This window comes from Lissotriton vulgaris, unplaced genomic scaffold (assembly GCF_964263255.1).
Source record: "Lissotriton vulgaris unplaced genomic scaffold, aLisVul1.2 SCAFFOLD_1960, whole genome shotgun sequence".
Classification (NCBI taxonomy): Eukaryota; Metazoa; Chordata; class Amphibia; order Caudata; family Salamandridae; genus Lissotriton; species Lissotriton vulgaris.
In genome coordinates this window covers 161,175-305,353 of record NW_028253045.1, presented here as the reverse complement: position 1 = coordinate 305,353, position 144,179 = coordinate 161,175, and positions in this window count along the sequence as shown.

Here is a 144,179-nt window from a genome sequence, read left to right as displayed (position 1 = left end):
GCAGCGCTACACCTAACCACCAGACTGACCCAAAAGAAAAGGAAAGGGCAAGGAGAGTCAAGAAAGAGAAGAGAGAAATAAGGCCCATAGAACCAAGACGAAACAAAAGACCCACCCCCCAACCCCCCACCCAGCACGCATGCAGAGGCTACGGCCTACCCCCCCCCCCCTAGCAGTGTGCCTGTCGCCCAAAACCGAGTCCCGAAATATAGACTCTGAGAAAAGAAAAAGAAAGGAAAAAGGAAGAAAGGGAAAAGAGAAAAAGGAACTAAAAACTAATGGGAGAGGAGACATGCAATCAAAACGATCTGCTCCCACCACCCACCTGTGCACATTCGGAACCCACGAGAAGAGAAAGTCGCTACAAAGCCAAATACAGTAACATGATGAGGAAGCGACCATGCTTGGGCAATCAAAAGTACGCCATGTATCCATACACGAAGTAGCAGTCCACCACTGTAAAACAACTCAACCCTGTCCCTGTCTGTCCAGGACCATGGACACGGAGTGCATATTGAACCAGAAGCGGACGGGCCAGGAGAAAAAGGCAAGAACTCCAGGCCGAAACACACGGCACCTGTCACGATGGCCTCGAATCGGTCCAGCAAGAAAAAGCAGCAGCAACAGCAGGTACCACGAGCAACGCCCCGTCGACCAAGTAGGGGCACTCACTCCGCTAGTACAGACACCAGGTCCCGGTTCAGCGGGGCAAGGCAAACGAACGCTGGAAGTCAAAGCAAGGCAAGCCCGGACAGACCCCGATCGGAGTCCCTCCATCATTTCTACTCCTTGGAATCGCTCTCTGCAAGGCAGAGTAACGGGCACCCAGACCTCCAGACAGGCAACTGCCGGAGTCTCACCGACCTCCGGGACGATCCATGCAGCACAGGTCAGCGGTTGGTCCGCACACATGGGAAGCGGCTCAGCGAGCCCGTCAAGAAAAATATCTTCCGGCCTGGCGGTTCGAAACATCATGGACTCACGCCAGGAACTCAAGGCAGCGAGGACATCGCCAATTGTAGGATCACCCCTACAGTATTCAGCAAACGTGCCGTGCGGCTGGCCAGTGTCCCCGTCAACAACGGGTCCAGGATACAGGGCATCGGCCGCCAGCTTGTCAGCCCGGCGGGGCCACTGTACACACCGGCCCCGATCGAGTTGCCAGCGGGATTCAACGAGAGCCAGCCCGGGACCATCAACGGCACCAGCAATGCAGGGAGGCGGGCCACTAAAGCAGTGGAGGTAGTCCGCGCCTCTGGCCCATGGGCGCCGACCACCGAGTCCGGGCGGAGGGTTTCAAAATGGCCGGCTGGAAGACAAAGGGGAGACACGTCTCCCATGCGGTCAACCCCCGTCCGTGGGATGCGGCACCCCGCCACCAAGTCCCACCAGGCCCCGGGACCAGTCCTTCCCTTACCTAGGGGTACTTTTTGATGGGCTCCTAAAGTTTAAATCCCTGGTAGACAAACATGCTGCAAAATTGGTGGCCTCAGTGAATGTTTGAAGAGCTTTAGTCAGTTATCATACCTTCAAAGTCATCAACGAACACACATGGGGGAAAAGCCATTCAAGTGCAGTGAATGTTTGAAGAGCTTTAGTCAATTATCAAACCTACAAAGACATCTGCGAACACACACTGGGGAAAAGCCATTCAAGTGCAGTGAATGTGCAAAGTGCTTTAGTCAATTATCAAACCTTCAAAGACATAATCGAACACACATGGGGGAAAAACAATTTAAATGCAGTGAATGTGTGAAGAGCTATAGTCAATTATCAGACCTACAAAGTCATCAGCGAACACACACGGGGTAAAAATCCCTATAATTGTAGTGAATGTGACAGTAGTTTTCGCGACTCTGCAGCATTAAGGAATCATTTGCAGACTAACACAGGAGAAAAACCATTAAAGTGCAATGAATTTGTGAAGAGCATTTTTAATCGATTATCAGACCTACAAAGACATCAGCGAACACACACGGGAAAAGTCATACCATTGCAATGAATATGTGAAGAGCTTTAGTCCATTATAAAGCCGTCAAAGACACCAGCGAACACACACAGAAGAAATGCCATTTAAATGCAGTGAATGTGTGAAGAGCTTCAGTCAATTATCAGACCTACAAAGACATCAGCGAACACACTCTGGGGAAAAACCATTCAAGTGCAGTGAATGTGTGTTGAGCATTAGTCAGTTATCAGACCTACAAAGTCATCAGCGAACACACACGGGGAAAAACCCTATATTAGTAGCTAATGTGACAGTAGTTTTCTCAGCTCTTCAGCATTAAGGTATCATCAGCGAACTCACACAGGAGAAAAACCATTCAACTGCAATGAATGTGCAAAGTGCTTTAGTCGGTTATCACAACTTCGGAGTTATCAGCGAACACACACGGGGAAAAACCCCTATCATTGTAGTGAAAGTGACAGTTGTTTTCGATTCTCTTCAGCATTAAGGTATCATCAGCGAACTCACACAGGAGAAAAGCCATTTAAGTGCAATGAATATGGGAAGAGCTTTAGTCGATTATCAGAGCTACAAAGTCATCATCGAACACACAGGGAGAAAACATAGAAGGGCGCTGAAAGTGTGAAGGGCTTTTGATAGAAGACGCGACTAGTAGTAAAGAAGAAAAACAGATAACAGTATTTGCAGAGTAATAAAAGTGTTTGTTTCCAGAGATTGTTCACTTCCGAACACAAAGCAAAGCAACATGATGCACCGGGATACACAGTGGGAATCAAGCACAATGTGGATTAAAAGAAAACAAACATTCTTGATTTTTATTTGATGAAGAAGAGATACAAAGAAAAAAGTTCAATCACACCTGATCACACTTCCTGTAAAAGCAACACTGAACAATACAGGGACTAACCACTGTATTTTCAGCTATCTTGTAGGGTTAGTGATAAAATCTATAAACCCAACACACCCAAAGTAGGCATGTTGTCAGGGCTATGGGGATGGAAGCTTCATTGGTAAAATGTATGTATTACTATTAACAAATCCCACTGCAGTACATGTAATGAACTCAAGTGAAGCACAGGTGTTCAAGAAATAACCTATTTTTAGATATAACAGAGCATATACCTTGTTTTTAAGTAACGTTTGCTGCATCTTTTACACACTGTTTTTGGTTGATGGATCAGCTCGTGTCTCAGGTCTTATAACTAAGCGTGACCCATGGATCCTCTCCGACTTGGCTCTCCCTATTCATTTTCGGCTGTGCCAAACTCAACTTTTTACCAGAATTGAGCCACTGTTAGCAGCAGACTCTGTTTAAAGAATGTGGTGAAATAGCGAAATTCCACATCAAAAGCATATATGTGCCAGGACAATCTGTTGCACTCCGAGCAAATTGTCTTCCACACTGATTGTCCTTTGTCTTGAAATGTGCCTCAGGATTTGTCATATGAATGCCAGCAGTGACATTCATGAAGCTAAAGCTAACAGGAGTGTGTGGGAGATAGAGAGGGGGAAAAATACGGAGAGCGAGAGAGACAAAGAAAGGGGGTATAAAAGAAAAAGAAATAGAAGGAGGGGCAACGGCAGGTGATTTGTATTCAAATAGAAGAAGCAGCCGAAAACTTGTCAATGTGTGACATCACAATAGAAACGGGCTGAATACCTGTGAATTTATATAATTATTTTTAATATCTATAGACCCATGTCATTTAATAAACAGGGCACAAATAAGGAAAATAGTGAAGGAGCCCATTATCATATGCAAATCACAATGATGTCACAAGTAGTGACGTCACAAGAAGTGATATCAGGCCCTTTTAATAATTTTCACATGAAAGATCGACGGCCTGTTTTAAAAACAAAAAGTAAGAAACATAAAATATTGTAAAAATAAGTGTAGGAAGGGGGAGGCTCTAGTTGGCGCAGTGTAACACTAGCGACAAGCAGGGACTCTCTCTTCCTCGTCAGGGCTGAGGGTTACCTTCCAGACAACCTCTGCTTACCCTCTAGGTAGTGTGGCTTAAGCAGTCGTAGGCTAATCTTTGGGGCACATAGGGTTAAACACTTGCAACAGTACACCTTTACAACCAACCCACCACACAACGAGACCAGACTGTATTCTTGTAAAAATATATATCTTTATATAGATTTTAAGCAGGCTTATGAATACAGTCAATAACTTTATGAAGACGGTTGCAGGTTACTTAATTCGGGTTACCACAGTTCTTATGGAAGTTCTCTTGAGGCCCGTAGGCCGGGGTTACTCAATGTTCTTGTGGAGCCGGCGGCTTCCAAGGGATCTGTCCCACGTCGCGTTGCCTTCCCGGGGTCGCGGATCGTTGCGGCTCTTCGGCCGAGCAGGTCACTGGTCATCCGGGGCAGCGGTGTTCTGTGGCGGCAGGGTCCTTTCCTCGTCGTCCGCTCCGACCCTGGAGGCGGCGGCTGTGCGGTGGTGACAAGTGGCAGTACGGTCCCCAAGTGCAGGACGTACCCAGCCAAATGTCGGGGCAGCTGTGGCTCACAGCTGGGCTGTCGGGCAGGCTTACCGACCTTGTGGATTCTCGTAGGGCAACTGTCCGTCTTTGCAGGTGAGTGATGGCTCGCTATGCCGTCACCTCGATAGCTCGGACCGGACGGGTCCTCCTTTGCTTTGCTCTCGGGCTCCCGGTGCAGTTGCGGTCACGGTGTTCGGGCCAGCGGCGGCTGGTCCTCACTTTGCTTCTGCTGTTGCTTTGGGCCCCGGTCACGGTGGTCGGGAGGATGTGTGATGCCTTAGAGGAGATTCCTCCATCGGTGCTGCGGCGATGGTCAGCACCCGCAGTCGCTTTCCAAGGGGGTAGCGTCCACTGGTCCTGGGACGCTGGTCAGGGGCAAGTTCAGTTTGCAAGCCCTTGGAGATCTCTTTGCAGAGTTTGGCACAAGTAGCACAACAGTCTTTTCGTAGTCTTATTGTCTTCCTCTCCTTCAGCAGCAAGGCACCAGACACAGGCAAGAGTCAGCACCCTTCCTTGTCTCTCACGGTCCTTCTCGTAGGGCAGAGTCTTTCTGTGGCCCAAACCGGATCTAATTTTCAAGGAGCAGGGCTCCGTCTTTTATAGGCCAATTCTTTTGTTCTCGCAGGCCAGGGGGGCCTTTGCATAGCCACTCTCAGTTCTGGAGTACCCCCGCGGGTGTACTCCGGCTTCTGCTTTCAGTGTGAGGGGCAGGCGCATCAGACGCCCCACAGGAGGTGGAGCCAGCATTGTCCGGACGGGAGTGGCCAGAGTACCTTGTTGATGGGGGCTTCGCCCTTCCTGGGCCAGGTGCCGGCAGAGTCATCCGCCGCTCCCCAGGAGGGTGGAGCCAGCATTGTGGAGGTCGAGCACAGTGACAGCTCGAGTCAAGAGGCACTCCTACCTCCCACTAAGGTGTAATCTGCGCATTCCCCACCCGTCATCCCTCCAGCCCTGTCACTCACACATCCCAGACAGTCAGATACACACCAGCAGAGGCGGCTGAAATGGCTAAGCAAGCAAATGCTAACTTTCTAAAAGTAGTATTTGCAAACCCAGGACACTGAAATAAACTTGACTACAAGAAATATCTCATTATCCTGAGTTCAGGCATACTAAACATGACTCACCACCATGCTCCTTGAGCCTGCGGGGATTATAGGGTGTAACAACCCTCGCAGCTCAGTCTGGCCTAATGGAGCAGGTAGCCTTCAGTAGTGAAATACGGTCTTCGTTGTAAGTCACTACTAGGACATGCCACGCACATCAGGGCTTGTCCTACCTTGCACCTACAACGCACCCTGCCCGCAGGCCTACCATAGGGGTGACTGATATGTATTCAAGGGAAGGGTCGGTGCTGGCAAGTGGGGACACTTGCCCAGCTAACGTGACAGTACGAGACCGCACGCGGGTTCTGCGGTCGGAGTTCCCAGACACATCTTTACGGCTGCTTCGGTGGGTGGCGCAACCAGCGCTGCAGGCCCACCAGCAGTATTGGCATCTACAAGCCCCGGCACTCTCTCGTGCGCTTTACTAGGGACTAACAGTAAATCCAATGCACCAATCATGGATACCAATCGTGTGTACAATTTACAGTAGGGAGCACTTGCACTGCGGCACGGATCAGCCGTGGCGCAGTGCCCTGAGTATCGGAAAACCAGCAAAACATCGGAGGCACATCAGCAAAAAGTGGAAGGGAGACTCACGCCAAGGTGCCAGGTCTAACAATAAGGTTTTGGTATCAGTTTTTATGCATCATGTGTTTTTGCCACTATCAGTTTGTAACTAAACTCGGAAATGACTGAAAGTGTAAATATTTTTAAATAGATATGTGGAACTTGTAAATTACATTTTTAAACAGTTTTCAGCGAATACATCAAAATTCTTTTAATTTGTGTTTGTTTCCTGACGTTCTTTATCCAGCCCCTAAGCCCAAAGTGTTTCACATTTACAGTGTATTAAGCAATAGAGGGGCTGATTTCTCTGTTCCTCTCATGCGCCACTCACACAAATAAATAAACGGATCACTACTAGTGGGACAGACAGTTACAAACACTCTGAGGCCTGTGTCTGCAGATGCAAGAAACAAAGTAACAATTCCAAGTTGCAGGCTAAAGAGCTAGGTGGAACTGTGTCCCTTTTCTAGATAATAGTGGGGGGACCTCTTCAAACTGTGGCTAACCCCCGACTTGTGCCATGCTGAAAAAGCAATAGTGAATTTGAGTAATTTACGATGAATTGAAATGAGAGAAAGAGACGAAGAGAGCGAGGTGCAGGACATATTGAAGAAAAAGAAAAAAGACACAAGATTTTACCCTGTTCTGTGTACAAGCACTTTACGTAAACAAGTTATGCTGTGCGTTGTGAACAGGCTGTCACCCCCTTTGTATGTAAATGAGCTTCTGTGACCAGACACCCCAGGCTCCCATCTCTTCTAGCGCGGATGATAATGTGAGCACTGTAAGGTGATCACAAACAAGGGCTCTACTGAGAAATAATTGGCTTCCAGGTCTCACAGCTGTGGTTATGTAGTTCATTATTAGTTAATTTACTTTAATTTGCAGCAATTCTCCAGGTTACTTTTTTTCAGTATATCGCTCTTTGCTCTCGATCTCCATCAGTTAAAGGTGAGGTTCGATGTAGGATTTGTTGTTAGAGTTCCTAGACCATGTCTCAATCCCTTTGTCCTCGATTTGTCGGCATGTGTTTTGTCCACACACTGGTCTAGGATGGACCTTCTCAAGGTAGAAGACGCTGTAATAGGAATAATAAATCAGATATATATGAAATTGTATGTAAACAAATATGTGCCTTTTAGTTATCAGGCACCACCAGACTCACATCTACACATGTAATTGAGCACCAGACTAAAGTGACTCCTCCCTATATAAATATGTTTCATCAGTAATCAGGCTGATGGTTCAGCCGATACTCCCAGCAAATAAAGTTTCTGGGATTGCGCGCATTGGACTAAATTTTAATTGTTGAAGTTTCCCACAATGTCGCTGATGCGCTCAGCTTATAAGGTTTGTGGATATTGCGCACTGTAAGCAGATCACTGAAGATCACCCTTGAGTAGAAACTAGGTCAAAACATAGTAAATACATTACGTAAAATGTCACTGCCCCTCCCTTCTTTCGGACATCTCCAGGAGTTCCTCCTCTCTCGTGGAAGAAGGTTTTCACACATTATGCTCGTGTCTTTGGCACTTCCTTAAGTGCAGAGAGGAAAACCTCATGGTTAGTGCATTGTTTGGGTTCTGAGGGACAAGAACTCTTTGAACACCTTCCTGAACTCTCTGATTGTGACTCTGCCACTCTTTTTTTTTTTTTTTTTAATTTTTGGAAACCTTTATTGTGCAACAAAAGCTTACAGGCACGGGCCCACAATCATACAGGCCGGCCGCGAAATCAAATAGTAGCACATAAGGCAAAATCAAAAAAGTTCAGCGGTCCCGAGGTGGGGAGCAGCAATTATCCGATACATCACATACTAGAGAAATAACGGGACCACTGAATACAGGATAAATGAGGTTAATTTTAAAGTTATAGATAAGAAGGATCAGTCGCAGACACTTCAACGAGGGCACATGGCGGGCAATGATCCCAGCGAGTCAGCAACAAACCAGGCAACAATTAGGAGATCATCAGAAGAACTTGAGGAGGAGTGCAAACAGTACAATACACACTGGCCAATACCCGCCCCTTTAGCGTAGAACATCCTGACGGGAGGTAATGAAGAGACCACCTGCCGAAACAATAAGCAGCGCTACACCTAACCACCAGACTGACCCAAAAGAAAAGGAAAGGGCAAGGAGAGTCAAGAAAGAGAAGAGAGAAATAAGGCCCATAGAACCAAGACGAAACAAAAGACCCACCCCCCAACCCCCCACCCAGCACGCATGCAGAGGCTACGGCCTACCCCCCCCCCCCTAGCAGTGTGCCTGTCGCCCAAAACCGAGTCCTGAAATATAGACTCAGAGAAGAGAAAAAGAAAGGACAAAGGAAGAAAGGGAAAAGAGAAAAAGGAACTAAGAACTAAAAACTAATGGGAGAGGAGACATGCAGTCAAAACGATCTGCTCCCACCACCCACCTGTGCACATTCGGAACCCACGAGAAGAGAAAGTCGCTACAAAGCCAAATACAGTAACATGATGAGGAAGCGACCATGCTTGGGCAATCAAAAGTACGCCATGTATCCATACACGAAGTAGCAGTCCACCACTGTAAAACAACTCAACCCTGTCCCTGTCTGTCCAGGACCATGGACACGGAGTGCATATTGAACCAGAAGCGGACGGGCCAGGAGAAAAAGGCAAGAACTCCAGGCCGAAACACACGGCACCTGTCACGATGGCCTCGAATCGGTCCAGCAAGAAAAAGCAGCAGCAACAGCAGGTACCACGAGCAACGCCCCGTCGACCAAGTAGGGGCACTCACTCCGCTAGTACAGACACCAGGTCCCGGTTCAGCGGGGCAAGGCAAACGAACGCTGGAAGTCAAAGCAAGGCAAGCCCGGACAGACCCCGATCGGAGTCCCTCCATCATTTCTACTCCTTGGAATCGCTCTCGGCAAGGCAGAGTAACGGGCACCCAGACCTCCAGACAGGCAACTGCCGGAGTCGCACCGACCTCCGGGACGATCCATGCAGCACAGGTCAGCGGTTGGTCCGCACACATGGGAAGCGGCTCAGCGAGCCCGTCAAGAAAAATATCTTCCGGCCTGGCGGTTCGAAACATCATGGACTCACGCCAGGAACTCAAGGCAGCGAGGACATCGCCAATTGTAGGATCACCCCTACAGTATTCAGCAAACGTGCCGTGCGGCTGGCCAGTGTCCCCGTCAACAACGGGCCCAGGATACAGGGCATCGGCCGCCAGCTTGTCAGCCCGGCGGGGCCACTGTACACACCGGCCCCGATCGAGTTGCCAGCGGGATTCAACGAGAGCCAGCCCGGGACCATCAACGGCACCAGCGATGCAGGGAGGCGGGCCACCAAAGCAGTGGAGGTAGTCAGCGCCTCTGGCCCATGGGCGCCGACCACCGAGTCCGGGCGGAGGGTTTCAAAATGGCCGGCTGGAAGACAAAGGGGAGACACGTCTCCCATGCGGTCAACCCCCGTCCGTGGGATGCGGCACCCCGCCACCAGGTCCCACCAGGCCCCGGGACCACCCAGCCGGGCCCGGTCAGTAGTCACCGGTCCAATCGCACAGTGGCCTCTTCGGTCGACTCCTCTCCTCCACCAGGGCCGGCGCAGGAACTTCGCTCCAGCCGGGGAGCCGCAGGCGAGTCCGGGTCCGCCCCTCGCGGGCTCCGAAGCGAACAAGGGCACAGCTCAGGAACCGCAGCACCCAGGAGCATCCGGAGCAGATGGTAAGAATCAGCAATTTGTCATGTTTCCATACGTCCACGAATACCTCTTCTCGGGGCAGGATAAGGCACAGGATTAATAAGACAGGCGAGTAGGTCGACGGAGCCGGGCTACAACGCGGCCATCACGGCCGCGAGCTTGGCTCCTCCCCCGACTCTGCCACTCTTAATGAATATGAGATCTGCATCAAAAAGTTGGACTTGCACCACCTACCCAAAGTGAGTACTATCCTTGAACGATATCACTTCGGGAGAAGAATGCAAAGGCAGGATGAGTCAGTCAAACAGTACATAACTAACTTGCACAATTTGGCTTCCATGTGCATTTTTGGTGCAGCTTAAGAGGAGCGCTTAAGAGATTAGTTTATGTTAGGATGCGCCCTTGACAAAACGAGAGACACCCTGCGGCAAAAAGACACGGAATTGCTTCAAGAAGTGCTGACCATAGCCAAAATTCACGAGCATTCAAAAGCGTGTGTTGATGTCATACACAAAGACAGTTCAGGTGATAAAAACGAGAACATTGATGTCAAGGTGCTGGTGGATAGAATCGTTAAACCCAAATCAAGCACCACTTCAAAGCCCTTTAACACAAATCATTTTCTGGGGAAGATCTTCAGGTGTGGCAACCCTGGCCATATGGCCAACTTTAAAGACTGCCCAGGCTGGAAGGCCGTGTGCAAAACTTGTGAGAGAAAAGGTCACGTCTCAAAGAGCTGCAGAACGGGCAACAAGCATGAAAAAGTCAGGGAAGTTGATCTTTATGAAGAATATTTGGAAGGCATCAATATTCTCCCAGTCACAGGGAATGCTAGTGATGGCCCTCAGGAGCTAGTTTTGATCAATGATGCTCCTGTGAGCATGCTGTTCGACTCTGGGGCCAAGGTAAGACTAGTCCCCAAAACATTTAATGAGCGTAATCTGCTGGGCAAAGTCACCCTGTTGAAGCCAGACATTAGACCAAAAGGTTAAGTTGTGGTGACTATTGAGTTGCTGGGTTATTTCTGGGGCACCATTGACTTCAAAGGGAGAGACATATCTGGTAAAATCTATGTCTTGATGAAGCAGGACTCGCTCATAAGTTGGTCCCATCAACGTGATCTAAATATCTGCCTTGATCCTAATGAGAATCTTTCTGTCTGACTAAAAGAATTACCACCAGTTAGGGTTGTTAGTAATGCTAATCGAGACTGGATCAAGGAATTCCCTGAGGTCTTTGCTGGTGAACTGGGTTTGTCTCAAACATTATGTACATCGGATAAAGGTCAAATCTAACGCTGTTCCAAAAACTGTTAAGTTTGGGAATGCACCTCTGTTAGTAAGGGAGAGCATGAAAGTTCAATTAGACAATCTCTTAGCCAAGTGGATCATTCGAGAAGTTGAAGCAGCGGAGTGGGTCTCTCCTGTTGTTATGGTCCGCAAAGCCAATGGGGAGGCTGCCTCTGTGTTGGCTCGAGGGTGCTCAACAAAGCAGTTATTGTTGATCATTGCCCTTTACCCAACATAACTAAAATGCAGTTATTTATCACCAGGCCCGGCTTCACACCTCTTCAGAACATTCACTCCTCTTCCCAGGACATTACATCCTTTGTAACACCCTTTCGGACTGATTTCTGCCGCCTCATTTTTTTAAAGAGGGTGATGTAGGGCATTCTTGGAGGCCTTCAGTGTGTCAAGGTGTACCCAGATGATGTGCTCATCTTTGGTGTGGATTTTGAGGAGCATAATGGGAGGCTGAGGTCAGTATTGAAGAAGTTATGTGATGCTTAACGCACCCTTAGGGCTGACAAGTGCAAATTTGATTTCAAAGAAATAGAGTACCTAGGGCATTTTGTGTCCGCTGCAGGCATCAAATCCAAAAAGTCATTGGTAAATACCCTTTGAAATTTGCGCACCCTTTGAACAAGGAAGAGTTTGTAAAGTTTCTGGGCATGGCTGAATTTTATCACAAGTTTGTTCTGAACTTTGCAGAGAAAACCTCTTGTTTGAGGTCTCTTCTCCAGATGGGAAGCAAATTTGTTTGGTCCAAGGGCTGTGAGGAACAGATGATGTAGAATGGTTTGGAGGTGAAGAACTGGAGGAAGGAATTAATGTGTGTGCGATTAGTTAAGGGTTGATATTCGAGAGTGAGTGGAGGGAACATCACTTGAACGATTTAGACTTGCAGAAAGTCCTAACCATGGTCACAGGTAGTTTGTGTGAGAAGAGGAACTGTAAAGAGGTCCTTGAAGTCTTTGGCAAGTTATGGAAGATCTGGCAGTGGGGGGTCTCCTCATGTGTGGTAGTAAGTTGGTTGCATCCCTTTCACTAAGGGATAAGCTAGTAAAGAGTGCTCACGCCTTGCACATGGGCATTGAAAAGACAAAGAAAATAATGAGGGAAGCATATTGGTGGCCTACCATGGATGTACATGTAGAGAGGTTGGTGCGTGAATGTGCTGAATGTGCGTGTTGTGACACGATATTGAAGTGCAGCACGCAACCCATGATTATTAGGGAACAGGCTACTGGTCCGTGGATAGACATTTATGTAGATATTTTGGGACCTGTGTAGGAAGGTGGAATCTGACTACATGGTTGCCCCCACTTTTTTCCAGGTGTTTTGATGGTTTTTGACTTACTTTGCCTGGGATCCTGCTATTCAGGTCCCCAGCCTATCTGCTTTCTCTCTAAATTGATTCCATTTACTATAGGTACACTCCAGTTTAGTTACTGGGGTACCCTTGTGAGTCCCTAGTATATGGTATACTAGGTACTAAGGGCATAGGTACCCCAGGGGCCTACCAGGGATGCAGCATGTATTATGCCACCCCTGGGAAGCCTTCCAAATGACACCATAGGACTGCTACTGCAGCCTGGGTAAGGTGGTGCAGGCACCCCTTACTAAGATATAGGCTACCTATATCTACCTTAAATCACTACACATAGAGACCTATCAGTCACCCCTATGGCAGACCTTATCAATCCTGAAGGAAGGGTGCTTGATTTCATGTGAGAGGGTAACCATGCAAGAGCAGGGCCCCTCTGCAACCTTTTTAACCTATTCTCTGGGGATGTTCTGTAATGCAGCCTAACCATCTACTCTTATGTGCATTGTACCCTCGCTGAAAATGCTAACTTTGGGATGCTTGCATGGAAACATGTTGTGTTTGGTGTCAAACACTTTGGAATCCTACCCCCCCCCCGCCAGTTCTGGCAGCGGGGTATAATTCCACCCTTCTAGAGAGAGAGACATGTACACATCTGTATACCTGGTACCAGTTTAAAAGAGACCTGGCATCACAAAATGGATGCTGCAGCCACAGATACGAGTCTGGCCTCCTGCTGCTGGCCGTAACTCCGGCAGGGGATTCCTGGACAATACGTTTCCTGTCACAGGGAGCTGTAACCACCTCCCAGACAGACTTTAGTGTATTGGGGGTGGGTGGGTGCACTCTGAAAGTGCTTTGAAGTCTGCACTGGGGACACATTTAGTGTCCCTGTGCATAGTTCAGTTCCAACCGGGTGCAGGGGCTACTAGCCCCTGCTCTGGCACGGAACTGGACAAAGGAAATGAGTGTAGCCACCCCTCTTTCCGGACACTCCTATAGGTGGGTCCGCAGAGTATGTCCAACCCCTTTCTTAGGTATAAGTAAGGAACCTCTGGCAACAGGACTTTATATATCCCTGGACGAAACTCTGCAACTGAATCCTGGAACTTCGACGCTCTACTCAAGACTAGATGACTGAAGAATCTCCCTTGGGGTCAAGGAGTGACCCCCCTGCTAGACAAGCACCAACAAAGCATTCGCTGGTCTGCATCTCTGAAGCTCCCAACAGACTCCGAAGTATCTGCAACCCAGGAAGAGGATTTCCAGACTTCTCAGAGGCCAATTCAAGTCCCCAGCAAAACTGAGACCCGCACCCTCACGAGTGACCTGGAACCGGAACTCCTGGACACCATGCACATTTGCAAGTGCCTTGACTTCTCGACATCTCTTGAAGTTGTGCTTTAGATTACTTGTAGCCCAAGCCCCTAGCACCATCTGCACCAAAGATTGTGGGTCTACATTCCACGAGTGTTCCGTGAGCCTGCTTCTTGCATTTACGCTTGAGGCTCCTTCGCAAACCCTGGTCCTTCAACTGGTGGGTCCTTGTGAAGGCAACTCTCATTTTCCTTGGGCTTCTCTGGTTGCTCCAGGTGTGCTCTGACACACCACAGAGTGTTGAGTCCCTCAGAACTTGCTGGTCCGCACCGAAGCATCTTTCTCCTTCCTGCATGGGTTGCTGTTGCCAAGACTTGTTGAGTCCAATCTGGGCGCCGACACCACAGCACTCGACATCCTTTGTGTGACAGCTCGAATACAGCTTGGTTGTCATCGACACCGCCTGGTCCTCATGGCTGAAGAGTCAAGATTCACCTCTTTCACCTGAAACACCCGACATCGGTGGGCATTCATCTATCATGCCCCCGGTCACTGGCTAGTGACCAAGACTCTGTCCTCTCTTCTTTCAGGTTCTTCTTATCTTCGATCCAGGCTTGGATCACTGCGGACACTTTCCACTTGGACGGCAGCAGTACTTTGCAGCAGATCGTCATTGAAATCAACGGGACTAGTGCAAGGTGCCCACTAGAATAGTGGACAGCATATGCCAGGCTAACTTCTCACAACCTGTGAAGTTGAAGACTCAGGATCGCTATTTGAGTGTGTGTACTGATATGTTTTCCCATTGGCCTGATATCAAGGTAGTTAATTCCGGTGAGTCTGGTGAAGTGATTGAGGTTCTAGAAGACTTATTTGAACGTGAGGGTTTCCAGTTAACACTCTTGTCAGACAATGGTGTTCAGTTCACAAACTTAGTCATGGAAGAGTTTCTGAGTTCCAGGGGGATCAACCATAAGAAGGCATCCCTGAACCATCCACAGAGCAATGGTGTGGTGGAAAGGTTTGTCAAGGTTCTTAAAGAGTCTCTGCATCAAGCTTTGCCTGTGGTGAAAGTTGAGAGTTGGCCATGAGGAAGAAGGTTCGCAAGTATAGGGTCACTTATCGTTCGTCCACTGGTGAAACTCTCTTTCGTTTATTTAAAGGAAGGGTCCCCAACATGGAGGTCACTCCATGTGGGTAACGAGCAAAAGAACGTTAGTAGATGAAAAGGTGGGGGGTATGGAGGGCTGGAAAGAGAGGAAGAGGTGATGAAAAAAAGAAAGATCTTGTATGATAAAAGGAGGGCTGTGAAGAGAACTGTGGTCGACGTGGGAGTCTGGGTCAAGATCAAGTCTCCAATGAAAGGTGGAACCAGATCCAAATTCATTCTTGCGTTTAATGTTATCAAGGTTTTCAAAAATGCAATAAAGATGAGTGACCATAGAATTTGGAATCTAAGTCGAGTGGCGAAGTGCCAGGCTAGTGCTAGTTTTGATACTAGCACCACAACTGGTGGGCCTGATTCGGGCTCTGAGGTGGAAGAGCCTGTTGCACGAGAAAGGGGCTCTGAAAATGTATTCCCTGACGTTTGCACGATTTTGTCTCTTAAAGTGTGCTCTTTCCCATTTGCCATGCACCCCAGTTTTCTCCTTGCCTATAAAATCGTTTTTTTGAGTTTTTGAAAGATCGTAACTGCATTCTCTATTATCTTCTTTGTATCCTTTTCATTCATAGTTGTTTCCTTTTAAGAAGGTGTGACGTCCTCTGTCATGATATTCTGGAATGTGGGGATGGTTGCTAGGCAGTGGAATGGAATTGGTCTTAACTTGATGATGGATGGGGTCTCTGTAGGTGTGATGCTTGAATAAACATTTCTTGACCCCCCTATGATCTACTGCGCTTTCTGGAGGGACACACTTCCACAGACGTTCATGTTAAAGGGGAACAACCTTTATGACGCAACTTTTAGCACGCAGAGCTATTACAACCCAGACTTTAAAACAAAAACCATTACAACGCATTACACTGGGGGGCGCTCTAGGATAGGGAAAAGTTTTAATTCACTATCCAACACCTTCCCTAGTGTCCACGGGGACTGGTGTTGGAATAGTAAATTAAACTATTCACTATCCAGCACCCCCCAGTGTAGTGCGTTGTAATGGAATGCGTTTTAAAACTTGCGTTGTTACAGCATGCGTGGTAAAAGTATAAGTTGTAACAACATACATCCCCATGTTAAATCTAGCGGCGCACAACCCACTGAGCATTCCTGCAGGTGTTGTACTTGATGGCAAAGGTTTATTGTCAGCAGTTTATGCCATAACAATAAAAACATTGACATTTACAGCACAAAGTAAAACAATCACAATTCTTGTTCATTTAAAACAACTTAAGCACGGTTCATATAAACACTACACTTTGCACATAATCCATGATCTGACGTAAAGTGCAAGTGCAAACGGATGACGTACATCACTATTAAAACCAATCAATGAGATAGAGCGTCATTAGATCTTACAAAGCATACCAGCTCACAAGCGCGAACCTAGGTGCAGATACCGGCATCTCCGTCCGCTCGTTGCCTACTCAGAGAAGGTAAACCTGCTAGGAAGCCTGAAAGTTGTCTTATAGAAATAAAAGAAGAGCACAAGCCTTCTGCGCAGAAGTTATGAATTATGTTAAAAAAAGAGGATTGACCAAAGAATTACAGTTTTGCTGACAGCCCGATGGAAATTAACCCCTCAGATATGGGCCAATAGACGGCCAACACCTAAGCGATCATTTTATAGAGTGCAGGTGCAAGTAGAAATGTGCAACAATAGCTCTAGCTGCTCTGTCCAGTCAATAAGGGGCTCCAGGTCGTCCATTGTGCCATAGTACCTTTAATGCCGGAGTCGAGTCAAGCTCCACTTTATAAGGGCAGATATATTAAAGGACGAGCACAACCTCCAGAGATAAACAGAAAATGGCAAAACCATCATTGCAATTGGTTTATGGTTCTGCCTGGCAAATCTCCACACGATCAGTTCTATAACATAAGAAAAGTGCTGCACTGCAGCATCTCAGAGTACGTTTTAGAAAAGGTGGACGTAGGTAGTACCTTCGGATTTTAGGCAACATTACACAGCAGCATAACACACATAAATGATTCGGGCCCCCTTATGTACGGGGACACATGTCCGGTCGGCCTCCAGGGGCGTCAGTCACCCATGATTTAGTAAAGGCCACATCTGAAGATTTCAAAAAGGGGGTGGGGTCGCACACCACTCACTCACCAGCGGGATCGCCCCTACGGACAATGGTTAGTGTAGTTTTGTATTCCGCGATGTATCTTTCTTCGCCATCCCTGGACACGTGTTTTGGGGTATTTACCCCTCATCAGCAGGGAATAGGCCATCTTCTTATCTTCTGGGGTTGCCGGTGGCTGCCAAATATTGCCAGGTCTAGTACCACACAGGCGCGCGGGTGCGGGGTCCCATGCTCGTCAGCCCGCTTAAATATTTCAAAAAGGGGGTGGGGTCGCACACCACTCACTCACCAGCGGGATCTCCCCTACGGACAATGGTTAGTGTAGTTTTGTATTCCGCGATGTATCTTTCTTCGCCATCCCTGGACACGTGTTTCGGGGTATTTACCCCTCATCAGCAGGGAATAGGCCATCTTCTTATCTTCTGGGGTTGCCGGTGGCTGCCAAATATTGCCAGGTCTAGTACCACACAGGCGCGCGGGTGCGGGGTCCCAGGCTCGTCAGCCCGCTTAAATATTTCAAAAAGGGGGTGGGGTCGCACACCACTCACTCACCAGCGGGATCGCCCCTACGGACAATGGTTAATGTACTTTTGTATTCCGCGATGTATCTTTCTTCGCCATCCCTGGACACGTGTTTCGGGGTATTTACCCCTCATCAGCAGGGAATAGGCCATCTTCTTATCTTCTGGGGTTGCCGGTGGCTGCCAAATATTGCCAGGTCTAGTACCACACAGGCGCGCGGGTGCGGGGTCCCAGGCTCGTCAGCCCGCTTAAATATTTCAAAAAGGGGGTGGGGTCGCACACCACTCACTCACCAGCGGGATCGCCCCTACGGACAATGGTTAGTGTAGTTTTGTATTCCACGATGTATCTTTCTTCGCCATCCCTGGACACGTGTTTCGGGGTATTTACCCCTCATCAGCAGGGAATAGGCCATCTTCTTATCTTCTGGGGTTGCCGGTGGCTGACAAATATTGCCAGGTCTAGTACCACACAGGCGCGCGGGTGCGGGGTCCCAGGCTCGTCAGCCCGCTTAAATATTTCAAAAAGGGGGTGGGGTCGCACACCACTCACTCACCAGCGGGATCGCCCCTACGGACAATGGTTAGTGTAGTTTTGTATTCCGCGATGTATCTTTCTTCGCCATCCCTGGACACGTGTTTCGGGGTATTTACCCCTCATCAGCAGGGAATAGGCCATCTTCTTATCTTCTGGGGTTGCCGGTGGCTGCCAAATATTGCCAGGTCTAGTACCACACAGGCGCGCGGGTGCGGGGTCCCAGGCTCGTCAGCCCGCTTAAATATTTCAAAAAGGGGGTGGGGTCGCACACCACTCACTCACCAGCGGGATCGCCCCTACGGACAATGGTTAGTGTAGTTTTGTATTCCGCGATATATCTTTCTTCGCCATCCCTGGACACGTGTTTCGGGGTATTTACCCCTCATCAGCAGGGAATAGGCCATCTTCTTATCTTCTGGGGTTGCCAGTGGCTGCCAAATATTGCCAGGTCTAGTACCACACAGGCGCGCGGGTGCGGGGTCCCAGGCTCGTCAGCCCGCTTAAATATTTCAAAAAGGGGGTGGGGTCGCACACCACTCACTCACCAGCGGGATCGCCCCTACGGACAATGGTTAGTGTAGTTTTGTATTCCGCGATGTATCTTTCTTCACCATCCCTGGACACGTGTTTCGGGGTATTTACCCCTCATCAGCAGGGAATAGGCCATCTTCTTATCTTCTGGGGTTGCCGGTGGCTGCCAAATATTGCCAGGTCTAGTACCACACAGGCGCGCGGGTGCGGGGTCCCAGGCTCGTCAGCCCGCTTAAATATTTCAAAAAGGGGGTGGGGTCGCACACCACTCACTCACCAGCGGGATCGCCCCTATGGACAATGGTTAGTGTTGTTTTGTATTCCGCGATGTATCTTTCTTCGCCATCCCTGGACACGTGTTTCGGGGTATTTACCCCTCATCAGCAGGGAATAGGCCATCTTCTTATCTTCTGGGGTTGCCGGTGGCTGCCAAATATTGCCAAGTCTAGTACCACACAGGCGCGCGGGTGCGGGGTCCCAGGCTCGTCAGCCCGCTTAAATATTTCAAAAAGGGGGTGGGGTCGCACACCACTCACTCACCAGCGGGATCGCCCCTACGGACAATGGTTAGTGTAGTTTTGTATTCCGCGATGTATCTTTCTTCGCCATCCCTGGACACGTGTTTCGGGGTATTTACCCCTCATCAGCAGGGAATAGGCCATCTTCTTATCTTCTGGGGTTGCCGGTGGCTGCCAAATATTGCCAGGTCTAGTACCACACAGGCGCGCGGGTGCGGGGTCCCAGGCTCGTCAGCCCGCTTAAATATTTCAAAAAGGGGGTGGGGTTGCACACCACTCACTCACCAGCGGGATCGCCCCTACGGACAATCGTTAGTGTAGTTTTGTATTCCGCGATGTATCTTTCTTCGCCATCCCTGGACACGTGTTTCGGGGTATTCACCCCTCATCAGCAGGGAATAGGCCATCTTCTTATCTTCTGGGGTTGCCGGTGGCTGCCAAATATTGCCAGGTCTAGTACCACACAGGCGCGCGGGTGCGGGGTCCCAGGCTCGTCAGCCCGCTTAAATATTTCAAAAAGGGGGTGGGGTCGCACACCACTCACTCACCAGCGGGATCGCCCCTACGGACAATGGTTAGTGTAGTTTTGTATTCCGCGATGTATCTTTCTTCGCCATCCCTGGACACGTGTTTCGGGGTATTTACCCCTCATCAGCAGGGAATAGGCCATCTTCTTATCTTCTGGGGTTGCCGGTGGCTGCCAAATATTGCCAGGTCTAGTACCACACAGGCGCGCGGGTGCGGGGTCCCAGGCTCGTCAGCCCGCTTAAATATTTCAAAAAGGGGGTGGGGTCGCACACCACTCACTCACCAGCGGGATCGCCCCTACGGACAATGGTTAGTGTAGTTTTGTATTCCGCGATGTATCTTTCTTCGCCATCCCTGGACACGTGTTTCGGGGTATTTACCCCTCATCAGCAGGGAATAGGCCAACTTCTTATCTTCTGGGGTTGCCGGTGGCTGCCAAATATTGCCAGGTCTAGTACCACACAGGCGCGCGGGTGCGAGGTCCCAGGCTCGTCAGCCCGCTTAAATATTTCAAAAAGGGGGTGGGGTCGCACACCACTCACTCACCAGCGGGATCGCCCCTACGGACAATGGTTAGTGTAGTTTTGTATTCCGCGATGTATCTTTCTTCGCCATCCCTGGACACGTGTTTCGGGGTATTTACCCCTCATCAGCAGGGAATAGGCCATCTTCTTATCTTCTGGGGTTGCCGGTGGCTGCCAAATATTGCCAGGTCTAGTACCACACAGGCGCGCGGGTGCGGGGTTCCAGGCTCGTCAGCCCGCTTAAATATTTCAAAAAGGGGGTGGGGTCGCACACCACTCACTCACCAGCGGGATCGCCCCTACGGACAATGGTTAGTGTAGTTTTGTATTCCGCGATGTATCTTTCTTCGCCATCCCTGGACACGTGTTTCGGGGTATTTACCCCTCATCAGCAGGGAATAGGCCATCTTCTTATCTTCTGGGGTTGCTGGTGGCTGCCAAATATTGCCAGGTCTAGTACCACACAGGCGCGCGGGTGCGGGGTCCCAGGCTCGTCAGCCCGCTTAAATATTTCAAAAAGGGGGTGGGGTCGCACACCACTCACTCACCAGCGGGATCGCCCCTACGGACAATGGTTAGTGTAGTTTTGTATTCCGCAATGTATCTTTCTTCGCCATCCCTGGACACGTGTTTCGGGGTATTTACCCCTCATCAGCAGGGAATAGGCCATCTTCTTATCTTCTGGGGTTGCCGGTGGCTGCCAAATATTGCCAGGTCTAGTACCACACAGGCGCGCGGGTGCAGGGTCCCAGGCTCGTCAGCCCGCTTAAATATTTCAAAAAGGGGGTGGGGTCGCACACCACTCACTCACCAGCGGGATCGCCCCTACGGACAATGGTTAGTGTAGTTTTGTATTCCGCGATGTATCTTTCTTCGCCATCCCTGGACACCTGTTTCGGGGTATTTACCCCTCATCAGCAGGGAATAGGCCATCTTCTTATCTTCTGGGGTTGCCGGTGGCTGCCAAATATTGCCAGGTCTAGTACCACACAGGCGCGCGGGTGTGGGGTCCCAGGCTCGTCAGCCCGCTTAAATATTTCAAAAAGGGGGTGGGGTCGCACACCACTCACTCACCAGCGGGATCGCCCCTACGGACAACGGTTAGTGTAGTTTTGTATTTCGCGATGTATCTTTCTTCGCCATCCCTGGACACGTGTTTCGGGGTATTTACCCCTCATCAGCATCCCCGAAACACGTGTCCAGGGATGGCGAAGACAGCGAAGATAGCAGAAGATCGAAAGATGATGCATCACAAACACTTTCCTACATTGACCAGAGTCCTTAGGGGCGACACCGCCGGTGTGTGAGTAGTGTGCGACCCCACCCCCATTTGTAACTTTAAAGCTCCCTTGAGCAGCGGGCTGACGAGCCTGGGATCCCGCACCTACGTGCCGGAGTGGTACTATACCTGGCAGATATTGGCAGCCATCGGCAACTCCAGAACACTGCCTATCCCTGCTGATGAGGGGTAATACCCCGAAACACGTGTCCAGGGATGGCGAAGACAGCGAAGATAGCAGAAGATCGAAAGATGATGCATCGCGAACACTTTCCTACATTGACCAGAGTCCTTAGGGGCGACACCGCCGGTGTGTGAGTAGTGTGCGACCCCACCCCCATTTGTAACTTTAAAGCTCCCTTGAGCAGCGGGCTGACGAGCCTGGGATCCCGCACCTACGCGCCGGAGTGGTACTATACCTGGCAGATATTGGCAGCCATCGGCAACCCCAGAACACTGCCTATCCCTGCTGATGAGGGGTAATACCCCGAAACACGTGTCCAGGGATGGCGAAGACAGCGAAGATAGCAGAAGATCGAAAGATGATGCATCGCGAACACTTTCCTACATTGACCAGAGTCCTTAGGGGCGACACCGCCGGTGTGTGAGTAGTGTGCGACCCCACCCCCATTTGTAACTTTAAAGCTCCCTTGAGCAGCAGGCTGACGAGCCTGGGATCCCGCACCTACGCGCCGGAGTGGTACTATACCTGGCAGATATTGGCAGCCATCGGCAACCCCAGAACACTGCCTATCCCTGCTGATGAGGGGTAATACCCCGAAACACGTGTCCAGGGATGGCGAAGACAGGGAAGATAGCAGAAGATCGAAAGATGATGCATCGCGAACACTTTCCTACATTGACCAGAGTCCTTAGGGGCGACACCGCCGGTGTGTGAGTAGTGTGCGACCCCACCCCCATTTGTAACTTTAAAGCTCCCTTGAGCAGCGGGCTGACGAGCCTGGGATCCCGCACCTACGCGCCGGAGTGGTACTATACCTGGCAGATATTGGCAGCCATCGGCAACCCCAGAACACTGCCTATCCCTGCTGATGAGGGGTAATACCCCGAAACACGTGTCCAGGGATGGCGAAGACAGCGAAGATAGCAGAAGATCGAAAGATGATGCATCGCGAACACTTTCCTACATTGACCAGAGTCCTTAGGGGCGACACCGCCGGTGTGTGAGTAGTGTGCGACCCCACCCCCATTTGTAACTTTAAAGCTCCCTTGAGCAGCGGGCTGACGAGCCTGGGATCCCGCACCTACGCGCCGGAGTGGTACTATACCTGGCAGATATTGGCAGCCATCGGCAACCCCAGAACACTGCCTATCCCTGCTGATGAGGGGTAATACCCCGAAACACGTGTCCAGGGATGGCGAAGACAGCGAAGATAGCAGAAGATCGAAAGATGATGCATCGCGAACACTTTCCTACATTGACCAGAGTCCTTAGGGGCGACACCGCCGGTGTGTGAGTAGTGTGCGACCCCACCCCCATTTGTAACTTTAAAGCTCCCTTGAGCAGCGGGCTGACGAGCCTGGGATCCCGCACCTACGCGCCGGAGTGGTACTATACCTGGCAGATATTGGCAGCCATCGGCAACCCCAGAACACTGCCTATCCCTGCTGATGAGGGGTAATACCCCGAAACACGTGTCCAGGGATGGCGAAGACAGCGAAGATAGCAGAAGATCGAAAGATGATGCATCGCGAACACTTTCCTACATTGACCAGAGTCCTTAGGGGCGACACCGCCGGTGTGTGAGTAGTGTGCGACCCCACCCCCATTTGTAACTTTAAAGCTCCCTTGAGCAGCGGGCTGACGAGCCTGGGATCCCGCACCTACGCGCCGGAGTGGTACTATACCTGGCAGATATTGGCAGCCATCGGCAACCCCAGAACACTGCCTATCCCTGCTGATGAGGGGTAATACCCCGAAACACGTGTCCAGGGATGGCGAAGACAGCGAAGATAGCAGAAGATCGAAAGATGATGCATCGCGAACACTTTCCTACATTGACCAGAGTCCTTAGGGGCGACACCGCCGGTGTGTGAGTAGTGTGCGACCCCACCCCCATTTGTAACTTTAAAGCTCCCTTGAGCAGCGGGCTGACGAGCCTGGGATCCCGCACCTACGCGCCGGAGTGGTACTATACCTGGCAGATATTGGCAGCCATCGGCAACCCCAGAACACTGCCTATCCCTGCTGATGAGGGGTAATACCCCGAAACACGTGTCCAGGGATGGCGAAGACAGCGAAGATAGCAGAAGATCGAAAGATGATGCATCGCGAACACTTTCCTACATTGACCAGAGTCCTTAGGGGCGACACCGCCGGTGTGTGAGTAGTGTGCGACCCCACCCCCATTTGTAACTTTAAAGCTCCCTTGAGCAGCGGGCTGACGAGCCTGGGATCCCGCACCTACGCGCCGGAGTGGTACTATACCTGGCAGATATTGGCAGCCATCGGCAACCCCAGAACACTGCCTATCCCTGCTGATGAGGGGTAATACCCCGAAACACGTGTCCAGGGATGGCGAAGACAGCGAAGATAGCAGAAGATCGAAAGATGATGCATCGCGAACACTTTCCTACATTGACCAGAGTCCTTAGGGGCGACACCGCCGGTGTGTGAGTAGTGTGCGACCCCACCCCCATTTGTAACTTTAAAGCTCCCTTGAGCAGCGGGCTGACGAGCCTGGGATCCCGCACCTACGCGCCGGAGTGGTACTATACCTGGCAGATATTGGCAGCCATCGGCAACCCCAGAACACTGCCTATCCCTGCTGATGAGGGGTAATACCCCGAAAAACGTGTCCAGGGATGGCGAAGACAGCGAAGATAGCAGAAGATCGAAAGATGATGCATCGCGAACACTTTCCTACATTGACCAGAGTCCTTAGGGGCGACACCGCCGGTGTGTGAGTAGTGTGCGACCCCACCCCCATTTGTAACTTTAAAGCTCCCTTGAGCAGCGGGCTGACGAGCCTGGGATCCCGCACCTACGCGCCGGAGTGGTACTATACCTGGCAGATATTGGCAGCCATCGGCAACCCCAGAACACTGCCTATCCCTGCTGATGAGGGGTAATACCCCGAAACACGTGTCCAGGGATGGCGAAGACAGCGAAGATAGCAGAAGATCGAAAGATGATGCATCGCGAACACTTTCCTACATTGACCAGAGTCCTTAGGGGCGACACCGCCGGTGTGTGAGTAGTGTGCGACCCCACCCCCATTTGTAACTTTAAAGCTCCCTTGAGCAGCGGGCTGACGAGCCTGGGATCCCGCACCTACGCGCCGGAGTGGTACTATACCTGGCAGATATTGGCAGCCATCGGCAACCCCAGAACACTGCCTATCCCTGCTGATGAGGGGTAATACCCCGAAACACGTGTCCAGGGATGGCGAAGACAGCGAAGATAGCAGAAGATCGAAAGATGATGCATCGCGAACACTTTCCTACATTGACCAGAGTCCTTAGGGGCGACACCGCCGGTGTGTGAGTAGTGTGCGACCCCACCCCCATTTGCCACATCTGAAGAGTTCCTAATCTGAACATGAGATATAAAGCCATCTTCTCACCAGGAAACAGCAAGTCCAAGAATGGCCCCCAGCTCCGTTCACATTTTACTTTCAGGTAATTAGTCGGAAGGATGCCTTTCCTGGCTTCTCGCTTGCTCCACATGAATGCCCAATATTTATTTTTAACCAGTTCTAGGGTTGCCTTATTCATTAGTTCCAGATTATTCTATTGCTCTACTCAACTTGTATATATTAGAATGTTGTTTATGTGCTCGAACCAGGGTAAACTATTGTAATTCTGCATTGTCGCAGATCCTGCGGGACCATTCTATATGAGTTAAGAGCTGGAGTCGTCCACACTCGCACCCAGTGTCTTACGGGATGAGATTCTCCTGTGAACCCCAGCTCTGCTGTTGATTCTGTCATTGGGGTGCCAGGACCCAGGTCTAGTACATGTCACAAGAAGATGTTTCCCAGTTTATGAAGAGCCTGAACTTTGGTAAAATCCCACAGTTAGCACCATAGGAGCAGGCCACCCGTGCATTTGTCTTGAATGCATCAGTGCTAGTTTTATTGGTCTCTTGCTGAATTGTGGCGAATAGTTTATTTCCGACTTTGCCACATGAGCTTTCTAATGTAAATGGTCATCCATTCGTATGCCTAGGTAGTCATGTTTTAACTAGTCAGTTTAAATTTACCATGAATCCTGAATGTCAACAATAACTTTGATTTAGGATTAATTATCATATATTTTCCTCTCTATTGATTATTTACTTCTGTTCCTTACAGAATAGCTCGAAGCCCTCCAAAAGTCGATGCATTGATTTTTCAGTACGCGCTAATATTACTGTATCTGCATCGGAATATTCTCCTTCTTCACTATCAGAACATCAAGACGAAGATTCCTTAGAGAATCAGTTCCATTGATGTGAATGTTGAATAGAGCTGGGGCAAGTACGCAACCCTGCCCAACGCCAATGTTTATTTCAAACGTGCATTCTCCTTTTACACTAAACTTACTCTGGAATGATTGTTCCGGTGCAGATCCTTTCGTATACTCAAATAGTTGCTTTGGAACCTCCAGCCTCAAGAAGACTCTGAAAGAAGGAGCGGCAACAGAATAGAATGCTGTTTTTAGGTCTCAGAAGACCAAGAAGAGCGGGGAGTTTCCAGGGACATGTACTTCATACAGATCATTTACAACGTCCGAGCTTGGTCGATTCTACTTTGGCCTTTTTCAGGATCCGGCCTGAAGGTTAGAGAGAATATTGTTCTCCTCTGTCCAGGTCTCATGTTGTCACTGTAAGTGTTTCCCAAAGATTTTCCATATGTTGTCTAGTAGGGAAATTAGCCGATAGTTAGAGGGGTCATCTCTCTCACTTTCTTGTGAATCACCACAGTTATGGAAGACTTCCATGATTCTGGAACCACACCAAGAGGCATTACGGTGGAAAATAACGCTGTTAAAGACCCTGAAGCACTGAACGTCTGAACTGCCCATCCCCCCTCTCCTCTGAATCCATGCAATAAAGCTTCGCGAAGGTGTGGAGGACGGAAGCCCATGTCACTGCACAGTAAATCTCAGCCACAGGAACACCCCTGACAAGTGCTGATGCAGAGGACTCTGCTCTGGGGGACTGAGCGCAGATTCCCTCAGACAGTTCCTTGGTGATGCGCAAGATGATGCAATGAGACATGGTCCTCTTCTGGGCAGAGGTGCCCTTCTTGCAGCCTCTACAGTCCACACCGAGGGTTAATATAGAAAAACAAGCATTTGCAATGCAATCGGTCTCGCCTTTGGGACCTTATACGTTTTTAACTATGATGGTGGGTGATGAGCGAGAGTGTATTGCACACATCTGCAGAGAAATGTTGTGTTTAAGTTTCATGCAACATCCATAAATTAGTTTCTTTTAGATCAAATCCGGACCTTGTATAGGAGAACGTAGGGGGTGTCACAGAGATTATTTGCTGTAATATTAGTGAGCTGCTGCTGTGTTACTATATTGAAAACACAGTGGTAAAAGTTTAAAAGATGCTCAAATTACTTGGTATGGATGGATGCATGAATAATGAACAACTATGGGTTATTGACGGTATGAGTTGTTGAATGGGGAAAGTATTGGCAATAAAATTATGTTAAGGGTGAGAGGTTGAGAGGTTTACAACTGGTATTGATGAGGTATTTTCTTATTGTATTAGAGGACTGGTTTTTACATTTGTATCCATGCCACCGTCAGTCCCAGCCTCGGCTGCCGAGACCACCCCCTGTGCCACCGAGTAAACACTGCAGGTAGCCCGAGAGGAGGCGCAAGCCATTTTGCAAGTGCCGAGTTGGCCTGAATATTGTGCGCTGGTAGGAGAGGTAATAAAGGGGAGCTGGGCACCAGCTTCTGAGGTCATTGACCATCCGCAGGGGAGCCGGACAGGTTCACCGCCCCACCACTGATGGCGCTTTGTACAGATGGGATCACAATTCTTTAAACAAGCCTGGCCCTGCACTCTCTCACCTTTTGCTGCCTCGTGCCGCCATGCTTGTTTTCCTGCAGTATACGTGATGTACACTTTCGGCTCAACATGCAGCTCACATGGAGGGGCGTGGCTTAAGTGTGGCCAAATACATTTACCCAACACAAGGAGCAGTAAAACACAACCGTCGGTTGGGCCACATCACATTCTATAGAACACGGAAAATGTATATTTAAACATTATCACATGTCAACACATACCTCATACTTGCTCCCTGTGATTCCTGATACAGGGCTGATCTTGTATCTGTGACCACTTCCTAAGAGTGGAGAAGCTGAGACGTTCAGGCTTGGTGACCCAACCACGGGGGGCACCAGGATGATCACTGACAAGCCCGGCAAGTGGCCTTCGACACCTCTTTGTGACTGCTGCAGAGGGCTTCCTGCAGCTAAGATGCTGACTGCTCTGCTCTGCTCCGGAGCTGTAGAGAATGCGAACCCTGACAAACACAGTGATGGTGACCTTGGCGACCCCTCTTACTCTCTGGGCAGTCAGGCAGGGAAAGAGTCTGCAACACACCTCCCTCGGAGGGCACGGGGAGGCGCCAGAACAGAGGGGGGGGAGTGGAAATACAAAGTTCCGCCTTGCGTCCAGCTACTATGAAAGTGAAAGTGCAGTATGGCGCCCTGTTAGAAATTAATAAACCATTTGATTGACAGGATACAGGAAAAGGGACGAGCTTCAACCACTGGTAGACTAGACTTCCCTGTGCTTTTAAACCCAGGTGGCCAACCTTCTGCTGGCAGGGTCAACGCCAGAGACCCTGTTATGGCTAAGCAAGACATGATTTCTTGTGTGAACGATTTTATATGAAATAAGTGGTTTTACCTGTTATCTTCTCCCCTTGGTACAAATATAAAAAAAGTAACATATTCCTTTATTTTAATGGGTCCGTCACTGAGAACATACCAGCAGTGGCTCTGCCTTTCGGTATGACAGTTTTGGAAAATTATTGGGAGGAGTGGTGGTGCACGGCACGGGTTGGGTTGGGTAGAACGGCCTTTGATGTGGCGAACGATTTAGAAAAGGGGGTGGTGATGAACAGAGTGTCTGAGTTAAGCAGACCACTCTTACCCAGTCCAAAGATCAGGGCTTGATCCATCACCGTTATTTATCTCACTGCCCCATCCCAGCTCAGAACCTGGCTATATGCAAATCAGTCTGTCCCTGGCCCAGTGCATCATGGGAACAGGGCAGACTAAACTACCAAGCCAATTCTTCACCAGTAAGGAGACAAGCTACCGGGGACCGGTTTCTGGCATTTCAGCCTTCTTCGGCCCGGCTTGCTTGAATCCTGATGGAGCAGTGAGAAAGGGACTCATGTCTGAGTATACCCTGCCACACCTATAGTGGCCAAAAACGATTTAGAAAAGGGGGTGGTGATGAACAGAGTGTCTGAGTTAAGCAGACCACTCTTACCCAGTCCAAAGATCAGGGCTTGATCCATCACCCTTATTTATCTCACTGCCCCATCCCAGCTCAGAACCTGGCTATATGCAAATCAATCTGTCCCTGGCCCAGTGCATCATGGGAACAGGGCAGACTAAACTACCAAGCCAATTCTTCACCAGTAAGGAGACAAGCTACCGGGGACCGGTTTCTGGCATTTCAGCCTTCTTCGGCCCGGCTTGCTTGAATCCTGATGGAGCAGTGAGAAAGGGACTCATGTCTGAGTATACCCTGCCACACCTATAGTGGCCAAAAACGATTTAGAAAAGGGGGTGGTGATGAACAGAGTGTCTGAGTTAAGCAGGCCACTCTTACCCAGTCCAAAGATCAGGGCTTGATCCATCACCGTTATTTATCTCACTGCCCCATCCCAGCTCAGAACCTGGCTATATGCAAATCAGTCTGTCCCTGGCCTAGTGCATCATGGGAACAGGGCAGACTAAACTACCAAGCCAATTCTTCACCAGTAAGGAGACAAGCTACCGGGGACCGGTTTCTGGCATTTCAGCCTTCTTCGGCCCAGCTTGCTTGAATCCTGATGGAGCAGTGAGAAAGGGACTCATGTCTGAGTATACCCTGCCACACCTATAGTGGCCAAAAACGATTTAGAAAAGGGGGTGGTGATGAACAGAGTGTCTGAGTTAAGCAGACCACTCTTACCCAGTCCAAAGATCAGGGCTTGATCCATCACCGTTATTTATCTCACTGCCCCATCCCAGCTCAGAACCTGGCAATATGCAAATCAGTCTGTCCCTGGCCCAGTGCATCATGGGAACAGGGCAGACTAAACTACCAAGCCAATTCTTCACCAGTAAGGAGACAAGCTACCGGGGACCGGTTTCTGGCATGTCAGCCTTCTTCGGCCCGGCTTGCTTGAATCCTGATGGAGCAGTGAGAAAGGGACTCATGTCTGAGTATACCCTGCCACACCTATAGTGGCCAAAAACGATTTAGAAAAGGGGGTGGTGATGAACAGAGTGTCTGAGTTAAGCAGACCACTCTTACCCAGTCCAAAGATCAGGGCTTGATCCAGACAAATTTGCATACAGCCAGGTTCTGAAACTGGGATGGTGCAGTGAGCTAAAAAACGGTGTTGGATCTAGCCCTGATCTCTTGACTGGGTGAGAGTATTCTGCTTAATTCAGAGACTCTGTCCCTCACCACCCCTTGTTGTAAATATTTTTGTCCACCCCAAGCGTGGAAGGGTATACTCAGATGTGAGTCCCTTGCTCATTGCACCATCAGGATTCAAGCAAGCCGGGCCGAAGACGGCTGAAATGCCAGAAACCGGTCCCCGGTAGCTTGTTTCCTTCCCAGTGTAAGAATTGGCTTTTGTAGTTTGGTTTGCCCTGTTCCCATCATGCACTGGGACAGGAACAGACTAATTTGCATACAGCCAGGTTCTGAAACTGGGATGGTGCAGTGAGCTAAAAAACGGTGTTGGATCTAGCCCTGATCTCTTGACTGGGTGCGAGTATTCTGCTTAATTCAGAGACTCTGTCCCTCACCACCCCTTGTTGTAAATATTTTTGTCCACCCTAAGCGTGGAAGGGTATACTCAGATGTGAGTCCCTTGCTCATTGCACCATCAGGATTCAAGCAAGCCGGGCCGAAGACGGCTGAAATGCCAGAAACCGGTCCCCGGTAGCTTGTTTCCTTCCCAGTGTAAGAATTGGCTTTTGTAGTTTGGTTTGCCCTGTTCCCATCATGCACTGAGACAGGAACAGACTAATTTGCATACAGCCAGGTTCTGAAACTGGGATGGTGCAGTGAGCTAAAAAACGGTGTTGGATCTAGCCCTGATCTCTTGACTGGGTGAGAGTATTCTGCTTAATTCAGAGACTCTGTCCCTCACCACCCCTTGTTGTAAATATTTTTGTCCACCCTAAGCGTGGAAGGGTATACTCAGATGTGAGTCCCTTGCTCATTGCACCATCAGGATTCAAGCAAGCCGGGCTGAAGACGGCTGAAATGCCAGAAACCGGTCCCTGGTAGCTTGTTTCCTTCCCAGTGTAAGAATTGGCTTTTGTAGTTTGGTTTGCCCTGTTCCCATCATGCACTGGGACAGGAACAGACTAATCTGCATACAGCCAGGTTCTGAAACTGGGATGGTGCAGTGAGCTAAAAAACGGTGTTGGATCTAGCCCTGATCTCTTGACTGGGTGAGAGTATTCTGCTTAATTCAGAGACTCTGTCCCTCACCACCCCTTGTTGTAAATATTTTTGTCTACCCTAAGCGTAGAAGGGTATACTCAGATGTGAGTCCCTTGCTCATTGTACCATCAGGATTCAAGCAAGCCGGGCCGAAGACGGCTGAAATGCCAGAAACCGGTCCCCGGTAGCTTGTTTCCTTCCCAGTGTAAGAATTGGCTTTTGTAGTTTGGTTTGCCCTGTTCCCATCATGCACTGGGACAGGAACAGACTAATTTGCATACAGCCAGGTTCTGAAACTGGGATGGTGCAGTGAGCTAAAAAACGGTGTTGGATCTAGCCCTGATCTCTTGACTGGGTGAGAGTATTCTGCTTAATTCAGAGACTCTGTCCCTCACCACCCCTTGTTGTAAATATTTTTGTCCACCCTAAGCGTGGAAGGGTATACTCAGATGTGAGTCCCTTGCTCATTGCACCATCAGGATTCAAGCAAGCCGGGCCGAAGACGGCTGAAATGCCAGAAACCGGTCCCCGGTAGCTTGTTTCCTTCCCAGTGTAAGAATTGGCTTTTGTAGTTTGGTTTGCCCTGTTCCCATCATGCACTGGGACAGGAACAGACTAATTTGCATACAGCCAGGTTCTGAAACTGGGATGGTGCAGTGAGCTAAAAAACGGTGTTGGATCTAGCCCTGATCTCTTGACTGGGTGAGAGTATTCTGCTTAATTCAGAGACTCTGTCCCTCACCACCCCTTGTTGTAAATATTTTTGTCCACCCTAAGCGTGGAAGGGTATACTCAGATGTGAGTCCCTTGCTCATTGCACCATCAGGATTCAAGCAAGCCGGGCCGAAGACGGCTGAAATGCCAGAAACCGGTCCCCGGTAGCTTGTTTCCTTCCCAGTGTAAGAATTGGCTTTTGTAGTTGGGTTTGCCCTGTTCCCATCATGCACTGGGACAGGAACAGACTAATTTGCATACAGCCAGGTTCTGAAACTGGGATGGTGCAGTGAGCTAAAAAACGGTGTTGGATCTAGCCCTGATCTCTTGACTGGGTGAGAGTATTCTGCTTAATTCAGAGACTCTGTCCCTCACCACCCCTTGTTGTAAATATTTGATGTGGAGAAAGCGGTAGGGATACGGCACTCTTTGCCAGTAACAGACGGTTTCGATATTAATAGCTGCTTTCAGGCAGCAGCAGAAAAAATTGCATGCTTCTATTGCCCATGTGTTCTGGAGACTGCCATCCTTTGGTCAGGTAAAATAAGCCATCAGCAGCGCGAGACAAAAAAAGAGTACAAATTCACCCAGCCACTCCCACAACAAACAAGCACTTTCAATGTGATAGGACTTGTATTTCGGTGTGACCTATTGCATTGAAAACAAGGGTGCAGGTGTCTAAGAATGCACAGACAGGAGTGAGGGAATGAGGGGGGGTGAGAAGTCACGGACTGCGGGAGGGGGCTAGGCGGTTCACAGAAAAGAAAATAGTATTGGAGTAAAGGGGCCAATAGCCAGGGAAGGATACAAATAACGACATGGTCGTCAGTAGGAGGGACTAACAATCCTAAAACCAATCAGAAGGCATTATTTAGGATCTAAGCCAATCAAAAAGATGGGCGGAGAATAGGCTGGCTCCATGACGCTTCCACACTATAGTTATACTGCATGCCTCGCAAAGCGAGCAGTGCATGCTCTGAAACTCTAGGTGAGACCTAAAAACAGACTTCGTTTTGGGGCTCTTACCAATGTGATCTCACCTTCTTTGGGGGTAGAAGGTGGGAAGGGTGACAGATCGCCTCAGAGGGAAAGAGGTCACCACCTTGGGAAGGAGAGGTGATGTAGTTCTGAGGAATAATTCCTCCAGGAAGACGCATGTGAAGGGCAGCTGCACGTTCAGGGCATGATGCGGAGCAACAAAGTAATACTGTAAAGAGAACAAAGGTATGCCCAAACTGCTAGACTAGGAACCTGGGTGAATAGCGTCTAACAAGCAACACTGCTTCGCTGTAGACTGATTTCTGAAAAATACCAACTCAATGACTGTGTGGATGCCGCCGCTCTCCACGAACTGTCCATTTACCAGAAATGTACAGTTTTAACATTTGATGACATGACTTGGACAATGTGGAAAATACAGTTGAAAAGCAACAATAGAATAATCACACTTGATTCAATCTATTCACAGAATTTAGCAAATGAAATCAGCAATAATCATGATGTTAAGTGCTCAAGAAGTGAACAGGTGCTCATGTGATTAAAGAATTGAGGGGTGCATCGAGACAAAGTGAAGACATATGACTCTACTCCTCGAGTGACTTACAGGCGCTGGGGACACTAAATTTCATTCTGTGGTTTGTAAACTGTCTTACAGTGTACAATATCAGTAACCATCGCTGGTAATTGTGGAGGGGCTCAGAAATGTTAAAACAAGTCAATTGATGCATAAGAAAGGGAATAGGTGCAAAGATATGTGCCAGTCCCTTCAAACATCTATGATTGTAGATTGCATGAGGCATGTTGGACAGGGTAGCAATGTATCCTTCGTCTACTGCTCAACTCTGCAAGACCACCAACAGAGCACAACGGAAACCTTCTGAAAGGAGTGCCTTCGAAGGGTCCACGGTATGATCAACACGCCAGACGATGTATGAGTTTTATCTTCAAGAAGTGGCTGACTAGGTGGAGGGGCAACACGCTAATAAAATTACATTGACTTCCTCCATTGGCAGCTGGAAGGAGCTCCTCTCAGTGTCCAGACATGAAGGTGGAGGCTCTGCAGGGTGAGCTGCGGGTCCTTCTGCTCTCGATCTCCAGATGTGAAGGTGGAGGCTCTGGAGGGTGAGGTGCTAGTCCTGCCTTCTTGATCTCTAGACATGAAAATAAAATAACTCAAACTCTGAGCCATACGGAAGGTACACTATTACTATCGAAAGGATAAGACACTCGCTTTTGATTTGACTTACGTGCAATTGTTTATTTAAATTTCAGGTTTTTTCTTTCAGCAATTGATGAGAGGTCACCATACTGTGAGTACACGGTGTGGTTTCACAAGTGGCCAAGGGTTGGGTACACCTTGGCGCGTGTATACCGCCCGGGTCACATAGCTAGGTCCTGAAGAAAACCTGGTAATATTGCCGAGAGGTTGAAGCATGTAGACCACTATCACGTTTTACTATCACAAAGATACCAGAGGCCAATTTAACCAAACACAGTATCTTACACTGCTTTTTAATATTGTTCTGTTGCTCCATATTCAAGTATTCTAAGGAGTTAAATTAGAACAATTTTTAATTCACTTGTTTTTCACTCAACTGCACCACTGTTACGATCAAACCATGCTCCACTGAAATCAGGTGTTGAAGCACACCCGGATAGCATTTGGCTATTCGGTGGGACCCCAATGATGAAGCATGTCACCAAGTAGGTTGGTGAGTGAGGGGCCTTCTAAAAAAGGAGAAACTTTTCTCTTTTTGTGTATCTTCCCTTATACCACGTGGACATTTTCTGTCCTCAGGGTTTACTCCTTCAATTGTTTGTTAAGTATATGATGTAGGGGACAGGGAGTATTCCCTTCTATACCCTTCCTCTCTTCCTTGTTAAGTCATAGTCTACGCAGCGCAAAGCTGCAAGAGTAGTTACTACTGAAGTTAGTTTTTTGACTGCCAAACAATGGGGAAGAATCAAGAGCTATCTTTTTCCACTGAGGAAGTGTATGCTATCCTGGGGCGCCCCTCACTATTCGCAGATGCAATCATAGCACAGACAATATCACAAACTACTGATTGGGACAAGCTGACTCAAATGAAAAGGAATAGGATTAGGACAATATTACACAGGACTATCCTAAAAGAATAATATCAGAAACAACATCGCACCAAAAGGTTTACTAGTCACCAAAGCATCACCGAGGACCTGGATTTAGCAAAGATTGGGCCTATATCGCGGGGCACTGTACACGCGACTGGATTGTGTTGATCATAAAGACAGCTCTACGGCTCTCTGAAACCATGTTGGTTGAAATTCAACCCACAGAAAGCCACATAAAAACCACCATCACTGGCTATAAAAAAAAATGTGATGAACTCAACAAAGAGATCAATGAGTATAAGGACAACCTGTAAGGATGAGGACACCTTCGCTCTTGTACTCTCATACACTGGCACAGTGCCAGGCGCCTCCTCTATCTCCGCTATTATCATCCCCGCTATTTCCACGGACCCTGACAGGGAACCCAGGGTCAACTCCAGATCGGTTAATAAGGAAAACCTATTCCAAATTACTACCACTCATCAGGAAGAGATCAACACCTCCCCCTCCATTAATTCGATGATGATCAACTGCAAATCAGCCGTGAAACATGCTGCGGACATCTCTGCACTCATATTAGTGCATGACTTGGACTTACTGATTCTCACAGAAACATGGCTCAACATGGCCTCCTCCCCTATTCTTGACATCTTAGTCCTGCCTGATTACGCCATTATACGATTTGATCATCTAGGGGAAAGTGGGGGGGGGGGCATTGCTCTCGTTCATCGCTCCAGCTTAACTATAAAACATTCTCAGAATGTTCTGCTATCTTTCTGTGAACTATTAGTAGCAGAAATGTGGAAGGTTGTCTGTGTGCTTCACACGATTTACCATCCTCTGGGTGACAATTTGCTATTCATAGGGCAAATCATGGAGGCTATCAGCTCTTTTTCAGATCAATCATACCATATCTTCCTCGGAGTCGTCAACCTCCATTGGAATGACACCAATGATCTTTTAGTCAACTCTTTTAAGTCTTTCCTCTCGGATCTCAACTTTTCTCAGTTCTGTAAGGGACCTACCCACAATAAAGGAGCAACCCTCAACCTCATTATTGCTAGAGACAATATCATCCAACTGGATGACATCCTACTGAAGTGTGGCTCAATGGTTAGAGCGGCAGACCCTGATGCAGAGGTCTAGCCTGGGACCAGGGTTCAATTCCCCGCATCGGCGGGTCTTGCGCTCAAAAATTCCACGGACCTGATAATTCTCGCCTCGGTGCCTATTCCAATCATGGAATCTGCAACTCTGGGCAATAGCTTGCTTAATCTCCACAACGGCCCCCACAACGCTAAGGATGCCTGGCCTCCACCTTGGGGGTGCCCAGGAGTGGACGCCTCACAGGGAAAGCCAGGATGGGTTCCACAGCGGTATTCGTACAAGCGCCTTGAGACCCTTGCGGGTGAGTAGTGCGCTATACAAGTATCAATTTACATTTACTTTGTGACTGGTCGTACCATCATCAAATCGCCTTCCACATTCTGGAAAAGACCACTCGCAGAAAAGGACAACCTCTTAAAGTTAAACAACTATCTCACAACATGAGAGACATCAACATTAATGATCTTACTTCCATCACTATGAATAGACTTCAGCCGCTCCCTGACATGACCAACCTTGATGATCTTTCTGAGCACTACATTGGCACTGTCGCAAATATCTTTGACACCATTGCGCCAAAACAACTTAAAAGGATCCCTCTCAAACAATCCAAACCTTGGCTTAATGGTACCCGTACCCTAAATGACGAACACCGTAAACGTAGGTTTTCAGAGACGCTCTGGAGAAGTGAGCCTTCCACTACTAACCTCTATCAACTTAGGAAAATGAGAAATGCCTACAACAACAAAATCTGCATTGGTAAAACGAACCATTTCAGGGAGCAGCTGGACGGTGCTAAAAATAGACCCAAGATACTATTTGAAATCATCAAACAGCTATGAAACCACATGTCCAACTCCAACCTGTCTTCCTTCACTCCGCTTCCTAGCGGGGAGGACTTCACAGTGCACTTCTCAGAAAAAGTTAAGAAAATTGAACAGGAGGTGCAACCTAACACTCCCAGGTTGCCACCTCGAATCTACACCACATCATTAGGGGAGCTCGGGGCTCCCTCTGCACTCTCCCTACCTCTGGGTTGTTCTCCAAAAAATGATGCTTCTTGGAATCCCTTTATCCTGCCAGATTGCACAGAACTATTACACGCTATGACAACTCTTTAACCGGCCAACCACTTCAATGATCCTCTTCAGGCAATTTTTTTTAAAGACCTCAACTCGCCCATTCTACTGCTTTGGCCGAGGATCATTCATGAATCGCTCCTGCAGGGATTTGGGTAACTCTCAAACCTAAGAAGCCCAACTCGGATCTATCTGATCCTAACAATTTCCGACCGATCACCAACATCATTACACTAGCCAAAACTCCTCGAGAAATGCGTCCACAAGCAGCTATGCAACCATATAGAGAAATTTCAACTACTTAACCTTTATCAATCCGGTTTCAGAGCAGGGCATGGCACTGAAACTGCTCTAACTCACATCGTGGATGATGCTTTGAAATCCCTAGATCAAAATGTCCCTTGTCTTCTGATCCTTCTGGGCCTGTCCTCTGTATTCGTATTTGATACCATCAAACATGAAAACTTGATTAATCTTCTTCAACTTAGGATTGGTCTCTGGGGGCTGGTACTAAAGTGCTTTGCCTCTTTCTGAAAGAACCACACTCAATGGATTAAACTCAACGAGTCCCTCACATCCAGTACCCCGGTCAGAATTGGAGTCCCGCAAGGATCCGCACTCTCGCCCACACTCTTTAACCCCTATATGGAACCTCTCACCGTCGTTCTGAACAATTCTCAAATTCATTACCACATGTAAGCGGACGACACGCAACTGTCTCTGAAGATCTCCCTTCTGGAGGATTTTAAAACCTTAAATGAGGTTCTCTCGCAAACTCAACAATGGTTAGCTCAGAACCCTCTTTGGTTGAATAGCCTCAAAACTAAATTCCTGCTGATTGCCCCACACAACCACTCTGCACAGATCAGCAAATGGCTAAAATAACTCACAGGGCCCGACTCACAGAACTAACTTAAGACAAAATCCTAAACTTACTACTTTTGGTATTCACAGAAGTTAGGATTTTGTCTTAAGTTTGTCTTAAGACAGACTTAAGACAGACTTAAGACAGACTTAAGTTAGGATTTTGTCTTAAGTCTGTCTTAAGACAAACTTAAGAAAAAAAAACTAACTTTTGTGAATACCAAAAGTAGTAAGTTTAGGATGTTGTCTTAAGTTAGTTCTGTGAATCGGGCCCACAGCCCTTAACTGCACCCCTCACATGGTTGATTCCACTAAGTCACTGGGCATTATCTTGGACAAATACCTTAATATGCAAACGCACATCAGCACCACCATCAGGGGTGCCAACTTTCATCTTAACACAATTAAGAAACTCGAGCCTTTCCTTCCGCCAGAAGACTTACAGCCTGCAGTACAATCCCTGGTGATATCACAACTGGAATATGGGTTTCCTAAAGCGAGCATGGCCCTTCTCAGAGCTACGCTCAGTGCATCGGCCAGGCTCATCACAGGCTCCAAAAATCACGATGATCACACCTGACCTTTTACAGCTCAACTGGTTGTCTATTGAAGCCAGGATCTGTTTCAACATTGATTGCCTCACACATAAAGCCCTGCATTTCAACACTCCGGCCTATCTGGCGAACAAGCTTGTTCTTTCTGGCTTCAGTCGCATCTTAAGAAGTATGTCCACACTACTCTTGAAACCTCCTAAATTCAAAAAGGAAAGTACGTAAAAACGTGCTTTCTCCGGCCTTGCACCTAGAATTTGGAACACTCTTCCTACGGAGATAAGAACCAATCCCTGCACTACCTATTTCAAGAAACAGGCCAAATGGCTTTTCCTGAGTGGACATTAACTGCATCATTATGTACTCTTTCTCTAGTCTCCTTGTTGACAGTTTTGACATTTATCCTAACGTATCTTTCGCTACGTATTTTTGATTTTTAATTGGATGTTAAACTGTTATTCTACTCTGGGGCCCTTACGGAACTATAATAGATGAATACTTCTTGGGCCAATTATAGATTTGTCATTTACTCTACTTTGCTGTGACAAGCCACTATATGATTGTTTTACTGAATGTTTCGGGAAAAATTTATCATTATATGAGAAACTGAACTAGTCGGGCCTTCTACCCAGTATCTGACTTTCATTGTTTACTCCATGCTGTTTTACAATGTTAACCTCAACTGTTCTGAGTTCATGCATGCTTCTGCCTCTGTGTACAGCGCTCTGATACCTGCAAGAGACATGTTTGTGCTTTATAAAACTTTTTAAATAAAATGAATAAAAATTAAATAAAACCTAATCCAACAGAAGGTTCCGAAATACCAGAAGGATCTAAAGCGTTTTTCATACGTTAAGACCTATCCTTACTCAGATCCAGACTTTACACCACCTGTGAGAACGGAGAGAGATTCAGACCTATCCATAATGATTCCACAGCCAGAAGTGGTTCTAGCACAGGAAGTAATAGGTCAAGACAAAGAGGGAGGAACAGGCCCCAAAACACTTCGCCTTCATATAATATGGACAATGCAGGGGTTTCAAGGTCCCTTTAACCTACAACACCAGTACCCAATGTATGGCTGGCAGCCACCATTCTCAGAACCTTTATACCCCCCAAACACATTTAGGCCTCCTTTTTTTAGGCAGGGGCAGGAGGGGAAGAGGCAAAAGGAAGGGGACAGGCCAGGTTCACTGGGAGGAGGAGGACCCAGTGGGCGTCAACACACGGAGCAAAGCACAGGAACCTCTAGCGGGGACAAGCAACAGCAGAGCTTAGTCACCAACCTAGCCTCCAGACCGCTTTCACCAAAACAAGAAAAAGGACTGTTTTGTCCCGACGTCAAAGTTGAGAAAATGCAATCTCCATTACGGTCTATCAGGTTTCTTTCGGAAACTAAAGCTTAAAGCTTTCTTTGATAGACAAGGCGACGGCCCACCCAATGAAGATCAAGGTAAAACAGGCTTACGACTAAAATCGACATTCACACCTCCTCCACACACCATCCCCGTGGAGAGACTAACATTCAAACAAGCTGTCTTCAACCACATTGAAACACTGGAAACCAAGCAACCCTACTTCAACATGAGTAGGGAGGAAACCCTTGCGCTGAAAGGCCTAAAGAGGTGTGAGAATATAGTCATATGTGACTGTGAAATAGAATCCTCGCCCTCGCTCTTGATATTTTCTCCTATCTCTCCTCAGGAAGCCATGGAAGAGATAATGAGATATAAGTCAGGATCACCGGAGGACCCGTGCCCCTCAAAGATATGGAAGGAGGTGGCGCATAATGTTATCCATATGTAAATATGGGCGAATTTTGCGAATCTCGCGTTCGCGAATTTTGCGGATTTGCGAACTCGCAATCCGCAAATTCTTGTGAATTTGCGGATTTTTTTTTTTTGTGTTCGCAAGGATTTCTGCCAGTTCGCGAGGGTTTCGTACCAGTTCGCAATTGCGAACTTACATTTCGGCGCGCAACGGTCGCGATTATGTTGTTTCTACGTCTGGTTCATCATCACAGGTTCCCAGCACCCTCTGTTTCACCACTGCAACCCTCTGTTACATCAATGCCATCCTCTGGTTCATCATTACTGTAGATTATGGGGGGGAAAAGCAAGCACACCAGCCCCGCTTCAACTGAGATGAATTAATTTGGGGTTAGTTTATTAATGTGTCACTGTTTTAAAATTCCAGTCTGGCACCTGCTTCCTTATCTGTAATTTTGCTTTCTGTTGCAGTGCATTTTTTTTCCCCAGGACCTTTGTGGCCTACTTGTAGCTATTCTATGAGCCTGCTGTGAGGGTCAGAGCAGGGTCATACAATTGTTGCAACTAGCAACTGAATTCTGGAGGGGCCCCAGTCAGGAAGCACTACAGGGAATTGTTACTTAATGAGGAGTTTGAACTCTTGCCCCTGCCGAGTGCTTTCAGTTTTGAAAAACTCGTTTTTCTGCAATTTCGCGGGGTTCCCGGGGCACGAACACGCGCGAGATCGGATTCGGAAGCCGCAAATTCGTGCGAATATGCAATTCGTTTTTTTTGCGGCGTGTTAGTTGGCAAGGTTTTGTGCGTTTTTGCGAGCCGCTCGTAGCGCAAGGCGCAAAGTTACCCTCGCGGTAGTTCAAGGGCGCAGCCATCTTGTTTGCCTGACGTATTTCCGTTTCCGGGCGCGAAGTGTAATCTCGCAAAGTCTGCGGCTTGCCAGTACAGTTTCACGCGTGTTCGCAAAGAAAATCTCGCGCGAACTTACCCGCGCGGTCGTGAACGGGCGCGGCCATCTTGTTTCTCATTCATTGCTATGGTTCTGGGCATGGTCTTTGTATCCTCTGTCAATCTCTGCCATCCTTTGCTTGTTTGACATTTTGTTGATCTATTTTACTTATTATCTATCCCTCTATTTTTCTAGCCCTATATTTTTGTGTTTACTGCTACTTTTGGTTAATTTTAAACTACTTTTGTAAACTCTTTTCTTTTCTTCTCTTCCCTATTCTATTTTCTTTATTCCTTTCCGCCCAGACCATGGTGAAGGGAGCCGGGAAGCATCCAGAGAAGGGGAAGGGTCCCGCACCCCGTGTCCGGCTCCCGTGCGGGCGTTTGAGGGGGGAGCTAGTGATGCCACGGGAGATCTTTACCCCGGAGGAGGTGGGCCAACTCGTTTTTTATGTTCAGCGCCGCCTCCCCAGGACCATCATGGGAGACGGCAAGATCAGTGCCGGGTACGGGGGCCCGGGAGCGCCGGAAGCGGTGGGAGAAGGTGTGCCAGGCCATTTACCACCACTCTCGGGTCTGGCGCACCTACAACCAGGCCACCCACCGCTGGACGGATGTCCTGACCCGTGAGCGAGATCTGCTCGACCTCCTTGGCCTTGAGATCCCCGGGCTTGGTGAGTAGTAGTAGCTATGTCTTTACTACTATGTTTTCTCCTGCTGTGTTATTATATTGCAAATTTTTGTTTTTTACCAAGAGCAATAATGCTGCTCATTACATTGTAGGTAAATTATATTTCAAAATCTTCTGTGCATTTCAGGTACACTGCTCTCCTTCTTCTCAGTAGTGTTGCTACTATGCTTATTTGTTTTAGATTTTGTGTTCATTTCATTGGCCTGTGAAATTATGTATGAGTGTAGTTTAAAGAACTGCGTAATGCTACACACTAAGGTTCAGATTTTTAATTACCGGCGCATCCCTGCAAAGTAGCAGGGATGCGCCAGTAATTATGCGTCAACCCACCATCACCCATGGTGCGCCGTATTTACAATGCGGCGCACCATGGGCCCAGAACGTCACCAAAGCATTACGCATCTGTGCCGTAAAGGCGGCGCATTGCTGGAGTTGCGTCGCAATGATGGTGCAGCTCCATCAATGCTCTGGGGTGCCCTATCTCCCCAATGCTGCGTCAAGCCGTACGTGTGCTTCAAGCAGGCGCAGGGTTTGAGTCACGCATCATTGTCCTCAAAGTGACTGATTGAAATCTTGTATATTTCCCTCAGCCACTTTTAGGATGCGTTCCTGCGCCGGAACGCCCTCCCTTGCGCCGGAACGCCCCCTATTGGCGCAGGGCTTTACAACGTGATGCATCTCCCATATGCGTCACGTTGTTAATATACGCCGCACCATTGCGCCTCTTTTGTGCTGTCGCTGCGTCACAAAAGTCACGCAACAATGGAGCAAAAGAGCCGCAAGGGCCTTCTAAATCAGCCCCTACAGACTCAAGTCCAGTCCTTCCTTTGTACACATGGCGATAAGAAGAAATAGTGGTGGTGGATTAATAGTTTGAGTATTTTAATGACTGGTTAATGTAGTAGGAAACTTTAGTGTTGTCGCTGATCTTCAATCACAATGGACTTTGGCTGTCACTTTGCGTGCTGCGGACTGCTGCCTGCCAATCCTAGGCAAACCTTTTTAGTACTTTGTTTAGTGAGTTACATAGGGTAGTTTCCAATTCGACGGTCCGCAAATCAAGCAATACTAAAGTAATGACGTAGTCGACCACATGAGATTGGTCAATAATATATCCCGTGGAGTCGTTCCCTATTTGCTATTTCGCAAAAATATTTTGTTACTTTGTTAGTTCTTTTGAAATGTTTGATTTGGTTGAGAAATATCATCCATGTTTTCTGTTTTTCTTTCTTTCATGTTGTACATCAGCTTCCCCCAGGGGCAAGAGGAGGACACAGGAGGAGGAGGAGGAGGGTGCTGTTGACGATGCAGGCCAGGACCGGGCAGGCGAGGGCTCCTTTGCTGGCCCCAGTAAGTTTTAATTTTAATATAGAGTACTTATTTTTTCCTAGCGTTCCTCATTCAATTTTTTCTAAATCGTCTTTGATCTTCTTGTAGACAGGATCTAAATTCTTATCCTGCCTCGACTGTGACTCCGTGTGGTATTACTAGATTATTCTTATTAGTCTGTCTGTGTAGCTAACTAAGATTGCACATTTGGCATTTCCATTGGACTCCCATTCTAGTCAGCAATAGCTCTATGCACTGAGTGCAGTCCTCTGGGATTGTCCATAATGTCTTTTCAAGTATTCTAAATGTTTATGCTTTGACCATTGCCAACAATAAAAAGGTGAATGACCACCAAGAAAGAATAAGATACTACTTTACTTTTGGTTTGGATAGGAGGACAATCCATTCTACTACTGTTGCAGGGACAAATCTGCACAAACAGAACTATGGACACTAAATAATGCATCGCTTAGCTTATCAATTATAATAGGTGCTGTAACTGTTAGACTTTCCACATACCTCAGTGATAACAGACTTTGTAGCTGAACCCCCAATCTCCTTACTGACTAGATAGTGTGGCAGAGTCATTTAGCTCCCAAAGTCACCGATGGCAGAGGCACGAACTCATGCTTGCAAAAATTCGAAAACCTTTAGCTCATCCACTCTAGTCTGGAGGACCAAAAACCACAGAGTCTATTTAAGTTTAATAGCTTTATTAAAAGTAAACACATTTATTAAATTCAAGTTTGTCATAAAAGTGAACGTGTAACTGAAAATGGAAAAGTGCTTAGTGCTGACGATTAATTGGACACATTTCTTGTGGTCGAGCCGAGCTCTCACCTGGTTTGAACTTGATCCTGCTCGTGTTCTTAGAAGTCAAGCTTCTGTCTGTTAGGAGAAAAAGTGGTGCGTGTTAAAAAGTAAAAAGCAAACATTCATCAGTTGTGCCAAAAAGTGCAGCAAGACAACAGCCTTCCCTGGAAAAAGGGCCATTTTTACTCTAGAGTACACAGTCATAAATTATTAAATTGTATACTGTTTTTTTCACATTTCTTTCTTCCTCCTAGACCAAATATTATATAGTAGTGAGTGGTGTATTCTAACATTATTAAATGTACTTTGTAGGTGGAACATCTGGAGACGGGGCCAGCGCGGAGGTGGTGGTGGCACTGGACGAGGAGGACAACTCTGGGGAGGAGGCGGTGCAAGTGCCGGACAAGGACATGCCTGTGAGGGTTCACACAGTGGTGGCGGGCAGAGGTAAGCTATACATTCCTTAGTCATTGAGATTGAAGACTGCAGAGGGTGCTTTCTGCACGGGTGTATTATAAAAAAAGCAGGTAGTAGCCTCCTCTAAATGTACTTCGACTTAGCTGTGAAGTTTTTGGCGAGAAGAATCCCAATCAGATCTGAGGTGAACTTGATGGATGGGATGAACGAAAAGCGAAAGAAGGGTGTAAGTAAGTGTGGAAGCACGAGAAATGTAATGATGACTGGCAAAGATGTGTTTGCTTGGTCCCCGAGGTGGCTGGGAAGGTAAGAAAATGGTATGGTGCATGGCTGGGTGAATGATGAAGCAAGGATGGGTGGAAGGAAAACAGCCTGGGTGGGTGAGACAGAAACTGTATGTGTGCATATACTTTGAATGGATGGATGCCTGGATCATTCATGGTACTATCTGACTCTTAGATAGCATATGTGTATCTAGAGAGAGTAGACGGTGACTGGATGAACTAAGTGTTACTTTGAAGAGCATGTAACACCGCACCCGCACGTCCGTTCCAGTGTAGGAAAGGCAAGGAAAAGAAGTTGTAACGTTGTCCAAATACTACCATGAATAGTAGCAGTAGTTTGTATTGCAACTGCATGCACAGCATATATCCGGTTATTACGGTGGACACTCCCTACCTCTCTTAATAACTTTAGTTTAGTAGTAGTACGTCATTCATGTGTGGGGGTATCACTGTTCACTCAATAATAAGCAAAGCACCTAAAGTCATCCCATATGTCATCAAATACATCCCATGTGAAGTGATAGATAATCAGATAATTTAGCTTCTTCATTTTCCTTTTCTAATACTCATTTGCACTGTAGGGTGAAAGCTAAATTAATTAAGCAGTAGCCCTTTTAACAGAGTATTCTCAGTGCCACCCATAATAGAAAAGTAAGAGCTTCACCACCTGCATGTACTGGACCGGTACAGTAACGCAAGTCTGTCTCACTCACCATGGTGTGCGTCTGTTTTTCTCGGGTGCAAGTTCACTGCGCTGGCATTATGCCGGGTTGCATAAGATAACGTACCTATTTTCCTAAACAAGAGAGAAGAAGAAGAATAAGAGTGGTGTACTGTCATAGTCGACTGTAATGGAAGTCCATAGTGCTCGTAGAATTTGTTCCTGAAACTCCCACTAATGTTAGAGCAAGGATGAAGAAGTCGGAGGTTACATAGATACTGTCCTCAATAGTTATGTACTGTGCTTTCAATTTGCTACTTGTACTGTGACAACTTTCTGCTCAATCATTTTGTGTTAATCTTAAGGAGCATTGGTTACAGACTATGTCTTTCTTTTTTCATGTAGTCGCTTCTTCCAAATCCAAGACACCATCAAGGAGGAAGGAGCTTGCTCGAATGGCCCGGCAACGGAGGCTGGATGCCACTGTCGCTGAATATCGGCGGCTGGTGGCCCTGGAGGAGGAGGAGACGCAGTCTGGTACAACAACGTCCACTGGGACAGCTGCATCCTCCTCCGTGCGGGCTGCCAGCCAGCGCAGTGCTCCAGCGGTACGGAGCCGGGCTACCAAAGCCAAACGCCACCGCCGAGCAGCAAAGAAAGCAGCTGCCCCCCACAGGATTTGCAAGGCACACCGGCGCCGCTTATCCCTCAGACTGTCCTACCTGGAGCAGGAGGTCCATAACTATAAGAATGTGGTGGAGGGCCTCCGCTTCGAACTTGCCACCCTCCGCAAGGAGCATGATGCCCTGGCTGCTAATTCCAACAGCACCCTGCCATAGTGTCCCTTGCCCCTTTTTTAGAGACTTTTGGGGGGTGGGAATTGGGAGTTGGGATTTTTGGGGACTTTTGAAGGACAATCGTTGGGGTTAGGGAGGGTCTTGCGGGAGATTCTTTTGTTAGGGCTATAAAAATATACTTTTTGAAACTTTATCTGACCATACCTGTTTTTTACTGCTTTTGAGTCTGGTGGGTGGGGGTTTAACAGTAAGTTTGTTTTCCTGAATAGTCCTAGGACTTTAGTAGTACTACCGTCAATCCAATCTCTCGTCTCTCCTAATACTCCATTATACTACCTCCAACCAAACGCCTATCTTACCTGTAATTTCTGTTTGCAAGTAGGGCTAGGCCCAGGGCTGGCTCCACGGGAAACAGCGAATAAGGTTGGCAATCCTGGGCGGATAAAATTTCCTCATAGCGGTGGTACTAGTGGTGTGACACAGTGGCAGTTGCATGCCTATGAAAAAAAAGAAAATTAAATCTGGTTTGTCCTCCTGAGCAATACAACGGTACAATAGAGAATATAGCAGGTGACAGAAGTACACTAGAACAGTGCCACATTGTAGCCTAACAAATGTTAAAGTATAACTAATTCGGTTGAAGTTCTTTGACATTAGCCATGGGTCTTTGTCAATCAGAGTAAGAATATATCCTCGGATTTCTTCACCAGCCTGTTGCTATCACCTTATCCTCCCCAGCAAGTGTGTGGATTTATTGCTGTAATTTAGTCACACATCAATGAAAACCACACAGCCCGGGGGAAGAGGGTTAGGGTTTGAAAAATGGATGGGTACGGGGGGTTTTGGGAAAGGTTTTGGGAGACAAGAAAAAATAGCACAGCATGGACAAACAATTGTGAACATAAAGAAATCTTTGGGTACAAACCTATCCATCAATCTTTGAAAGTGCATGCACTACTGGATGTATGCCAGTGAAAAGTAAGTAGTACTTTCGACAACTGTGGAAGAAAGAATGCGACAGTACAGGGCGTGTGTGGAATTATTGATAACTATCTTCAACATAAGGTCTCTGTTGCCAGATACCTGAGAGCCTTGCTGGTCACTATAAATCCATTCACAACACTCAATGGGGTTGGTCTGGAAGGTATAGTAGATAGAAAAGGAGAAATTGCTCTTTTTCTAGGTGTCCCCTCACTCACCAGGGTTGCCCCTTGGTGACATGCTTCATCATTGGGGCCATCCCAGTCCTCTACGGGCTGAGGCGTGCTGCGACTTGCGAATTAAGTAGGAGCACTTACAAATGACTATGTGTGGTGCAGATGTGATAGTGGAGTGGACTAAGTGATGTGTTAAGGGACCAATTTAGAAGCAGAGAGAGATCCAAGAAATGCAGTCACAGTCAGAGAAAAAGACAAAGGATACTGTATCTGTATGTTGTTGTAGTTGTCCTGTTGAATTTGGTAAGGAAGTTGCCTGCAGAAAAAAAATCCTCTTATTAGCGGCACTCCTCCATTGCAACCGACGTTTCGTCCATCGATGTTGGTCACCACCAGAAGACACCCTGTAAAAAAAGCACAGCATGGACAAACAATTGAACATAAACAAATCTTTGGGTATAAACCTATCCATCAATCTTTGAAAGTGCATGCACTACTGGATGCATGTCAGTGAAAAGTAAGTAGTACTTTCGACAACTGTGGAAGAAAGAATGCGACAGTGCAGGGCGTGTGTGGAATTATTGATAACTATATTCAACATAAGGTCTCTGTTGCCAGATACCTGAGAGCCTTGCTGGTCACTATAAATCCATTCACAACACTCAATGGGGTTGGTCTGGAAGGTATAGTAATAGAAAAGGAGAAATTGCTCTTTTTCTAGGTGCCCCCTCACTCACCAGGGTTGCCCCTTGGTGACATGCTTCATCATTGGGGCCATCCCAGTCCTCTACGGGCTGGGGCGTGCTGCAACTTGCGAATTACGTAGGAGCACTTACAAATGACTATGTGTGGTGCAGATGTGATAGTGGAGTGGACTAAGTGATGTGTTAAGGGACCAATTTAGAAGCAGAGAGAGATCCAAGAAATGCAGTCACAGTCAGAGAAAAAGACAAAGGATACTGTATCTGTATGTTGTTGTAGTTGTCCTGTTGAATTTGGTAAGTAAGTTGCCTGCAGGAAAAAAATCCTCTTATTAGCGGCACTCCTCCATTGCAGCTGACGCTTCGTCCATCGATGTTGGTGACCAGAAGACACCCTGTCCACTGCCTGCCTGATGCTGAATTGTGGCTCGCTAATGTGAAGCCTGACTCCATCCTTTTTTCCCCATTGCACAGACTGAAACCCGGCCTGTAATTATTCAACGAAAAACAGGAAGTGATATAATATTACAACACCACTGATAAATAAATATAAGGTATGTAGGCTGTGGAGTGCAAAAAGTCACACTTTGATTTTCCTAGTAGACAGTACAATATTTTTGAAAGTGCGTACTCTGTCAGAGTCACCTTTTGAAGGATAAATAAGTATGGGCAAATTAATGTAGCGGATCTTTCCCCTCAAGCTAGGTGTCCTGTAAACTGTGTTTTAGAACAAAATTAGATCTTCCCAGCAGTGCTCCCACCCAGACCCTTACTAAAGCCAGTCGCAAAAATGTAGAAGACCCCCAATCAAATCTCAAAAAACTAGGCCTAGCAGAAAACTGGTGACAAAACGTACTTTGAAAGTAAAAGTAGGCCCAAGTACCCCCTTACCCACCGTGGATTGCATTCAAACCACTTGCAAGCAACCAAGCAAAAGTATCCATAGCCAGCATTGCTCCAAGTCTCGAAAACCCCCCAACCCAAACACATGCAATAGAAATACTGCTAACCCTAACGAACCCTAAGTTAAGAATAGTGGCAAAGGCTTTCTTTAACTATGCCAAATCCCCCCTTTCCCACCATGGATTTTCTTCAAATGACTTGCAACCAAAATTACACATTCTCATGAGTGCTCTAAGACCCTAGAACTCAGTTGCAAAAATCTAGAACACCCCGAAACACATGCAATCCTGCTGCTAGGGCTAACCCTAACGAACCTTAAGTTACAAAAAGTGCCAAAAGGCTTTTCCGCGAGGATTTTGTCCCAACCACTTCTACCCGGTATTAGACCTTCCCAGGAATGCCCCAAGACCCGCCAACCCACCCGCCAAGAAGCATAACACCCCCAAACAGGCCAAAAGCAAAATCTCATACTTGCAATATTTCTCGGCCTTCGGTCCAAACGCGCTGCGCAGCTAGGCCATAAGTCGGGGTTGCCACCAGGGATTTCCTGAAAAGCAAATGCAATCAAGATTAGAGTGTCCCAGCAGTGCTCCCAGACCCCGAAACTCACCCACAAACACCAGGAAGCCCTCCAAACAGGCCCCCGAAAACGCTACATTGAGCAAAATGTCAGAAATAGCAACAAAAAAAATCGGCCTGGATTTTGTCCCAACCACTTCTACCCGGTATTAGACCTTCCCAGGAATGCGCCAAGACCCGCCAACCCACCCGCCAAAAAGCATATCACCCCCAAACAGGCCAAAAGCAAAATCTCATACTTGCAATATTTCTCGGCCTTGGGTCCAAACGCGCTGCGTAGCTAGGCCATAAGTCGGGGTTGCCACCACGGATTTCCTGAAAAGCAAATGCAATCAAGATTAGAGTGTCCCAGCAGTGCTCCCAGACCACGAAACTCACCCACAAACAGACGGAACCCCCCCTAAAATTACCTCAAAGGCAAGCAAGTCATCAAAAACACGAAAAAAATTCCGCCTGGGATTTGGTCCAAACCACTTTTATCCGGTATTAGAGCTTCCCAGCAATGGCCCCAGCGCTGTCAACCCAGGAGAAAACGAGTAGAAGACCCCCAAACAGCCAAAGAGCAAAAGTACAAAAATGGGGACTTTGTCAGTTTTTCCCAAATTTCCCAAATCACTCCGCGCGCGCTCTGCAGCTTGGCCCTAACTCCCCTCTGCCACCATGGATTTGCTTCAAACCTCTTGCAAAGTAAAGTATATGTAGCCAGCAGTGCGCCCAGACCCCGAAACCTACCCACAAACACCAGGAAGCCCCCCAAACAGGCCCCCGAAAACGCTATATTGAGCAAAATGTCAGAAATAGCAAAAAAAAAATCGGCCTGGATTTTGTCCCAACCACTTCTACCCGGTATTAGACCTTCCCAGGAATGCCCCAAGACCCGCCAACCCACCCGCCAAAAAGCATAACACCCCCAAACAGGCCAAAAGCAAAATCTCATACTTGCAATATTTCTCGGCCTTCGGTCCAAACGCGCTGCGTAGCTAGGCCATAAGTCGGGGTTGCCACCACGGATTTCCTGAAAAGCAAATGCAATCAAGATTAGAGTGTCCCAGCAGTGCTCCCAGACCACGAAACTCACCCACAAACAGACAGAACCCCCCTAAAAGCACCTCAAAGGCAAGCAAGTCATCAAAAACACAAAAAAAATTCCGCCTGGGATTTGGTCCAAACCACTTTTATCCGGTATTAGAGCTTCCCAGCAATGGCCCCAGCGCCGTCAACTCACCTGCAAAGAGGTAGAACAACACCCCCACACGTGCTGAGTCTTTCTTCATTGGGCGTAAACCAGCCCTCTAGTTTGATGGAAATAGGAGTCTGGAGGAGGAGGATAGAGGAGCATGTTCTTCTGAAATTGTGAACCTGAGGAATGCAGACTGCGGCAACTCCAAATCAATTAGCAAACCAGTGAAGACAGTTCTGCTGATGGGCTTGTTTTTGTGATTATCTGATTAAAGTTTGAAATATATTAACTGTGCACAACAAAGAAAGACAGACACACAGGAATAAAAGTGAATAAGGACGAAAAAGAAAGTTATTGATTCGTTGTCTCATTTTCAGGGCTCGGTATCACGGTCCAGGAATGAGAATAAGGCTTCGTCATCATACTCTGCGAATTCAGGCAGGGTGAGCTCAGTGTCACCTGACAGAGTAGAAATTCCCTCATCTATGTTGCTGGCCACCTCGTCTTCATCCGGCGCGCTTTCTCGTACTCTGAAATCTGGTGGTATGAGGTGCTGATTCATCTTGATCATTGTTAACCTCTCCACATTTTTGGGCGAGAGGCGGCTCCGTTTTCGGAGTTACAATGCCACCAGCAGCACTGAAAACACGTTCAGAAGACACGCTTGCGAGTGGGGAAGACAAGTAGTTTAAAGCCAGGTTGGTGAGCTGTGGCCACAATTCTTTTTTCCCATGCCAATACGCCAATGGGTCAGAATTAACATAGACCTCTGTTGAGTCATTCGGATAGTCCTTCACCATCGACTCAAGGTCCTCATCCAAGGTTCCTCCACTTTGCTTAGCTCTTGCTGTGCCTCTGACCTTTTGAGAACCAAACCCACGCAGAGCTAGCCAATCCTCTCCAGCCTCCAATGTTTCTGTTGTGTCTGGTGCAGATGATCCGGTTGCCGGTGTCTTTAACGGCTGAGAGGTCACTTGTGCCACAGCCACAGGTGCAGAAGTGGATTGTTTTGACTGGGGATGGCCTGCTGATGTACTGCCATTTCCTTCAATTTTCAGCCGTTCTCTTTTAAACCTCTTGGCTGACAAGGCTAGCCAATGTTTGTACTTTGGAACATGTTCATCATCAAAAGGAAAGAATGCTTGGCCTGCCAGCGCCTTTTTGTAGCGTGGATCCAGAATAGTAGCACAAATGTAATGCTCTTCTGAGTGGATCTTTTTAAGACGTTCATCACCTTGTAGGAGCTCTAATAATTTCTCAGCCAGAACAAAAGAGTCTTGGTTTTTTACATCTTTTTCAAACACAGAACACACCTCCTTCAGTTGGTCCTCCAGCATGTACAACAATGGGATAGCTTTTCCCAAATTACAGTCCTCCTTGCTGACTGCACGCGTGAAGAACTCAAAAGGACGAAGCATGCGTGTCAGGCTTTGAACTATGTTCCATTGCGCCGCACCCATCCTCAGGTCCTCTGTACCCTCTGTAAAGAAATATTGATCGAGTACCGTATACTGCTCATACAGACGCTCAAGCATGTAGAAGGTTGAGTTCCAACGTGTTACCACCTCCTGGATGAGTGCTTTCACTGGCATTTGACGTTGATATAGCAGGCTCCTCAGCTGCTTCCGGGCCTTAAAAGAATGGCTGAAATGGTTGCACATTTTTCGGCAGGTGTCCAATACTCTGTACGCTGCACTGCCTTTATTACCCAAGAATTTTTGGACAACCAGGTTTATACAGTGCGCCAAACACGGCACTCTGAAATAGTCACCCTGCCTCATGGCCTTAACTATATTGGCGCCATTGTCCGTGGAAACATAACCAACCTGGCGTTTTAGTGGGGACAGCCAGTTAAGGACCTTTGTATTAAAGACATCCAAAATGTTTTCTGCTGTGTGTCGTTTCTCCAAACCATATTTACAACAAGGGGTGGTGAGGGACAGAGTCTCTGAATTAAACAGAATACTCTCACCCAGTCAAGAGATCAGGGCTAGATCCAACACCGTTTTTTAGCTCACTGCACCATCCCAGTTTCAGAACCTGACTGTATGCAAATTAGTCTGTTCCTGTCCCAGTGCATGATGGGAACAGGGCAAACCAAACTACAAAAGCCAATTCTTACACTGGGAAGGAAACAAGCTACCGGGGACCGGTTTCTGGCATTTCAGCCTCTTCGGCCCAGCTTGCTTGAATCCTGATGGTGCAATGAGCAAGGGACTCACATCTGAGTATACCCTTCCACGCTTAGGGTGGACAAAAATATTTACAACAAGGGGTGGTGAGGGACAGAGTCTCTGAATGAAACAGAATACTCTCACCCAGTCAAGAGATCAGGGCTAGATCCAACACCGTTTTTTAGCTCACTGCACCATCCCAGTTTCAGAACCTGACTGTATGCAAATTAGTCTGTTCCTGTCCCAGTGCATGATGGGAACAGGGCAAACCAAACTACAAAAGCCAATTCTTACACTGGGAAGGAAACAAGCTACCGGGGACCGGTTTCTGGCATTTCAGCCTCTTCAGCCCGGCTTGCTTGAATCCTGATGGTGCAATGAGCAAGGGACTCACATCTGAGTATACCCTTCCACGCTTAGGGTGGACAAAAATATTTACAACAAGGGGTGGTGAGGGACAGAGTCTCTGAATTAAACAGAATACTCTCACCCAGTCAAGAGATCAGGGCTAGATCCAACACCGTTTTTTAGCTCACTGCACCATCCCAGTTTCAGAACCTGACTGTATGCAAATTAGTCTGTTCCTGTCCCAGTGCATGATGGGAACAGGGCAAACCAAACTACAAAAGCCAATTCTTACACTGGGAAGGAAACAAGCTACCGGGGACCGGTTTCTGGCATTTCAGCCTCTTCGGCCCGGCTTGCTTGAATCCTGATGGTGCAATGAGCAAGGGACTCACATCTGAGTATACCCTTCCACGCTTAGGGTGGACAAAAATATTTACAACAAGGGGTGGTGAGGGACAGAGTCTCTGAATTAAACAGAATACTCTCACCCAGTCAGGAGATCAGGGCTAGATCCAACACCGTTTTTTAGCTCACTGCACCATCCCAGTTTCAGAACCTGACTGTATGCAAATTAGTCTGTTCCTGTCCCAGTGCATGATGGGAACAGGGCAAACCAAACTACAAAAGCCAATTCTTACACTGGGAAGGAAACAAGCTACCGGGGACCGGTTTCTGGCATTTCAGCCTCTTCGGCCCGGCTTGCTTGAATCCTGATGGTGCAATGAGCAAGGGACTCACATCTGAGTATACCCTTCCACGCTTAGGGTGGACAAAAATATTTACAACAAGGGGTGGTGAGGGACAGAGTCTCTGAATTAAACAGAATACTCTCACCCAGTCAAGAGATCAGGGCTAGATCCAACACCGTTTTTTAGCTCACTGCACCATCCCAGTTTCAGAACCTGACTGTATGCAAATTAGTCTGTTCCTGTCCCAGTGCATGATGGGAACAGGGCAAACCAAACTACAAAAGCCAATTCTTACACTGGGAAGGAAACAAGCTACCGGGGACCGGTTTCTGGCATTTCAGCCTCTTCGGCCCGGCTTGCTTGAATCCTGATGGTGCAATGAGCAAGGGACTCACATCTGAGTATACCCTTCCACGCTTAGGGTGGACAAAAATATTTACAACAAGGGGTGGTGAGGGACAGAGTCTCTGAATTAAACAGAATACTCTCACCCAGTCAAGAGATCAGGGCTAGATCCAACACCGTTTTTTAGCTCACTGCACCATCCCAGTTTCAGAACCTGACTGTATGCAAATTAGTCTGTTCCTGTCCCAGTGCATGATGGGAACAGGGCAAACCAAACTACAAAAGCCAATTCTTACACTGGGAAGGAAACAAGCTACCGGGGACCGGTTTCTGGCATTTCAGCCTCTTCGGCCCGGCTTGCTTGAATCCTGATGGTGCAATGAGCAAGGGACTCACATCTGAGTATACCCTTCCACGCTTAGGGTGGACAAAAATATTTACAACAAGGGGTGGTGAGGGACAGAGTCTCTGAATTAAACAGAATACTCTCACCCAGTCAAGAGATCAGGGCTAGATCCAACACCGTTTTTTAGCTCACTGCACCATCCCAGTTTCAGAACCTGACTGTATGCAAATTAGTCCGTTCCTGTCCCAGTGCATGATGGGAACAGGGCAAACCAAACTACAAAAGCCAATTCTTACACTGGGAAGGAAACAAGCTACCGGGGACCGGTTTCTGGCATTTCAGCCTCTTCGGCCCGGCTTGCTTGAATCCTGATGGTGCAATGAGCAAGGGACTCACATCTGAGTATACCCTTCCACGCTTAGGGTGGACAAAAATATTTACAACAAGGGGTGGTGAGGGACAGAGTCTCTGAATTAAACAGAATACTCTCACCCAGTCAAGAGATCAGGGCTAGATCCAACACCGTTTTTTAGCTCACTGCACCATCCCAGTTTCAGAACCTGACTGTATGCAAATTAGTCCGTTCCTGTCCCAGTGCATGATGGGAACAGGGCAAACCAAACTACAAAAGCCAATTCTTACACTGGGAAGGAAACAAGCTACCGGGGACCGGTTTCTGGCATTTCAGCCTCTTCGGCCCGGCTTGCTTGAATCCTGATGGTGTAATGAGCAAGGGACTCACATCTGAGTATACCCTTCCACGCTTAGGGTGGACAAAAATATTTACAACAAGGGGTGGTGAGGGACAGAGTCTCTGAATTAAACAGAATACTCTCACCCAGTCAAGAGATCAGGGCTAGATCCAACACCGTTTTTTAGCTCACTGCACCATCCCAGTTTCAGAACCTGACTGTATGCAAATTAGTTCATCACCACCCCCTTTTTGTAAATCGTTTTTGGCCACTATAGGTGTGGCAGGGTATACTCAGACATGAGTCCCTTTCTCACTGCTCCATCAGGATTCAAGCAAGCCGGGCCGAAGAAGGCTGAAATGCCAGAAACCGGTCCCCGGTAGCTTGTCTCCTTTCTGGTGAAGAATTGGCTTGGTAGTTTAGTCTGCCCTGTTCCCATGATGCACTGGGCCAGGGACAGACTGATTTGCATATAGCCAGGTTCTGAGCTGGGATGGGGCAGTGAGATAAATAACGGTGATGGATCAAGCCCTGATCTTTGGACTGGGTAAGAGTGGTCTGTTTAACTCAGACACTCTGTTCATCACCACCCCCTTTTTGTAAATCGTTTTTGGCCACTATAGGTGTGGCAGGGTATACTCAGACATGAGTCCCTTTCTCACTGCTCCATCAGGATTCAAGCAAGCCGGGCCGAAGAAGGCTGAAATGCCAGAAACCGGTCCCCGGTAGCTTGTCTCCTTTCTGATGAAGAATTGGCTTGGTAGTTTAGTCTGCCCTGTTCCCATGATGCACTGGGCCAGGGACAGACTGATTTGCATAAAGCCAGGTTCTGAGCTGGGATGGGGCAGTGAGATAAATAACGGTGATGGATCAAGCCCTGATCTTTGGACTGGGTAAGAGTGGTCTGTTTAACTCAGACACTCTGTTCATCACCACCCCCCTTTTTGTAAATCGTTTTTGGCCACTATAGGTGTGGCAGGGTATACTCAGACATGAGTCCCTTTCTCACTGCTCCATCAGGATTCAAGCAAGCCGGGCCGAAGAAGGCTGAAATGCCAGAAACCGGTCCCCGGTAGCTTGTCTCCTTTCTGGTGAAGAATTGGCTTGGTAGTTTAGTCTGCCCTGTTCCCATGATGCACTGGGCCAGGGACAGACTGATTTGCATATAGCCAGGTTCTGAGCTGGGATGGGGCAGTGAGATAAATAACGGTGATGGATCAAGCCCTGATATTTTGACTGGGTAAGAGTGGTCTGTTTAACTCAGACACTCTGTTCATCACCACCCCCTTTTTGTAAATCGTTTCTCCAAACCAAACATGGCTAGTGTTGCATGTTTCCGAGCAGCTTTAAAAACAATGTCCGAGTCAACACCTGTGTTTAGCTTTGCTTTAGCCCCTGAAAAAGAGACCCAGTGTGCAGTGATGCACATGTAATCAGCGCCTGCGCCACTGGTCCACATGTCTGTTGTCAGATGTATAGTGTGAACAGCACTCTTCTGCAAAGCTGCCCCAATCACCTTCAGAACATCTTGATGTAGTGCTGGAACCGCAACTCGGGCAAAATAGAACCGGCTAGGAACCTTCCATTTAGGGCAGAGCGCTGCCACTAATTCTAGAAAACCAACCCCTTCTACAAAAGAAAAAGGGAGAAGGTCCAGAGCTAGCATTTTAGCCAGCTTAGTGTTTTACAGACGCGTCAGTGGGTGGTTGCGTTCATATTGCGCTTCTGTAAACAACATCTTTTTAATGTTGCCCTGGACCAAGGATTTACGGGATGATGATGATATCTTCGACCCAGTTACGCTCGCTGATGAACTTTTCCGCATTGATGTCTCACTCTCTCCCACACTCTTAGTGTGGCTCACATGGGGTGTGCTGCTGACAGGGGTACTGGGTGTAAGTGAAGTGTTTGAATCGTCTTCTTCCTCCTCGTCATCATCAGATGAAAAATCAACATTTTCATTACGTGCAATTCGGGCTTCCTTGACCGCCTCTAGGTGCGCAAACCATTGGACAGGGTGCGCTCTCTTAAGATGACCTCTCTGGCCTCCGGTACCATAGTTGGTACCAAACTTACCACGACTAACTTGAAGCTTACACATGCTACAAATGGCTACGTTTTCCATTCTTGGGCAAACACTAAAGAAGTCCCAAACTGGAGACTTGAAATGTCTTTGGGGGCCGGAGGAGGCGGCGATACTGGTGGTGGTGGTCCTGCTGCTAATGCCAGATGAAGTGGAGGATGTGGATTGCCGAACTTCAGTACGTTTTGCACTTTCACCACCACTAATTGAGGTCGAGGTGGATGGAAGTCCCTTCTTGCGAGGAAGAAATATGGAAGCGGTAGGTGTTGGTGTACTAGTTAACTCCAAATCCAATGATTGTTGTGTTTCCATTGACACCTCGTCGACATCATCATCACGCTCAGCAGCTTCTCGGGATAGGGTCAAAATGTCTCTTTGCTGCATGCCCGCTGGGGCTGCAGTGACCATTGTGATGACTGGATCGTCGTCGTGAAGGGCTTCATCAGCAGCAGTATGCGTCACTTCTTGTTGAGCCTCATCACACTCCATAGCTATGAGTTTTTCGACGACCTTCCTTTTACGCTTAGGTATCTTTGTCAGATCATGGTGTGCCTCACTCTCAGGCTGCCGTGGTGGTACCCATTCGTCATCCAGATCATCAGTAGGAGGTGAGCTTGAAGAAGATGTAGACACCCCCCTTGATCTTTTCCTTGCTAGGGATGTGGAAGTCAATGAATGATCATCAGGAGGAGTGGCTTCCTCAAATGATACCTCGGTCTGATTGTCAATTTCCTGATGTGCCCCTACTTCGGGAGGAACAACTATTGTGGGCACTTGTGACCCTCCATGCACCTCTGCTTGCGCATCTCCTTGCGCTGCCTCTCCTTCCACATGTACTTGGGCTTGTACTACTTCCACATGTTGTTGTTGCGGCTGTGGTTGTTCAACACTTGTCAAATGAGTTACAACAACCTGTGTTGATTCAGGGACATTGCTGCTACTTTCTTGCGATGAGCCAACATCACTGGTCGATGGTGATTGGAGAAGCACACTGACTGCCTCTGAAGCCCTCATGGGCTTTGACTTAAGTTGGCGTGGTGGTGGAGGCACTGAACCCAATGGAGAGGGGGTGCTGCTCCCAGCTTGGTCCCCAGCAGATCCTGCTGCTGCAGGCGTACTTTTTTTTTTGCTCCCAAAAAACGTGGCGGTTGGCACACCAGCCTCCTTGGTAACTTGCTTCTTCTGCTCCTTACTAGCAACTTTCTTGCTAGAGGAGCTACAGAGACCTTTTTTTGGGGCCATCTTCTTCAGAGCAGGTCAGACAGCAGGCCGCAGTTGCACGAATTGTAGAGTTGTCTGAGGCCAGACGTGACGTCGCGTGACGTTATGCTGCACACACACACCGCTGCAGGACTTCTTCCTGGCACTGGTGGTTCTCTTGAGTCTTGTGCACCTAAAAACAATGGAAGACAGAGGAACATCAGTTCAGTTATACACCCCAAAAAAATCGAAAAAACCCCCAGAAAAATCAGCACAATCCCATTCCATCCATGCCCTCCATGATGTTTAAGTTCAAGACACCCCACAGAAAGACTAGGCCCATGCTAGACTCAATACCCCTGGTGAAAAGGCCACAAGTACAGCCCCAAAAAATGAAAATCACTGAAAAATCAGCACAATCCCATTCCATCCATGCCCTCCATGATGTTTAAATTCAAGACAACCCACGGAAAGACTAGGCCCATGCAAGACTCACTACCCCTGGGCATAAAGGTTGAAAAGTAGGCAAAATGGTTGCAGGCCTAACAACAATGCCTGCATTCAAAATGGCCACTTGCCTCCCTGCACATAGCCAGGGCCTGTAGCAGCACTCAAAATGGCCCCCAGCCACATGGCCTGTCCCTCCCCATGAACACCCCCAAAAATCGAAAATCACTGAAAAATCAGCACAATCCCATTCCATCCATGCCCTCCATGATGTTTAAGTTCAAGACACCCCACAAAAACACTAGGCCCATGCTAGACTCAATACCCCTGGTGAAAAGGCCACAAGTACAGCCCCAAAAAACGAAAATCACTGAAAAATCAGCACAATCCCATTCCATCCATGCCCTCCATGATGTTTAAGTTCAAGACACCCCACAGAAAGACTAGGCCCATGCTAGACTCAAATACCCCTGGTGAAAAGGCCACAAGTACAGCCCCAAAAAACGAAAATCACTGAAAAATCAGCACAATCCCATTCCATCCATGCCCTCCATGATGTTTAAATTCAAGACAACCCACAGAAAGACTAGGCCCATGCAAGACTCACTACCCCTGGGCATAAAGGTTGAAAAGTAGGCAAAATGGTTGCAGGCCTAACAACAATGCCTGCATTCAAAATGGCCACTTGCCTCCCTGCACATAGCCAGGGCATGTAGCAGCACTCAAAATGGCCCCCAGCCACATGGCCTGTCCCTCCCCATGAACACCCCCAAAAATCGAAAATCACTGAAAAATCAGCACAATCCCATTCCATCCATGCCCTCCATGATGTTTAAGTTCAAGACACCCCACAAAAACACTAGGCCCATGCTAGACTCAATACCCCTGGTGAAAAGGCCACAACTCACAAGTACAGCCCAAATAACGAAAATCACTGAAAAATCAGCACAATCCCATTCCATCCATGCCCTCCATGATGTTTAAGTTCAAGACACCCCACAGAAAGACTAGGCCCATGCTAGACTCAAATACCCCTGGTGAAAAGGCCACAAGTACAGCCCCAAAAAACGAAAATCAATGAAAAATCAGCACAATCCCAATCCATCCATGCCCTCCATGATGTTTAAGTTCAAGACAACCCACAGAAAGACTCAGTCCACCCACCACTGAGTACCCCTGGGCAAAAGGCCCCAAAACAGCCCAAAAATCGAAAACTCCAAAATTGTAGTTGCAGCAACTGTAATGCCCCAAACAAACTTACTTGTAAAATTTCTAATCCAACAGTGATCCAAAGAAAGTCAAAAAGGCCTCAAATCCAAATATCCAGCAGCATCCACAAAAAGTAATCCTTCCAGCTCCAGATCCAAATGTAAAGTGACCAGGAGATGGACAAAGCACTGGGAGGAGCCTGCTGGACAGGAACAGGAAGTTGAAGACTGTGGGGCACTTCCTTCCTCCCACCCCCCTCCCCCCCTCCCCAAAATGGACTACTCGCTAAAAAAGTGCAGGCAAATGTCAACCTAAGGAGTTATTCAGATAAAAATCATCATTTCAAGAAGGTTTATGCTGCTTGCTGGTGGATTTCTTGTGCAGAATTGCAAATTTTATATTTTCGCTTGTGCGAGATTGTTGCTGCTCGCCGCATCTCAAATCTCGCAATTGCGAAGTACCGCGAGACGTGATCTCGCCGTACTCGCGTTGACAAACTCTCGCTGTGCAAGTTGGCAAGCCGCGATGACGTAATCGCGCTTGCCAAATTCCCGCGGGATCACACAGCAAGATCCAAAATGGCGCAGCACTCGCAAAATATCGAGAAAAACAACTCGGCAAACGATGATAAACGCCACGCGCCGCAAAAATTGTATCACCAACGCCGCGCGCCGCAAAAAAAATCCGCTGCGTGCGAATTTGCGGATTTTGCGGGAAATTCGCAAATCTCGCGGATTGCGAATTTACCAAAAATCCGCAAAATCCGCGAGCGTAACGGATTTTCCGCCCATACTTATCCATATGTTGTCCCACATAGAGAACACATCTCTCACCTCAGACTTCTTCCCAAAACATGGAAGTACGCTATCCTCCTGCCACTCAGGTAGTAACCTAGTGTTGATCCAGGGGAATTAAACAATTACAGGTCAATTTCCCTGCTACCTGCACCAGCCAAAATGCTGGAAAAATTGGTGCAGGGCCAATTGGCCTATTTAATTGAAAGCCAAGGCATTCTGCATGACACCCAATCTGGGTTCCGAGCGGGTTTCAGCACAGAGATGGCTCTACTGGAAGTGTCGGAGGGGGTAAGGATGGCCACGGATTCAAGGGCATCAGCTTTGCTGGTGCTCCTGGATCTGTCGGCTGACTTTGGTATGGTTAATCATTCACGGCTGGTTCAGCTCGTCCAGAACATTGGAATTAGAGGTGCAGCCCTTGCCTGGCTAAAGTCTTTTCTTGAAAACCGTACGCAAAGGGTCTCGCTACAGTCCTATTTGTCCGAACCCAAACGTTTATGGTGTGGGGTGCCCCAGAACTTGGCATTGAGTCAGTTTCTTTTTAATATTTACCTGGCACCTTTGTTCACGCTTATAGCAAACTTGGGCATGAGGGCGATATCTTATGCCGATGATACACAGTTGGTGTCCTCTTTTAAATATCAGATGGCGGATTCTTTTAAAAATGTTAAAGGCTGCCTGAAGGACATAGCTCTTTGGATTAATAATAACCAACTTAAACTTGGTGCTGAAAAAACAGAGGTACTATTCTTCCTCAAGATCCCTCCAACTGCAGCGAATCTGTGGTGGCCAATGGAGATGGGCACCCCGCCCATTCCAGCCGGCATAGTGAAAGATTTGGGTGTAAAATGGGAGGCTGATCTCTCCTCGGTGCAGATATAGCATGTAACAGCTGCCTGTTTCAGCAAGCTGAGACACGTGCTAAAAGTTCTACATTTGCTGCCAGAAGACTCCTGCCGGGTCATAGTTCATGTCATGGTGACATCTAGGCTGGACTATGCCAATGGCCTATACCTGGGTTTGCCAGCGTATGTAATCAAAAACCTAAAGATGATAAATAACGCAGCTGCAAGATTGATTAAATGCATTCCATTTTGTCACCATATCTCTACGCACATCAAAGAGCTGCACTGGCTACCAGTTAAAAAACAAAATATCGAATTCAAAGCCCTAACGTTAGCTTTCCGGTGAGTTCAATGGAGGTGTCCCAGCTATCTGAGACAACGTTTATATATCTACAGACAGAATCGCTCCTTGAGGTCCAACTCCCAAAATTTACTTTGTATTTCGCGAGTTAAGAAAGCCCGACTCGGCGGCAGATCATTTACAGTTGCGGCATCTAAGTCTTGGAACTCTGTGCCTAACTGCATTCGCCTGATTAAGTCTGAATCACTATTCAGCAAATCTGTAAAAACATGGCTTTTTAGCTCAGTCTAAACCGCTCTCTGGACCCGACATGACACTGCCTGGCTACTCGCTGCTGATTGCTTCTGTAGCGCCGGGACACCTCTGCTGGAAGTAACTGTTCGTGCTCAACAAATTGCTTTATTATGATAAAACAAGCAGACAAAGGGGGAGGCGTTTTTGTACAGGACAAGTTGGCCTACCAAACAGAATGCCGGAGACTACTGTCCGATGCGAGGAATTATCTTTATTCTTCCTCTACCATCTAATCCAACTCAGGATTTAAACAAGAAATCAGATCCTTAGTTGACTATGCTGAATCCAGAGGACATATTTCTAAACATGAGGCAGACTATCTTACCAACAGTGAGGGCAAGATCCCCTATTTTTACACTTTGCCTAAGATGCATAAAAACAAAAATCCCCCTCCTGGCAGACCCATCGTCTCCGGAATAGGGTCCCTGCTGGAACCATTGTCACGCTTTGTGACTGCTTTCAAAAAACTTTGGTACAGAGCACTGAGACTTACCTGCAAGACACCAAGATCCTACTCAACCTGTTAAAGGATGTTACAGTAGATGAAACAACTATCCTGGTAAGCTCTGACATAGAAAGCCTTCCTACCAGCATCCCGCAAGATGACACCCTGGAAGTGCTTAAAAGAGCACTGGCTGAGTCGGACTAGACATACAGGACACCCAAAGAGTTCATCCTCAAGTGCGCCAGATTGGCCCTGAAGAAGAATTACTTTGAATGTGGGGGAGCCCTGTACCTCCAAATCGGGAGTACTTTGATAGGGAGTACCTTCACCCAGAGTGTGGCCGGGCTTTATGTGTTCGATTTTGATAAGAAATTCATACTCAATGACCTGAACCCTTCCTCTCCACATATCATGTTCTGGAAGAGATACATCGACGACGTCCTTGTCATTTGGCAAGGACCGAACAACGTTCTTACTGACTTCATTTCCTGGATTAACACCTGTGATCGAAACTTCAGGTTTACCCGCACGAGGGACCGCAACAACATGATGTTCCTCTATGTCGTGATCACTAAAGGGAATAGACGCCTGGAAACCAAGACCCACCACAAACCTACGGCAAAGAACAACTTACTCAGGTACGAAAGCTTCCATTCGAGGCCATTAAGGGAGAATTTGCCCCACGGCCAATACCTTAGGTTGCGCAGCAATTGCAGTAAAACCATAGACTACCGCTCCCAAGCAGTGGACCTCACTAGGAAACTGACAGACAGAGGGTACCCTGAAAGAATACTGAACAAAGGCCAGAAAAGAGCCCGTAACCACCCAAGAGAGGCTTTGTTGGAAGACAAGAGACCCACAGAGGAGGAAATACCACTCACGTGTGTCATCACCTACAGCACGGCTACTAACCACGTGACACGTTCCATCAGTAAGCACTGGGGTATGCTTGATAGGGAACCTGGACTGGGAAAAACCTTTATTTTCTTTCAAGAAAGCGAGAAGTCTGATGGGTTCTCTAGTGAGCACACGCCCAAAGAAAAAAAAACATGATCATTCACCAATTGTTCTTAACGCATGGGGCCCACCCAACATCGTGGGCCACTTTCCGTGCGGGAACTGCAGCGTGTACCACCTCAACCAGCATGAATAAAAGACTTACACTCGAACCTGGCAAAGTGTGGACGCAACGGGTACACACGAATTGTAACTCCACTAATGTAGTGTATTTGATAAAATGCCTATATGGCCTCCAATATGTAGGCATGACAAGCAGAAACATAAAACAGAGGATCTGTGAACACCACAGCGCAATCAGGTGAAAAAAAGTTACAACAAGACTAACAGAACTTTCTTCACGTGAACCACACAACCAATGATATGCGGTGGACAATAATTGAGCAAATTAAAACTGGCGACAAGATCCAACAACGCCTGTTTGAGGTAGAACAGCGATGGATATATAGACTGTCCACACACAAAAACGTCTTAAATGAGAATATCCCGTAGAGCTCTGTACTTCATAGATAACGTCCAGCCCTAACAAGTGACTACTAGAGCCTCCGTATTACCTGTTCACTGTCATTGACATCACAAATTGATTGAGTGGATTAACTTAGCGCTGATTTGGTATATCCAACCACCACCCTACCCACTACTTGCTCAGGATAGTCACTGGCACATGACACATCCCCATGGCCCTGTAGTAGGACCACTCGTTCTGAATACTCGTATCATTCTTTGGCTTCCAGACACACAACACCATACTGCAAATTCCTGGGTCACTTTAGACAAATACCTGTTGGGTAGACACATTTCTGTCTTTGCTTGCTGAATAGTGAACCCCCTGTTTTTCCGCCTGTGTTACTACTATCCCATCACTTGCTAGCACTGCGAACCTCACTGTTGGCATCCTAATGCTGAACGAGATCTGAGGATGGATATGAACAAGGCAATAAATACTCATCCCCCTCACACGAATCCTTATACACGCTTTACTTAGCATGTGTGATAATGGTCTAATACCTTGTACTAATATTAAGTTTAAATGTCCCATGTCATACCGCTTGTTTCACTACACAGACATTTGATTTGTTGGTTTTAAGTTTCCAACGCCCGGACACGCCCCTTAGTGACATAGTCACGTTCTAACGTGACCACGTGGTCACGCTACACGTGACTTACCCGGAAGGACGCTGTTACCGGTCCGAGTTAAAATGGCGAGGAGATGCACTCTCGGTGTTCCTCGAGTGGCCATGAAGGGTTCTGACAATAGGCGGACAAGCGGGCGGCATGGTTTGATGTACCAATAGGGCGGTGTTGGACAGGCCACAGGGAAGGCCGCTCTCCCCCAGCCCGACCCGGCGTCGGCCCGGTCCCGCAGGAACAACACACCACTCTTGCACGGCCTCCGTCCCCTCAGGGACCCCTGCCCTCGAGTATGTCAACCTCGTGGGCCCGATCCACTGCCAGCCTACGCGCCCATCCCGGGGCGCCATCTTGGACACTCCACCACGTGGCCGCCTGGCCTCCGGCCGACCTCAACCCTGGGCCTGGCCAGGCCTCAGACATCCCGGCACCACCCTCCACCCAGGAGGTGAGCGGGGTACTTGGCAAGTCAATGGGAGAAAGAGGTGTCGATGGCTCTCCCCCGCCAAGTGCCGCTCACCCATCGCCTCCCCGGGCACTGGCTCCACCTCCCTGCTGTGTGTCTGGACTCCCTCATCCCGGACCCCCCGACCTCCAAGTGCGAGGGTCCGGACATCAAAGCACACCAGCCCTATAACTGGGGCAGCTCCAGAGCAGGAAGGCAGTTGTATCTTGGAGTCGAGAGACGTAAAGAGGAACTCATCCTGGACGGACTACTGGCGCTGCCGTAGCTCTGTCTTGTGCACCATCGTCCTGCCTGTTGGCGCTGCCACAGCCTTCGTAATCTTCATCACCTTCATCGTCGTCGGGACCTGCTGGCGTGGCCGCGGACCGTTGTAACCGCCATCTTCACCGGGACCTGCAGGCTCCGCCGCGGACCGTCGTTTTCCTTCGTCCATCTCGGGACCTGCCTGGCTCCGCCGCGGCCCGATCATCTAGAACGCCGAGCTCGAGGATTGAGAGCTATTTTCCACTCATTGGTAACAAAGACTGTCCCGCTACCCCTTTCCTAAGCCAGAGACTAGAACCGAGGGGACCCCTGAGTCCAGACCTCCTTGTAACCATCATCGTAACCTAAGAATTGCATATAAAGTCTCGTTAACCTTCAACCTTGTGTGGTGTCCGTCTGTGGGGGGGAAGTTACTCGTCTGTACAGTCGTTGGAGACGGCTCTCCCTGGAGACCTCTCCCCATAACCTCGGCCGACCCTCCCGGTCCGTCTAACATTGGTGGCCAGCGGCGCAATCCGAATCACCGCATAAACGTACAGAGAGTAGCTCACCCCACGACGAAGTCACAATGACCACGAAAGAAAGCGGATCAACCGAGAAATTCCAAATGGAGAAATTGGAGGAGTACAACCATCGTGAACTAAAACAATTCTGCATCGAACTGGGTATCGCTACCACCGGACTGAGTACCAAGGACGATTTTAAGCATGCCCTAGAATCTTGGGCAGAGACCGGGGCTGCCGGAACCCCTGATCAAAGCACCGCAGAAAAAACGACCACGGCCCCTGAAGGACAAAGAACGGGTCTCTCGCAAGACGAGATCCAGGAAAGAGAAAGAACCCGACTACACGAGCTGGAAATGGCCCGACTCAAAATGGACGTTGAACTTAAGTTGGCCGAACAAAAAATCAACTTAGAGCACCTACGTCTCCGAGAAGAAAGAGAGGAGAAACAGAGACAAAGGGAGCTCGAGGAAAAGAAACTAGCGTACGAACACGAACGGAACCTAGCCGAGATCAACCTACGCAAGCAGAATAAAGAAGCAGGGGTGCCAGAGCGACCCCCCACCTCAGGGGCCACTGAGAAAAAGGTACACATCCCCAAGGATGTTGTCCGAGAATATTTCAGAGAAGACGACATCCAGCAATGGTTTAAGGCCTATGAAATCGCTATGACTGCACACCGGATCGATAGAAGCGACTGGGGAGCCGGTCTATGGGGAAGATTCCTCAATGAGGGCCGCGACACCCTGCTACAGCTCCCGGACCACCAGATGACCTCCTACGACCATATGAAAGCGGCCCTCCTCACCCGCTATGGCCTCACACCCGAGATGTACCGTCAGAGGTTCCGAGACTGCACCCGCATCCCGGGTACAACTTGGGTGGACTATGTAACATACTTTAGCCGAGCCTTCGAGGGCTGGATCAGAGGAAGCAACGTCACGACCTACGAGCAACTATTTAATCTGATGGTATGGGAGCATCTGTCGAACAATTGCTTCATTGAACTCCGCCAGCACCTCCTCGACAGCAAGTTAACGGATCCCCGGCAGCTCGCAGCCGAAGCTGACCGGTGGGAGATCACCAGAGTAGGCCGGAATGGGTCCTACGAACAGAACCGGAACAACAATGGTCAGCACCGACCCAGAGGAGGAGGAGGGGGCCAAGGGCGAGGAAGAGACAACGCCCCGGTCGCCCCCACTACCAGCACCACCCCCCCGGCCAACCGGGGCAGCACCCCAGCGCGACCGGGGTACAGAGCCAATGTCACGTGTCACCGATGTCAACGAGTCGGCCACTATGCGAACGACCCAAACTGCCCGCAGTACCAGAGCCCAAGACCCCGCCAAGTGGCCGCTGCAGCCCTAGGGGAAGAACAGATCTCCGAGGAGCAGGAAGAATACGAACAAGAGCATCAAGAGTGGGAGCCAGCCGCCATGGCTCTAGCCTGCTTAGGGGGGAAAGACATGGTCCCGCGGGTCCCCCTACCCGCTAACACCCAGAAGTACAGCCAATGGGTGAGCATCAATGGACGCCAGGCCGAAGCCCTTCGTGACACCGGGGCCAGTGTAACAGCCGTCCGCTGTCACCTGGTGGCCCCAGAACAATATCTACCGAACATTCTCTGCCCTGTACGATCAGCCGATAACTCGGAAAGCCTGTGCCGGATGGCCTGCGTCCCCTTCGAATGGGGGGGGTCTCCGGCATGTTGAAAGTAACGGTCCGAGACGATGCCCCCGTAGACTGCCTCCTGGGCAATGACCTTGAAAGCTCTCCGTGGGCCGCCGTGGAGCGAAGAGAACACCTGGGGATGTTGGGCGTCCCGGACTGGGCGTGCGTCACCACCCGTTCCATGGCCGCCCGTGCCAATCACCGCCCAGAAGAACCCGAATGGCCGGCGCCACCGCCTCCGGTCGCCCCAGCCGAAAACACCGACCGTGACATCCCCTCCGAACCAGCTCTACCTACCGACCTCGCTAACCTCGACCAGTGGCCTCAAGAGGGGGGGCCCACGCAAGAACAATTTCGCCAAGAACAGAAGACCTGTCCCTCCCTCGAGGGACTCCGCCAGCAAGCGCTCGCCCAAAGCGCAGGGGATACCTCCGGAACTCATTGGGTCTACTGGGACAATGATCTGCTGTACAGCGAGCAAAGAATCGCCGAGCTGGGGAGCAACCGAGTACTAGTGGTGCCTCTCCGTTTTAGAGACTTCCTGTTAAACCTGGCCCACGATGTCCCCCTGGCAGGACACCTGGGACAAGATAAAACCTACAGTCGCCTAGTGACCCACTTCTTCTGGCCCAAAATGAGGAACGATGTGCACCAGCATTGCCGATCTTGCCCCACGTGCCAAGCCAGTGGAAAGAGCGGCCGCAAGCTAAAAGCTCCCCTACAACCTTTTCCCGTGGTCACTACCCCGTTTGAGAGAGTCGGAATAGACATTGTGGGGCCCCTGGACCCACGCACAAAACAAGGCCATCGATTCATCTTGGTGCTGGTGGACCACGCCACCCGCTACCCTGAGGCTGTCCCCCTGCGGACTGTGACCGCCCCGGTAGTCGGCCGGGCCCTGATGGGGATCTTCTCCCGTGTGGGCTTCCCCCGAGAAGTCGTCAGCGACAGAGGCACGAACTTTATTTCCAAATACATGAAGTCCCTCTGGCAACAGTACGGGGTCACCTACCGATTCACGACCCCCTATCACCCTCAAGGGAACGGACTCGTTGAGCGGTTCAACCGCACGCTAAAGGGGATGATCGGGGGGTTGGAAGAGCCCCTCCGTCGCCAGTGGGATGTGCTGCTGCCGTGCCTCCTCTTCGCGTATCGAGAGGTCCCCCAGAAATCCCTGGGCTTCAGCCCATTTGAACTGCTGTATGGACACCCAGTGCGAGGGCCGCTCAGTCTCGTCAAAGAAGGCTGGGAGCTGCCTCCGTCAAAGAACCCTCCAGATGTCTTCCGGTATCTCCTAACCCTCCGCAACCAGACCCGGCGGTTCCGGGAACTAGCAAAAGCCAACCTAGAGGCCAGTCAAGAGGACATGAAAAAGTGGTATGACCGGAATGCCTCATCCATTGAATTTGAACCTGGGCAACAGGTATGGGTGATGTCCCCCACCGAGCCATGTGCGCTACAAGACAAATGGACGGGGCCCTTCAAGGTAATCGAGCGCAAGGGCCCTGCCACCTATCTCATCGACATGGAATCCTCCCGGAACCCCCTCCGGGTCCTCCACGCTAACAGACTGAAGCCCCACTTTGTGCGTACAGAACTCAGCCTCCTGATGGCCACAGACACTGGGGTGGAAGAAGACTCCGAGCCCCTCCCTGACCTCCTACGGACTCGGGAACAAGACGGCTCCGTGGATGGGGTCCGACTCTCGGAAATCCTCACCGGAGAGCAACGTCAGGAATGTCAAGCTCTCCTCTCACAGTTCGCCAGCCTGTTCTCCCTCACCCCAGGTGTCACGTCCTGGTGTGTGCACGATGTAGATACGGGGGACAGCCCCCCTATCCGCCACCGGGCCTACCGCGTGCCAGATCGGGTACGGGCCTGCATCCAGGAAGAAGTAGCCAAGATGCTCACACTTGGGGTCATCGAGGCTTCGGACAGCCCCTGGGCCAGCCCTGTCGTACTGGTCCCCAAAGCGGCCACCCCCGGCACCACCCCGGAGCTTCGGTTCTGTGTCGACTACCGGGGCTTGAACGCGGTCACCCGAACAGACGCACATCCCATCCCCCGGGCAGATGAACTGATCGACCGCATGGGAGCTGCCCGCTACCTCAGTATCTTCGACCTGACGGCGGGCTACTGGCAGATCGGCCTCACACCCCGGGCACAAGAACGTTCGGCCTTCTCCACACCCGATGGCCATTACCATTTCACCGTCATGCCCTTCGGCATGAAGAACGCCCCAGCGACATTCCAACGGCTCGTCAATCAGGTCCTGGCGGGGCTAGAAGGATTCAGCGCCGCCTACCTAGACGACATCGCTGTGTGCAGCCACCATTGGTCCGAGCACCTCCACCACCTCCGAGCAGTGCTGCAAGCCTTACAGCGGGCTGGCCTCACGATCAAGGCCAGCAAATGTCAAATTGGACAAGGATCTGTAACCTACCTCGGGCACCAGGTGGGAAGCGGGCTGGTGGCCCCTCTGCAGCTAAAAATTGCCGCCATCCAGTCATGGCAGTCCCCCGTCACACAGACCGAGGTATGAGCCTTCCTGGGCCTCACAGGCTACTACCGACGGTTCGTGAAAGACTATGGTACTATAGTGGGACCCCTCACAGAACTCACGTCGAAAAACCAGCCCAAGAAAGTCAACTGGACCCCAGAGTGTCAAGCTGCCTTTGAACAATTGAAAGCCGCCATGTGCTCCGCCCCGGTGCTCCAGGCCCCCGACTACAGCCGGGAGTTCATCGTCCAGACGGATGCCTCTGACCATGGCATTGGGGCAGTCCTGTCCCAAGTGAACACCGAAGGCCTGGATCAACCGGTGGCCTTCATTAGCAGACGACTCCTACCGCGAGAACAGCGCTGGAGCACCATAGAGCGGGAGGCCTTCGCTGTGGTATGGGCCCTCAAGAAGCTCCGGCCCTACCTGTTTGGCACACACTTTCGGGTACAGACCGATCACCGACCCCTGCAGTGGCTGATGCAGATGCGGGGGGAAAACCCGAAGTTACTACGATGGTCCATCTCCCTACAAGGGATGGACTTCACAGTCGAACACCGGCCTGGGCCGGATCACGCCAACGCGGATGGCCTGTCCCGGTTCTTCCGCCTCGACGAGGAGAGTCCCCAAGAGGATGGGTAACTCTCCCCGCCTTCAGCTGGGGGGGCGCATGTTGGACAGGCCACAGGGAAGGCCGCTCTCCCCCAGCCCGACCCGGCGTCGGCCCGGTCCCGCAGGAACAACACACCACTCTTGCACGGCCTCCGTCCCCTCAGGGACCCCTGCCCTCGAGTATGTCAACCTCGTGGGCCCGATCCACTGCCAGCCTACGCGCCCATCCCGGGGCGCCATCTTGGACACTCCACCACGTGGCCGCCTGGCCTCCGGCCGACCTCAACCCTGGGCCTGGCCAGGCCTCAGACATCCCGGCACCACCCTCCACCCAGGAGGTGAGCGGGCTACTTGGCAAGTCAATGGGAGAAAGAGGTGTCGATGGCTCTCCCCCGCCAAGTGCCGCTCACCCATCGCCTCCCCGGGCACTGGCTCCACCTCCCTGCTGTGTGTCTGGACTCCCTCATCCCGGACCCCCCGACCTCCAAGTGCGAGGGTCCGGACATCAAAGCACACCAGCCCTATAACTGGGGCAGCTCCAGAGCAGGAAGGCAGTTGTATCTTGGAGTCGAGAGACGTAAAGAGGAACTCATCCTGGACGGACTACTGGCGCTGCCGTAGCTCTGTCTTGTGCACCATCGTCCTGCCTGTTGGCGCTGCCACAGCCTTCGTAATCTTCATCACCTTCATCGTCGTCGGGACCTGCTGGCGTGGCCGCGGACCGTTGTAACCGCCATCTTCACCGGGACCTGCAGGCTCCGCCGCGGACCGTCGTTTTCCTTCGTCCATCTCGGGACCTGCCTGGCTCCGCCGCGGCCCGATCATCTAGAACGCCGAGCTCGAGGATTGAGAGCTATTTTCCACTCATTGGTAACAAAGACTGTCCCGCTACCCCTTTCCTAAGCCAGAGGCTAGAACCGAGGGGACCCCTGAGTCCAGACCTCCTTGTAACCATCATCGTAACCTAAGAATTGCATATAAAGTCTCGTTAACCTTCAACCTTGTGTGGTGTCCGTCTGTGGGGGGGAAGTTACTCGTCTGTACAGTCGTTGGAGACGGCTCTCCCTGGAGACCTCTCCCCATAACCTCGGCCGACCCTCCCGGTCCGTCTAACAGGCGGGCTCCGCTACTCCGAGGACCAACAACAAGGTATTTGCTGAGCTCACGCCGGCCCCTCGCATCTCGGTTTTCTCCCCAGAGTGTGACAAGAGTCAGCGCCATATCCCTGGCTTCCATGAGGCACGACCGGATTGAGTCTCAAATAAGCCTTCAATTTCCCCTGTCCTATTTGGCAGTCTTTTTAACCCCTTCGATGCTGATGACGGAGCGGTTCCGTCATCAGCATCGGTTGGGCTGTGCTGATGACGGAACCGCTCCGTCATCAGTACAGCCCTGGGGGGGAGCGCTGGCGCTCCCCCCCTTGTGCAGGGATCACAGTTGTTTTTGCAGGGGTGGCAGCGGAAGACCTTCCGCTGCCACCCCCTGGCCCCCCCACGCTTCCTGGTGACGTCAGCGCGCACAGCGTGCGCCGACGTCATCAGGAAGCGCTGGACGCGCTGGAAGCCATTTGTTTCCAGCGCGTCCCGAGTAAAATGATACCTCACTTGTGTGGGTGGGCCAAAGGCCTGTGTCTAAGGCAGAGGGGCTTAATTTGTAAAACTCAAATACTACTTTTTCAAAATTCATTTTCGGACTGTTCTGCTTTGGGGCACCCACACAAGTGAGGTATCCTTTTACTTGGGAGAACAAGAGGAATGCTGGGTGGTAGGACATTTTTGCCGGCACGGAGATCCCACGCAAAAAAGTTTGGAAAAGTGATTATTTTACCTAATTTTAAGGTTTGCAAGGTGTTCTGGGTAGGAAAACGTTCGGGGACCCACGCATGCCATACCTCCCTGGACTCCCCCGGGGGTCTATTTTTCAGAACTGTTTGGGTTTTGTACTTTCCAAAGAAAACCACCGAGCCCCGGGCCAAAAACGCAGGTGCCCCCCCCCAAAAATCAAGGTTGTTTTGCAATTTGGTATTGTAAATTCACCACCGTACAATTTGAACCATTTCCTTTCGCAGCCACTATGCCTACCCACGCAAGTGAGGTACCATTTTTATCGGGAGACCTGGGGGAACGCTGGGTCGGAGGAAATTTGTTGATCCACGCAGATTCCGGAACTTTCCACCACAGAAATGTGAGGAAAATGCATTTTTTTTCCAATTTCTTAGCTTTGCAAGGGATTCTGGGTAAGAGAACCTGGGGGTAGGCAGTCGAGTCACCCCATCCTGTATTCCCCTGGGTGTCTACTTTTCAAAAATATATAGGTTTGCTAGGTTTCCCTAGGTGCCGGCAGAGCTAGGGTTCAAAAACAAAAGGTAGTCTCTTTGCCCAAAAAGGGCACAATTTCACTGAAAAATTGAGTTGTGACCACGTTGCGTTTTGCGCTGTTTCCTGTCGCAGCCAGTATGCCTACCCACGCAAGTGAGATACCATTTTTCTCGGGAGACCTGGGGAAACGCTGGGTGGGTGGAAATTTGTTGATCCACGCAGATTCCGGAACTTTCCACCACAGAAATGTGAGGAAATGCGTTTTTTTTTCCAATTTCTTAGCTTTGCAAGGGATTCTGGGTGAGAGAACCTGGGAGTAGGCAGTCGAGTGTCCCCATCCTGAATTCCCCTGGGTGTCTACTTTTCAAAAATATATAGGTTTGCTAGGTTTCCCTAGGTGCCGGCAGAGCTAGGGTTCAAAAACAAAAGGTAGTCTCTTTGCCCAAAAAGGGCACAATTTCACTGAAAAATTGAGTTGTGACCACGTTGCGTTTTGCGCTGTTTCCTGTCGCAGCCACTATGCCTACCCACGCAAGTGAGATACCATTTTTCTCGGGAGACCTGGGGGAATGCTGGGTGGGTGGAAATTTGTTGATCCACGCAGATTCCGGAACTTTCCACCACAGAAATGTGAGGAAAATGCGTTTTTTTTCTCCAATTTCTTAGCTTTGCAAGGGATTCTGGGTAAGAGAACCTGGGGGTAGGCAGTCGAGTCACCCCATCCTGTATTCCCCTGGGTGTCTACTTTTCAAAAATATATAGGTTTGCTAGGTTTCCCTAGGTGCCGGCAGAGCTAGGGTTCAAAAACAAAAGGTAGTCTCTTTGCCCAAAAAGGGCACAATTTCACTGAAAAATTGAGTTGTGACCATGTTGCGTTTTGCGCTGTTTCCTGTCGCAGCCACTATGCCTACCCACGCAAGTGAGATACCATTTTTCTCGGGAGACCTGGGGGAACGCTGGGTGGGTGGAAATTTGTTGATCCACGCAGATTCCGGAACTTTCCACCACAGAAATGTGAGGAAAATGCGTTTTGTTTTCCAATTTCTTAGCTTTGCAAGGGATTCTGGGTAAGAGAACCTGGGGGTAGGCAGTCGTGTGACCCCATCCTGAATTTCCCTGGGTGTCTACTTTTCAAAAATATATAGGTTTGCTAGGTTTCCCTAGGTGCCGGCAGAGCTACGGTTCAAAAACAAAAGGTAGTCTCTTTGCCCAAAAAGTGCACAATTTCACTGAAAAATTGAGTTGTGACCAGGTTGCGTTTTGCACTGTTTTCTGTCGCAGCCACTATGCCTACCCACGCAAGTGAGATACCATTTTTCTCGGGAGACCGGGGGGAACGCTGGGTGGATAGCAATTTGTTGATCCACGCAGATTCCGGAACTTTCCACCACAGAAATGTGAGGAAAATGCGTTTTTTTTCCAATTTCTTAGCTTTGCAAGGGATTCTGGGTGAGAGAACCTGGGGGTAGGCAGTCGAGTGTCCCCATCCTGAATTCCCCTGGGTGTCTACTTTTCAAAAATATATAGGTTTGCTAGGTTTCCCTAGGTGCCGGCAGAGCTAGGGTTCAAAAACAAAAGGTAGTCTCTTTGCCCAAAAAGGGCACAATTTCACTGAAAAATTGAGTTGTGACCACGTTGCGTTTTGCGCTGTTTCCTGTCGCAGCCACTATGCCTACCCACGCAAGTGAGATACCATTTTTCTCGGGAGACCTGGGGGAATGCTGGGTGGGTGGAAATTTGTTGATCCACGCAGATTCCGGAACTTTCCACCACAGAAATGTGAGGAAAATGCGTTTTTTTTCTCCAATTTCTTAGCTTTGCAAGGGATTCTGGGTAAGAGAACCTGGGGGTAGGCAGTCGAGTCACCCCATCCTGTATTCCCCTGGGTGTCTACTTTTCAAAAATATATAGGTTTGCTAGGTTTCCCTAGATGCCAGCAGAGCTAGGGTTCAAAAACAAAAGGTAGTCTCTTTGCCCAAAAAGGGCACAATTTCACTGAAAAATTGAGTTGTGACCATGTTGCGTTTTGCGCTGTTTCCTGTCGCAGCCACTATGCCTACCCACGCAAGTGAGATACCATTTTTCTCGGGAGACCTGGGGGAACGCTGGGTGGGTAGAAATTTGTTGATCCACGCAGATTCCGGAACTTTTCACCACAGAAATGTGAGGAAAATGCGTTTTGTTTTCCAATTTCTTAGCTTTGCAAGGGATTCTGGGTAAGAGAACCTGGGGGTAGGCAGTCGTGTGACCCCATCCTGAATTTCCCTGGGTGTCTACTTTTCAAAAATATATAGGTTTGCTAGGTTTCCCTAGGTGCTGGCAGAGCTAGGGTTCAAAAACAAAAGGTAGTCTCTTTGCCCAAAAAGTGCACAATTTCACTGAAAAATTGAGTTGTGACCAGGTTGCGTTTTGCACTGTTTTCTGTCGCAGCCACTATGCCTACCCACGCAAAGTGAGATACCATTTTTCTCGGGAGACCGGGGGGAACGCTGGGTGGATAGAAATTTGTTGATCCACGCAGATTCCGGAACTTTCCACCACAGAAATGTGAGGAAAATGCGTTTTTTTTCCAATTTCTTAGCTTTGCAAAGGAGTCTGGGTAAGAGAACCTGGGGGTAGGCAGTCGAGTGACCCCATCCTGAATTCCCCTGGGTGTCTACTTTTCAAAAATATATAGGTTTGCTAGGTTTTCCTAGGTGCCGGCAGAGCTAGGGTTCAAAAACAAAAGGTAGTCTCTTTGCCCAAAAAGTGCACAATTTCACTGAAAAATTGAGTTGTGACCACGTTGCGTTTTGCGCTGTTTCCTGTCGCAGCCAGTATGCCTACCCACGCAAGTGAGATACCATTTTTCTCGGGAGACCTGGGGGAACGCTGGGTGGGTGGAAATTTGTTGATCCACGCAGATTACGGAACTTTCCACCACAGAAATGTGAGGAAAATGCGTTTTTTTTCCAATTTCTTAGCTTTGCAAGGGATTCTGGGTAAGAGAACCTGGGGGTAGGCAGTCGAGTCACCCCATCCTGTATTCCCCTGGGTGTCTACTTTTCAAAAATATATAGGTTTGCTAGGTTTCCCTAGGTGCTGGCAGAGCTAGGGCTCAAAAACAAAAGGTAGTCTTTTCCTCCAAAATGGGCAAGATTTCACTGGGAAATTGAGGTGCGTCCACGTTGCGTTTTGCGCTGTTTCGTGTCGCAGCCACTATGCCTACCCACGCAAGTGAGGTACCATTTTTCTCGGGAGACCTGGGGGAACGCTGGGTGAGTAGAAATTTGTTGATCCACGCAGATTCCAAAACTTTCCACCACAGAAATATGAGGAAAATGTGTTTTTTTTGTCAAATTCTTAGCTTTGCAAGGGATTCTGGGTAACAAAACCTGTGGGTAGGCAGAGGAGTCACCCCATCCTGAATTTCCCAGGGTGTCTACTTTTCAAAAATGTATAGGTTTGCTAGGTTTTCTTAGGTGCTGGCAGAGCTAGGGCGCAAAAACAAAAGGTAGTCTTTTTGTCCAAAAAGTGCAAAATTTTACTGGGAAATTGAGGTGCGACCATGTTGTTTATTGCGCTGTTTCATGTCGCAGCCACTATGCCTACCCACGCAAGTGAGGTACCATTTTTTTCAGGAGACCTGGGGGAACGCTGGGTGGGTGGAAATTTCTAGATCCACGCAGATTCCAGAACTTTCCACCACAGAAATGTGAGGAAAATGTGTTTATTTTGTCAAAATCCTAGCTTTGCAAGGTATTCTGGGTAACAAAACCTGGGGGTAGGCAGACGAGTCACCCCATCCTGAATTCCCCTGGGTGTCTACTTTTCAAAAATGTATAGGTTTGCTAGGTTTCTCTAGGTGCTGGCAGAGCTAGGGCTCAAAAACAAAAGGTAGTCTCTTTGTCCAAAGAGCGCAAGATTTCACTGGGAAATTGAGGTGCAACCACGTTGCGTTTTGCGCTGTTTCGTGTCGCAGCCACTATGCCTACCCACGCAAGTGAGGTACCATTGTTTACGGGAGACCTGGAGGAACACTGGGTGGGTGGAAATTTGTTGATCCAAGCAGATTCCAGAACTTTCCTCCACAGAAATGTGAGGAAAATGTGTTTTTATTGTCAAATTCTTAGGTTTGCAAAGGATTCTGGGTAACAAGACCTGGTGGTAGGCAGTCGAGTCACCCCATCCTGAATTCCCCTGGGTGTCTACTTTTCAAAAATGTATAGGTTTGCTAGGTTTCCCTAGGTGCCGGCAGAGCTAGGGTGCAAAAACTACAGGTAGGCACTTTGCTAAAAAAGGGTCAATTTGTAACTGCAAAATTTAGGTGTCACCACGTTGCATTTTGCGCCGTTTACTGTCGCAGGCACAAGGCCGACCCACACAAGTGAGGTACCATTTGTATCGGGAGACTTGGGGTAATTCAGATTTGTAAATCAACTGTTATTACCAATTGAGCTTTTGCGCATTTCTCCCTTTCAATGAAAGACATTGTGTAAAAAAAAAAAAATTTTGAAAAATGACCAATAATTCTCATGCTAGTATGAGTATTCCCAATTTTGAAAATTAGCAATTATATACTGTTTCTGAACTCTATATTTTGTACCCAATTCAGAAATACATAGGTGTCTTTCATACAGATTTTTCCATGTATACATTTTCCAAGACAAAGTGCTCTATACCCAGTAAATGAAAAAATACCATTGCAAGTTGCTGCTCAGTTTTTGGATCTGGGTTCGTCAGGTTCTTGGTGAAACTACAAGTCCTATATATCCCCACAACCAGGAAGGTCTAACGGATGTAACGGTATATTGCTTTCCAAGAGCTGTCAAAATTAGAAAAAGTTATAGGTGAAAACGTTGAGACAAAAGGCTGTTTTTTTCAACAATTTTTCATTTATTCCAATATTTAACTGTTAGTTTCTATAAAGAAACCTTCATGGATTTAGACAAATGACCCCTTTCTGAATTCAGAATTTTGTCTACGTTTTGAAAATGTACAGCTTTCTAGGATCCATTATTGCTTTCAAACTCATTTCTACCATTAACTGGAAGGAGGTGGAAAGCTCTAAAAATAGCAAAAATAGGCTATGTCCCAGAAAAATGCCAAAACTGTGTGAAAAATGTCGGTTCTTTGACAAAAGACTGTCATTTCCTAAAAGCTGAGAAAATGGAGATTTCAGCCCCACAAACCCTTTTTTGATAACATTTTCAGGGAAAACCCCAGAGGCTTTCATTTGCAGCCCGTTTTTCCCATTTTTCCGAAAAAAACAAAAAAATCACTATATTTTGGTTAATTTCTGGGACCCCTCCAAGGTAATCCACAAACCCTGGGCGCCTTTAGAATCCACATGATGTTGGAAGAAAAGGACGCAAATTTGGCATGGATACCTTATGTGGTCAAAAAGTTACAAGGGCCTAAGCGCGCACTACCCCAAATCCCCAAAAAAGGGCTTAGCACAGGAGGGGAAAAGGCCTAGCAGCGAAGGGGTTAACCGCACAAACAAGCATGCAGGCTTTTTTCATTTTACACTTTCTGGATTCACTGAAATGGGTTCATTACCAACCGCGAGTGGAAGTATGACTGGCAATTACCATTTACGCATTTCTCAATGATGTTAGATACGCCGTGCATGGAATGCTACAATTACTGTGCGCACCACATTTATAACAAGCATTTGCAATGCAATAGGTTTTGCATTAGGAAAGTTTGAGCTATTGGTATTGTAAATGACACATTTTTTATTTATGTTTTGTTTTTGAAAATAGCGAAATTAATAGCTTCGTCATTTACAATGCCAATATTTATAACTTTCGCAAATGTGACACCTACAGCATTTGTAATGCAATATGTGTTGTATTTATGTGACTTTGATGTATTGATATTACAAATAACAATGGCTTAATAATTAATACTTAAATAAAAGTTATTGTACTTTATAATGGCAATAGCTTAAACTTTTGTAAATAACTTTTGTGAAGATTATATTCAGTGTATTTTATTGTGACGAAAATCCAAGAACAGAAGTGAAATATTAACCTCTTTTTGTTACATTTGTAATAAAGCTTGAAACATTGAGAGAACATATTTGAAGCAGTTGTTGTTGAATTGTTGCACAGATTGATGCTGTGGTGGCGCTGAGTGATGTTGTGGTGGCGACAAGTGATGCTGTGGCGTTCAGTGATGCTGTGGTAGCGCATAGTGATGTTGTGGTGCCCCTGAGTGATGCTGTGGTGGCGCTGAGTGATGCTGTATGCTATGCTATGTTTTGTTTTGCTATCCTATGTTTTGTTATGCTATGCTATGTTTTGCTATTCTATGCTTTGATTTGTTATGCTATGCTATGCCGTGTTTTATTATGCTATGCTATGTTTTGTTATGCTATCTTTTGCTATTCTATGCTTTGTTACGCTATGCTATGTTTAGTTATGATATGCTATGTTTTGTTGTGTTCGGTATGCTATGCTTTGTTTTGCCATGCTATTATGCTTTGTTTTGCTATGTTTTGTTGTGTTTTGTTATGCTATGCTATGTTTTGTTGTGTTTTGCTACGTTTTGTTATGCTATGTGATGCTGTGTTATGTTATGCTATGTTTTGTTATGTTATGCTATGTTTTGTTTTGCTATCCTATGCTTTGTTTTGTTATGCTATGCTATGTTTAGTCTTGCTATCCTATGCTTTGTTTTGTTATGCTATGCTATGTTTTGTTGTACTATGCTATGTTTTGTTTTGCTATGTTGTGTTATGTTATGATATGCTTGTTTTGTTATGCTATGTTTTGCTGTGTTTTGCTATGCTATGCTTTGTTGTGTTTTGCTATGCTATGCTTTGTTTTGTTATGCTATGCTTAGTTTTGCTATCCTTTGCTTTGTTTTGCTATCCTATGCTTTGTTTTGCTATGCTATGTTTTGCTATCCTATGCTTTTTTTGTTATGCTATACTGTGTTTTGTTATGTTATACTATGCTATGTTTTGTTATGCAATGCTGGTGACTGTGTGTGAGGGTGTGTGAGGGTGTGTGAGGGGGTGTGTGAGGGTGAGGGTGTGTGTGAGGGTGTGTGAGTGTGTGGGTGAGAGGCTGGGTGAGTGTGTGTGAGGGTGTGGTTGAGGGTTAGGGTAAGGGTAGAGAGGGTGTGCAAGGGTGAGGGTGTGTGAGAGTGAGGGGTTATGAGGGAGGGTGAGGGGTTGTGAGGGAGGGTGAGGGGATGTGAGGGTGAGGGGATGTGAGGGCGTGTGAGGGTGTGTTGGTGGGTGTGTGGGTGAGTGGGGGTGAGGGTATGAGGGGGTGTGAGTGTGAGAGGGTGTGTGAGGGTCCGAAGTAAATGGTGGCAGGGCAGACATCATAAGAGAGAAACACAGATGTTAAGATAACAGTGCTTGAAGGGGTTGTGAGAAGGTAGAAATGGGATTAAAGGAGAAAGGATGAAAAGTTAAGTAGGAAAGAGGCCAGAAAGGAGACACAAAGGAGTGGAGATTGCAGCACGGGGAAGCAGCTTAGAGTGCAGCACTGTGCAGCAGCTTACAATGGAGCACTGCACACATGGCAGTAGATTAGAGTGCAGCAGTGCATACTGGGCAGCAGCTTAGATTGGAACACTGGACACAGGGCAGCAGCTTATTGAGCAGTGCCGCTCACGGGGCAGCAGCTAAGAGTGGAACGCTGCGTACGGGGCAACAGTTTAGAGTGCAGCACCGCACACGTGCATCAGCTTAGTGAGCAGCTCCTCACACAAGGCAGCAGATTGGAGTGCAGCACCGCGCATGGGGCTACAGCTTAGAGTAGAGCGCAGTGCACGGGAATTGCTTCAGGACCTTGGCAGGGAGAGAGCCGCAGTAGCCTTGCATGCTGCTCTCTGGGATCGGCCTCATTGATGCACTACTCTTTATGAGAGCTGTGGCATGCCCGAAAGCTGCTGGGCGACACCAGTTGAACTGCGCTGACAGAAGCACTCAAGTGTGCAGCTTCCTAGGAACGCATGTTAGTCTCCCAACAAAGAGCCTTCACGACGCATTCACATGCAGCAGTTGTCTCTGTGATTGGTTGACAAGGTCCACCAATCACAGTGGTTATCTGCCAGTCGCCAATGAATCACAGACGACTGCCGCATGTGAATGCAGCGTTATAAACAAAGATGGCATGCGCATGTCCCGATCGGCTCTCCACAAAAAAACTAGGTCATAAATAACAAGCTCTCTGCATTGCGTGGTGGGGGCGGGGGAGCGGCTTCCTTTGAAGTCCGATGCCGAGGCTCAGACTTCAAAGGATGCGATGTGGCTGCCGATGTGCACACGCCTGGCTCACATGAACTGTACCCGATCCGCAGCAGTTTGGGTAGACTTTTGAAAGCCTCACTATAATCTCGACAAGCAAGCATTGCTAAAGCAATGAAGTAGGTCGAGACCTAAAAATGACTCAAACTCTGAGCCATACGGAAGGTACACCATTACTATCGAAAGGATAAGACACTTGCAATTTGATTTGAATTACGTGCAAATGTTTATTTCTCTTTCAGGTTTTTCCTTTCAGCAGCTAAAAACCTGGCTATTCGATAAGTAATGCACCCACCCTCACCCAAGCGCCTTGAGACCCTCTGGGTGAGTAGTGCGCTATACAAATTTCTGAACTTGAACTTGAACTTATACTGTGAGTACACGGTGTGGTTTCACAAGTGGCCAAGGGTTGGGTACACCGTAGCACGTGTATACCACCCTGGTCACATAGCTAGGTCCTGAAGAAAACTTGGTAATATTGCCAAGAGGTTGAAACATGTAGACCACTAGCACGTTTTACTATCACAAAGATACCAGAGGTCAATTTAACCAAACACTGTATTTTACACTGCTTTTTAATATTGTTCTGTTGCTCCATATTAAAGTATTCTAGGGAGTTAAATTAGGACAATTTTTAATTAATTTGTTTTTCACTCACCTGCACCACTGTTGCAATCAAAACCTGCTACACTGTAATCAGGTGTTGAAGCACACCCAGATAGCATTTGGCTATTCGGTGGGACCCCAATGATGAAGCATGTCACCAAGTAGGTTGGTGAGTGAGGGGTCTTCTAAAAAAGGAGAAACTTTTATCTTTTGTGTATCTTCCCTTATACCACGTGGACATTTTCTGTCCTCAGGGTTTACTCCTTCAATTGTTTGTTAAGTATATGATATAGGGGGCCAGGAGTATTCCTTTCTATACCCTTCCTCTCTTCCTTGTTAAGTCAAAGACTTGCTTCAGACCAGTCATGGTGAATATTCCTGAAAACGGGAGGAATTCAGGATATGAGAAGAAAGGTGTAGTGAAGCGGAAAATGCCACCACAACCGAAATGTGTCCCCCAACTTTTTGCATAGTATAAACTGGAGGAAACCCAATTGTGGACAATGGGCATTTTCATAAGTTGCAAATTGGTCAACCTGAAGGGGGTCCCACAGGGCTAACATTTTCTGCACTAGAATCCAAAAGGAGATGCCGCTCGTGGTTGGCAAGATGAAGCCAACTCAGGATGAGGGCAGACCAGAATTATGACTTCTAGCTAGGACCCATGCAGGTTCACTTAGAACCCAGAGACTGGCACCTTTGTGCCGCAGGAACTTACATTTTTTGATGTTCCAGTGGCGCAAGGTGCTACTGCATATTTATAAGGCTACATAAAGCCACTTTCCATGGCATTTCATGGCCTTATAAATATGTGCCCCTTTCACGCAGAGCATTGCATGAAACGGGCATTCCATGGGTGTTACTGTGGGTGTTCCCACACAACACTCATGAAACTTGAAGCATTAGCAGATTTATGAGAGATTGTAAATTTGGGAATACGTCAGAATCTAAAGCCACACCAGGGGTCGCGTCAGGGAGGCGCATTAAGGAGACGTTTTTTTATTTCTCCTCGTCCTTTTGTTTTTTTAGGTGTGCTGCATTATGAAAAAGGAAATCACCTTCTGTGATTGACTTTGTGCAGGAAGTTCTCCCTTCCTGCACAAAATCAATCAGCCCCACAACGCAGGCACCCTTGCATTGCACCATGGTGAAAGGGTGCCTGTATTGGTGCACAGCAGTCCATTGTGCGACAGGAATGCGCTGTATCACATAGATTTGGCACATTCCTGCCCTTTTGTTCTGACATAGAGCAGTGCAGCAAGATTCCTTGTGGTGCTGCCCTACCCAAAACCTCATAAATGAGGCTCAGATTCTCTGAGCTTCCCGACTGAGGAGGAGAGACCTCCAGCAGGAAGGTGTTGGATTGACTGAATCCAGTCAAGCGTGAACTAGAAAAAGAAGAGATCACATTCTTTGGCCACATCTACACCAACACAAGATTTTTGGAAGAAAGAGCCAGACCACCCCTAGGATCATGAGACCACCATGAGACAGACCACCGCAGGATCATGAGACCACCATGAGCCAGACCTGATTACCCCCTCCCCCACCCATTGGATCTTGAGACCACTGTAGCGTTTGAGCAAGGAGCAACAGCTAAGCCGCAGACATTTGCTGCATCATCCTGTCTATAGCGCCATGAAGCCCCCGGGCGTACGAGCGCTCAATAAATACATATCAATATCAATATCAATATCAGAAGTCCACAGTGATGGATCGAGGAGATGTGGTCATGGAGTGACTTGCACGTATTCTCTTCCTCAGCATTCTCTTTTTTATGTTTTCTTTCCTTTCATTCTTCTCCTTCCTGTCTGTTTTTCTTCTTTTCCCACCGCACCCGATTGCCCTAAATTCTTTCATTTATCAACCAAGGGGTAAGTTGTTGATCAAAGCTTAATTTGAGCCGGTGGTCGCAGGTGGGGCCCATCAGCACTCTCCTTTTGGGGGCCGGCACTTATTTTTCCTCATCAGACTTTGACACAAAACAAGGGAGTGAAAAACACACAAGGGGGAAGAAATACAAAGAGAAAGATGAAAAAAGTGACAAAGGGAGAAAGCAGAGAACTACAGGAGTGAGATAAAGGAGCAGGGAGTGTCTGGTGCTGGAATAAAGAACCATGAGGTAGAATCAAGAGTGAGATAAAGGAGCCGAGAGAGTCTGGGGTAGATTAAAGAGCCATGAGGTTGAATCAAGAGTCAGATAAAGGAGCCGAAGTGTCTGGGAGTGTATTAAAGAGCCATGAGATGTGACTGGGGGTGGATTAAAGAGCCATGAGGTGGAAGCAAGAGTTAGATAAAGGAGCCAGGAGTGGCTAGTGGTGGATTAAAGAGCCAAAAGGTATAATCAAGAGTGAGATAAAGGATCCAGGAGTGTCTGGGGTTGGCTTAAAGAGCCATGAGTTGGAATCAAGAGTGTGATAAAGGAGCAGAGAGTGGCTGGTGGTGGATTAAAGAGCCATGAATCAATAGTGAGATAAAGGAGCGACCCTTGACCCTGATCCAGGCAGGCCGCTACCCACGCCGCACAGCTCTACCTGTCTGTGCCCGTGTCCCTGCTCCCTGATCTCGCTGCTGCCGCAAGTTCGAGGCCCTCCTCTACCCGCAGACTCCCGCCTGCGCCTCATTCCTGCTGGCCCAGTGGTGAGCAGTAAGTATCTGTGTGCTCGCTCTGTTCCTTTTCGCCTGTTATTTGTCTGCTGTTGTATTACTTCTTGCTGTATCTGTTACCCACTTTTCTGCTGCAGTATTATTTTGTGCCCCTGTTGTATTCCTTTTCTTGGTATTCTGTGCTTCCCCCCTTTTTTCACTCTGGAGGCCTTCAGCGTTCCAGCCTTCCTCTCCCATTCCCCCTGATGTATCCACTGTGGCCCCGCCCCCTTGCTCGTTCATTCGTCCCACTGCCGCCTCCCAGCTGCTCTTCCCTCCCACCTCCCCTTCTTATGGCGGCCGCTGCATGGCCACAACGAAGGCGCGCCACGTGCAAGCCCATCTGTGCTTGTCCAAGCCTGGACCGTGCCCAGCGCCAGACCCTCTAGCCCTCATGAATGCCACAATGCCCACCACCACTATGACGCCAGCACCCTCCACCCACGCAACGCCGGCTAATCGTACACCTGCTTCCTGGAAACCCCAAAGCGCACCCAAAGGACCCTTCTCCTGCCGGAGCTGCAGCTTCACCAGCCTCCAAGCTAACACCTCGCCCACCAGGGTAGGACGCAACCACCTCAGATGCATACTACTCAACACCCACTCCACCCACAAGCACATCATCGAACTCTGGGACCTACTCGACTCATCCTCCCCGGACGTCGCCTTCCTGACGGAGACCTGGATGAACCCCTTCTTGGCACCCGACATCACCATAGCCATCCCGGATGGCTACAAGATCACCCGCAGGGACCATACCAACAGAGCAGGAGGAGGAATCACCATCGTCCACAGGAACACCCTCAGAATCTCGACAAGCACCACAACACTCTCAGCACCGCTGAACACCTGCACTTCCAGATCCACATCGACCACAACACCACCTCGTCTACAGAATCCAGATCCTGGCCACAGTGCAGGGACTCCATCCCCGACTTCAAAGTATACATGCCCTTGTATCCATGGACTACATCCTCCTCAGAGACCTGAACTTCCACCTCGAGAATTCCAATGACAGCAACTCTACCACCCTGCTTGACAAGCTCACCAACCTCAAACTCAAAAAGCTTGTCATGATTCCCACCCACTCTGCCGTTCACACGCTCGACTGCATCTTCTCCACCAGCAACCACGTCATCTTCAGCCACACCACCGAACTCCACTAGACCGACCACCGCTGCATCCAATTCACCTTCGAGAAACGCACCACCACACACACTGGAACCCCGCCGCAGCTGGAGCAAAGTCACCAAAGACCAGCTAATCGCTACCCTCGCCCGAAACCCACCAACTGACACCGGTCAAGTCAAGTCAAGTCAAGAGATTTATATAGCGCGCTACATACCCAGAGGGTCTCAAGGCGCTTGAAGAAGGGTGGGGAATTACTTCTCAAAAATCCACGTTTTAAGTTGCTTTCTGAATGCTAGGTGGTTCTGAGTAAGGCGAAGGTGAGTGGGAAGTGAGTTCCAGGTTTTAGCTGCCAGGTAGGAGAAGGATCTCCATCCCATGGTGGTTTTGTTGATGCGAGGTACAGTGGCAAGGGCTTGGTTTGAGGATCGTAGCTGGCGGGAGGGGGTGTAGAAGGACAGTCGTGTGTAGAGGCATTCGGGTCCAATTTCGTAAAGTGCTTTGTGTGCGTGGGTTAGGAGGCGGATAGTAATCCTCTTATTGATGGGGAGCCAGTGGAGGTTTTTCAGGTGCCCAGAGATGTGTTCTTTACGCTGGATGTCTAATATGAGCCTGGCTGAAGCGTTCTGGATGCGTTGGAGTTTTTTCTGGAGTTTTGCGGTGGTACCGGCGTATAGGGTGTTTCTGTAGTCCAGGCGGCTCGTGACCAGTGCGTGGGTGACTGTTTTTCTAGTTTCGGTGGGGATCCAACTAAATGTTTTTTTGAGCATGCGAAGAATGTTGAAGCAAGATGAAGAAACGGCGTTGACTTGTCTGTTCATCGAAAGTGAGGAATCTAGGATGACTCCCAGGTTCCGTGCGTGGTCCGTCGGGATGGGTGCTTTTCCAAGGGCCTCCGGCCACCAAGAGTCATCCCAGGCGGAGGGGGAGGTGCCTAGGATGAGGACTTCTGTTTTGTCTGAGTTCAGTTTCAGACGGCTGTGCTTCATCCATTCGGCTACTTCTTTCATTCCTTCATGCAGGTTGGTTTTGGCAGTGTTAGGGTCTCTGGTGAGAGATAGGATCAGTTGAGTGTCATCGGCGTAGGAGATGATGTTGAGGTTGTGTTGGCGTGCGATGGTCTCGAGGGGGCTCATGTATACGTTGAAGAGGGTGGGGCTGAGTGAAGATCCTTGTGGTACGCCGCAGATGACTTCAGAGGCCTCTGATTTGAATGGTGGAAGGCGGACTCTCTGGGTTCTTCCGGTGAGGAACGAGGTGATCCATTCCAGTGCTTTTCCTTGGATTCCGACGTTTTTGAGGCGCTGTAGAAGGGTGCTATGACAGACTGTGTCGAAGGCAGCGGAGAGGTCGAGGAGGATGAGGGCGACTGTGTCTCCATTGTCCAGTAGAGTTCGAATGTCGTCTGTTGCTGCGATGAGGGCGGTTTCAGTGCTGTGTTTGGCTCGGAAGCCGGACTGTGAGGAGTCGAGGGAATTGTTGGTTTCGAGGAAGGCGGCGAGCTGGTTGTTGACCGCTTTCTCGATGACTTTGGCCGGGAATGGAAGGAGCGAGATAGGGCGGTAGTTTTTGAGTTCGGTAGGGTCAGCTGTGGGTTTCTTCAGAAGGGCGCTGAGTTCGGCGTGTTTCCAACTTTCCGGGAAGGTTGCGGAGTTGAGGGAGCAATTGATGACGTCTCGGAGGTGTGGTGCTATAATGGAGTCTGCTTTGTTAAAGATGTGGTGAGGGCATGGGTCTGTGGGGGATCCTGAGTGGATAGAGTTCATCAGACGGATGGTGTCTTCAGTGGAGATAGGGTTCCAGTCATTGAGGGTGTTCAAGGGGGGTGGGGGTCCTGCAGAGGGTTGGGTGGGTTGGTCTTCGGGTCGGTTGTCGAAGCTGTTGTGAAGCCGGTGACACCGACACTGCCGCCCGCAACCTCAGGCAATGGATCAACAACTGTGCCAACACTCTTGCCCCGATCAAGAAACCCTCAAACAGATGCACCGACAGAATAGCCATCTGGTTCAACGACGACCTCCAGGCATCCAAGCAGACCTGCCGTAGGCTCGAGATGAAGTGGCACCATGAACAGACACCAGACACCAGACAGCAATGCAGCCCACAAGAGCGCCATCTGCAGAAACCACCAACTCATCTGAACCACCAAAAGGACTTCCTTCAAGGAACGCATTGACAACAACACACACAACAGCAAAGAGCTCTTCAACATCGTGAAGGAACTCTCCAACCCCAGCTCCACTCCAACAACATCCTGCCATTGCAAGACCCCTGCGACTCTCTAGCCACCTTCTTCCACCACAAGATCGCAGACATCCACAACAGCTTCAACAACCAGGCCCCCCCGACAGCCACCAACAACTCAGACTCACCGTCCCCCAGCCACACCGACCCCCTACTCTTCTGGACCCATGTCAACGATGACAACAACATCAAAATCATGAACAACATCCACTCTGGCTCATCATCAGATCCCTGCCCACACCACATCTTCAACAAAGCAAGCTCCACCATCGCACCCTATCTCCGCAAGATCATCAACAACTCCTTCGAGACCGCCACCTTCCCAGAGAGCTGGAAGCACTCCGAGATCAACGCCCTACTCAAGAAACCCAAGGTGGACCCTAAGGACCTCAAGAACTCCTGACCCTTCTCCCTACTGCCGTTCCAGACGAAAGCCATTGAGAAGATTGTCAATAGGCAACTGACCCTCTTCCTCGAGGAGAACATCCTGGACCCATCCCAATCAGGATTCTGCAGCAACCACAGCAACGAAACTGCCCTCATCGCTGCCACCGAAGACATCAGGACCCTGCTGGACAACGGAGAAACTGCGGCCCTCATCCTCCTCGACCTTTCGGCTGCCTTTGACACCACTTGCCACTACACCCTACGCAAACGCCTCCACAAAGCAGGGATCCCCGACAAAGCCCTGGACTTGACCACCTCCTTCCTCACCGGCAGAACCCAGAGTGTCCGCCTCCCTCCGTTCCAATCTAAAGCCACCAAGATCATCTGCGGCGTACGCCAAGGATCATCCCTCAGCTCGACACTCTTCAACGTCTACATGGTACCACTTGCCCACATAACCCGATTGCACGACCTCAACATCATCTCATATGCTGACGATAGCCAGCTAATCCTCTTCCTCACCAAGGCCCCCAACACCTCCAAAACCAACCTCCATGAAGAAATGAAGGACGTCGCCGAATGGATGAAAAACAGCCACCCGAAACTGAACTCAGACAAGATGGAGGTCCTCATCCTTGGCTGCACCCCGTCCGCCTGGGACGACTCTTGATAGCCTGCTACACTGGGAGCTGCACCAAATCCCACCAACCACGCACGCAATCTGGGGTCCATCCTGAACTCAACGCTGTCAATGACCCAGCAAATCCACGCCGTAGCCTCCTCCTGCTTCCACACTCTCTGCATGCTCCGCAAGATCTACAGATGGATCCCCACCGGAACCAGAAGTACAGTCACCCAGGCCCTCGTCACCAGCAGGCTGGACTACTGCAACACCCTCTACGCAGGAACCTCGGCCAAACTCAAGAAACGACTACAACGCATTCAGAATGCCTCTTCACTCCTCATCCTCGACATCCCCCACCACAGCCACATCACATCCCACCTTAGAGACCTGCACTGGCTCCCTGTAAACAAAAGGATCACCTTCAAGCTCCTCACCCATGCTCACAAAGCACTCCACGACACCGGACCAGCATACCTCAACAGACGACTCACCTTCTACACCCCGGCCCGCCAGCTCCACTCTACCGACCGCCCCTAGCTACCGTCCCTCGCATCCAAAGAACGACCTCCGGCAGCAGATCATTCTCCTACCTCGCCACCAAGACAAGAACAACCTCTCTATCCACCTGTGGCAGACCCAGGACCTGCTGACCTTCAGGAGACTTCTCAAGACCTACCTGTTTGAGCAGTAGTAGCATCCCCCACCAGCACCTTGTGACCCTCACGGGTGAGTAGTGTGCTTTACAATGATTTATTGATTGATTGAAGGAGCTGGGAGTGTCTACGGGCGGATTAAAGAGCCACGAGGTGGAATCCAGAGTGAGATAAAGGAGCCGAGAGTGTCTGGGGGTGGATTAAAGAGCCATGAGGTTGAATCAAGACAGTGCAGCCTTGGTTTTCAGCACCCGGCATTCAATAGCGCCGGCTGTCAAGTCAAGTCAAGTCAGAATTTATATAGCGCACTACATACCCCGAGGGTCTCAAGGCTCTTGAGGAAGGGGGGTGGAGGTTTACTTATCGAATATCCAGGTTTTAAGCTGTTTTCTGAAGGCTAGGTGGTTTTGAGTGAGGCGTAGTTGGGTGGGAAGGGAATTCCAGGTTTGGCCGCTAAGTAGGAGAAGGATCTTCATCCCATGCTGGCTTTGTGGATGCGCGGCACAGCGGCGAGGGCTTGGTTGGACGAACGCAGCTGGCGGGTGGAGGAGTAAAAGGAAAGGCGCGTGTTGGGACAATCAGGTCCAAGTTTATATAGGGCTTTGTGTGCGTGGGTGAGGAGACGGAACGTTATCCTCTTGTTGACGGGGAGCCAGTGAAGGTCTTTCAGGTGAACGGAAATGTGGCTGTAGGCTTCTGAGCACAACGTTGGGCCCGGCTCTCATTCTTTTACAAAATAAGCACCTGATGTAGTGGTGTACAGTGCAGGGCAGCAGGACCCTGCAGTAACAGAGAGTTTTCCCTCCGCAGACACCTGGACATTACTTCTGCTGAAGGGGGGGAGAAAGGAGGGGGATTATTAGGACAAGAAGAAGTGACACACCTGCTCCAGTGGTATGGATATAGGACTCTGTGGTACCACCGGCTCCTGCCTCTGCGTGGTCCTTGCTACCCGGTTGGGACTGGGAACCAGCAGCGATCCTGGCAAAAATACTCTCTTCAGCTTCTTGTGCAATCTTTCTCGCTCTCTTTCCATCCATTCATATACCCATCCAACCACCCATCCATCTATCTACCCATCCATCCACCCATCCATTTACCCATCAATCCATCCACACATCCATCCAACCATCCATCTACCCATTCACTCATCCATCTATCCATCCACCCATCCATCTGTCTACCCATCCATCAAAATAAACCAATAGGGGGAGAGAAGAGTAGAAGGACCTTCATTCTCAGCCTCTTTCTGCAGATTGTGAGATCTGGGATAATATGAATCTCCCTCAAGGAGATTTCACACCGTTTTTTATGGGGGTGCAAGTCCAGCGCCCCAGTCTCTGGTGTCCTTGGATCTCTGTACTGTCCCTTGCCTGGTCCTGTAAGAGAGGACGAACGAGGTGTTTAGTCTGGCCTCTCAAAGGGAGCAAGAGCTGGCTCAGTATCCTAGTCCACCAGGTACCGTCTCCCATCCTGGTCTTCACAAGGCCCCGGCACACATCCTGGTCCTCACAAGACCCTGGCTCAATTCTTGGTCCTCACAAGGCAATTTCATCTGCAGCATAAAGAAGGACTTTGTGAAGGGTGATTGCTGCTCACAGCAGGTAGTGATGAGCACATTAAGTGTGAACCTTCTAAAAGGCGGTCCTGGCTCCATCCCTCCACCCTTGTGTCCAAAGTTACACCCTTCTCGTCTGGATTGTTGACAATGTTGCCCATCTTGTGACATGTTAGTTGATGGGCAATCAAACATGGATGCAACTGGTAACAACATGCATACACGTGTAAACAATACAGAGCCCCGCTACCTTAAAATATAAATACACGTCTCAAAATTCAAACGGGGATGCCAATGCAGAGTCTGGTTATGACACGTGAATAGAACTTTACTCAATGCTCTGTAGGCATTGCAGCCACCCTCTGACAGGAAAAATGACCTGTTCAGCTGGTGACCTCTAAGAACATGGTATGCTGCCACCACTACTCACAGTACGTTGCCAGGGACACAGACCGTAGTCTTTGCCCCACCAACAGTGTGCTTTTAGTGTCCGTCTACATCCCCTGAGCCAGGCTCTGGGTCTTAGGGTCAATTTTGAGCCTAGTCATGCAGTGCACACACAGTATCTCCTCTGTGCCGAGGCCAAAATAAAACCAGGATATCAGAGTCACTTGCACTTCCCTCGAGTGGTCTGCTCCATTGCCGCACTCATCTAGTGCAGCTCGGTGATGCCAGCACAACCGGAACAGCATGGCAGGGCGAACACATCTCAGCTATAAAAGTCCTGCTTGTTTGGTGCTGGGTGGCTGGACCTGCCGGGCAGCAAGGATCCTGTAGTGATTGTCCACATGCCAGTTTGTGGATCGTGTTCGCAACCCAACCCAACCCAACCATTTCTGCATACTATGAATCTTTGCCGCCACCACACAAGCAAACTGACCCAGGAGCTACAAATTAGATATGGCGGCTCCAGGCCATTGCTTACATTGATGGTCCCACCCAGGTCTCTGGCCCTCTGGACAGCTATCTAAACAGAGGACATGCCCATTTGAGAAGCTGGTAACCCCTGTGCTTCTTCGAACAGTTCTTTTATTGTGGCGCTCCATTTTATGCGACCAACTCTCATCCAAATGGCCTCCTCAACATGGTGCAATGTTTGGGTGACATTCGTTCCACGAAGTCCTGAAGCGTGCATAAAGCACAAGCCCGAAACCCATCGAGCAATGTCTTCCAGGATCAACACCTAACGAGAAGAACAAATGCAGAATTCAAATGTTTTGATAGGCCAATGTAATATTCACAGTTTGATGCACTGTAGTTGTTCACTGTATTAGCAGGTCTTTTGTAATTAGGCGCTCCTACGTGGAGACGGTTGTTATGTGGTCACTATTAATAAGGGTGTATTGTTCCCCATTGTGGTTACACTGTCTACATTGATACTTCTGCTTTTCCTTAACCTTTATATTGCTCTAAAAGTGCCAGTAACCTTCATAAGAAAAGGTTGATAAGCTTTATAATGTTGTCGCTTTGTCCATTTCTTGGAAAATATTCAAACCAAATTTGAAATAAGTACATTTCATGTGAGAATAGCTATTGTTGCTGGTTATTTCTTTTATTGCAGCACAGCAATGCCTCTATTCAAATCTAACATTGATTATTCGAATAGTATTGATTTCATTCCAGAGTGACATTTACACCATTAAGGTGATAAATAATACGTTGACCTCATATTTGAGTTGGATCAGTTTATCCTGTTAGAGTCCTCTCCTTCGTTGCTATTTTCTAGTAGGCGGCCTATGCTCTAGAGGGTCATAAGGGCTCTCTCCCTCCTTTTGCTTCAACATTGTTTGCCTTTAGAGTTGCTGATATGGAGTGCGAAGACCTGCAGTTAAGCAGCTGTGAACGAGTGAATGAAATCCATGCTGGTGGTTTGTGCTGGGAACGTGCCTTAGAATTTAGAATTTAAAACATTTGTAGAGCGCAGCGTTCACCGTACGGTTTCTTGGCGCTAGAGTGGAGGGTCCAACAACTGAGGGCGGAGTGAACCTGTCGAAGAGCAGGGAGGGACCCAGTTACACGGGGAAGGCCTGTTGGAACAGGAATGTTTTTAGGTCCTTGCGGAAGGAGGAATATTGAGTGGCAGAACGAAGGTGGTCGGGGAGAGAGTTCCAGAATGTGGGAGCCAAGGTTGAGAGGCCTTTCATGTTTATTTCTTCAGTCCTGTCTCCTTCGAGGTGCACACATTGTCAGATCAGGTGACAGAGGCACAGAAAGAGTAGGATTTGCCAACTACTAAACAGTTTAAGTCTGATGAACGCAAAACTACTTTTTCCAAAGGTTATTTTTTGGCCACGTTACATTCTGGTGAATAGTCCATGAGAGTGGGCACTGTGTACCCCCTCCAAAGTGCAATGTCTATGTGGTATTCAAACTTTCGTGTCATCAGTACGCTAAGGGTACGATTTATTCACCACTCACCCAACTGCACCAGGAATGTAACTGCCATGAACACTCCTGGCAACGCATCAACAACCCTCCTGGCAACACATCAACAACGCTCCTGGCAATGTTCTTTTCTTCCACTCTCATGAGATGGTTTTACAAGGCAACTCTGAACTCACTGAGTGTGGAGCTTCTTCGAATCTCAGTAACAGGCCGTTCTAAAGACAGTAACAGAGAAGGGTGAAAGATATGAGTCTTCATGCTGGCAGGTGGACTGGTAATCCCTGAGGGGGTGTAGTTGGTCTGTGTGTTGCCACGGCTGTCTAGGGGGTGTAAGAAAATGTCAGCAATTTGCGGCGGGCCCTCTTTTGGGTGAGGACCACCCAGCTTCATGCAATACGTACTGAGGGTTTGTGTCTGAGCAGGATGAGTTACATTCTGATAGCAAAATGGAGGACCTTGTCTAAAGGGGATTGATGTTACCAAGGTTTAACATCTTCATTTACGTCAGATAGAGAAAGTCCATGTACCTCGAGGTGCTTCAAAAGCTTTCTGCACTCTCTGAGTGCAGGCAGGATGTTCATTCTCTAGTTGGCATTTGCCAGGGGATGTTCAGAAGCAGTGTTTGAATTAAACCTTGGAGCAGCACTTGGAGCAGCACTTGTAGCGTGGACTTTTGGAGTCTTGTAGTGTGTGGTGGATGTGGTAGAACTGTCTTAATGTTCTACGGAGCTCAGAAAATCCAGACTCTCCTTCATCTCAGAGCTACAGCTCTGTGGCTTGACCAATGGAACTGCAATAAAGAAGATGACCTAGACCAGTTCTACCTCTCCCGACCTTTAACTGATCATTGATTAAAGAAGCCCTTGTCTGGAAGGAAGATCTGCACAAGGCGCAGCTGACGGAAGGTCTGCCTGGTGGTGACCTCAAAGCAGTGAGAGACCCACAAACCACAAGATCCGTCAAGCCCAGCTAGCCACGCTGAACACAGTGTACACCAAAGGCCTGATGTAGATTTCAGCGGATGGTTTATTCTATCACAAATGTGACAGGTATCCTTCCCGCCCCATTAAAATGCATTACATCCTGTGGCAATTATAACAAGGCAGACAGGATATCTGTCATGTTTGGATTAGTCCTTGGTGTAGTTCGCAGAGTTTTACTCCTCGGAACTCCACAACGTGCCAGAGAAATTCAGCCGCACTCAGCTGACTTCCGCAAGTGGCAGAGTTTGTTAAGTTGCATTACTCGCACTGATTTTTAGTGCCAGCAGTTTGTCCACGCCGCGGCGCCGCAGCCAGGGTGACTGACGCTGGACGCTGGGGATCACGGTTCAATCCCCAGCTCCGATGGCAGGGGTCTGCCCAGCACCATGCAACTCTGGGCAATAGCTTGCTTAATCATCCCAACGGTCCCCAGCTCCGAGATACCCCTTTGGGGGTGATTTGTGTGCTATTAAAAAAAAAAAAGCCCTGCACTGTAATATCAGCACAAACAGCACTACGCGTTGCGCCAAAGGGTGCTGCTGCTTTCTGCCGCTCGAATTGACATTCTACTTGATTGGCAGCTTCATCAACGAGAATGACAGATTTAAACACTCGAGTGGTTGCAACCTGCTGCGACCTACCGCAATGAGAAATTTCGCCAGGACGTCTAGCGTGTTATTTTTTCTCACAAGCGCTCGTCACCTTAACGATGGTGAACCGCTTGAGAAATAAAACTCTGTTCTGCATCACTTCATGGAGTTTTTGGGAAAACTGTGCAAGCTTCGCCAGCAGAGCAGAATTCTTCACCCACCCCTACTTTTGAGGAAATAACCTGTTGGACAAACTCTAAACTAGTCCATATGTCGGCAATAAGTGTTGTAGAAGAAGTGAGAACCACGGCCTTGTGTCAGGCCGTTATCTGACTTCTGATGAACCCCACAGAGTGAGTGCGCAGCCAGAGGGCAGTAGGGGGGGCCGAAAGACAGGAAATTGGGTAACCTTGAATATAAGAAATGAATGTCTGACATAATATCGACAGACAGAATATCGACATGCAAAAATATCGGAGCAAAAATATCGACAGCAAAAATATCGGAATCCTATCTTCATTAAGGTAAGTACAAAAATATCAAAAAATTATATCGAAGTACAAAAATATCGGAATCAAAAATATCGTTTTTTTAAATGTATTAATAATAATGTAAAAATAATATTTAAATTCATATCATTTTACAAGTATTAAATAAAAATATTACATATACATTTAAAATAAATAAAATACTTAAAAATTTAAAGTAATTTAAATTTTTTTCATCTAATTTATTTAATGTAATGTAATATTTTTTTGTTTTTACCCTGTACGCCTGTACCCCAAAAACCCAAAACTGACCCTGAACCCTAAAAATATCCCTGTACCCCAAAAACCCAAAACTGACCCTAAACCCTAAAAATACCCCTTTACCCAAAAACTGAAAACTGACCCTGAACCCTAAAAATACCCCTTTACCCAAAAACTGAAAACTGACCCTAAACCCTAAAAATACCCCTTTACCCAAAAACTGAAAACTGACCCTGAACCCTAAAAATACCCCTTTACCCAAAAACTGAAAACTGACCCTGAACCCTAAAAATACCCCTGTACCCAAAATTAATTAATATTATTTAATTACCAATTAATTATTAATTAACAATAACAATAAAGTAAATATATTAGCACATTTGCTGTAATTAATTTAATTTAATAATTAATATTATTTTGCCCAATTAATTAATTAAGAATAACAATAAAATATATATAAAACAATTACTATAATTAATGTAATAAAATAATTAATAATAATTAATTACCAACTAATTAATAATTATAAATATGTAAAAAATTATAATAATTAATTAACTAATTAATAGAAATTAATTACCAATTAATTATTAATTAAAATATGTACAAACATATATCAATTAATTAATTATTATTAAATTACTTCCCACCCTATTCCCCTATAAACCCACAACCCGCTACAGTAGTAAAAGACAATATTTAATTAAATTACATTAAAAATAAATAATAAAACATAATAAATACAATATAATATACACTAAATGTATTTAAAAATATATATTAGTAACATCAAAGTTATTAATTTCGATATTGTTAACATCGATATTTACAACTTCGATATTACTGATATCATACCAATATCGATATTTAGACTGTCGATATTACTTACCTTCGATATTTTTGTATATCGATATTTAAACTTCGATATTTTGGTATATCGATATTTAAAACTCGATATTTTGTCTGTGTACCATAAGAAATATGGAAAGGCAGAAATGCTGCATCACCTGTGGATTATTGACAGCCCCTCCCACTCTGTCTAATGCCCATCCAGTTACAAGTGGCATCCTGGGCCCCAAACGGATAACGGCATGCCAGATGCTATGAAATGGTGAAAAGGGGGGATAAAGAGTAATATGCACACATCTGCAGCAGGGATATGTCAGGTAAATTATTGGTTGTGATGGATTCTCTGTAAGTACTAAATGACTGATATTGTTGAATATTAAATTATATAAATCAACGTTTGATTGCCTTATCTACGCTTATAATGAAAAGGACAGGCCTTACAGTGAATCCCTCGCTCTGTTTGACACAAAAGCCCCGGAAGGAGCTGCATCTTCCAGAACTTTATCTACTTTAGGAAGGACTAAAGACTTGCTTATTGAACTTGTCTTTCAGGGTCAGAACCGGGTGCTGTAAGCTGCACTAGTTTCAGGGAGATGGACAGATGTTATGGCGATAGGAAACCCCCCTCAACTCACAATAATGTTCCAATCTTCCAGGTTAGAAGAAACCAGAAATGCTTGAACCAAGGGAGCTGTTGAAAGTGTCAAAGGTGGCTTATGAACAGCGAGGTAAAGACAGGAGTTGGCATTTGAGATGATCTTAAGTGAATAGGAAAGAACGAGTAGAAGTGTGTGAATGGAGTTACGTTTGTTGTATACTTCATGAAAAGTTACTGGAAATTTTGCAGCCCAGTCTGATCCATCTCTTTTTTGAAACTCTATTGTTGTTTAAATGAAATCTAGACCATATGCGTCTATCTTAAGCTATACCTCCAGCACTTGGGTGCTCCGTGAGGGCCCATACTTTGCTAAGTTACTCTGTGAACACTGGTAAATCACCTACGTTTCAGACATTAATAAGATGTCACATGATCAAATGAACTTTTAGTTAAATGTCTGTGTATGATAAAATATTCCTTGCTAAATTTCAAAGGCGGTAAAGAAGAAAGGGGAGATTTATGAAGATATTGTGCCGTGTTTGCATTAAAAAAGTGGCACAAAACAGCGCAAAATGTTTTTTTTCTAAATTACTTTCCAGCGCTAAACTTGTTTAGCACTGGAAATAACATAAAAGTAATGTGAAGCAGCGCATAACACTGCTTCACATTACTTCACACCATTGGGACCTGCCAAGGGAGGTGCATGGGCGTTCCTGTGCAACCACCCAAGGTTTCTCACGCGAAACCCAATTTACCAAATACAGTAGATAACGTTTAGTATGAGAAAACTGAACACTTTTAAACTAGGCGCAAGGAAGGAGAAATGCTTTAATTTCTCCTTCTTTTTCTGACTTTGCATGCATGCTGCAAACAATCATACCATGTGGGAAACTCTTTCCCTCGTGTCTAGGCATAGTATTTTGTACAGGAAGGGTGCCCTTCCTGTACAAAACATATGCTGGACTCTCACACACACACACACTAGCACTCTGGTGCTAAGGTGTGTGCATGGCGCATGGTAATCAGTGCTGGCGCAAGGGAAAGGGAAGGAGAGAGACATATCTTTGAAAATATGGTGCTCTCCTGCTCCCTCCCTGTCGTGCAGCCTCGGGGGGGGGGGGGGGATGCTGCGCTGCATTGCGTGGAGATTTGGTAAATTTTCACCAAAATGTCTTTTTACAACCAGTTAAACATTGTGAAATCTCATTCCATTATGTTTCAATTTAGTGATTTTAAATATCTTTACATCCAACAGAAAACAATCCTTGAATGTATGAAATGACCATCAATAATGAAGCGAATGCTGTAAATCTTCAATAATAGCAGAAATAATGAGCCACAGTATTCAGGAAAACATCAGCGCAGTCGGCGACAGAGGAACCTGCACACAAACTGACAGATCCCAGATGAAGCATCAAGGGCAGTTCAGTGATTGCAAGAGGCTGAGCTGTGCACCTCCACACCACACAATGTAGAAATGTTTTATATATAGTTTTTATTGCAAAGTTATATAGAATTTTCCATCACAGTACATATATGCGCCTACAACCCTGAGGCCGGCTTGCAGTATGTTGTAGTGACGATCTGAACGAAGACCTTTTAGCCTTCTCTGGTTGTTGAGGCAGTGTTAATTACTCAGGATATGCATTCATGCGGAACAAATTAAATTTACAGTGAAAATAAAATTTGCATTTTGTATTTTTGTTTTCATTTTTTTTAAATTAACTAATAAACTGCACACAGTCAGTACGACAGTAATTTACACATGGTGTATTATCTGGCATCGAAGCTGCCCTGTGAGAGAACAGTTGTGCAATTCTCCCAAAGTTACATCCCTCCCGCACACCCCCCCCCTCTACCAAACCCCACTGCATTGTACCCAGCCCCGTTCCTTTCACGTGTGCTGCCTACCGTTGGTCTCGACCCCTATTCAGTGTCCTCCTCATCCTCAGAGCCTTCAAGATCCTCCTCCGACAACGGCTCACAAATATCCCCTCTATATGTGTTCCACGGTTGCCAAACCCCATTCCATTTGCGTGGGTTATCTCTCAGTTTGTAAACTGCCCTTTCTGTCAACATGAGCATATCCATATTCCTGCTCCATTGTGCCAATGTGGGGAGATCCGCTGTCCCCCATTTTTGTGCAATGTCTCGTTTGGCTGTCATAAGTCCTATCGTAGTCCACACCCTCTCATAAAATGTAAGATCTGTAGGCCCCCATACATTCAATAAGCATACCCGTGGGTCCAGTGTGAGTGAGGTGTGAAGTGTTTGAGCGATAGTGCGGAGTACCCGCTGCCAGTAGCTGACAATACGTGTGCAGCCCCAGAGCGTGTGTATGAACGTGCCCTCTTCCCCGCAGCCCCTGAGACAATATGGATGCTCTGCTCGCTGCAGTTTGTGTAGTGTAGTTCTAGTGTAGTATATCCTGTGCAAGACTTTTAGTTGTACCAGGCGGAATTTAGACGATATACCAGCCTCACGTGGAGATGCCATGGCGGCGTTCCAGTCGGATTCGTCGAGGTCTCCGGCGTCGGCCACCCATTTGTCTTTTAGCCTCCCCAGCGGGTCAGGTAAGTTGTTGATCAACTTACGATATGTTAATGAGGTTGCGCCTTCCTGCATGAAATCTGTGAGCAGATGGTCCTCCAGCGGGGAGGACTCTGGTGGAGTCGTGTCTGGTGGGATCGCTGCCTGGAGGGCGTGTCTGATCTGTATATATCTATACAGCTTGCTATCCCCCAGTTCGTATTGTTCCTGAAGGGTCGCGAACGGAATCACTCCCTCCCTAGTCCACATGTCTCCCACAGTCGATATCCCAATGTTATCCCACTGGGTGAAGCCCTTAGTGCGCCGTAGATGTCACAGTGCCTTGGTGTCCCACAGTGGTGTGAGCTTTGTGATGGTCCCATCCCAGTGTAGCTTCGCTTGCGCCTTGTACCATAGTTGTACGGTGTGTTTGGTGGGTCCTATAAGTTTCGCCGCCGTGCCCCGGTGGTATAGAGGTGCTAGTAAGCTATTTGTACCTAATTGTGCCCTGTCTGCTTTGAATGCTGGGTCGTCCTGTGGGGCATGCACCCACTGGTTGAGGATCTTGAGTTGGGCCGCCCAATAATATAATTGCATATTAGGCAGTGCAATTCCTCCATCATGCCAGCTCCCATTAAGCTTCGGGTGGGAAATTCGGGCTGGCCGGTTTCCCCAGAGCAGACTCGAAATCTGTGCTGTTACTCTCTGGAGGAAGTTGGCGGGTATCAAGTGTGGGGCGTTTTCAAGGACGTATAGAAAGCGCGGCAGCGCCATCATTTTAAATAATTCTGCTCTGCCCAGCAAGTGTTAGTGGGAGTTCTTTCCAGTGTTGCACATCGTTACGGAGCCGAATCAAAGGGGGTTGCAGATTGAGCAGTGAGAACTCAGTTTCATCTCAAGTGATATGGATTCCCAGATACTTAGAGGAAGAAGGAGCTATCTCTAGCGGACAGGAGTCTGGCAGGGGCGGGAGTGGCCCCTTGAGCTCAAAGAGTATCGACTTCGACCAATTGATAGTATAGCCTGACACTCGCCCATCTGAGTTGCAGATTGCTAGGAGGTTTGGAAGGCTATTTTCTAAGTCTGTGAGGTATATCAACATGTCGTCCGCGTACAGGGACACTCTGTCTTCCCACTGTGGATCCCATCTAATCCCCTTCAGAAGTTGTGTACTTCGGATAGTGACCGCCAGCGGTTCTAGGACCAGTGCAAATAGGAGGGGCGAGAGTGGGCACCCCTGTCGCGTACCACGTCCCAGACGTATGGCTCGTGAAGTGTGTCCATTCGCTACTATCCTGGCCATGGGATCCTTGTAGAGCACCTTTATCCAGGAAATAAAGACGGGTCCAAAGCCCATGCGAGTGAGCACCGCGAAGAGATAGTTCCACTCCACCAAGTCAAACGCCATTTTGGCGTCCAGTGATAATATCGCTGCTGGTTCCCTCAACATTGAGATTTGCGCCACAACTCTGTGCACTCTGCGAAGGTTTAAGGCCGTGCTTCTATGCGGCATAAAGCCGGACTGGTCCGGGTGGATCAACTGACTTAAGTATGGCATAAGCCTGTTCGCCAGCACTTTCGCTATTATTTTGGCCTCCGGGTTCAGGAGGGAAATAGGTCTATAGGATTTACAGTCGCTGGGCGATTTACCCGGTTTCGGGATGGCGACTATAGTTGCCATCCATTGATCTGGGGGCAATGTACCCTTTATCCTACTCTCTTCATACATTTGAAGAAGGGGCTTACTCAGGGATACAGACATGGTTTTAAACCACTCAATGGGCACCCCGTTGGGGCCCAGAGCCTTACCCGAGTGGAGGGAGTTAATGGCCGACTGAATTTCGTCAGTTGTTAAGGGGGCGTCGATGTCCTTCGCTGCCTCTTCCGTCAGCGTTGGTAGAGACACAGAGTCGAGGGTGGCTCGGGCTACGTCCTCCGCCACCACTATTGTCGGAGTGTATACTTCACTGAAGTGATCGGCCAGTGCTTCTACTATTTCCTCCGGCTGGGTGTGTACAGTGCCACACAAGTCCGTAATTTGCAGTATGTTCCTACCTCCCCCTTGTTTCTTGTACAGCCACGCTAGGAGTTTACTAGCTTTGTCCCCAATGTCATAAACTCTGTGTTTAGTCGCGGCGATGTCCGCCATGGTCACACGCCTCAGATGGTCGTTGAGGCGGCTCTGGTGTATCTGTAAGTCATGAAGTGTGTCTTCTGATGGGTCCGCCATATGGGCAGTGTTGGCCCTCTCGAGGCCCAACTCCAGTTCCAATGCTTCCCTCCTTTTTGCTCTCTTGTGACTCGTTATCGCCGCAATAGCCTGTCCCCTGAACACTCGTTTGTAGGCTTCCCACAGTATTGAGGGGGAGTCTACAGAGGACTGATTCTCCTCAAAATATAGCCGGGTCGCTTTCTTCAGGTCTTTACTGATCTGTGGGACTTTGAGATACCCTGGAAAAATCGGATATATCCTTTTACGTTTGGTGCCTGTACTAGACACGGTCAGAGTGACCGGCGAGTGATCCGAAATGCCCCTCGGCTGTATCTTTGCTTCGCTGATGTTGAGGAGACCGTTTCCCAATGTAAAAAAGTAGTCTATCCTTGAAAGGCTATTGTGGGTCGCTGAGTAATAGGTGTATTGTTGCTGTTCTGGGTGTAGCGTACGCCACACATCCACCAAACCCTGCGCTTCTAGAAAATTCTAGAGCTTGCTAGGGCCATCTGTGTGTGTTCGTGTGGGGAACCGATCAAGGGTGTTTGTGAGCATCATGTTAAAGTCTCCACCAATAAGTAAATCCCCTTCAGGGAGTTCCAGCAGGAACTTGCCGAGATCCGGCAGTGCTACTGCTTGCAGCGCCGGTGGGATATAAACGGAGACCACGTTTAGCAGTCTACCCTCCCACTGGCCATGTACCGCTGCAAAGCGGCCTTGATCATCTACTTTTGTGGATTTCACTATGTATTGGGAAGACTTTCGCAGCAATATGCCTGTGCCACGTGACCCTGAGGTAAATTCAGCGTGCACTATCATATGGTATCCCCTCCTGTCCAGAGCTCGTGTGGCCGCCCCCACCAAGTGTGTTTCCTGTAAAAGAACTAGGGCGGGCCCCTGTCTCTTAATACCTTGCAGCACCAGGCCCGTTTTGATCTTGTCGCCCAGGCCCCTAACGTTCCACGACATGATTTGCAGCAGGGCTGGTGGAGTGTGGCTATTTATCCTGGCCATAAGAATTGCTGGTGTTAGGGCCCGAAGGAGCCCGTAGGGTGCAGTCCCTCTCTAGTCTTACGGAGGGATCACTATAGGCCGCGAGGCCTTCTCGCCATGAGTGAGGTGTTGTATGGAGACATGCGCGAGGCAGGTGCGACTCTACCGTACCTCCCGCCATCGGGCCTTCCCAGTGAATTACGGTGCTTTCCAAATGCTGAGTCATACCAATTAACATGTGTGTGTGCAAAACCAGAACTTGCAGGACCAAGTGATCCCAAACTTTAACCATCCCTTAACCCCTACCTACCCGCCTCCCTGCCCCCCTGCTACACGGACTCAAAACTGCCCGCCCCCCCAACTGAGCAGAGTGCATACCCCAACCCTAAAACAGTGTACTTGCGCGTCGGGTGAGGGACTCTCCGCAGCCAGCGGTCTCTCACTCACACCCCCAGAGGTCCATCACCCAGTTTCCAATGGCGGGTAGCGTGTGCGCAGCACAATAAGTCAAGTAAAGTATGGAAACCTGGAGATCACAGTTCTTCGTTCTCCTCCTGACCGCCTTCTTCTCTTAAGGGCAAGCTGCTCTCTGGGCCCCCTCCCGATGCCTGGGAATCCGGATGTCTTCCTGCATTTCGGCCCTTTGGGGGCCGGTTGGTTCGCCGAGGGTGGTGGCCCGGTCTCCATCCCTCCAGCCAGTCCTGCACCACTTCAGGGGTGTCAAAGAACCAAGTTTTATTTTCTGCTACTACCCTGAGCCTTGCGGGGAAGAGCATGGAGTATGGGATTTCTCTTGTCTTTAGTTCTTTTTTAACCTCAAAAAAGGTCCTTCGCCTGCGTGCGACGTCCGCCGTGTAGTCGGGGAAGAAGGCTATGGTGGAGTTCTGAAGTCTAATAGGAGGGGACGTCCTGGCTGCCTGTAAGATGGCGTCCCGGTCTCGGAAATTGAATAGGCGGGCAACTATAGGCCGCGGAGAGGCCCCCGGCTTCGGTTGACCGCCTGGTACGCGGTGGGCCCTCTCTACGGAGAAGAACGTGGACAAACCCTTTGGCTTAAGTTCGTCTGTAATTAGGCTCTCCACATACAAGTCCATGGCTCTCGTGCCTTCCGACTCCAGTACCCCAATAATGCGGATGTTGTTCCGCCTAGAACGCCCTTCCTGCTCATCAAGTTTCTCACGCAGCAGTTTATTGTCTTGTGCCATCTTCCCCATTGCCTGCTAAAGTTCTGAGACGTCCTCCACGAGGGATTTTGTGACCACTTCCATGTCTTTGACTTTCTCCGACATTTTGTGAAGGTCGGCTCTAAGCAAAGTGACATCCGTGGAGATCGAGCCCACCGTTGTTTGTAGCTGAGCCAATGCCTGCATCACGTCCTCTAACGTTGCCTTCTTTCCTCCCGGGGCATCTGCAGTTTTGCCTCCCGTGTCTTTCCCCGTCATGGGAGAGGTAGCTGGCTTGTCGGATGTGTATCGTTCAATGTGGGTCTGCGTGGTGCCGCTCTTCGGTCCTTTCCCTGCCATGCCTTTGGGTTTCGTGGCTTTCGGGCCTCTCCGCTCCAGCTTGCTCGGAGCGGCTCACCCATCTCGGCCACGGAGTGTTGGTGTTCTCTTCCACACGTGAGCGCGGCCAGGGAGCCTCTCAGATGTCCGCCGGCTCCAATGAGCTGTCCCCCCCCGGGCCCCCGGGGGATCGTATCGTGCTTCCGAACCGGGTATATTCTGCTGCGTGTGTTCTGGCTCACCAGCCGGGTATCTGTAGGGCGTTCCGCAGGGCGAGGTATGCTAACGGTCTATAAGTGCGCAGTGTCTTCCTCCGCTTAGAAAATGGCGGCTGGCCTTCACCATCCTAGGCTCAATTCGACCTGTGGCCGCCGGTCATTCAGCGAACAGGGGGTGGCGGTCACAGTGCAATGGTGCAGCCACTCTTCCTTCGATCGTAGGCGGTGCCCAGTCTGTCGGCGTAGTTTCTGGTCTCGGCCGTCTTGCACGGCGTGCGGGCACTTCCGGCCCAGGTCCCCCGGAACAGCTGTACTTCCTGCCGGGCTATTCGATCAGGGAAGGTCCCGGTTCAAGTGGTCGAAGTAGGCCAATCCGCAGCTTCGACGGAGCTCGGTCCCCAGGAGCCGGATTTGAACGCCGCTTCCCGCTACTTGCTCCGCCCGGTCCTAGGCTCCGGTTCCCTCCTGCAGGGCTTGAAAATTGTGGCGGATTATGAGCTGGATAGTCGAAGAGGCCGCTTTAGCCGCGGAGCCTGTCCCTTATGCTGCTGCCATGATCGGCTGCTAGCCACCCCCCCCCACAATGTAGAAATGACTTTAGGAAAATTAAGGCAACAACAATAACAAACCGCCTCCTGTATAAACAAGTGTCCAATACCAGCTTTGATCATGGGATCGGTATGATGTGATTACAGCAGTGCTCTGTTTTCTAATATGATGATAAGCCATCATTCCGTGCTCTAGGTGAATTGTAAACTCTTTCCGGCCAAACCACAGTAACCAGAGAAAAGCACAACAGAGCAGAGCCAGACAACTGACGGGTAAAGGAAAGAGGAGTTCTTCTATCTACAATACAACAGACTGTCCCAATTTGCACAGTCCAGAAGGAAGATACATCTTTACCCGCAAGCTTGCAAAGCCATAATCTAATGTAAAGGCACAATTGCCAACAAAGACACCTTCTATGTATTAGGAGTGTGGCAAATGTTTGGTGGCTATTGCATTTTATTGTTAAAGCAGAAATCAAATGTGGAAAATACTGCACACATATAAAGTGTGTAAGAAAAACATGAGTGTTTTATCAGCCATGTTGGCCCATCAGGAAATACAGTCATCAGATGCAAAACCATTTAAGTGTAATGAATGTGTCAAGAGCTTTAGTCAATTATCAGGACTTCAAATACATCAGCAAACACACATGAGGGACAAACCCTATCATTGTAGTGAATGTGACAGTAGTTTTAGTTAATTTCAGCATTAAGGTATCATCAGCGAACTCACACAGGAGAAAAACCATTCAAGTGCAATGAATGTGCTAAGTGCTTTAGACAGTTATCAGACCTAAGATGTCATCAGCGAACACACACAAGTGGAAAAACCCTATCATTGTAGTGAATGTGACAGTAGATTTCATGTCTCTTCAACATTAAGGTATCATCAGCGAACTCACACAGGAGAAAAACCATTCAAGTGCAGTGAATGTGCAAAGTGCTTCAGTAAGTCATCACACCTATGAAAACATCAGAGAACACACACAGGAGAAAAGCCAGTTAAATGCAGTGAATGTGGGAAGAGCTTTAGTAGATTAGATCACATACAAAGGCATAAGCGAACACACTCTGAGGAAAAACCATACCAGTGCAGTGAATGTGGGAAGAGCTTTAGTTGATTAGAAAAACTACAAACACATCAGCGAACACACAGGGGAAAAACCATACCATTGCAATGAATGTGAAAGCATTTTTAGTCGTTACTCAACATTAAGGTTTCATCAGCGAACACACACAGGGGAAAAGCCATTCAAGTGCAGTGAATGTGCAAAGTGCTTTAGTCACTTATCAAACCTCCAAACACATCAGCGAACACACACTACCTGTAAACGCAACACTGAACAACACTGGGACTAACAGCGGTATTTTCAGCTAACATGTCGGATTAGTGATAAAACCTATAAACCCAACACACCCTGAGTGGACATGTCAGGGCTCTGGAGATGGTATGCTTCATTCGTAAAATGTATGTATTACTATTAACAAATGCCACAGCAGCATATATAATGAACTAAAGTGAAGCACAGGTGTTCAAGAAATAACCTATTTTTAGATATAAAAGAGCATATACTTTGTTTTTAAGTAACGTTTGCTGCATCTTTTACAGACTATTATCGGTTAATGGATCAGCTTGTGCCTCAAGCCTTATAACAAAGTGTGACCCGTGGCTCCTCTCTGACTTGGCTCCCCCTCTTCATTTTGTGACTTGCCAAACTCCACTTTTTACCAGAATTGAGCCACTGTAAACAGCAGACTCTGGTTGAAGAATGTGGTGAAATAGCGAAATCCCACATCAAAAGCATATATGTGCCAGGACAATCAGTTGCACTCCCAGCAACTTGTCTTCCACACTGATTGTCCCTTGTTCTTAACTGTCCTGAAGAGTTTGTCGTATGAATGCCAGAAGTGGCAGTGAAATTCATGAAGCTAAAGCTAACAGGAGTGTGTGGCAGATAGAGAGGGGGAGAGATAAAGAGAGCGAGAGAGACAAAGAAAGGGGGAGAAAAAGAAAGAGAAATGGAAAGAGGTGGAACGGCAGGTGATTTGTATTCACCTAAAAATAGAAGAAGCAGCTGAATACAAGCCAATGTGTGACATCACCAGAGAAACTGGTTGAATACCTGTGAATTTATATATTTATTTTTAATACCTATAGACCCATGTCATGAAATAAACGGCACAAATAAGGAAAATAGTGAAGAAGCCCATTATCATATGCAAATCACAATGACGTCACATGTAGTGATGTCACAAGAAGTGATGTCAGGCCCTTATAATAATTTTCATGTGTTTTTCCCACTATCAGTTTGTAACTAGACTTGAAAAGGACTGAAAGTGTAAATATTTTTAAAGTGCTATGTGGAACTTGGAAATTACATTTTTAAACAGTTTTCAGTGAATAAATAAAATGTGCTTTTCATTTGCGTTTTTTTCCTGACGTTGTTCTTTATACAGCTGCTTAGCCCCAAAGTGTTTCACATTTACAGTGTATTAAGCAATAGAAGGGCTAATTTTGTCTAGTTCGCTGTTCCTCTCTTGCGCCACTCACACAAATAAATAAAGGGGACGCTGCTAGTGGGACGGATAGTTACAAACACTCTGAGGTCTGTGTCTGCAGATGCATGAAACTTCAGTGCTGGGGCACAAAGTAACAATTACCAGTTGCAGGCTAAGGAGCTAGGTGGAACTGAGTCCCTTTTCTAGGTAATAGTGGGGAGACCCCATCAAACTGTGTCGACCCCCGACTTGTGCCGTGCTGATAAAGCAATAGTGAATTTAAGTAATTTACGATGAATTGAAATGGGAGAAAGAGAAGAAGAAAGCAAGGTGCAGGATGTATTAAAGAAAACGAAAAAAGTGACACAAGACTTTACCCTGTTCTGTGTGACAGCATTTTGCGTAAACAAGTTGTGCTGTGTGTTGTGAACAGGCTGTCACCCCCTATGTATGTAAATGAGCTTCTGTGACCAGACACCCCGGCCTCCAATCTCTTCCAGCGCGGATGATAATGTGAGCACTGTAAGGTAATCACAAACAAGTGCTATATTGAGAAATAATCGGCTTCCAGGTCACAAAGCTGTGGTTATATAGTTCTTTATTAGTTTTTAAAATTTATTTTAGTTTGCAGCAATTCTCCAGGTTACTTTTTCTCAGTATATCGATTTATATCGCTCTTTGCGCTCCATCAGTTAAATGAGAGGTTTGACATAGGAATTGTTGTTAGTGTCCCTAGAACATGTCCCAATCCCTTTTTCCTCAATTTGTCAGCATGTGCTTTGTCCACACACTGATCTAGGATGGTCCTTCTCAAGGTAGAAGGCACTGTTATAGGAATAATAAATCAGACATATATGAAATTGTATGTAAACAAATATGTGCCTTTCAGTTATCAGGCATCACTAGACTCAAATCTACACATGTAATTGAGCACCAGGCTAAAGTGACTACTCCTTATATAAATATTTGCCATCAGTAATCGGGCTGATGGTTCCGCTGATGCACACAGCAGTTTCAAGCAGTTTCGCTGATGCGCACAGCTCATAAGGTTTGTGGATATTGCGCACTGTAGGCAGATCACTGAAATTCACCCTTAAGTAGTAACTAGGTCAAAACATAATACGTACATCATGCAAAATGTCACTGCCCCTCTTTTCTTTTTGAAATCTCCAGGAGTTCCTCCTCTCTCGTGGCTGAAGTGGAAGAAGGTTTTCACACATTATGCTTGTGTCTGTGGCACTTTCTTAAGCATAGAGAGGAAAGCCTCATTGTTAATCCATTGTTTCGGCTCTGAGGGACAAGAATTCTTTGAACATCTTCCTAAACTCTCTGATAGTGACTCTGCCACACTTAATGAATACGAGATTTGCATAAAAAAGGTGGACTTGCACCACCTCCCCAAAGTGAGTACTGTCCTTGAACGATATCACTTCGGGAGAAGGATGCAAAGGCAGTATGAGTCGGTCGAACAGTACATAACTACCTTGCGCAAATTGGCTTCCACATGCAATTTTTATGCAGCTTTAGAGGAGCGCTTAAGAGATCAGTTCATGTTGGGATGTGCCCTCGAAAAAATGAGAGACGCCCTGTGGCAAAAAGACACGCCATTGCTTCAAGAATGCTGACCATAGCCAAAAGTCACGAGCATTCAAAAGTGTGTGTTGATATTATGCACAAAGACAGTTCAGGTGATCAAAAGGAGAACATTAATGTCAAGGTGGTGGTGGATAGATTTGTTAAACCCAAATCGAGGACCACTTCAAAGCCCTTTAAACACAAAGAATTTTCAGGGGAAGTGCTTCAGGTGTGACAACCAGGCCATATGACAAATTTAAAGACTGCCCAGGCTGGAAGGCCATGTGCAAAACTTGTGAGAGAAAAGGCCACGTCTCAAAGAGCTGCAGAACGGGCAACAAGCATAAAAAAGTCAGGGAAGTAGATCTTTATGAAGAAGATTTGGAAAATAATTAATATTCTCCCAGTCACAGGGAATGCTAGTGATGACCCTCAGGAGCTAGTTTTGATCAATGGTGCACCCGTGAACATGCTCTTTGACTATGGGGCCAAGATACCGCTAGTCCCCAAAACACTTTATGAGCGTAATCTGCTGGGCAAAGTCACCCTGTTGAAGCCAGACATTAGACTAAAAGGTTACGGTGGGGTGACTATTGAGGTGCTGGGCTATTTCTGGGGCACAATTGACTTCAAAGGGAGAGTCATCCCTGGTAAAATCTATGTCTTGTAGAAGCAGGACTCGCTCATAAGTTGGTCCCATCAACGTGATCTACATATCTGCCTTGATCCCAATGAGATCTGTCTGCCTAAAAGAATTACCACCAGTTAGGGTTGTTAGTAATGCTAATCGAGACTGGATCAAGGAATTTGCGGGTGAACTGGGTTTGTCTCAAAAACTATGTACATTGGATAAAGGTCAAATCCTATGCTGTTCCAAAAACAGATAAGGTCAGGAATGCACCTCTGTTAGTAAGGGAGAGCATGAACGTTGAATTAGACAATCTCTTAGCCAAATGCATCATTCAAGAAGTTGAAGTAACAAATTGGGTCTCTCCTGTTGTTATGGTCCACAAAGCCAATGGGGAGGCCAGGCTCTCTGTCAGCTTGAGGGAGCTCAACAAAGCAGTTATTGGTGATCCTTCCCCTTTATGCAACATAACTAAATAGCTGTGTTCTCTTGAGGGGGCAAGGCATTTTTCTTCCTTGGACTTGACCTCCGCCTATCACCAGGCCAGGCTTCACTCCTCTTCAGAACATTCAGAACATTCACTTCTCTTCCCAGGATCTTACCTCCTGTGTAACACCCTTTGGTACCTTTAGATTTCTAAGAATGTCTTTTGGACTGTCTTTTGCAGCCTCATTTTTTCAGAGGGCGATGAGGGCATTCTTGGAGGCCTTCAGGATGTCAAGGTGTACCCATGATGTGCTCATCTTTGGTGTGGATTTTGAGGAGCATAATGGGAGGCTGAGGCCAGTATTGAAGAAGTTACGTAATGCTGACCTCACCCTTAGGGCTGACCAGTGCAAATTTGGTGTCAACGAAATAGAGTAACTAGGTCATTTTGTGTCCCCTGCTGGCATCTAATCCAAAGACTCATTGGTAAACTCCGTTTGTAATTTGCGCACCCCTTTGAACAAAGAAGAGTTTGTAAACTTTCTGGCCATAGCTGAATTTTATCACAAGTTCGTTCTGAACTTTGCAGGGAAAACCTCTTGTTTGTGGTCTCTCCTCAAGAAGGGAGGCAAATTTGTTTGGTCCAAGGGCTGTGAGGAAAAGTTTGAGTGCATTAAGAAACATCTGAATGAAGCACCTTGTCTAGGAAGTTTTGACCCCACAAAGTTATCTTATCTCATGACTGATGCCAGTCGAAGGGGTTAGGAGCAGTTCTTCTCCTAACCCCTTCGACTGGCATCAGTTATGAGATAAGATAACTTTGTGGGGTCAAAACTTCCTAGACAAGGTGCTTCATTCAGATGTTTCTTAATGCACTCAAACTGGGTTTGTCTCAAAAACTATGTACATTGGATAAAGGTCAAATCCTATGCTGTTCCAAAAACAGATAAGGTCAGGAATGCACCTCTGTTAGTAAGGGAGAGCATGAACGTTGAATTAGACAATCTCTTAGCCAAATGCATCACTCAAGAAGTTGAAGCAACAAATTGGGCCTCTCCTGTTGTTATGGCCCACTAAGCCAATGGGGAGGCCAGGCTCTCTGTCAGCTTGAGGGAGCTCAACAAAGCAGTTGTTGTTGATCCTTCCCCTTTATGCAACATAACTAAATAGCTGTGTTCTCTTGAGGGGGCAAGGCATTTTTCTTCCTTGGACTTGACCTCCGCCTATCACCAGGCCAGGCTTCACTCCTCTTCAGAACATTCAGAACATTCACTTCTCTTCCCAGGATCTTACCTCCTGTGTAACACCCTTTGGTACCTTTAGATTTCTAAGAATGTCTTTTGGACTGTCTTTTGCAGCCTCATTTTTTCAGAGGGCGATGAGGGGATTCTTGGAGGCCTTCAGGATGTCAAGGTGTACCCATGATGTGCTCATCTTTGGTGTGGATTTTGAGGAGCATAATGGGAGGCTGAGGCCAGTATTGAAGAAGTTACGTAATGCTGACGTCACCCTTAGGGCTGACCAGTGCAAATTTGGTGTCAACGAAATAGAGTAACTAGGTCATTTTGTGTCCCCTGCTGGCATCTAACCCAAAGACACATTGGTAAACTCCCTTTGTAATTTGCGCACCCCTTTGAACAAAGAAGAGTTTGTAAACTTTCTGGCCATAGCTGAATTTTATCACAAGTTAGTTCCGAACTTTGCAGGGAAAACCTCTTGTTTGTGGTCTCTTCTCAAGAAGCGAGGCAAATTTGTTTGGTCCAAGGGCTGTGAGGAAGAGTTTGAGTGCATTAAGAAACATCTGAATGAAGCACCTTGTCTAGGAAGTTTTGACCCCACAAAGTTATCTTATCTCATGACTGATGCCAGTCGAAGGGGTTAGGAGCAGTTCTTCTGCAGAAGGTTGATGGGGAGGTTAAAACAATTCTTTTCATCTCTATGCCCTTGAGGGGTGCTGAATGCAACTGTTCTGTTGTGGAGAAAGAAGCTCTGGGTGTTTTCTGGGCGGTGTGCAAGCTGAGAAAGGTTTTGTGGGGGAAAAGGTTCAGAATTCTTACTGACCACAAATATCTTAGGGAGGTCTTCCCCAAGAAAGGCATTGACTTTGTCTCCCTTAGGATACTGAAGTAGGTTGTAGCTCTACAGTCCTGGCAGACTGTCTATCAATACTCGGGGTGAGGAGCGTGAAACGACAGATGATGTTGAGTGGTTTGGAGGTGAATAACAGGAGGAAGGAATTAATGTGTGTATGATTAGTGAAGGGTTGATTTCCGAGAGAGTGGAGGGACTATCACATGATCGATTTAGGCTTGCATAAAGTCCTAACCATGCTCACAGGTGGTTGGTGTGAGAAGAAGGACTGTGAAGAGGTCCTCGAAGGCTTTTGGCAAGTTAGGGAAGATCTGGTGGTGGAGGATGGTCTCCTCATGCGTGGTAGTAAGTTGGTTGCACCCCTTGCACTAAGGGATAAGTTAATAAAGAGTACCCACGCCTAGCACATGGGCATTGCCAAGACAAAGAAAAGGATGAGGGAAGCATATTGGTGGCCTGCCATGGATGTACATGTAGAGAGGTTGGTGCGTGAATGCTCTGAATGTGCGTGTTGTGACAGGATATTGAAGTGCAGGACTCAACCCATGGTTATTAGAGAACAGGCTACTGGTCCGTGGTAGACATTTCTATAGAAATTTTGGGACCTGTGAAGATGAAGACTCAGGATCTCTATTTGATCGTGTGTATTGATATGTTTTCCCATTGGCCTGATATCAAAGGTGGTTTATTCCGTTGAGTCTGGTGAAGTGATTGAGTTTCTACAAGAGTTATTTGTACGTGAGGGTTTCCAGTTAACACTCTTGTCAGACAATGGTGTTCAGTTCACAACCTTAGACATGGAAGCATTTCTGAGTTCAAGGGGGAGCAAGCATAAGAAGCCGTCCCTGTACCATCCACAAAGCAATGGTGTGGTGGAAAGGTTTGTCAAGGTTATTAAAGAGACTCTGCAACAAGCTGTTGACTGTGGTGAAAGTTGGGAGTTGGCCATGAGGAAGAAGGTTAGCGGGTATATGTTCACTGTTTGTTCGTCCGCTGGTGAAACTCCTTTTCGTTTATTTAAAGTAAGGGTCCCCAACATGGAGGTCACTCTGTTGTGGGTAACAACCAAATGAACTTTAGTGGATGAAAAGGTGGGTTTTAGAACTAGGGGTCTCTAGTTGGCAATGGCTTGCACCTTTGTCCAAATTGGGATCCTTGCTTCTAGTCAGAGTAAGGGGGCTACACTCCTAAAATAACCCCTGCTCAACCCTGTGGTAGCTTGGCACGAGCAGGAAGGTTTATCTCAGAGGCAGTGTGTAAAGAATTTGTGAATACATACAGTTATACAGTGAAAACACTACAGGTGCACACCACACAGGTTTTATAAAAATACGTATTCTTTATATAGACTTAACACAAGACTGAAACAACAAAAATCCACAATACTGTAAACAGAAATAAGATTGTAGAAGTAGCTCAAAATAGGTTATTCACTTAAACGCAGTTTTTAGCAACAGATAACCCCAACTGGAGTTATCACGAGTTCGAGGTCAAAGAAATCCCATAGTATGGCACCGACCGCAAGATGTGCGGCGTTGGGCGCGGAGTCAAAACAGACTCACAAAGAACAGTACCTTGGAAAAGTAAAAAAAAAAGACAGCTTGCGGTGTTAGGGAAATGCGGTGTCGTTGGTGCTGTGCGTTGTCGGTTCCTTGCTTCGGGGGAAGCGACGCGTCAGGTCCTCGATGCTTGCGCAAAGCAGGGGTGGCATTGGTTCTGTACCGGAGAGGAGGTGACGTCACAATAGCGCCGAAACCAAAGTTCCGTACAATGTCGATGGATTCTTAACCACCCACGTTGATTATCAGCTTCACGATGATGTCGACTTTGGAGTCTATGCGGCACAGCAGCAGGCGTTGGGCCTACGTAGCAAAGTCGGAGCAGCGCTTGCGGCTTATGGCAGGTTACGATGGCGCTCTCTGGCATCGATGTGGCACGGCGGCCGGCGTCGGTACTACGTTGTAAGTCGGAGCAGCGCTCATGGCTTCAGTGCAGATTACGACATCGCTCACCGGCGTCAGTGTTGCAATTTCCTTCTGTAGCAACCAGAACAGAAGTTCCAGATGCAGGCAAGAAGGGGTGAAGTCTTTGTATCCCTGAGACTTCAGACAGGAGGCAAGCTCAAATTCAAGCCCTTGGAGATTTTCTGCAAGATGATGAAAGTTTCAATAAAAGTCTTTTCTCCTTTCCTTAGCAATAAAGAAACCACTGCAGGCCATCCCCATCAAACAACACACTGGCATAGGGGTAGTCAAAAACTCCTGCAGATTCTCTATGGTTCTTCTCCTTGATTCCCAGAAGGGAACCTAAGTTCTGGGGTCTGGGTCCCCCTTTTTATACACACAAATCCTTTGTCTCTGAAGGCAGAGAGTGTCTGTACCTAGCTCAAACCAGTTCTGGGTGCATCCTGCCAGTGCACAACTTCTTCCTTTGTCAGGGTGGGCCAGGGTAATCAGACGCACCACAGGAGGTGGAGCCAGCATTGTGGAAGGCAGGCACAGCCCTATTCAGGCCCAGGTGCTACTCCTCCCCCCCACTCCCAATGCAGATAGGTCCATTCAGCCTTGTGCTGACTCACCATGTCTCCTGGAGCCCCCTCAGCCCCTGTCCCAAACCAGACATGGAAAAGACAACCTAGCCAACGCAGGCTTGGATGGTTGGGAAAGAAAATATCTACTTTCTAAAAGTGGTAGTTTCAAACACAGAATCTTTAAAACCAACTACACTAAAAGATGTATTTTATCATTCTGTGTTCAGGTATATTAAATTTGGGATTCTACCATGTTCCCTGGGATAGTTAGGATTATAAGGCGTTATAACCAAACTGTCCATTCTGGCCTATGGGGACAGGTAGCCTTGCAATAATGAAAAAAGAAATTAGCTGTAATTCACTACCAGGACATGCTGCACACATCAGACCATGTCCTACCTTTCACATACAATGCACCATGCCCTAGGGCCTAACTTAGGGGTGGCTAACATGTAGAAAAGGGAAGGTTTAGGGACTGGTCAGTGGGTGCACTTACCAAGTCAACATGGCAGTACTGGACTGCACACAGGCTCTGCAACGGCAGTCCTGAGCACACTTTACAAGCTGCTTCTGCGGGTGGCACAATCAGTGCTGCAAGCCCATCAGCAGCATTTGACTTACAGGCCCTGGGCACAGGCAGTGCACTGTACTAGGGTCTGACAAGTACATCAAATAAGCCAATCATGGAGTCACTAATCCTTTACATCAATTAACATAGGGAGCACTTGCACTGTGGCACTGCATAGCAGTGGCACAGTGCCCAAAGCATCTAACGAGCAAAAACATATCAAAAACAGAGGAGACAACAGCGAAAAATGGAAGGGAGACTCACGCCAATGGTACAAGGTCTAACAGTGGACAGTGTTGAGGACTGGACAGAGAGAAAGAGGTGATGAAAAAAAGAAAGATCTTGTATGATAAAAGGAGGGCTGTGAAGAGAACAGTGGTCGACGTGGGAGACTGGGTCAAGATTAAGCCTCCTGGGAAAGGCGGAGGCAGATCCAAATTCAGTCTTTCGTTTAAGGTTATCAAGGTTTTCAAAAATGCAATAAAGACCAGTGACTATAGAATTTAGAATCTAAGTTGAGTGGCGAAGTGCCAGGCGAGTGCTAGTTTTGATACTAGCACCGCAACTGGTGGGCCTGATTCGGGCTCTGGGGTGCAAGAGCCTGTTGCACGAGAAAGGGGCTCTGGGCCACTTCGCTTGAAATGTACTCCCCGTCGTTTGCACATTTGTGTTTCTTAAGGTGAGCACTTTTTTTCCATTTGCCATGCACCCCAGTTTTCTCTTTGCCTATAAAATTGCTTTGTTGAGTTATTCAAAGATCGTGACTGCATTCTCTACTATGTTGTTTGTATCCTTTGCATTCATAGTTACGTTTCTTTTTATTTTCTTTAAGTTTAGAATGTGTAAGTGGGAGAATGTGTGTCGTCCTGTGTCATGATACTATGGAATGTGTGGATGGTTGCTAGGCGTTGGGCTGAAATAGAGACATTTGTCAGTCGGTCTTAACTTGATGATGGGTACCACGTACCCTCCTGAGGCGGAAGCCGGGAGCACGACATATTTTTTTAAAACTTGCGTGTCACTCAATTGTGTTGTATTTTTAATTCACTTACTTCATTCCCTGGCACCTCAGGACTCTACTGCCTGACCTCCAAAAACTCACAGCACAGCGGATCTAGCGCTGCTGCGGCCGCAATTACAAAAACAATTCCTGCCGCAATTGCCGGCGAGCCGCGAGGCCACGCCCCCGCCCATCTGTATAAATACGCTGACTACGAGCGTCTACAGCAGAACCACGTACCCTCCTGAGGCGGAAGCCGGGAGCGCGACTTATTTTTTTAAAACTTGTGTGTCACTCAATTGTGTTGTACTTTTAATTCACTTACTTCATTCCCTGGCACCTCAGGACTCTACTGCCTGACCTTCAAAAACTCACCGCACAGCCGATCTAGTGCTGCTGCGGCCGCGATTACAAAAACATTTCCTGCTGCCATTGCCGGCGAGCCGCGAGGCCACGCCCACTCTGAAGCCACGCCACCCCCCCCATCTGTAAAATACGCTGACTACGAGCGTCTACAGCAGAACCACGTACCCTCCTGAGGCGGAAGCCGGGAGTGTAACGTATTTTTTTTTAAACTTGCGTGTCACTCAATTGTGTTGTATTTTTAATTCACTTACTTCATTCCCTGGCACCTCAGGACTCTACTGCCTGACCTCCAAAAACTCACCGCACAGCGGATCTAGCGCTGCTGCGGCTGCGATTACAAAAACAATTCCTGCCGCCATTGCTGGCGAGCCACGAGGCCATGCCCACTTTGAGGCCACGCCCCCGCCCATCTGTATAAATACGCTGACTACGAGCGTCTACAGCAGAACCACGTACCCTCCTGAGGCGGAAGCCGGGAGCGCTACGTATTTTTTTAAAACTTGCGTGTCACTCAATTGTGTTGTATTTTTAATTCACTTACTTCATTCCCTGGCACCTCAGGACTCTACTGCCTGACCTCCAAAAACTCACCGCACAGCGGATCTAGCGCTGCTGCGGCCGCGATTACAAAAACAATTCCTGCCGCCATTGCTGGCGAGCCACGAGGCCACGCCCACTTTAAGGCCACGCCCCCGCCCATCTGTATAAATACGCTGACTACGAGCATCTACAGCAGAACCACGTACCCTCCTGAGGCGGAAGCCGGGAGCACGACGTATTTTTTTAAAACTTGCGTGTCACTCAATTGTGTTGTATTTTTAATTCACTTACTTCATTCCCTGGCACCTCAGGACTCTACTGCCTGACCTCCAAAAACTCACCGCACAGCGGATCTAGCGCTGCTGCGGCCGCGATTACAAAAACAATTCCTGCCGCCATTGCTGGCGAGCCACGAGGCCACGCCCACTTTAAGGCCACGCCCCCGCCCATCTGTATAAATACGCTGACTACGAGCGTCTACAGCAGAACCACGTACCCTCCTGAGGCGGAAGCCGGGAGCACGACGTATTTTTTTAAAACTTGCGTGTCACTCAATTGTGTTGTATTTTTAATTCACTTACTTCATTCCCTGGCACCTCAGGACTCTACTGCCTGACCTCCAAAAACTCACCGCACAGCGCATCTAGCGCTGCTGCGGCCGCGATTACAAAAAGAATTCCTGCCGCCATTGCCGGCAAGCCGCGAGGCCACGCCCACTTTGAGGCCACGCCCCCGCCCTTTTCACCCCCTTGATAACATGTGTATTCACCGTACGCGCAGCGGACAGGCGCAGCGGGCGCGCCTAAGGCAAGCCCATCTACGCCCGTCATCGCCAAGACATCGCCTCTCGCCTGTCCCCCTGGCCAAGTTACACGGAAAGTCTACCACTATGACAGAGAACTCCTCATCGCCCTGAACCCTGGAAAGAGCTGTGAGGTGACATCTGGACACCTTGGACAGACATGCCTTCAATGTAAGTCCTGCCACTTTTCTACACCCAGCCCTTGTCTACCTAGGCACCTCTCAGATGTGCATAAACAATCCCCTCTTACCATTCTCCAACTTAATGTTAGGTCTCTCCTCAAGCACCACCTAGAGGTTAACACTCTCCTACTCGAAGAGAACCCCGACATTCTCTTTCTATGCGAGACCTGGCTCCGTGACGAAATGACTAGTGTACCTAACCTTACGCTACCAGAGAGCTACCAAATGATATTGATAAATAGAGACACCAGAGGTGGCGGCATTGCTGTCATCTACAAAAAGCAATTTCTCTGCTCCTTTACTAAAGAAAAAGTTTCGAGCTGTGAAAGTGCTCGCTTTAAGATCACGACAGGCCCCCATTTCACTGTATCTGGCCTTTACATCTATCGGTCCCCCAGACCTGCGTCTACATTCGTAGAAGCTCTCCTTGAAGTGGCCAACTCCCTTGTGGTGGGTTCGGCAAACTTGACCATATTAGGAGACCTTAATCTCCATTTCGACCAGAATCAAGATTCCACCATTAAAAACCTTCCGGCCGACCTGTCAGCCCTACAACTTTACCCTCTGATCCAGGACGCTACCCACTCTGCCGGACATATATTAGACCCTGTCTTCACTGACATCCCGGGGACCAAAACAGAGGCGCCCAAACCCATGGGATGGACAGATCACTATTTAATTAAATTCACCATATTGACTAAGAAAACGTTCAACATGGCTGAGCCTACCCGCCGCCTAAAAAGAGTGTGGCACAAACTCTCAACCAGTGACCTGTATTCCACCATAGGAGAATTCCATCAAGAGGCACATATCGACATCAATACAACATATGCTGCCTTCCATGACTGGATCATTAAGGGACTAGATGCTCTCATCCCCCTCAAATGGGGTAAGGGGCGCAGCTCTCCCTCCAACCCATGGTATAACAACATCCTGAAATCCATGCGGACGGAATGTAAGAAAGCCGAGAGAGCCTGGAGGCGAGATTACAATGACAGAGACAAAGCTTTCTATCTGTCCAAACAAAAGCTATACCACAAAGCTATCTGTTCCGCACGCGCCGCCTTCTATGCTGAAGAAATTAATTCCAGTCCTAACCCCGCCAAAGTTGTTTTTAAACTAGTAGAAGAACTACAGAGTAGCAGATCTCCTTCCTCTAGTATTACTTCTGCGCAGCAATGTGAGGACCTTGCCACATTCTTCACTGAAAAAGTGGAAAAAATCTATAAATCTTTCCCACAGCTCTCCTCTGCACCACCCAGTTCCTCTATACCCATCAGCAATGGCACCACGATGATGCAAATACCTGAAATCTCTCACGAGGACCTTACTAAACTATGTAGGAAGATCAAATCAGGCTCCCCAGCAGACCCAATGAGACCGGCCAATTTCATCGAATCCCTAGACTTCTTCCTGCCTTCCCTGGCTTCCATACTGAATCTCTCCTTCTCCTCGGCCAGTGTCCCGACTGCCTGGAAACAAGCATGGGTCTCTCCCATCATTAAAAAACCGACCCTTGATCCCTCCAAATTGGAGAACTTTAGACCCATCTCGTTACTCCCATGGCTGTCCAAACTCGCAGAGGCCCATGTAAACATCATCTTGTCTAAACACATGGATCAAAATAACATCTTAGATCCATCCCAAAACGGGTTTAGGCCCGGCCACAGCACTGAGTCAGCCCTCCTAGCCACGTTGGATTATCTCCGGATGATACTTGATGCCGGTCAAAGTGCTGCGCTGGTCCTATTGGACCTCAGCGCTGCCTTTGACACGTTATCTCATAACATTCTATTAAATCGTCTGGCCACTGTAGGAATCTCAGGCCTTGCCTTGGAATGGTTCCGCTCCTTCCTGAAAGACAGAACTTTCCGGGTATCAGCTCCTCCATTCCTCTCCCAGTCCCACTCCATCGGACAGAGAGTCCCTCAGGGCTCTGCACTCAGCCCATCCCTTTTCAACCTATATGTGCAACCACTTGCCGCAGTGGCCAGAGAATGGGACCTCACGCTGGTGTCATACGCCGATGACACGCAGCTGGCCATCACTCTCACCGAAGGACCCTCCACTTCGGCCGCAAGGTTCAGAGATGGTCTGGCTGCTGTGGCCCAGTGGATGACAGACAACTGCCTGCAGCTTAATGCAGGCAAGACGGAGGTGCTGCTCCTCGGAAAGAATACTAGTCATTGGAACCAGCACTGGTGGCCTTCGTCGCTGGGCAATATTCCACCCCCCAAATCTTTGGTCAAAAACCTAGGCGTCTGGATGGACTCCTCACTTAACTTCCAGACCAACACAAAAAAGTAACGGCCACCTGCGTGGGCCTGCTGAGGAGCCTCAATCCCATACTCGGCTTCTTCGACTCCAAGGTCCGCCAAGTGATTGTCCAAGCCACAATTCTCTCCCACTTGGACTACGCCAATGTCTTACTTCTGGGCGCCAACAAAGCAGAGACAGCACGTTTACAACGCGTGCAGAACACCGCGGCAAGAACCTTGGTCGGTCTTCCCCGCAGATGTTCAGCCAAAGCCACAATCCAAAAGCTGCACTGGCTACCCATTGAATCTCGAATCCAGTTTAAAACTCTCATCATGATCTATAAAATCCTTAGAACTGGACGCCCAGAACTTCTTCGGCCACTTCTCACACCCTATGTGCCACAGCGCAACTTGCGCTCTCTAGGCAAACACCTTCTGACGGTCCCCCGTACAAAATTAGCCCGTACTGGTGGACGTTCTTTCAGGGTGCTAGGACCCAAACTTTGGAACACCCTGCCAGTGAGCATTCGCTCATTGGAAAATCTGTCTGCCTTCCCGGAAAGCCGTCAAAACCCACCTATTCCCCTCCCCTTAGGCCTCCCAACTGCTTCCTTCTGTCCTCTGTCGAGTCTCTGTGGTTCCTTAGCGCCGAGATGCCTCTTTGCTGGGGCAGCTGTTGCGCTTCATCAAATTATAACATAACATAACATGGTGTCTCTGTAGCTGTGATACTTAAATAAACCTTTCTTGGCCCCCGTATGATCTACCCTGCTTTCTGGAGGGACACGCTTCCACAGACATCCATGTTAAATCTAGCAACACACAAGCCAATGAGCATTCCTGCATGTGTGGTACTTGATGGCAAAGGTTTATTGTCAGCGGTTTATGCCCCAACGCCTACAACATTGATATTTACAGCACATAACAAAACAATCACAATTCTTGTTCATTTAAAATGACTTAAGCACTGTTCATATAAATACTACACTTTGCACATAATCCATGATCTGACTGAAAATGCAAGTGCAAACGGATGACGTACATCACTATTAAAACCAATCAATTAGATAGAGCATCATTAGATCTTACTAATCTTACTTCTTGGTATTTGTCATTCCGGGATGGCATGTTACGAAGGCCCCCTTTGCAGTGGCCTGGGTTTCCAGTCAAGGGTGCAGGATTGATGATTGGGGTATAACGTGTTGTTTGTTTGCTCTGGGTAGTGAGATGATTAGATTTCACGATCGTGAGTGTACTCGAAGGGCGCATGGATAGTAATGTCTCTGGGCTACTGCGATCTTCTCTAATGAGATATAATTTGGAAATGAGGATGGTTAAAGCCACTATTGTTTCTTTTAGGGCTAGAATTTCCCTCTGAAGTTGTAGGTTAGTTGGTATTGTTTCAGTATTCGTCACCCTGCAACCACCGAGGTGAAGAGTCGTATCCATCCCACCAGGGGCTGTGCCCATAGGTCGCGAGCTCTCCTTGTGAATGGGTGTGTCTGACGTAACTGTTTGTTCTTCGAGGGATGCAATTCTATTGCTCAAGGTAGGTTTACTAAAATCGCACCTTGGGCTTCGCTATGATTGCCCGGGGAGTCGATAGGGAACGCCTCGATATCTTCAGTGCGATACCAAAGGGGACGATGCGCGGAGCATTGGAGCAAATCAAACACTCACCCCCAGGCAACTGATCTGGGTTTAATCCATCATCATTCTTTAGCTCACTCCACCACCCCAGTTCAAACATGGCCATATGCAAATCAGTCTGACCCTGTGCCTCATATCTTCAGTGACTTTCGCCAGTCGTTTCTTGTTAGCTACCTTTTTGAATAGGCTTGGTATACTGCCAGGGCCTGGAGTAACAGATGCAGCGGTAGAGGAGGTGGAGGTTTGGGGGTCCCTCGGGGAGGGAGCAGATGTAAGAGTAGATGGTATAGATGTCATAAGCAAGCCCTCACAATCAAATAGTATGGTTTCTATTCGATCCATCACATTGCCCCCAAGTTCCTCCTCTCAAGCCCAGGACTAGGATTCCGAGTCCGTTTCTTAGTCTTTTTCTTCAGAGCACCTCCCAGCCCTCCCTCAATTACTTTCCTTTTTCCCCATAGTTAAGCAGGAGCGCAACAAGATGAGAGAAAAAGACCAAGAACAAAACTAGCTGACCACTATTAGGGGATCTGTTTTATAGCTTGGTGGAAATCAAAGTCAGTCACAGTACCTTTATCGTGTGGGGCAAGCCTTCAGTTGCAGGTTTGAGGGGTGTGGGCAAGCCCAGACTCTGATGGGTGCAGACGGGCCCACCCATGCGTGTCCTGCGCTGCGGGAGCCCTGCCGCAAATTTAAGCGCCTCCTGGCGCGCTCTGCTGCCATCGTTGGCCCCAAGGAATGCTGGGCACTGTAGTCCTGTGGCCCAGGGAAGTGTAGTTGCAACGAGGTCTGCAAAACGGACTTCCTGCGCTGCGGGAGCCCTGGAGCAAATTTCAGCGCCTCCTGGTGCTTTCTGCTGCCATTGTGGGCCACAAGGGATGCTGGGCACTGTAGTCCTGTGGCCTAGGGAAGTGCGGTTGCAACAAGGTCTGCAAAATGGGCTTCCTGCGCTGCGGGAGCCCTGCCACAAATTTAAACACCTCCTGGTGCACTCTGCTGCCGTCGTCAACCCCAAGGGATGCTGGGCACTGCAGTCTTGTGGCCCAGTGAAGTACGGTGGCAACAAGGTCTGCAAAATGGGCTTCCCACACTTCTGGAGCCCTGTCGCAAATGTAAACGCCTCCTGACGCGCTCTGCTGCTGTAGTCGGCACCAAGGGATGCTGGGCACTGAAGTCCTGTGGCCTAGGGAAGTGCGGTGGCAGCAAGGTCTGTCAAATGGGCTTCAGGTGCTGTGGGAGCCCTGCCGCAAATGTAAGCGCCTCCTGGCGCGCTCTGCTGCCATCGTTGGCCCCAAGGAATGCTGGGCACTGTAGTCCTGTGGCCCAGGGAAGTGTAGTTGCAACGAGGTCTGCAAAACGGACTTCCTGCGCTGCGGGAGCCCTGGAGCAAATTTCAGCGCCTCCTGGTGCTTTCTGCTGCCATTGTGGGCCACAAGGGATGCTGGGCACTGTAGTCCTGTGGCCTAGGGAAGTACGGTTGCAACAAGGTCTGCAAAATGGGCTTCTTGCACTGCGGGAGCCCTGCCACAAATTTAAACACCTCCTGGTGCACTCTGCTGCCGTCGTCAACCCCAAGGGATGCTGGGCACTGCAGTCTTGTGGCCCAGTGAAGTGCGGTGGCAACAAGGTCTGCAAAATGGGCTTCCCACACTTCTGGAGCCCTGTCGCAAATGTAAACGCCTCCTGACGCGCTCTGCTGCTGTAGTCGGCACCAAGGGATGCTGGGCACTGAAGTCCTGTGGCCTAGGGAAGTGCGGTGGCAGCAAGGTCTGTCAAATGGGCTTCAGGTGCTGTGGGAGCCCTACCGGAAATGTAAGCGCCTCCTGGCGCGCTCTGCTGCCATCGTTGGCCCCAAGGAATGCTGGGCACTGTAGTCCTGTGGCCCAGGGAAGTGTAGTTGCAACGAGGTCTGCAAAACGGACTTCCTGCGCTGCGGGAGCCCTGGAGCAAATTTCAGCGCCTCCTGGTGCTTTCTGCTGCCATTGTGGGCCACAAGGGATGCTGGGCACTGTAGTCCTGTGGCCTAGGGAAGTACGGTTGCAACAAGGTCTGCAAAATGGGCTTCTTGCACTGCGGGAGCCCTGCCACAAATTTAAACACCTCCTGGTGCACTCTGCTGCCGTCGTCAACCCCAAGGGATGCTGGGCACTGTAGTCTTGTGGCCCAGAGAAGTACGGTGGCAACAAGGTCTGCAAAACGGGCTTCCCACACTTCTGGAGCCCTGCCGCAAATGTAAACGCCTCCTGACGCGCTCTGCTGCCGTCGTCGGCACCAAGGGATGCTGGGCACTGAAGTCCTGTGGCCTAGGGAAGTGCGGTGGCAGCAAGGTCTGTCAAATGGGCTTCAGGTGCTGTGGGAGCCCTGCCGCAAATTTAAGCGCCTCCTGGCGTGCTCTGCTCCCATCGTCTGCCCCAAGAGATGCTGGGCACTGTAGTCCTGTGGCCCAAGGAAGTGCGGTGACAACAAGGTCTGCAAAATGGGCTTCCTGCCCTGCAGGAGCCCTGCTGCGAATTTAGTTACCTCCTTGCACGCTCTGCTGTCGTCGTTGGCCCCAAGGGATGCTGGGAACTGTAGTCCTGTGGCCCAGGGAAGTGCGGTGGCAACAAGGTCTGCAATACAGGCTTCCCGTGCTGGGGTTTTCCAGCTTTGCAGAGAGTTTTTAAAGGGATCTTCGAAACCAACCTTCTGCAGCATTGTTTCCTATATGTTCACTGTGGGCAGTATCGCCAAGACCCTTGCTGCCGAGGTAGTTACATATACCCCTATTCTGCACATTCATGCTCTCTTTTGCTCCCCCTGCTCCTAGCTGTAGAGTCTATTTGGGAAGGCTCACCCCTCTCATCCTGCTTCTCATCATGCTTCTCCCGGTGTCCACTAGTTCTGTTCTTGTCTTGTGGCTCCTGCATCTGCACGGTCCCAGTCCCAGAGCCCAGTCCAGGCCGCACTACAGGGCCTCTGAACAGATAAGCAATCATAGGACCAGCGAGGCACTGCTGGTGCGCAGCTCCTCCCTTCCCCTTCCTCTCTAGAGCAAAAATATATTTTTCCTAAATATGGATACAATTTTACTACTTCCAATTTCTCTTTTCCAGGAACCAATTCTAATTTGTTCTGGCCTTACACCCTTTATCACTATAAATCATAACTTTGCTTTTTAAAATATTTATTTTTAGATAATAATCCTCTGTGTACCTAATTAGCTCACCAAGTCGTCTTTGCAGTCCAATTGGGGTTAAATCCATTATTATGGCATCATCTGCGTATAGAGCATCTTCCTTCCAGGCTGTTGTCTGGCCTTGACATCCATGTTGCCAAGTCGTTGTCTCCACTCCGGCTCCCATCTCCACCACGACACGTGCGGCTATCCCATCTACTGTAGGGCTGTTCGTGTGCTGGGTCACTCTTCCTCGAGCCACTGCTGTTTTTTTAGGCTTCATCCCAGTTGATGAGTGCACCCCCAGACGGCAGCAATTGGGGTAAGTCAGAGCGCTGTACAGCTTTGTGCATGCCAGTAGGAGCTCCTGCTGTCCGGCCGCGATCTTACATGCAGGGACAGAATTGCCTGTCTTTTTATTTAAAAGCCTCAATAAGTTCTCCAATATGTCCGATAACATTATTACTGTGGGGGGAGGGGGTAATGACAGGGGGGCCCCAACTGGTCTAGGTGTGAGTAGCTGCAAGAGGTTGCCTCAGCCGACCGCCATCTTGCTTCTCAGCATGAGTCCACAATGGGCCACTCTTAGAAGGGAGTTGTTCCTATGTAGATGGCCTAATCCAGGAATAAATTGTGGAATGCTTACAGTTGGTACACAAGAAGAGTGTACTCGTCGTGTACTCATTAATACATTTTATATGCTAGCATGTAAAGGATGGGCCCTTGTTTTTTTAAAAGTTTAATATCTGAGTTTATTAGCAAAGTTCAAAATCATACAATATATAAAAAAGGAAGTATTTGTTACATTAAAAGAACGTTATATACAAGCAATCAGATATATATGAGAAATATAAAAAAAGAGAAAGGGGAGGAAAGGGAAGGTAAAGAAAAACTAAAAAGGGGAGAGGAAGGGGGTAAGGAAAGGAAGAATATCCATACTACTATAATCTGAACTCTATAATAGCTTCAAGTAAAAAGAATTACACATAAAAGATCGAACTGAAGGAGTGCTATGTGAAGCATGTTGATATAAGGAGCCATAAAAGATCGAACTGAAGGAGTGCTAAGTGACGCATGTGGATACAAGGAGCCATAAAAGATCGAACTTAAGGAGTGCTAAGTGAAGCATGTGGATGTTAGGAGCCATAAAAGATCGAACTGAAGGAGTGCTAAGTGACGCATGTGGATGTAAGGAGCCATAAAAGATCGAACTGAAGGAGTGCTAAGTGACGCATGTGGATGTAAGGAGCCATAAAAGATCGAACTGAAGGAGTGCTATGTGAAGCATGTGGATATAAGGAGCCATAAAAGATCGAACTGAAGGAGTGCTATGTGAAGCATGTGGATATAAGGAGCCATAAAAGATCAAACTGAAGGAGTGCTAAGTGAAGCATGTGGATATAAGGAGCCATAAAAGATCTCTCTTGATAGATAAAGAAACATGGGAAACGTAATTAGTGTCAAGTCTGTGATGAAAACAGACTGAATTCCACCAGGCTCTAAAGGTGATTTTGTCAGCTTGTTTCCAATTAGTAGTAATTAAGTGAAAAGCTATTGCCAATAGCAAATCTATGATTTTGGAACTAGAGAGTAATTGTGGCCAACAGGGTGATAGCAAGCCTAGAAAAACATTGGAGAGAGAAAAGGGACCTTTAGTTTTAAAAACGTTGTTAATTTGAGACCAAACTAATTGCCAAAAACAATGATTAGGGGGGCAGCCAAAAAGCATATGGTATAGATCTGCATTTGTGCATGGACAAGACCAACAATTAGGAGTAAGATTCGCAGAGAAGGAGGCTAATTTTGCAGGGGTGAATAAAAGACGCTGATAAACAAAATAGAGTGTTTGAGAGGTATTAGCAGCTCTGGAAGTTTTATGAATTTTGAGCCACAATTTATCCCAAAAGGAGAGGACGGGCCCTTGTTAAGCATTTAAATGCCTAGAAAGCTGGTAATGTGTGAGGCAAGGCTATTAACATGTCTCCATACACAGCATCAACATTTGCATTGGTCAATACCGTTCTTATTGCTTGACAGTGTCATGGACGGACAGACCACAGGTCTCTTGTTTAAGGAGCGTTTTCTCTGCAGCGAACCTGTGCTGTAAGGAAACAGCTGCCATAGCGTGGAAAACAATGCACAAACTGCAACACACAAAATAAGTACATGATGTAGAACCACCAGGCGATACAGCTTCCCTTTTGGAAGACAAAATATTTTTCATAAAAAATCATCACAGTTTGGCAAAGCCTAAAAAATGGATGTTCACCATTTATGCCTGACACTACATTCAGCATACACAAGCCCTTAGGGGATTCAGGAGCTGGCCCAGTGGTGTGTCCCTCTTCTAGATCTTGTTTTCAATAAGGGCAATAGGCATAATGATCCATTAGACTTTTGCTGCGCATCGCTTCTGTAGTTATGTTGCCCAGTTCTCTTACTGAGCATCAGAAGTACTTTTTCACATACTTTGTAGTGCACTGTGCCTATCCTATTTGGCAATATTTCACTTCACAGAAAACGGGGCACTATATGAGGTAGTACATAATAGTGGTGGAGCATGCATATAGTACTTTGCGCTGCTCTATGCTCGACCTAAAAAACTCTAATCCTCCCCATTGTTTGTGACTGTCTCAGTTACAGACATGACTGGACTTTTTTGCCAGTGCTCTGTCTCGGCATGGATCAAAGCCAACTCAGGTGCCTTGAACTGAGAAGACACCAGAGTGCTCTTTCAGGACCATTCAAAGTGCCCATAAAAAGAATACTTGGCTGTGATGGCATGAGGCTGATACTGAGCTGTGATGGCGTGTGGTTGATACTGGGCTATGGCCAGTTGTGGCTCATACTGGGACTAGGTGCGGTGGCTGCAGCCAGGCTTCACCTCTGTGGCACGTGATGGGCACATCTTGCAGTATGGTGAGGTGATGGTGTCCCGCAGTTGTGGTATGCACTACTAAAGAACCGGTTACACCCACTTACTGGGTCTCGGCGGCGGGGGACCCGCCCAAGACTTCCATACCTTCCATACTTAGTAAAAGGAGACACAGGAGCCTTCACCTGCAGGAGGAACCCAGATTTATTTAATAGCCCGGGCTATGGAACAGAGTCCCAAGCTAGTCAGCGACAAGACAGAGGAGGCTGCTGCTTTACTCCGCAGATTACAAGCCTTTTATACTTTTTCATTTCAGTCTTTTGGCTGTTAGTTCATTGTTTAATCAGGGCAGTGTTTTCAGTTGATAACCAGATCCAGACAACGTTTGTAGATGGTGACCTGGTCAAGGCTTGGTACACAAATCATTTTTCACTCGGCTTGATCAAGGCTCAGTCTTGCAGGTCATTGTTTAATCACCTTGATCAAAGCCCGGTCTTTCAGGTCATTGTTTAATCACCCTGATCAAGGCCCAGCAGTCAGACCATTGTCCAGATAACCTGATCATGATGTCAAGGATGTTTACCAGGCTGGGAGCAGGAGATGGAAAACAAATCATTTACACAGGGTGTGAGTGTCTCGTGGCTTTCTGGTGAACTGCAAAGAACAGGGGGGTTGGGTGTGTGACAGTTCCTGGGCAGAAATGCAGGCTTCAAGATGGTTTTTGTCGTGTCAGTAAGAATTTCCTCAGGCATCAGCAGAAACGACCAGGTGGGTCATGTGGAAGTGTTTGACACGAGATGGCAATGAAAAAGCAATGGAGTCCCGGTACAAATGATGCAGATCAGGAGAACACTTTTCCTCAAACCCTCCTTTTGCCATTAAGTGGCAAATACTTTAAGAAATGTCAATGTTAATAAGGCCATCAGTTTCTTGTTGGAGCATCATCATATTGGTGTTATGAATGTTAGAGGGTGGAGGCTTGATGGTCTGGACACACATTGTACAGAGCACTGGCAGGCACTGAAAGCACAAACAGCAGGAGACCAGGACAGTTACTCCCAAGGCAAGGAAGATGAGGATCCTCCCCCCCCACTGAGAAAGGAGGCCCCAGATCCAGCCTGTGAGGGACCAGTTGCCTTCATCCAGATGAATTTCAGAAAAAAGGCGATGCAGACGTTGGATGGCATCATACACTGTAGGTGCGTTGTCTTGGATGTACACGCAGCAGCTGGAGCCGATCAATTTACACACACCACCACGATCAGCAAGGATGACATCTAGGACAATTCTGTTCTGAAGCATAATGAGGCGGTCCGCCTGTAGCACTGAAGTGATGTTGGAGAGGGCAACAGCTGTTACTGTGATGGTGGCTTCAAGGACCCTGGTCAGTCCTCGTACAGCCCGACTGTTGGCCATGGAGCCCCAGAAAGGAAGGAAACCTTTAAAGAATTCCCCGGTTTCCTGGCCTGCTGTATCCTCGGCTGATATTACGCCCCTACGTGAGCGGCGTAGAGCGCCCTTCATTGACAGGTGATAACCTCCATGGGTAGAATACGTTGGTGGAAGGAGGAAGGCCAGATAGCAGGTACCAGACCAGTTACAGGGGAGCCAAGTGTAGGCGGCAGTGCCACAGATGAAATAGGTGTTGGGGGATGCCACCAGCTTCGGAGGAGATGTAGAGTTTAAGGCTTTTGTGATATCACACGTACTGGTACCAACTTTCTTAGTCCCTAGGCGATGGATGCAGACACGGCCTTGCACATTTATGACATTCAGAGTGTTTCGTGCATCAGGCAGTATCCTTCTTGTGGGGAATCTGGAAAATGCTCGTTGAGTGGTTGAGTTGAATACTACCATCTCACCGAGTTCATCTGGTGATAGTAGTGATGTGGATGAGCTGGTCGGGCAAAAAGGAGCATTGGCAAGGCCAGATCTGTTCCACCAGAAGTCATCCCAAGATGTTCCAAGTGCAGAATTTGCAGTACCATTGACAGTGTAGGCCCCTCCACCATCCAAGACAAGACCCAGTGATGGAAAAGGGGTAAGGAAAGAATGGGACAGAGTGTATCATGGAATGCGGCATCAGTCAACAAACTCAGCAGTTGGAAGTGTTCATGATCAGCTGGTGATGATGCAACATTTGGATGAAGGTGTTGTTGAAGAATTCTGCACAGCGGGGTAATTCGTGGGCTGGTAGCGTGAAATACTGGTGTTCTGCAGGAGTCGGGGTAGGAGTTGGTGAGGTAACAGGGTGGTAGATCAGTTACAGCCAACCAAGGATAGACAGGATGAGGGAGACAAACAGTGTTACCACGGTGGCCATGAAGCATTTACTATGTCGGAGACTTACATATTGTTTCTGGATTATTGTGTTTTGGACGGCAGCCATTGTGCTAAGCCAGGGACCTCTAGTGGCTGTCTGTGATTGGTGGTTGCTTCACTGGGCGCAGGTGCCAAGGAGCCCCATGGTGTACCTTAGTCTGACACACCAGCACTACTCTCAGCTGAGAAGATCATAGCCCTACAGCCTATAGGCACTTGGTGAAGTCAAGGGCAAGCCTTCCCTCTGGGGCGCAAGTTATATTGGTCGGAAGTCGGGACAGTATGGTCGGGAAACAATTGTTCTTGGTGTTGAGCAGAGTTAAGGGAAGGTTCCACGCTTCCTTTCAGTATGCTGTCACTCTCCGATTCCGTAGATGTAGAATGCAGTCTGGCATCGCTGAATGGGACAAACGTTGGGACTGTTTCTGAGTCTCCTTGTCCTTCCCTCATCCACTGATCATAGGGGAGGGGCAGAGGCACACGCCGGCAGTGAGACGAATGTACCCAATTCTTCCGACCTTCTACTTTCACAGCGGTGCGGGTGGCCAGTAACACCTGACAGGTCTGTGTCCAGTAGGGCTCGAGGCTCTTAGTCCGTTGTAAGTTCCGGATCAGGACGCAGTCACCAGGTTGGATAACGTGTCCTGGGCCCTCACTTTTGTCAGGTATGGCCTCGTGCACCTGGTGATAAAGAGTATGAAAGGTATTAGTTAGACTGTACAGATAATCAGTTAATATAGGGTATTCAATGTCAGACAGTTTCTTAGGAGTGGGACACCCCATACATTGGCAGGCCTCCCGAATACAATCTCATGGGGAGATAGCCCTATTCTGGTGTGGGCCATTATTCTTGTGGACAGTAGGGCTAAGGGCAGAGCATCAACCCAAGCGACACCTGTCTCTGCTACTATTTTGGCCATTTTCGTTTTTAGGATGCATTGTACACCTCCACTAGACCTGCTGACTGGGGGTGGTTAGCTGCATGAAATATTTGTTTTATACCCAATGCTGTACAGACATATTCCATAATTTGAACCGCAAAGTGGGTCCCATTGTCACTCCAAACCAAGCGGGGCAAACCGAATCGTGGAAGGTACTCTTTTAATAGCACTTTGGCTGTAGTGATAGCAGTGCAGTCTTTGACGGGGTAGGCCTCCGCCCATCGGCTGAAGGAACAAACCACCACTAGGACATATTTCAAATTGTTACATCGGTCCATCTGGATGTAATCCATTTGGAGGACTTCAAAAGGGAAGGTAGGCAAATCATGCATGTTTTAACCAGCTTGTCAGCATATGCTGGTATCTTAGAGTTGTACCATGTAGGTTCCAACAGTTTACATATCCCTTTTGCACTGATGTGAGCAGGACAATGGGCCATCGTAACTACTGGTAGCACATGACTGTCAGGTAATATTCATTGTCTTTCCATAGTCGTACGGACCCAGCAACCATCAATTCCCTCCTTTGCTAATTGCTCCTTCCACACCCTTAGTTCCTCAGGAGTAGTATGGGGCTGAATATCAATCACACTCTGTACTGTGTTTTCAACTATGCCCTCGTCTGCCACCCACCTAGCGGGACCTCCTACATACATTCTTTCCTTTTTTCTAAGAGTTGTTTGTCTGGCCGTCTGGTCAGCCAGGCCATTGCCTTTCCCAACATCATCTGTCACTTTCTTATGGGCTTTACATTTTATAATGGCCACCTTTCTGGGGAGTGTCAGGGAGTCTAACAATCAGTGAATTAGGGGGCCATGTTGAATCTTGGTCCCGTGTGAAGTACGGAAATTCCTTTCTTTCCACAGTCTCCCAAAGTTGTGAGCCACCCTAAAGGCATACTGACTGTCATTATAGATAGTAACTGTTATTTCCTTGCTTAACTCACAGGCTCTAGTGAGGGCCACTAATTCTGCTGCCTGCGCAGAGCACTGCGGAATCTGAGCTGTTTCTACTACTTGCCCCAATGTCATGAGGGCGTAGGCGGCTGATGTGTTACCATCTGGCCCTCTGAGACATGATCCGTCCACATACTGTGTACCTTCTAGGTTCTGCTATCGGGGTATCCTGTAAGTCAACCCGTCCCTTCGTCTCCTCCTCTGTCCTCAATATACGGTCATGTGGGTCTAAGCGGGCATCCTGCGTATCCAGTGGGAGTAATGTGGTGGGATTTAGTACAGTGCATCTCTTGATGTTAATGTGGCTAGCAAAGAGTGTCAGTTCATATCCTGTGAGTCGTGCGCTAGTGAGGTACTGTGTCTTGGTGTTATTAAGGAGGGTATCTACAGAATGGGAGACCATCAGAGTAAGGGGGGAGTTCATGATAATTCCCGCACTCTGACGGACCATGAGGCTCAGAGGTCGCCCGAAGGCATCATGGGAGAGCCTTTGCAACAGGATCTAAGGTGGTTGAAAAATAGGCACATGGCCGATGGTGACCTCCGAACATCTGGGTCAAGACAACGCAAGCACAGCCGTCTGTCTCATGTACAAAAAGAAAACATTGTTTGTTATAATCAGGAGTACCGAGGACTGGAGCAGTACACAGGGCCCTCTTTAAATCATGGAAGGCCTGCGCATGCTCTCTAGTCCATGGAAAGGAACTGTCTGATAGGTCTTTAGTGGTGAGGGCAAGAAGAGGTTTGACCATGGCCGAAAAATTGAAAATCCACTGTCTACAGTATGAGGTTAGGCCTATGAAGGCTCGCACCTGCTTTTGTGTTCGTGGGGCCGTCATAGCATTGATAATGGCTACACGGTCAGCGGTGAGCTGCCTTCCCTCCTTCGAGAGGAGATGACCTAAATAGGTCACCTTCTCTTGACAACTGAAGCTTTTTTAAAGAGACTTTGTGATTATGGAGGGCAAGGTGGCGTAACAAACAGAGAGTAGCTTCTTTACATGCGGGGGCAGAATTTGCAGCAATGAGGAGGTCATCTACATATTGTAATAGTTTGGAATTATCAGGAAGTTCCAAGGAATCTAGTTGACTTTTCAGGGTTTGACTATAGATACTGGGGCTCACGGTGAAACCTTGAGGGGCCGAGCAGAATCTAAAGCTCCGCCCACCAAGGGAGAAACCAAAAAAATGTCTGCTGTCAGGATGTATAGGAGTGCTGAAAAAAGCATTCTTAAGGTCTATGACAGAAAAGTGCGTGGTGTCAGAAGGGACCATCGTTAAGAGGGCTGTAATGTCAGGGACAACAGGATATTGGGAGATTGTTATTTTGTTAAGGGCTCTCAGGTGAATCACAAATCGGTATATTTTAGGGGAGAGAGCATCTCCATTGGTCTTTTTAAGAAGGGGAATAATGAGACTGTTACAGATATTGCCACATGTCTCCTCCACTACGCCCTTGTACATTAATTCAGATATTATTGTTAAAAGGGCCATTTCTCCTTCCGTGGGCAGTCGATACTGCCGGAGGCGGGGGAGAAGTGCACTTGGCTGGATGCGTACCACATGAGGGGATATGTTGAAACACCTTACATCAGTGTCAGATGATGCCCAGAGGGAGGAAGGTAAAGACTGCAACTCTGGTGGGAGGGGACCTGATAGATACATACAGGAAGCTGAGGTGGGGGAAATTGTTAGGGATACAGCTTGGGGACTACATGATATGGTCGCATACAGAGCTTTCAGTAATCCATGCCTAACAAGTTTTCACTGCAACCTGTAGTAAGGACAAAGGGAGCGTCAACATGTGCAGAGCCAATATCGAGAGGAAGGGGTTCAGAGACAGGGCTGGTCACAGGTGTTCCTGCAAAACCCACGGAGACATTCATATTGCCAGAAAGGGGTGCCTCCGGGACTGACAGACATGCAGTAGAAGACCTGGTGGCCCCAGTATTCAAAAGAAAATTCTGATCATTCCCCACCACTGACATTTGAACATACGGACTCCTTTGATCCACTGGAATTTGCACTCTGGTAATACCCCTTTCCTGGCTGTCCTTTGCTTGGTACGACCCTGTCTCATCAACTTCATCATAATCAACATTGTAATAAGTGCGTGTTGCTTCGTACCCATCAAACCTATTGGCCGGATGCTGCCAGACGGGATCATCAACCCTGGGCCTGCGTTCTTTATCCTGTGGATGGGACAGGCCATGGCCCCTAGTCGGCCTCCCCTCCCTTGGAGTACGAGGCCAAATCTTCCCTGTTCAGATGTTTTCAGCTAACACAGGACACTCATCTATCCAATGGCCGTACCCCTTACAATAAGCACACTGATCTGTTTGGAGGGTTCCTGTACATTGAGGGCTGTAGAGGGTAGACTGGTGAGCCCTTTGAGGGGGTTTGGGTTTGAAATTTCCGTGGGCATCGGGCCCTCGGGGAGGGTTAGCCTGCTGCAGAAGTGCCTTAGTCTTAAGATCCCTAACCTTCTTACTTTCCTTGTCTCTATCTTCATTCTCCCTATTCTTGTGATATTGTGCCATAGCCAAGATGCCAGTCATAGTTTGGGCAGACCACGTACTTTCAACTTTCCTAAGCCTGGCAGAAATCTCAGGAAGCAAGTTGCTGACAAATTTATCGACAAACACTGGGCCAGAACCTGGGGTCCGGGGATCCAAACCACTATGGGCCAGATGTAGGTTACCAAATACCGGTCGGTAACGGCCGATTTCGGCCGTTACCGACCGGTATTTGGTGATTAAGCTGTAAGGGGCCTAATATTCACCGATTCGGTAAATTTACCGAATCGGTAAAATACCGAATCAGTAAATTTACCGAATCAGTAAATCTAGATGTAGGTGGCACTGAAAACAGTGTCGCAGGCCCTTAAGAATTTGTTATTTACCATGAAATACTATTTCATGGTAAATAACGAATTCCTGTGTACATGCACATCTGTGCATGTACACCTGTGCCATGTGGCACACAGACATGCCCTAAGGGCATGTATGTGTGTCACATGGCACACAAGCCAGAGTCAGGGGTGCAATAGGGTGTCAAAATGACACCCTGTCCCTCTTGACAATTCGGTAATTTTACCGAATCGGTATTTACCGATTCAGTAATTGACATTGATTCCTATGGACCTCAAGGCCCATAGGAATCAATGGCAATTGTCGAATCGGTAAATACCGATTCGGTAATTACCGAATCATACCGATTCGGTAGAAATTACAGAATTTTTACCTACATCTCATTTACCGAATCTATTCAATTCAATTAAATTCAACAAAATTTGTATAGCGCGCTACTCACCCAGAAGGGTCTCAAGGCGCTGGGAGGAGGGGATTGTTACTGATCGAAAAGCCAGGTCTTGAGTTGTTTCCTGAAGGAGAGGTGGTCCTGGGTCAGTCGTAGGTGGGTGGGGAGGGAGTTCCATGTCTTGGCCTTGTACTAGGGTGCAGTGGCAGACAGTGTCGAATGCTGCCGAGAGGTCCAGGAGGATGAGGGCCGCTGTTTCCCCGTTGTCGAGCAGGGACCTGATGTCGTCGGTGGCTGCGATGAGGGCGGTCTTGGTGCTGTGGTTGGCTCGGAAGCCGGACTGTGAGGGGTCGAGGCATCCGTTTGTCTCAAGGAAGGCGGCGAGCTGTTTGTTGACGGTCTTCTCGATGACTTTGGCAGGAAAAAGGAGGAGCGAGATGGGGCGGAAGTTCTTGAGGTCGGTGGGGTCCGCTGTTGGTTTTTTCAGGAGGGCGCTGAGCTCGGCGTGTTTCCAGCTCTCCGGGAAGGTGGCAGTGATGAAGGAGAGGTTGATGATGTCCCGGTAAAATTCGGTATTCTAGAGTCGGTAAATGAGATTTACCTACATCAGGCCCTATGTCCCTTGTATTCTGTCTCAAAATGGGTAAAGAAGTCCGCCACTTTCTCATCTTTTCGCTGCCTACAGGTGTTTATTTTATCCCAGTTAATGACAGTTTCCGGCAAAAGTGTTTTCATAAACGTTATTAGTTTACCGGGCAAAGTCAGGCTGGCAGCTTCTGGTTTAGTCCCTTCTACCTTTGCAATTTCCATAGCCTCTAGGTCAGCCCATTTACCTCCCAACGCTACTTCATGGTCAGAATGTCGAATTTTGTCCCAAATTTTTGTGGGGACAACGGTACCAAAAAGTAAATCTATATCCTCAAGAACGAGAGTACCTGCAGATATAATCTGACCTATTTCTCCGTAAAAGCAGCCGGATTCTTCCGGGGATCTGGTAATTGTCCTTTTAACTGCATTACTTCTGACCTTTTCTAAGGAACATGAACCCAAAGCCTGCGCCAGTGTGCCTCAACAACCCCTCGGCCATTATTTTGGGCATCATTAAGTGCGTTTACAAAGAAAGGGGCCACCTCTCTCATTGGCATGGCTGTTTCTAGAGGGGTGTTGGGAAAAGCGGTCATATCACGGTAAGCCATTAAAGCAGACATTGTGCCAAACATCCCCTCTCCCTGAACATTGCTTCTTTTTATTTGCGACCTAAGGTCCATTAATCCGGTGGGCATCTGCATAAGCGCATTCTCAAATCTTTGCATGACCAGGGTACAAATGTATTCAGCCCAGGTGGTCTGTTCCATAATCGTTCATTGGGAAAAGGTGGACCATATTTCTTTAAAGACATAAATACTCCCATTATTTATCCAACATTCACACTGTTGCCTCTGTAGGTCATTTTCTCGAAGGGACGAAAAGCAACAATTTATGTGAATCCTTTTTAACTGTAGACCATGGGGAAGTAGGAAAAGGGCGTGTAGGGGTAAAGCCGCAGGGGTTGGGCGGATGGAGACTTGTTGTCATTCTCGCAGCAAGGACAGGGTTAGCGGGTGTGGTCAGTGTCATAGGAAAAATCGGGAGGGATGGTGTGACAGGGAGAACAGTAGGAGGGGCAGTGGGGGCAAGAGTGGGCGGTGGTGGGGGGACATGCGGGGTGTGAGGTGTCAGGGCAGGGTACATTGGGGCATATGCAGGAGGGCTTTCTAGCATTGAATCAAGCAAGGAATCACCTTCTTCTCCCCCTTCCATATGTCCCTTTCCTTTCTCCTCACGAACTGGATAACATTTTTATACCGGGGCCCCATGCTCCCTATCGGCTATTTCTACTTATTTTGTCATTTGATTTTGTAAATTTTCTCTGGCATGGTCGGCCATTGACATACGTTCTAGTTTTCTTTCTTGAGCCTTCTGCTTTCTAGATCTCTGCTCTATCTCTTTCCTCCAGAATTTGACAGCTTCAAACATAGATGGGCGCGTTTTTCTTTTCATTAATTGTTCCTCTAAGTGGCCACTGTAATTCCGCGTTACTTTGTTTCGTATATTTTACCCAGAATGAGGAAAACATTAAGGCAGAAGGGCTTTGTTTAACATACATCGTTTGGACAGGGGTCCCTTCTGGAGGAAGCGGACAAGCCGCCTCCAGCTGGGAGTCCTGCGTACACATACAACAACATAATCTCTTGAACTTACTACTGACTGGCATGCTTAAAAACAGATAACAGACACCAGCGGGTTTCAAAAACTCACCTCGCTTGCTTGCCTTTGGCAAAAGTCAATAACAGCTTGGCCTTTGCGAAAGTCAATAACAGATTTATACAGACTTGGTGGGTTATCAGTCCACCCTTACCTTACAGGGGTAGTTCTCTTCTGCAGACGTAGGGCTGTGTCCTGCTCCAGAAATTATTTGCTAGGGGACTCCAGCGAAAACGCGGTCATGTGGCCCAGACCAGGTGGGGAGGAACAGCGGGCGAGTCGTTCGGCTTACCGGATTACAAGAATCCCTCGGGTATTCCGTCAGAGTCTCTCCGTGCACCTCCTCACTTCCTGACCTTCGTGCTCATGGAGTCCCTATTCAGGCTCCATTTGAAGAACCGGTTAAACCCACTTACTGTGTCTCGGCGGCGGGGGAATTGCCCAAGTCTTCCATACCTTCCATACTTAGTAAACGGAGACACAGGAGCCTTCGTCTGCAGGAGGAACCCAGATTTATTCAATAGCCCGGGCTATGGAACAGAGTCCCAAGCTAGTCAGAGACAAGACCGAGGAGGCTGCTGCTTTACTCCGCAGCTTACAAGCCTTTTATACTTTTTCATTTCAGTCTTTTGGCTGTTAGTTCATTGTTCAATCAGGGCAGTGTTTGCAGTTGATAACCAGATCCAGACGGCGTTTGTAGATGGTGACCTGGTCAAGGCTTGGTACACAAATCATTGTTCACTCTGCTTGATCAAGGCTCAGTCTTGCAGGTCATTATTTAATCACCTTGATCAAAGCCCGGTCTTTCAGGTCATTGTTTAATCACCCTGATCCAGGCCCAGCAGTCAGACCATTGTCCAGATAACCTGGTCATGGTGTCAAGGATGTTTACCAGGCTGGGAGCAGGAGATGGAAAACAAATCATTAACACAGGGTGGCTCTCTGGTGAACTGAGAAGAACAGGGGGGGTTGGGTGTGTTGTGTGACAGTTCCTGGGCAGAAATGGAGACTGCAAGATGGTTTTTGTCATGTCAGTTAGAATTTCCTCAGGCATCAGCAGAAACGACCAGGTGGGTTGTGTATAAGTGTTTGACACGAGATGGCAATGAAAAAGCAATGGAGTCTCGGTACAAATGATGCTGATCAGAAGTACACTTTTCCTCACTACCCTAGTTTAAGAAGCTATTCCTCTCAGACTATTTTTCACAAAAATCTGAAGATCTGGATGTTCTTGTCCTGGCGGCCTTGTCTTCACAAATATTATTTTCAGCTGTGGAGGTTTGGAGACACTCCTGTCACTTACTGTGATCATCACGCTCGTCTCAAACGGCCATCATGGGAAAACCTGCACTCTTCTCTGATGTGAGGGCCCCCAACTGAGGCGAGAGGGCACTGGGGGAGTCTGGGTTTCGGCAGAAAGGGCTTGTGATCGAGGGTCATTGGCAGAGCTCCCAGGTTCCCAGGTCCATGCCGTAGTAGAAGATCCATTCCAGCTTTCTGCTTTGCATTCTGGGATTGATAGTCTTGAGAGACAGATAGGACTACAAGTCTCAGAACATAAAGCTAAAACATGGACTGGATCCACGCCCACGCAGAACCTGGGAAACCTGACCACTCTACCACAATCTCCCTATCGCTGCTGTTGGACTTGGCCCTTCTGGCAGGTTCACCCCTAAACTTTTTGCTTATGAACGTGAATTGGTGGTAGTGATTATTGGTTTCTGCGCACATTACCACTGTGTCCCAGGATAAAGTGCGTGTGTGTAGTGAGGTTGGCCTGCCCTCCCATAGGAATTCATGGGGAATGTATGTGTCCATGTTAGTTCCTGATGCATGGGGAGTGCAAGCTTGAGTTTGGTATGTGCGGACTCGTGTGATTAAATGTTGCGCGATGATGTGTGCGGCGTAAATGTGTCTAGTATAGAAGTGCCACTTCTAGACGTTGTTGTGCTTGTGCAGTAAAGGTGCTGGCGTGTGATTGGCTGGATCTGGCTGGTATGCCAGGCTCCAGGAGTCAGGATGGGTCTGCCCCGGTGGTGAATGGGAGATCTGCATGTGTGATGTAAGGGAGTGGTGCATCTGGGGCCTGAATTGGGCTGGGCTTCCCACCACACAATGCTGGCTCCGGCTCCTGTGGTGCGACTGATGGCGCTAGCCTGCTCTCTGAAAAGTGAGAGGAGCTGAGCACATCAAGGTGCTCCAGGGTGCTACTTAACTTGTAATACTGGCTCCGGCCCCTGTGGTGTGTCTGATCTGCCTGACCCACCTTGTGAATAGGCAGAGGGGCCGAGCAAAACAAAGTGCTCAGGAACCAGTTTTATCTGGTTCGCCCCTTGCCTGCACCTTTTACAACAAAGGATTTTTGTACATAAAAAGAGGCTGTGTCCCCATGAGTTGGTTCTCTTGCTGATCCTAATTTGGAGGGGGGCCGGCTGCTGCTAGGCGCCAGGAGGACCACCAATGGGGATTCCCTCCATGCCTAGGAGGACCCTGTGAGCTGGCCTCTGGGCCTGGCCTTGTCCCGCCACATCCTGAAGGACTGTTTGGCTATCCTGTGGGAGCATTAGCGCATGAGAGCGCTTTAACCCTTCCGGAGCACGAGCGCTCAGAGCGCTTTATTTTCACTTGGGCGTCTGCCCACGCCGCCTATTGCCGTGTTCCTGCCTTCGAGGGCCTCAGGCAGGTGACCACTCCGCCAGGGACGTTGGGCCGGTGCCTTGTTCTTTTTCCTTTACTACAATCTACCGGGAGCAGGCTGGGGGCGGGACAACAGGAAGCAGACGGGAGCCCACCCCGCGTTCCTGCCTCACAAAAGAAGAGCCCCGCCCGCCCACCAAGCCGAGTCCGGCCGCAGCACCTGCAAACCCCGAGGAACGGGAGCTCTCCTGCCCCAGCCGCCGTCCGGTGAGTGAGTAGAGAGAGGGGGGCCATCGGAGCACATTGCCGGTGCCCACCCTCCCTCCAGAGGTGCAGACGTGCTTGTGGGGTGCTGGGAGGGTAGAGCAGCCCCGGCAGGCAGCGGGCCACTCCCCCAGCGAGACCCCATGGTGTAGAGTCCACGAGAGGCTCAAGGTGTCATTTGTGAAGAGCCCTGAGTGGCTCTTAGGAGCATAACTTACTTCGAGTCCCCTGAGAGGGACTCCAACATCTTCGGTGGCATTTTGTAGGTAGAGCCAGGAAGGCACCGGGGGCATATTGACTGACGAGCCCTGAGAGGCTCCCAAGGTGGCATAGTGTTACTAGGAGCCCTGAGAGGCTCCAAGGGGCATTTTCCTTGGTTGGTAGAGCGGCCCCGGAAGGCAGTGGGCCGCTCCCACCTTGCCCCGCATTTGTGCCCGAGCCCACGAGGGGCTCAGGAGACATTCCTTCTCAGAGCCTGCGAGGCTCTGGGGCGCATTATGGGAGGTAGAGCGGCCCCGGCAGGCAGTGGGCCATTCCACCCACACTGGGCATTTTATCTACAGAGCCACGAAGCTCCAACGTGTTGGCCCCCTTGTTTCCACAGCTGCCCAGCACTTAGTGGGCAGCTGCTCCGTTTAGGCCCCCTGACATTTTTGGGACACAGGGCATTTCAGCCCTAGAGAGGCCAGTTGGCCTGGGGACAGTCACAGGTTGTGGCCTACGTGTTTTTATGTATCATGTGTTTTTGTCTTATGCCTATACCCCTAATTGTATTGTGATGCTTAGGTGGTTGTTCTTCCTAATATAGGTATACTAGTGAGTTCCTGGTTCCCTGAGTAATATTTTCCTAAGGTGGTTAGGGTTGCATAGGTGGTACTTACGTGTTACCAGTGATTACTGGTCGTGTGCTTTATTTTCTATTTTGTGCTACAGTTATTATTGTTCTAGGTGCTAAGCGCTATTCTAACAAGTATTCTAGTTCTAAAAGTGCCTATTCCTGACAGTGGTCCATGTGGCCCTGTCCTGTAGATATATCCCCTGTAAATTCTGCCCGTGCCTGTTGGCACATTGTAAAGTGTGTGTTTTTATCTAAGGTGTTTGCTATAATACAAAGGCTATTTTTTTATATATAACCTTGTGTGGAGTTTCCTTTGTGGTGGGCCTTGGGTGTTGTTGCTGGGTGCGGGCGCAAACACTTAACCCACATTGCCTCCGGGATAAGCCTTACTGCTCGCGTCACGTTACCTAGAGGGTGAGCAGGGGTTATCTTTGCCGTGTAACTCCCTTGCCCTAACTAGAGTGGCGGTTTCTGCCTGGCTTTGGCGCAAGCCTTAGCCAACCAGAAATCCCCATTTCTAACAGCTGCCTCTCTCTGCCAGGAGCCTGGGCATCTGGAATACTGAGAGTAAACCATGTCCGAGCATGTTGGTGTGTTCTGTGGAGTGGAAGATGCTTGGAGGGAGGAGTAAGCCCTGACAGGACCCACCTGCTCTTTCTGTGTAGTAAGGAAATGAAGACTTGCCTCTTATCTGAGTGGCTCTACCTTCAACATTTTGGCTTCTGTAGGGCCTACGGGAGCATGCAGCAAGACTCTGATGGAGGTGAGAACCATTTCTGGCAGTGGAGGAGGCAAGCTTGAAGAAGGAAGATGGCCCTGGGACCATTGAGGTCTACTTTGGGAAAGCCTGTTGGCAAGTTCTGCCAGCTCCAGCTGCTGGGCAGGAGGAGCCGAGTGATGAGGATGGGCAAGTTTTGGCAACAACAATGAGACTGCTGAAGGGAGTTATAAAATGAAGTGATGTGTCTCAGTGAATAGTCTAGCTTAAGGATAATGGTGTACAGACAGTATTATATGGACAGAGATATAGAGACAGAACTCTGAAGACCTTGACCCCTGACTCATGGACCTTCTTCAGGCAGTAATACATTCAGTGGTGATTGTGAGTCTCTTGTGGGACTGATGGCGTCCAATCTGCTGCTACTCTGTAAAGTACCAAAGGGAATACTGCAGGGGTATCCAGTGTAGGCCCAGGAGGCCCAGACCCATGCCAGAATATCAAGATATCCACATGAAATACATTTACAGATCCGTGGATCCCACGACAGCCACAAAATTGAACTCATGGGGCAAAACATCATAATTAAAAGAATGTGTCAGTAAGGACATTACGCTACCTTAGGGTGGGCTTCATCGGATGCGTTACCTTATCTGTGTCAGCCTCTCTCCTGGACTCTACTCAGTGTAGCTTTTCATGCTCAGTGTGTGTGTCTGTCTGGCACATGCTCCAGTGGGTGCTCAGTAAGATGTATGTGTGGTACACCCCTGGATTGCTCTTAATAACCGCGCTGTATACCTGTGTTGTGCTCTATCCTGCAATAAACTTTATAACTATGAGGGTTTTACAGCCACCTTGATTGCTCAGTACACTTGTGTGATTACTTGTATGTTTTGCACACACTCTGGGCAAGTTCCTTCAAATTGTGTGTGTGTATTCGGAACCTGGCATTTCTTATTCTGTTAATAAGCAGGCTAGCGGCCTGGTAAAATAGTTGTTTGATGTAACACTTGAAATATTGTTTTTAATATTAGGTCATTTTATTAAATGTTTTATTTACATTATTTAGGAAGAAGTGTAAATATCATGATAAGAAATAGTTTTATCTTTAGACAACACAAAAAGTGATATTTGTTTTAATGTTGCTAATGTGGTTTTAATTAACTGAACAATAAACGTATTTTGTACCTTTGTTAAT